Here is a 120,122-nt window from a genome sequence, read left to right on the forward strand (position 1 = left end):
GTCAATCATTCCCTGCTCCAGTCTACAGTCTAGTCATGAAAAAAACAAGATCCTGGAACTGTTCCCTAGAGAGAGGTCCTCCACCCCAACCTGCCACATTTTACCTTTTACTAGAATAGGATTATGTTTGGGGTTGTGAACAACATTATGAAAAGCTTATGAAAGATTTTAATTTCATCAAGAGCATAAATCACTTTGTTCCCCCCACTCAAAAAAAAATCAAAGTGTATGATCCATAAAGTGCACAGGCTTTTCCCAAACTTAAAAACATTGAAGTAGCCCTAAAAAAAAGGGTAACACTTTATTTGAAGGGGGGGTGAATAAGACTGTAATGACACTGTCATAAACATGACATAACACCTGTCATGAACATGAATAAGCATTCATGAATATTTATGACTGTTGTCATAAAGCGTCATTTGGTAAATTATGACACTTTTAATACAAAGTTGACATTATTCAAAATGTCTTTGTTATGACAACTTGACATTAACCAAGAAATCATTACTGTTTAAACTTTACCTTTAATAACATAAAGTTACCTCATTTTTCAAGTGCAATCAGTAATACTTTTATAACAAATTTATATCAGTAATGATTTCTTGGTTAATGTCAAGTTGTCATAACAAAGACATTTTGAATAATGTCAACTTTGTATTAAAAGTGTCATAATTTACCAAATGACACTTTATGACAACAGTCATAAATATTCATGAAGGCTTATTCATGTTCATGACAGGTGTTATGTCATGTTTATGACAGTGTCATGTCAGTCTTATTCACCCCCCTTCAAATAAAGTGTTACCAAAAAAAGAAACATATGTACATGTAAGATATGCACAAATTTCTTGTTATTTTTGTTAAATGACCTCTTTAGTTGATAAAAGTGTTGTTTTTAATATACAATCATTTCTTAAGACTTTGATGCTTAAGGATTTCACCTCTTTAAACAGACTGTGCAGACTGTCATGCTGCTTCCCTCCATATTTAAATCCACCCCTCTCTTCCTCACATCAGTTTTTTTCTCATGTCTTATTTTTTCTCTCATCACCTCTGCTCAGCGGTCAGGCCTTGTCCTTATTGCTCACTCTGTGTTCACACAACTTCTGCCAGTTTAGGCTCTTATGAATTTATTACTGCCGATAGCTTCTAAATGACTTTGCCACAAATTTGTGAAACTATTGGGTTAAATGTTTACTTCACCCTAAATTCAGTTTAGACATACTAATAAGTCTAAACTTATTTGCATAAGTCTTGGCCATTTATGCCAATAAGTGGTCAAGACTTGCCCACTATCAAGTGAAATGCAAAGCATTGATTAGACTAATTAAATGTTGTTTCATAGACAGTGACATACATTTTTTAATTAAGAATCAAATGTGTTTTGTTCATTTGGGGCACAAATCTGATGGTGCATATATCTTTACCTCTCCTGTGTTTGCAGTGTTTCTATCGTCACGCTTCCAGCAGCAAAACTTTTGATCATGGTTTGTAGAATCTGTCCACATTCATTCCCAGGATTTCATCACTTTAAGTGCTGTGCTGCTGTTGACAAATATGATACATGAAGGCTCACATCCTGGCAGATTAAAAGACAAAGACATCTGTGGCCGTGTGGGCATGTTCGCCATGTTTTGCCAGGGGGACAGTGTTGTTGTTGCCGTTGCCAACGCCGCTGCCAGATGTGTCTGTGAGGGTTTCTCTCATGTGGCAACAGACTGCTCCCATTTCAGGAAATGACATTGGCTTCAGATGAAGATTGAACATGTCAGGCTATTTATTTATTTATTTATTAGGTCATGTTTGTTTGTGTTGACGTTTTTAGTTGCTTTCTACCACTTCAACAATTGTCTGCCTACCTCATGTTGACCTTCTACTAAAACATCACATTTGTCTCCATTTGCCTGATCATTCTCACTGGGATTTGAATTTTGCTCCGTGTTAGTTTGGGGAGTTTATATCTTTGTCTTTGACAACAACTATAAAAGTATTGCTTCATATATTTCTTGTACAGGACATCACAACTCTCCTAAAGGCTGAGATGAGCAAAACAACACTTATCTTTAAACCGCGCTGCCTTCTGGGTAATCCTTATGGATTAGTTTAATATCCCAGACAGAAAATCAGACTGGTTCACAGAGCACTGCAAAAAGTAATCAAACCCCTTCAACTTTTTCACATGATGTGCATTCCGTCCACCAACAGGTATTTTGTCAAGATTTTATCCCATTGATTATTATATAAGTGCAGTATTGTGAAATAAAAGAAAACATAGAAAAATCACAATCGGTGATCACCAATAAGAGTTTTATTCTAACCTCGTAGGTTTCACAAAATCAACAGCTCCTTGCCTCTCCTTCAGTTTTTAAGAATGAGTGGCAAAGTTTCCATCCTAATTCTACTTTCAGAATCTCCTTGCATGTTCTTTCTGCTTGAAGCCAATGATTTAACCTTCTGAAACAGACTAACAGCTTATCCACAAACACAGGAAGTGTCTTCACACATAGTTATTCAACAAATAAGAAGCTACTCTTCACATCAATCGGGATTAAATAACCTGCTGCCACCTGAAAGATAATCACACATGCAGTAATTATCCAGTAAGATCTTTCTTAGTTACTTGCTTAATTAAATCCTGGTGGTGATGTTCTTTTTTTTTTTTTGTGCCAAACAGTGTATGTCATATTAAAAGACTTTCTCACCTCAGGATCATCTCTGCTGCTCCTCCAGAGATACCACAGGACTGACACATGTATGACCAAAGTACAGCAAAGAACAGCTTGAATGACTCTGTGCAGAATTAATATATAACATATGCAAACCTACAGCTTTACTTCAAGACGTAGCCTAAAAAATAAAGTGAGAGCATATACTTGTGGCAGCAATGCTTTGCTTAAATCTCTGGAGTTTGTTGGATGGAGTTAATGAGAAATGTTCTGCTGGCATGTCTGCCTGGATAATTTACTTCCACACCTGCTGCTAAACTCATCAAAAACACAACCAATTCTAAACACAACTCATCCACATCCTGATTTGTTTCCATTAGTTAAATTGCAGGCTCAATCTTTGCACCGGTGCTGCTCTGCAACAAAAAACTGTTTTTACTATTAATTTAGACTAACAGAATTGTGACGTGAATTTGATTCAGACTCTGTCTAAACACATTGGGAGTATTTTAAATGAATGGATCTTGGCTCAAAATTGCCCCCAAATCACCCAGTTATTCAGTCATAAAAACTCATAGCAACGAAAAAATATAGAAATATAGACGTGAGGTTTGATGATTTCACAGATAACTGGCCAACACTAAAGTCAAAATTCACCAAATTCAGGTTTTAAAATGAACTCAGACAAAAACTACAAAAACAATGCAGTCTCATTTTTTTATGTTTGTATCATAAAAAAGGAAACTTATCCTTTTTTATGTTAGAAGAACAGCACAAATCTCTTGTGAAGACTAAAAAGGTTCACAGAAAGCCAGTTTCCTAACTTTTTATCAGGCTAAGACTCAATAATGCGTTCACAACTTCCACCAGAGAATGTTTTCAATTCAGTTGTTTCTTAGTCACAGAGACGGTGATGAATGTTGTTGTCATTTCTCTCTGCAAAGCTGTGGAATAATCGATGTGGAATCAGAGGAGACTGCTCTTTGTATCCCTGACCGAGCACGGACGCTCCGGCCAGAGCATGAGATCCACAATGGGCCCCATTCATCAATCAGAGGCTGCAGAAAGAATAAAATCAATTCTGCATCACTATTTCAGAGACTATAATGATTCTATAAATAAATGCTCTGACCTTTGTTAAATCAATGCCAAGAGATAAAACTCACTTTTCTTGTCTCACCTTGGAGCTGAACTGTTCAACAGCAGCAGTGGAAATCAGTAACAACCTTTGGAGATGATTTGATATTCTTGGACTTTAGGATTAGACATTTTTTTCAGTAACTGTTTGGTTAACTTCCCTTTTTTATGTTGGGAATGGTAAAGACTTTAACATTAGTTGTCTATTGTCTTTGCTTGGAGGTAAATTCCTTGTGTACAAATGAGTGTGGCAAAGATTTCTTCAAAATGCATTGAGAATCTCTGAAAAGCTGGGAGTGCAAACTAAATGAGAAACTCATATGAAACAAAGGAGATAATATTATGAACCAACTAATTTTTTTTATTTTAATTGTTTTCAGACATGTAGATCACAAACGGTGAAATTAATCTGCATATCTGAAGTTGAGAAAAATTAAAAAAAAAGCAAAACTTTGAACCCAACTGAAAATATCCAGAGTAACATCACATATAGCCAAAAACAAAAAAGTTAGCTGCACTGACCCTAAAGCACTAATTTGTAACATTTACGCCAACGCTAAAGTACTACAGCAACAAGCAGGAGCCAATGCTAACGCATTAACTTCAACTCAAATTGTCCTCTTGAAAGACTTGAGTCATCAAGCCCCAATTTAACATTATAACTTCCATGTCTTATTTCATTTATATTTATTTCATGTTCTCTACTGTGAGTGTTTTACTTTCTTCCCTCGTATTTCTTCTTTGAAATAAAGTTAGGGACTGTATAAATAGTCTTCTCTCTTCAAAATAAGAGCATGAATATAAAAGTCTAACTACTTGAAGAATTAAGTCAAAAACCAAAATGTCAACACAGATGGTGAACTTTGTTCAATTGAAAGTTTACAAAACAGTCAACTAATTAGCGCTTGAGAATCCAGAAGAATTTATTTAGGGGAAGCTAAGTATGCTAACTGTTTTCAAAGTTAGTAAAGTATAAGGCAAAAAATAAAAAAAATAAATAAATAGTGTGGCTGTTAAAGTACTTTTTGTTTAGTTATTTTCAAGCGTTTTGCATACATTCAAGAGCACATGTCAGTCTGAGTGAAGCTGGATGTGTGACACACACACTGGAACAGCTGCTTTTCTGAACTGGATCCCATTAACCAGCAGACATCAGAATTACATTCAGACCTCAGTTGACCAGACAATAAAAAATATCACAGATGTTTTGTTTGTTGAAGCTCTTTATGATTTTTATCTTGAAATGTGCCATATAAGCAAAGTTCAATTATTTATTTACTACAACTGTTTTAACTTATCGTATTGACATTTATCAGTTCCTGGTTAAACAGAACCAGGTGTGTAGAATAATTCTGACAAGTGGACCAGACTTTACTCCTTTAGTAAAGATTAAAGCAAAAGAAAAAACCTACTGAGACTCCAGGACGATTATTAATATTCACATTTACCTTAGAAGCAGCAACACTTTACAATCTTTAAGTGGACTTGAAATCTTCAGGGTCTTTTTCACTTTAGCTGTTCAGTTAAATGTGGTTCCTCCCTACCTCTTCACCGTCTCATTCCTCACCTTCATCCCATTGGTCCCTCTCAACCCTTCCTCCCATGTCCCTCATCTCAAACACTGACCTCAACCCCTCTCTCTTCATCCCACTCATTTCTCATCCAACTCCTGTCAATCTTCATTTATTTTGTTCTTCTCATCTCTCATTACAAGTTCCTTCATCACTCACTTTGTGCTCATTCATCCTTCACCCCAGCCACTATCATTCATCCTGCCTCTCCATGCCTCCATCACTGACCCTTCCATATTTCATCCTCAACTCCTGACATTCCTCACTGCTCATCTATCCAACTGATCACTTCCCTCTGTCAACTCTTACATCCCTTAACCTTTGTGAAATCACTCAGTCTGAGTCTTCATCTCTTCAGTTGATCCCAACAAAATTCACAGGGGTTTTTCTACCATAACATCTACTGACATTTCTGAATCATGATACCTGCCAGTGAAGTGGAGGTCAGAAGACATTTCAGGGCCTCAAATCTATGTGGAGCACATGAATAGCATGTGAAAATCCTGACTTTTGTAACAAATGCATATAAAATTTTAAACTTTTGGAACATTGGAATATTTTACTTCCCACATTGGAAGTAAAATATAGAAAATTAGGAATTTTGCAAAATTGACTGTACTGATGAGATCAGCTTTGACCTATGACACCCTCATTAGGAATGAATATCCTCCCAACTCATTAGGGGAGCTATTTCAATCAATTTGAAAAAGTGGGAGAGTTCTAATAACTTGTAAGTTAGGTGTCTGACTGGATCTTCTGTCCAAGCAAAGTCTCTTAAAGTTGAAGACTTTCTGAACTTTAGGGAGTGGTGCATTTTGTCACTTTTGTGGTTGACATTCCTAAAAGGTCCTTGTGAGTGAAACATCTCCCTTTAATAGTAAATCAATGTGAAGTTGAGAAGTGCCTGCTTTTAAAATGGCACAAACCCCAGAAATCCCTAGCAACCTTTCCTATGGACAACATAATAAGAACAAAAAATAACATGATATGAATGAGTTTGACTTGCTCTTTTAGAAGCAAAGGTTAACATTTGCCTTTTCACCAATATATTTGAATCCAGGAGAATGAGAATGATGTAGGGTGATGGCAGCAACTGAACACACAAAAGTCTGCAGGAAACAGACTAAGGCTAGAAAATAATCTTTTTCTGCAGATTTTTGTTTTTCCAGACAGAGAAAACATATCTTCTTTGTGCTCATAAACATTGATGTAGTTCTGAGTTTACTGGTTTGGTGCAAAGACACTTGTGAGCAGTGCCATCCCTGGAAGACATTTGTGACAGAACACAGCCTGGTCAAAGCTGCATTAGTCAAACTTTTTTTTGGACATCTTCCACATTTACAATGCCAATAACAAGGTTCAGATCATGGTGGTATTTGAATTGGTTCTTCATAGAAAGCAGAATCCAAAAACTTTGTGCAAGTCCTTGAAGATGCCCTGGCTTTTCAGAAGAAAGCATTCCAGTAACTGGTCCTTCCTGTTGGAACTGCATTCTGTAGTGAGACGAAGTTCCACTTTAGTCACCATGGATGCAAATGTATTGACCCAGGAATCCAATGTGGTCCAGTGACAAAAGGAATGTTATTTTTCAGTAGTGGAGACCACAAGACCACTGGCTTTGTTGTAGCCCAATAGTCAACTTTTAGACGTGTCCCTTGTCTTACACGTTTGAATTAAATTGTGAAACTGCCTTACTTCTATACAGTCAACATCTACAAGTCTCTGCTAATGAGCTTCTATTGGAGCTAAGTGTGCTGAAGCAGAGAGACATCTAAAAGTCACAGGTCAACAGCCCTTGAGGACTGGAGTTTGAGACCACTGAGGGTAACAGGACCACTGCTGTAAGACAATAGAAGACCTCCATCAAAAAATGAGGCAGGCTACAACAGTTCACCAGTTCATCACAGAGCCATACAGACACACACAGGACTGATTGACCATTTAACTCAGCGGTGATGATTTTGGACTTTGGAAATTATCTGGAGTACCTGAAGAGAACCCACATATGAACATAATTTGGCATAATTATATAGGCAATATGTCAGTCACCCAAAGTCCAAGGAAAAACGTTGAAAGACTCTGAAATACCAGATAATTACTGATCAGATTTTTAAAGATTACAATAAATTCTGGCTGCTTTCAAGGGAAATATGGACAAATGAAGAAAGCTAAGTTCATTTTACTGTAGTTGGGTTTGTAAGGAAATGTGTAATTATTTCCTTCACACACCTTCATTTTTTCCTTCTCAAGTCTCTTGTGTGACAACAGAACAGAATCCAAAGTAATACCTCAAAATGGTCACAATCTCAAAATAAAGTCAACCGGCAGCCCAGCGCCTCGGAGCGACATAAACAAACTGTCATTGGAGCATCTTCCCTTTTATGCTGAGCAATCATAGTGATGTGTCGACCCGTAGAGAGCCACAGAGTGAGTGAATTATGGGAGACAATTGGATTGCCTTTTACTCTTTTATAATGGTGCCGAGCCTAATAAAGAAACTTAATGGAGATCTTTAATGGAAGACTGTGCTAATGTAATAGCCTGATCTCTGTCCTAGTTACAGCTCATGAGTCTGAGGGAATGCTGATTATTTGGTAATTAACTGGGAATAAATATGAAAGGGGGAAAAAACCAGTGGTCTATGGAGAAACATAACCTTTGCTGATTAAAGTCTAGGACACTCATATTTGCAATTGCAAAAAAGGAAAAGAAATCCAGACACATTTTAATTAGGACTTTATAGCACCAGCACCATGCTTACTGAGACTGTGTAATCATGTCAAAGCTCCAATAAGACAGAAGCTATAAAATGTTCACCCAAACCCAGAACGCACTCCGTCAGAGTCACCATGACGAGCTGAGCGAGAAACGAATTGCAAAAGCAATAATGGCCGGGCGAAGAATGAATCACAGAAAACTGGGAAACTATCAGAGTTACCAGGCCTGCAGAGGGAAATATGATTATGGGATTAACGTCGGTGGAAAGTGCATTTTTGCACCATCGGTTGCAGAAGCGGTTAAAATGATACAAAGCCAGCAACAAGAAGCGACAAGAGAAGGAAATTAGGAAGCTGTGGGCACCAGACGTCGCCGGCAGAGTTATTTAGGAAACACGATGGCAGCAGGAATGAGCAGCCGCTTCGTCCACCTGCTGCTCTGGTCTCTGCTGTTGAGATGTCACAGACTGACTGACTGAAGGCAAATCAGGTCTGCACAATGAAGGAGAAAATTCACAACAATGTCATCTAAGACATCTAGTGACATTGGGAAACAATGTTTCCATTATTTTCATTTTATTTTTTTTAATGAATTTAAAATGTTGCTTTAATAGTTATGAAATTGATGCTTACTGTTGTGGTGGAAAAGTGACAAAATATATGATTATCATGGTTGTTCACACATTTTCTACATCTGCTAATGAGAAATTACTGTTAAATTACTGACATCTTATTTTATTGCACTTGTGGCAAACGACCCGACAGAAACATTCCTGCTTTTAGTTTTCATCCTGTTTACCATGTAGGCAACGCTGTCGGGTTGGACATAAAAACTTTTCAGTCACTATATGGCAGATTCAAAGGGTGGATCTGGTGTGTCCCTATAAATAGATATACTTTTTTCTAAAGTGTTGTTCATTGACTGGTTTTGTCTTGTCTCTTATTTTCTGTTAACAGGAAATCTAATCTCAGCGAAGATAAGATACTGATGACACCCAGCCCAGCAGAACCCCAGTTTGAAATAATCTAAGATATCCCTTTAAATGAAGTTGTGTTGGATTTCACTTTGTAATTTATTTTATAAAACACACAAGAGAGACTAAATTTCCTCCAAATATATAAACCTTTTTATTTTACAGTTTCAGCAAAATATCCTACATCTCCAGTTGCTCTGCACAGTTTGGTAAATATCTAAATACAGTTTTACAGTTTTAATCTCAGTAGAAAAAATATGGGATTTTTTCTTCCAGTTACAAAATGTACACAACATAATTCCCACATGTAGGTGACCATGCTGTGACAGGATGACACATTAAAAACTCTTAGAAAACAAGCTGATCCACCAATTTCCTCTAGACTCGACATCCTGGGAGAGAAAAATAATAATAATAATACTAATAATAATAATAATAATAATTTGATGTTACAGTACAGATGAATGGCACATTCACAATGAGTTTACCCTCTAATGCTTGGAAATTACTGAGTAAGTGCCAGGAAATATTTTGTGTACTTAAACTGCTTTTATCCTGTCATTCTGAGTCATGGTGAATTTCTGCAGTTGCATTATATTAGTTTGAAGTGCTTCACCTAAATACATGGAAAATAAAAGAAAAGTGGAAGTCAACAGACACGTGAAGGTCCAAAAGAATCCGTTTTATGTTTAAAATGCACATCACAGGTGTAAAGAAAGAGTTCAGGGCTCAAATAAAACCTCCTGTAAACATAAAAGGACACAGCAGTTTGATTTACAGGAACAAATGTTCATGGAAGCTGCAGCTTTGGTCTCAGACTGAACCTCAGGAATTCTCTGAACCAGGTTTCAAAGAACTCAAATCGTCAAACACTCTTAGTAATGAAACACAAACAGTAGCTGTTAGCATGAGGTTTGCATGAGAGTTGGTGGTTAATCAGAGCCCGGCCAACAGAGCATCACTCAGTGAGCCTTTGTTCAAAGCTGCAGGGATAAAGGGGAATCCTTTAGAAGGAGGAAGTCAACAAATTTGTCCAACTTTTATCCTTAAATTAGTTACTGTGGTGTCTGCACCAAAACCTGAGACTAAGCATCCAGCTCCTAAGCTTATAAATCCTTCACTGTCTGGGTTTTCAGTCAAGCTGTGCTGCTCACACTGCACTTATTTAAGTTTGTCGGCCTGCAGCTCAAGACTGGCTGTGAAGTTCTAACAGCAAGAGCAAATCACTTAATTATATGTTTTTAAGATATGAAAGAAAAGGGAATACACCCTCAAGGAATATCACTTGAATGTCAAATGACTCAAAGTTAAATAATCTCTCCAGCTGTGGTTCTTGCATTAATGGTGCCCTGGGTGATTCCTCCTCCTTACAGATACCCATTCTTTTTCTTTTGACAAATAGATTTCAGATTTCCCAAATGAAAACCGAGCTTTTACACAATCTAGGATATGCTTTGCAATTTATCTGTTGTTTTCATGGTTCACTCAATTCCAAGGAAAAGCATGAAAATGCTATTTTCCATGTCACACATAAAATGAGGATTATATAAAGAAACATAACAGATCTAACCGAGGTCTGACAATGCAGATTACATTTTGAACCAAAGATGATTTAATTCACATCATGTTCCTTTTACAAACAGAATAAATAGAAATCTGCAATTTAAATACAAACTTCATGGCCAGGATGGCCAGGCTGATTCAACTGGTTATGCTAGTTGCAATAAAATCCTTATCTGAGACAACTGATCATTTAATTATTTTTAAATACTTGCACTATCCCTTACAAACTGGCACCCTGGGTAATGAGCCCCATTGCTAGAACAAATCAAAGACTTGAGTAAGATGAGAAAAAAAAATCCTTGACTATCTCACGCAATTGGAAAAGCTCACAAACACAAAACAAAAGTTTGTTGATGGACAAAACAGGTTACAACGCTGCATAAACTGCAGTCAAGTCATTGCAAAAAATGAGGAAACTGAACGTGAAAAAAAGGATAAAATATCTTTGAAACAGTTGCAGCTTATTTGAAGGTATGGAAAAGTAAAAAAGGGGACATAAAATAAAACAACGTTAAAAATAATGTCTACAGCTTTGTGCGCAGCTTTGCAAAAGAAGATGTTGCACACAAGATGAAGCTAATATAAGTGAACGTAAGCACGTTTATTGTTGCACTAATTCAAGGACCACAGGGTGAGTCAGGTACTGGAGAAAATTAAATCATAATATGGGACAGAGGGAGTGATGGGCAGGGGGGAAAGATGGGGAGAGATTTACACGTGTGAGTGTTTAAAAGACCAAAAAATAAATAAATAAATACATAAAAATTGACTGATTACTAGTCTGCAGAAATGTGGAACAGGAAAATTTATAGGATGCAAATACAAGCAGAAAACTAATTTATGACATACAGAAAACCTGAACAATGGTGGAAAGTGTGTATTATCAGAAAAGTGTTGAGGTGATTCAAAGGTAAACATTAAGTGTTAAAAAAATTATATATATATATATATATATATATATATATATATATATATATATATATATATATATATATCCAGTATTTTTTTAAGGTAAATAATTGACAATGGAGTGTTATTTCCAGAAGTCGTTCCCATATCAGCTGCAGTGATAAAACTCAAAGCATGCAGCTGTGGAGCAGAAGAGTCTGTCTCTGCTTTTCAACCCGTAAAACTTCACAAAGTTTGACATTTTTATACTAAACTTACTGTTTGATTCTGATCCTCTGAAAGTTTTAACTGAAAAAGTAAAAAAAAAAAACAAAAAGATAAAAATCAAGTCTCCTTTGCTCAGTACGTCAGACAGCTGAACTATTTGCACTGATTTGTCCGATTTCATAGTGTAAGACACCAAACCAACAGCTGCCAGTGATTATCACTATCCAGATTCCTTTTCATTAAATCAATGATAGTCTGGCTCAGTACTTACACTTTTTCCTTTTCAAACTAAAATATTTTGCCTGGAGTATCCACCACTCTACCAATCATTCACCTCTGTCCTGATCTGTCCGAGTGAATACGAGTTAGAGAACAGAACAGAGTCATGTGGCATCAGGCTGTGAAAAGGTCAGACGCCTGCAGGAGTTTGGTCCCACTGGGTTATGAGTCGGTAACCGAGCTTCTGCAGTGACTCAGTGAATCACATGTCGCACCCTAAACATCTGATGATGAACGGATACGTCCAGACATGTCGCTGGAAGGTCAGGGGCAACTTCTGAACAGACTCAGCATTTCCACCAGTCATTTCAACTCTCCAGATAAATAGAGTAAAGCATAACGTTCCTGAAACATTTGAAACCAGAAGTTAATACTCATTTTTTCTCTGTCTCTCTCTGCTGAAGTTAAATATGACCAAACTTTTATTGTGTTAACTTAGTTAGAATTGCCAAAATAATTTATATTTCATAAATGCTAGAAAATAAATGCTTGAAAGAAAAACAAAAAGAACTGATGTTAATTTTAAGACCTTCAACCTTTTTCTAACTTCTCAGGATTCCAACATTAAAGTCAGAATTCAGATTTTTTCCCCTGTAGCATTAAAACTTTTTCATATTCATCAATTCAAGGGATGACAAAAAACAAGTAAAGATTCTCTCTAAAACTTACATTTTAGCAGATTCTTTGAAATATGTTAATACGGTTATAATTAAGACACTAAGTTAGTACCAACATGTCAGACACAACAGGTGAGCGAATGCTACTTTGTATTTTAAGAACTTTTTAACCTCATGAATACTGATGCATCAAGGCGTAAAGTATATGTTTTATTTTGTAGTTCAGATGAATGATATATATGAACGCTGTTTCAGTTGTCATTGTGGTTCTAAAGTTGCTAATTTAACAGAATAAATTTCCATCTATTTTTTTGCTTTGTTTAAAATTCAGTTGTACTAAAGAAGAAGTGCTGAGCATATAGTCGCTTGCAGAAGCTTTAACCCTAATAATTTTTAAAGTGTTGCTATTTTAAACTACAACAGCGAACAAACACTTCCATGCTAGCATGGTTATGTTTGCTAGGTTTCAGTTTTAAGTAGCTAATGTTTATTGTTGTTAAATAATATCAGTGAACTGGATACACAGTCGACGAGCAAAGAAAGGATGACAAATTATAAATAATATGAAAGTGAGCCACTTCCTTCAGCCTGGAAAGCAAAGCCTGACTGCACAGCGTGTGCAAAGGGCCCTGCTATGAAACGGCTTCTTCTGAACGTTTGCTGCGTGAACTGCTGGCGAAGCACAACGAGTCTTTTAGAGGAATTAAAAACCTTTTCTTGAGTGTTTGCTTCACAGCTGATTGAATAAAAGTATGAAATAGTGCAGATGCATTTTCCCTGCATAAAGCACTTTTTTCTTACATAAATCTGTAAAAGTCTTTTTTTCAGATTTGTGCATGCTGTTGGTTGATGTGTTCACACACTAAAAAAATTGTGAGTTTTTATTTTATTTTATTTCACTTTAAAGGAAAATCAGGAATAAAAATGTATATTTCATCCTCACTGATCAGAACAGATCCAGCAAAAAAAAAGGAAAAAAAAGTCTGATTCTTTTCAGCTAATTGAAGCATCTCCAGTTTGTACACACACAGACAATAAAGCACTTGATGTGAAGAAAAAACAAACAAACTGTAATGAAGCAAAATCATGATGTTTGTTTCCATCTGATTTACTGGATCTCTCCAAACTGAGTTAGGAAGTGTGGAGCATCCCAGAAAAACCCAAAAGGAAAACAAACTTTATCGAGAACAAAGAAAAAATCAAGGTGAATCTCAGAAAATAAAGAAAAATAAATTAACAGACAAAAACATCTGAAATTAGAAGGGTTAATAACCACCACCAGGTCTTTCTCTTTACCATTAAAGTACTTTGGATTGAACACAGGTGAGAAAAAAGAACTAGAATCACAGCAACTTGCCAGGATTAAGGTCTAGGAAAGGCTGCAGCCAACCTTTGAAGGCAGGAGAAACTATGGAAGGAAAAACAGTCTCTAGGTTTGTGCTTTCGGAGCGCGCTAACTTCGAAAGCTTCACAGGAGTCAAGAATAAACAGCGCTGCCTTCACTACACCGCAGGTCATTTTAGCTTCATTTTAAAGTCACCGAAGCTCCACTGAGACTGCCTGAAACGCTCTCTGTCACTGTGAACACAAAACCTTCTGGTTTCCAACAAAAGGCACTAAGATTTCCATTCAAGTTTATCTGAATCCCAGCACTAGTTCGGTCAGGCCATCCGGAGTAATTCAGCCAAAGTGATGAATCAGCTTGGCTGGCGGCCAATCGGCCCCGGCCTGCCATGAATCAGCGGGCCCGCCCGTCACACAGCCGGAGATCAAGACCCGCCGCTCGGCCGTCTGTGACGAGGTCGTTCCAGTGACTGAACTGGGAAGCAGCAGAGGACAGCTTAGAAACGTTTACATGTGGGGGAGACGACGGAGCATGGGGAATACATCCCAAGTTTCAAAGTTGGGTTTGAACTCGGCGAGGGGCAGAAAAAAAACAAATGTGCAACGTTTTTCCGTACCAAGCAGGACAGATCCCAACATCAGACGGCAGTCGTGTTTGAAGAAAATAGAAGGCCAACGCGGCACGGAGACAAATCTGAGAGTGACTCATGGGTAAACGTTGGGAGGGCAGAGAATAAAGGGGGAAACGAGCTGAGCGTGTGCAGAAGGTGGCAGTCTCGTCCCCTCGGTCTCTCTGTCAGCTCCGCTCATGGCGTCTCTGCCTGCAGACGTAGCCAGCAACCCATTTGCTGGCTGATTCTTGGAGTGGTTCTGCCTGGCTTCACCGGGTGTCAGGATGACTTTGGCTCAGCGTGAAGCTGCCTCCCTCCCCTCCCACAAGCTCCCCCAGGGAGGTTGTCAGAGCCGGAGAGACATAAGGGGATTTAAAAAGGGAGAGAATGGAAAGGGTGGGCAAAGGTGCAGTCAAGCAGGGAGATTGAGACGACGGAAGGGCAGAGGCACATCGTGAGGGCCAGGAGGGAGGGCGAAACAAGAAATAGGGGATAAAAGGGAGAGGGAATGATGAGGAATTTCGGGTAATAACTCAAAAGCAAAACCAGGAAGTGAGACAGACCCGCTGCCAAAGCACAACACCCTTAAGTCACTTTTACACCATTAATCAGAATAAATTTCAGTCTCTCCTTTAACTTTTCTTTACGATATCTCATCTTGATTTACTTCTGGCACCTTTGCAAGAAAAAATAACAGCCTTCCACCCCCAAGCTCCAGGACAACAGGGAACGCTCCTGTTCACAGCAGTAGCAGCAACGTCGGCGGCCGATTCCACGGCTGCACGAGTCCAGAGTCTCTGAGCTGCACAGACTCAGTTCGTCCCGCGGTTAAAGTTCTCCAAAACTGTGCTGTTGGTTCTCTCAAACAGCCACTGCTGACTGGGGGACGAGGGGTCACACGTGTTCATGAAGACCCGCCGCTCGTTGGCGTTGCTGTCCACGCAGCTGTTGCTGACGGGGTGATAGAGGCTTTTGTCCTGGAGAACAAGAAGACAGACAGATCAGAGAAAGGAAGGATGGAAAACAACTGATGGGTTTAACAGTAGAGTCCAGTTCTCAGATCTGCATTGACTATTTAAAATGTTCTTCAATTCTACAGACTGACATATCAGGACAATGTAAAAAAGACCAGCCTTTAGCATACAAGTGTGTGTTTGTAGATGAGATTTAAGACATCAGCACCGAGATGACAGAAGCAACTGTTGCTAGCAGTAGTCTGCTAGCAACAGTTCTATGACTATAAAAAACATGTACATTAAATATTTTGCACAAAATCATTCTTAGATAATTAAATTTTAGCCTGGTCAGTTCGGAATGAGCCGTTTGAGGACTCTGTCACTTTAAATCCAACTAATCTGCTGCTGGCCACGCCCCCCAACTCTACATCTACACTCACCAGTGAAAATTGCTGCAAATAGATACAACCATACATCTTTGAAAAGCAGAAGTGGCGCCTACTGCACAACCAACAAGAATGCAGCAAGTGGTTTCTGGATTGAAAGTGAACAACAAAACACTTGCTTTTTCCAGCAGCCGTTGTACAACGCATACAGCAGTAAAACCTGCTGACCAAATGAGCTGGAGCTTTGTTTGGGTTTCTAGGTGACTAGAAGGGCACCACTGGCGTTGCTAGGTGATGAGATGGACTCATCTGGGGTTGCTAGGTGAGAGGCAGTGGCTGCTCATTAGTGATGATATATTCTGGGAATTTTAAAAACGGCTCATTTTACAGACACTAGAAAACATCAACTTATTACCAAAAATAAGTTAATGTTACTAACTTATTTCAAAAGCAGAAGAGATCCAAATAGAAATACAAAAATATGTAGAATATGAATTTTGCACAATATGTCCCCTTTAATAAGTAACTACTGGATAGGATGAACTCTGTGGTGTACATGACTTTTGAATCTGTAAAAGCAGCATTTTTATTATACATTGATGCACTAAAGATGGTTGTACTTTCCGTTATACCATAACTATTGATTAATTTAAGACTCAGACCAATATAAATAAAATATGCTGCTTTCTTACAGCATTCACAGAAAATAGTCAGCTTCATTTTTCCAGCTCAAGAAAGACAGTAGAGTACCTTCCTATAGCGCCACAGCTGGTTCCCCCTCATGCCGTGGCAGTCGTACAGCGTGACAGGACTGTGGTGGGAAATGGCATCGAAGCAGACCTTTTTGGTGTGCATCGGGTCACCCACCCGGATGTCTTCCCTCCAGCCAAATGTGAACACCTGCAGGGAAAACAGACTTCATGTTGGATCAAAAGAGACAAATCAGTGGGAATCTGTAAAAGTCGGAAAGTTCAATAACAGAGTCTCAATCAAACCAGAAAGTATTGCTTTGCTGTGTGCTTTTACTAATGGTTCAGCCATTCCGGCTCTCTGACCGTTTCCTCGCTTCTTTTGTAGTGAACCAAAAAAGATGTGACAAGGACATCCACTTAAGGACCTCCTGTGATTTGCAGCAAATCCATTTCTCCTTAGTGCCAAAAACGACTCGTAACCATGTCACAAATTAAACTACAATGCGTCTTTGGACAAAAGCAATTAAACTGTCGAAGCCATGAAGACGTTCAGGAAACAAAAGGGGACGTTCAATCCATTAAGGTTGCATTATGAGCTCAGTTTAAAGATCCTTGTGTGACACGCGAGTACAAACACAAGCCTTCTGAGACATGGGAAGGTAATGAAGTCTTTGTCTGTATGTGGCATTCATGTGTGCTTAGCCAAGAATGATGATTAATAAAGAGATAATAACAGTGACAATCTATGGGGACAAACCTTCAGTCTTCTGTAATGCCACTTTGAAATAAAAACATTTGAGGTGATAGAGACAGTAAGGTTTATTATAAGGATATTAAGGGATCTGGTCAGATTATTAATGCAACTCAATAACACCGTGATATAAATAAAGCTGAAAGAATTATGAATCTATGAGTACAACTTGCAATATGTCCCAACAGATTTGTTCACTATGGAGATATAATATGGTACATTTTTGAACTGACTGGCCACCAGAAAAAAATATGAGACTTTGCAATGCAATCAGGAGTCCTGATTTGTTTAACTCAACAAACCAAGAAGATCTGACTGATAAAAATTACATTATGGGGAGAATAAAAGTCACAATACTCTAACAGCTGCATATATAGAGACACATGACGCAGATGTTCTCTGTCTTTATCCAAATGGATGTTTGGTCAGACACCAATTAACTAATTGAACTACAGTGATAAGAAGTCTTAAGCTGTTGAGGTACAGTCACAGGGAGCCGAACATGGCAGCGATAAGAAAATTAATTACCTGCAGCAAATGGGATGACAGAGCAGAGGCAGCTTCAAGTTCTCTTGAAATAACTTAAATAAACTTAGTCACTGTTAGACAGAAATGATCAAGAATAATATAAATGCTGACCAACAGGAAGTAGACTACTTTTTAGTTATTATATCAAATATATTACGCCATAGAAACTAGAGCTATCACATCAAATCCAATGATAAAGACGCAAAATAAGATATTTAGTAATTATCAGTGATTCACTTTTTCTTACAGAAAATGGTTGACAGGGGTGAAGTTGTGACAGCATATACATGATCAATCAATTAATTAATCAATTTCAGGACTGAAAGCGCATAATGTATTATTATTATTATTTTTTTTAACAACTAAAGACTTTTTTTTATTACAGGTGAAGCTGTGAGAGTCCAGCTTATGTTACCTGGTCTAATCCAAAAAGTGAAAGTTGTACATGAATGTGCAGATATGATTTAAACCAGTGTCTTCTTGTGTCAGCAATGAAAAAAGTTCCGCCACCAAAAGTGCAGGAAACCAGTGAACGCAACATGGTAGGTAAAAGACTTCAGGATGTTTAAAAGGGTCCTTCAGGCTTCAGGACTGAAAGCGCTGCAGGATATTGCTGCCAACTGTGTAGAGCTTGTTCAACATTGGCCTTATGGGTGTGAGAACATCTTCCACATCCACAACAATTTGTTCCAACAATAAAGAAAATATAAATATTTGGCCAGATTTTAGAGTCTGGCCAAAAGAAAAAGTGAAGAAACAAGAGTCAACAAACTGATCAGTCCCACACTCCAACAGGATAGGAATAGCTAGAATTGGGTGCTGGAGGTAAAATCCATCCAGCTTGACACAGATAACGAGGTGAAATGATTGAAAACATTAATTAACCAACTACATTGGATGGATTTACAAATAAAACTGTTTAAAATATATTTTAAATGATTCAGTGAGTCATATAAAAATATAGAAAATATCAACCAGTAAAATATGTCGGCTAATTCTTACCTGTCCGTGACTCCAGCTAACATCAACTCGGCCCTTCACACAGTTCTCCAGTCGTATTGGACTTCCAGACACAAAGTGTTTGCTCTCCAGGCACAGTCCACTGGCCACGTTACGGACCTGCAGTAATAATGAGAAAACAACTGTCACAAACAAGACTTTAACCTGCAACAGTTCAAAATGCCCAATCACGTGTACTCAATATTGGATTATTAGTGGTGTCAGAAGTAGTGAATAGAATGAGAAATACATCACTCCAGTTAGGAAGCATAACATTCTGATAAGTCAGGCAAACCAGCTTATAATTCAGTTGAGAGTTCTCCATCCTTTAACCAACAAATCCATGAGTGGGACAAACTGTACCTCTCCCCACGCGGCAGCAGGGGGCTCCACCGGCGGGTAGTGTTTGGGCAGATCCCAGGCCACCTCATTCATGAACCACTTGAAGTTCTTGCAGTTGAGTTTGTTGCGCAGCTCCTTTTGCGACGTGACGTCTCCGGCCGACAGGTGGCGGTACTCGGGCCGGCGCTGGTAGATGTACTCGGCGTACTCGTCCATCCACACCTCTGCTACACGCTTCAGGTTCTGGAAATAAAAACAGTCTGATATTATTCTGGGAATCTTGGTGTAGGTCAGATTATTGTTCTTGTTGGGTCAAATTCAACAAGGAAATCATTTGTGGCTAATAAAATAAATGTTTATATTTTTATATTTATGTTTTTTTTTTTTGTTTTTTTTTTGCATGAAACAAAACTTTTAAAATCCCCTAAAGGTTAGCATCAATTCTCCATAACATGCCGGGCACCTCTAGGCACAGGTACCAAAATTACTAGCAAAAATACATAAATACAGTGAAAACTTCCATGTATGCTTCTTCCAATGTGGTTTCATTCTGAAACTTTTGTAAAATAAGAACTGCAGGTAAAGGTAATTTCCAATTTTTAATCTATATGTAGCAACTGCTCCATAATATAGATAAATTAGAGATTAAACTAATATGTCATTCAGTGAAATAAGTATTTGAGCCCAAACGAATCATGACCTGGAACCCAGAAGAGTTCCAAGTCAGGAATGACATTTTTTATAGGTCGTTATCAAAGTTTGCAAAAAATCTCAGGAGGGAATTTCTTTCTAGCAATTCTATACTGAAATTACTAAATCCTTTAAAAGTGTATGTGGAGGTAAATGCTGCATGTCACCCTGAACACATCATTTCTATGGTAACCCACAACAGGGGCTGCATCATGTTTTGGCCTTGATTATCTGTAGGGAGGAAAAGAAAGGTGACAAAGACCAGAGAAAGAAGATCACAGCCAGATTTACAACAGTGGATCTTTTGGTTGCTTTGTTTATCATGTACACATTTACACAGGAGAGGGAGAGTTAGATTTATGGTCCAATACCTGGAAAAGTAAGAAAATAAAAATCTGTTAATTATTTTTATTTAATTAACCGATTACTAATTGGATAGCAAACGGTGCTTAATTGGAGATCTTTAATTTTATTTTTTTACTGAATTTGAACAAGGTTAAGCTAAGACTGTCACCTGAGTAGAATTACAGAAAAAGGAGGATTTTTATTTTTCTGAATTGCAAATGTATATTTTTTGCACAGTTTTGGCTTAATTACTGAATATGTTGTTCTACAACTACAGCTATTGCACGTTTGACATATTTTTAAAGTGAGCCGTAAATGCACAGGTGAGAATAAATCACTTGCACAATCAGGAATCCAAGCATTTGAAGCCTTGTGGGTGTAAAGGCTTATTGAGACGAGCAGCTTCTGAAGTGTGTTTGCATGTCTGGGAGAACGCGCTGGAACCTTACAGCTACGAATGATGAAAGGAAGAATAATCTGGGTTCAGCGCGGCTCCCAGGGAGGAAGAATCGCATCTCCTCCAGCCTTCAGAGGTACAGATGTTTTGGGAAAGCGCTTCCAGCCACACACAAAGCCCCGCAGCACGGCTCATTGCCTGCAGCGAAACTAAAGCTCCGAGCTTCTTCAGGTGAATTTGAGTGCAGCGGCTGGTTTTCCCGGCAGGCTGAGTGCATTCAGAGAGTCCTGGGATCCTCTGATCCACTCAGGACCCAGACTGCCAGGGAAGTTGTCTTTTTATTCAAAACAACAGCACCTGCTGAAGGGACTTCCTGCTTCTCCCGGGCAAGCAGGTTATGAGAGAATTACAGGAGAAAGACGGTTCCTCTCCGAGAAATGCTTTATAATGAAATAGGATAAAAAAAAAAGAAAAACTTCCAAACATTTTATTAAGAGATGCTCCAGGAGGGGGAAGACACATGTATTAGCGATGCACTGATTGCAGTTTTCCAGCCGATCTGAAAAGCCTGACCTACCAATTCTGTTTCTGGTCGATGCTGATTTTCTTCTCTGAAATGTAGCAAGAAAGTTGCTGTTTTGGCAACAGAGGGGTGACAACTAAAAACCTGCAGACAATCCCAGGATGTGGATCTGTCAGTCAAACCTCTCTCACAGCAGAGCAAAAGAAGACGGTGATTGATTTTTAGACTTTTGCCCTGAACACATCATTTCTATGGTAACCCACAACAGGGGCTGCTATAGCCCCTGTTGACAAGGAAGACAAGGTCAGCTTCACATGTGAATATCGACTAAGTAAAATCTCCCAAAATTAAGGAAATCTGGGCCTATTAATTGGTACCTCCCTAAAAAACATGCTCTTTCTCCTGTAATGCCATTATTATCTGAATGTGTCTTTAAAATGACCAGAAAATACATCAAGCAAAGCGAAAACTAAACGGAAAGAGTGTGTAAACACACGTTCTACAAGATCTAAGAGGAAAACTTGAAAGACATTGTGAGGTAGTTTATGCATCTCTAATATGGTTCATCTTCGATTCAGTAACAACATTTTAAGTGCGACCGGTAAAGTTCATAACTTTGTTACTTTTTCTCACAATGCTTGTTAGACACCAAGTGTTTCAGATGCTGTTGTGTTCTTGCATATGCTTTTTATTTACCACAAAATCAATAGTTTTTTATTTCATGAGTACTAAATAAATTCTCACACGTTGAGCGACTGGAGGCAGACTGATCCAGCAGTTCTCCACTGTGTTTCTAAAGTATACCGAATGTGGTTTTTCATTGTCTTGATGGGAAACGCATGAGCCAGATGTGTCCTTGATGTGACCTCTAAAGTGTCTCTTCTTTAATGATGCCCTGGCAGAAGTGGAAATCGGCCTGACCCTCACAGAGCCTGGCACCGGGACTGACAACAGGCTGGACGACCTTTTTCCTCCTTGGACTGGAACACATGGCATCACTTTATTTACAGAAATTGTGTTTTTCCATCAACAGTTCCTGTTTCCACTCTGTGAGGATCCATCAAGTCAACATAAAGTTTTTATGAATGACAAAATCTGAAGTGTCTTTAGAATGAAAGTAAATCTATATTGTGGTGCTGGATAATGTAGTAATTCCATGTTGATGTGTTTTCCTTAACTATTAATAATTAATTACACTTGCTGCAGAGTCGTGTCAATGACTGGTTTTAAACGTTGGCCTTTGAAAATACTCAAACTTCAGCATGTTCCTTTATTTAATAAGGAAGTTGTTATCCCATAAATCTGCTTTTAATGCACAGTTTTCTGAATCTTGACTTATTTTTAAAAACACACAAAAAATCTTTCACTGCTTTTGAGCCAAATTTTGAAAATCTCTCTTAAACGTCTCTTGCCAAGAATAATTTTTGACTCCCGTTTATTTTTTTTGTTATTTGCAAACAAAAACTTGAGCTAATAACACAGAGAATTAAATACTTTAAATCAATTCTCTTGTGCCATTATGGACAAGTAAAACTTGCACCGTTTACTCAAATTGCTGCTCGAATGGACTTTATACACCTGGTTGCAGCTCCAGATCTCCAGGTCTCTGTTCTATACAGACACAGCAGCAACACGGGTCAGCAGAGCAAAACACAGAAAGGTGTCTGAATGAGTCATGGATAGTAAAGAATATTCCACTTCAGGCCAGATGAACATTTCTCAACATTCAGTGTTATGTGAGCTAATTATTAGAAAATATTAGGTTTCAGATTACAAATGGAGAAGTTTTGACGCATTTTTGAGCTAAAAGGTGAAACACATTGCTGACACAAAATACCTAATCCCAATAAACATTTCCTGATACGATATGTTTCAAGGTTTAGTATGAATCAGAAATAAACTGCCTGGCCTCTCTCCATAAGTAATAAATCGATTAATCGCATGATAAATTAAAATGGGGTCAATTATTTCCTTTTGCATGATGTCTTTTTTTCTCTTTTCTCTCTATTTCTACCAACAACTGTGACAAGACTACAAATTGCATTTATTTGTTTTAACAATTGCAAAAGTTCTTAAAGTTTTCAATTTGTAAGACTCTGGTCTAAAAACTACAATTAACATAAAAACTATTTTTCTACTTTTTGTAATCAATCCATCAGTGTTGTAGTACTCGAGATCGGTCTTGGTCTCGACCGTATTTGGTCTCGGTCTTGTCTCGGTCTCGGGCGCTGAGAACTCGGCATTTTATTTCAAGACCAGTCGAGACCGCAACTGTGAAAATATCACTAAACGTACAGCATTCTGTCCACTTTATTTGTTAACATCTTTGTTTTCACTGGATGCAAAACGCACCGATTAAAATCCAACCAATAACATGTTTATGTTACTCTCCTCCCCTCCCCAAGTCTTGGTCTTGTCTCGGTCTCGATACACTCTGGTCTTGGTCTTGTCTTGGCCTCGGGTTAGGTGGTCTTGACCACAACACTGCAATCCATTTTAATGTATGTCAAGTTTTATACATTAAAAATCCACAGGTAGCAGAATTTAGGTAAGTACCGTTTTTCTGAGTTAACAACTTTAAACCTTTACTATAAAAATTTGAACAAAGTCTCAAAACTTTTGTTGCCACTGGAAATCTAAAACTAAATCACTCCTACGTCCTCCTACATCTTTTGAACCTCTTCAGAGTTTAACTTTTAATTTTTATCTATTTAAAAAAATATATATATATATTAGTAATATTATTAATGATCTTTAATCGAAGCAGCTTTGGTTGTTGCAAAAATAGAACGCACCAAATAATAAAATTAATTTTCTTTAAATTTTCAAAGGATAACATTTGTAGACAAACATTCCACTGCTGGACTTTATGTCCAACATTGGATTATGATATCGATATAACAAAGCCTACACACACAGCTGGAGATTATAAACACATTGTCTAAACAAAGCTCTCTGTTTATCTGTTGACATCAATATGTCATTAAATGATGTGGATCTTACCCTGGCCAGACTAACACCTCCTGGAACCTTATATGGGACGTATTTCCTGTAGATGTGTCCCACCCGGGAGCAGGGGATGTCCTCCATGCGACCGCCACACATCCACACCTACAGTGACATGACGAGAGGGGGAGTCAGCAGAGATCTGTATCAGAAAATGTTGTTTTGGACTCGGCTTTATTCGTACATCAGATTAGAAAAGGTGAACAGATCAGAGATGAAAGACTAAACAGCACTGCAGAACAAAAAAAAGCTAACTGGGGTCAAATTCAAAAGAATAGATTAGCAGGACAGAAGGTGACTGCATGGTGTGATATGTGCTAGCAGAAAAACATGGAGCAGAATGCTGGCAGCATGAGATTTCTACGAATCTCAATGTGTGATTCTGGTGTTTTTGTAAAGGAATCCTCCAATTACACACACAGCTTATGAAGAAAAGTCACCTGTGCTTAGAAGAATTGGACTCTAGAAGTGGAACACTAATTGAGAGAAAACGAGGCAGCCTTCAAATACACACTGAAGGAAATCTGAACTTCATCAGCAGGGACTGGCTGATGAATTACGTACTTTAAAAAAATCTGTAAACTGTCAAACCATGTAGAAACCATCAGACAGGAAAAAAAACAAAATATGCTACAGTAACTACAAATATCATTTTTCTGCTTATTCTTCAATTCTACCTTTTGGTGGAGTTCAAGATAATACATTTCTCCTAAAGGATGTAATATAACATTTTAATGAAAATGCTTTAATAACTGTGTTTTATAGAAAGTCTTGAGGGCTTCTTTCCTTCATATGAAGATTAAAATACAACCAAAGATTGCTAAAAATGTAATAAATCATAATTCATTACATAGAAAGCCATGAATTTCTTAGTTTTTAATTGCATCCCAGCTTTACTTCTTAAAGTGCTGTTTATGCACTGCAGCAGCAACATGTGTTTCTCAGCTCTCCATTGATGTTTAAACTGAATATAGGATACTTCTCATCCTCTTTTTTTCTAAACTTTTCATTTCAAGCCCTTTGCTAACAACTTCTGGATGATAAATGAAGAAGCTTCACTGGGCCACAGAACTACGGAGGCCCAGTTGGCACAAATCAAAATCAGCTCAGTCTGTGAATCTGTAGGGATTACTTATTAGGTTGCCCTTTACAAATTTTGCCAACAAATTTACAAATATAACACTTTGATTGTCTCAAAGCTACGATGCTACCAGAATTCCAAAACCTCAAAGGAATTGCTGGAGCGTGTTTTATCCATGGCAGCATATCTTTGCACAACACAGGCTCGGTATTCGCGGATTGATCGATTCGTGGATTTCCCGTAGATTGTGACTGTACCCCAAGAATGGAGATAAGGAAACTGTACAATAGATTCGTTGGTAATGCCAAGATAATGTCCACTGTTTATTAATGTATATTAAGGTATGTTTGATGTTTAATCTACCAAAAACAGTCAGCTATAAGAATTTTTAGAAACGGTCTCAAATATTTGTGGCTTTTAACTATCTCAGAATGGTTGTGGTCTCTAACATCCATGAACACCAGGGGTCCACTTCAGTGTGATGGTGCTTTAACATTAAAAGCCAGTGTGTGGATGAAGTGCATTATAAAGACACCTTTGAAGCAGGTCTTTATTAGGACACAGTGCAGCCACTTCAGATCTGAAGCCAAAATGCTGATATGATCATTTCTAATAACTTAAACCTTTAGAGATTCTGTAACAATGTAATATTGTGAACCTCGTCCGAGCCCATCAGTATTGCTTAAATAACCTTATTTTTTTATGTTGCACTTGCAATATAAAAACAAGTGTTGCATCTTCAATCCAATAAAGTAGGGTTAAAATTCTATATAAAATCTTATTACATCTCACAAATGAGGAAGCAGTTTAGGCTGCAGAGCCAAATGTTAATGGAAAAATAACAACAAAACAGCACAAAAATGTCACTCTTTGGCAAATGCAATACTCTCTTGAAGCTTGGATTCTTAATTAGGACAACATATCAAATGTAGAGACTCACAAATTAATCTTTTTTTTTTAAAGAAAAATCTCTATTCAATCCCACTTGCATCTTAAAAGTGGATTGAATGGAAGGAAAAAGCCTAGCTTGGTGATGTTTCTTTGAGATTGTGTTTGAGTGGATCACACACATTTCATTCAAAACTAAATCATTTGCAGTAATGTAAGTTTTGTGCATGTTAAGTCAATTTCATTCAATTCCAATTAGCAGCAAATCATCAAAGAGGCAAACATTAGAATGAAGAAGCAACAGAAATTCAAAGACGTCTGACAGTAAATTAAATTTTTGACAAAAGGTTTCTACTCAATAAATGCACAATACAGTTTAAAGAACAACCACAATAGCATCACACTGCAGCATATGTCCAATCAAATCCACCTTCTCAGCAGTGGCCTTTGTGCTTAATTGAGTGAGACGACAAAAGTCCTTACTCGTTCGAAGTATAATTGAATTATTGTGACGGGCAGTTGTGTCTGTTTGTCCGGAGCTCACTGACAGAGGCAGCCAAGACGAGTCACAAGCAGTTACAGAATAATTCATGCTGAAGCGCCAGACAAAAACATAATCTAATATGGAACCCAGAGCATGATTAATGTGGAAACTCATCCATGCGATGCTTTGTACTCCAGTCGAGAGCAGAAATCATAACAAGGAACGCTGCGTGCTGCTCAACAAGTCTTAAAGGTTTTTTATGAGCTGTGGATGAAATGCTTAGATATTCTACAAAAGAGATTCATTTCGTAGAGCTGTTTAGCAAAACTTGTGTGCACAGATTAAACCAATAACAGCTAAACATAAACGATGCTATAAATGCTTCTCAGATTGGATGGGAAGCCATTCCAAAAATATACTTTCATTAGGAAAAAGAGAGGAAGAAAGAGAGGGGACACTTCCTAATGCCCCTATTTTCCTTAAATTTGTGGTACTGGCACCTTTAACCGCCACCAAGTTGCAAATCAAGCTTAAAGCCTCCTTCGAATTATTGGCTTTCCTTTTCAATTTGGCATGCGACCAAAATAGCTCCAAAGTAATGCTGCGAGCTTTGGCTTCACCGCTAATTTCCTGATGTTTATGTCTGTAGACATTCATTAAAATTCAGTCAGTCCAAGGATATAAGTTAAGTGCCTTGAGATAAACACTTGGTGCCATTTAAGCTAATTCAGGGCCCACAAACGGTGGAACACGACATGAAAACTGATGGATGTTTCACTTTTTTACCATTATCATTGATTCATTTTTAGATGGCTGAAAGGAAACCATTAAACAAAACGGACACTCTCAGCTCAGATAATAGGAAAAAGGTAATTATGTAAATTGTGACAGGCATGAGTACACTGTCACTGCTTCTCAACATAAAATATATCCAGTATTTGTTCACATTGCTGAAGTGGCTCTTTGGAACTATATTTCTTTATTTACCTTGAAGGAAATCTCGTACTGCTCTCCTCCCCAGATCTCCAGCCCGGTGTCGTATCCTCCCAGCTCCCAGAACCACTTCCTGTCCACAGCAAACAGTCCGCCTGCCATCACTGGAGACCTGGAAGATGAAGACAGCTGACAGTCAGATAAAACAACAAAAATACAAAAAGAAAGCAAAAGAAATACTTTAAAAAAATTTAAAAAAAGGATAATAGCTTTTTCCTTTGACTATTTTCATCATTGTTTTGCATTCAAGTATAAATAATTACTCTAAGCTGAGTAGATGATTGAATAATTTTGCTGTTACTATGCCAACAAAGAAATACTAAAATAAATTGTGATAGGAGTAAATGCCATCAGTGGGGAAAGAAAAAAACAAACCTGCTTTAATATTTTCCCAAATGATTTATGTTCCTAGTCCCCTTCCACAGCACAGTAACATCATTTTATCAAATTTCTATCAGTGATTCACCAATCCTGTATTGTCTTCATCCAACACTGGGGAATGTGGTTAAAAGGTCCCAGGCCTCAAGGGACACAAAGGCTACGTTCACACAACTCTAGATGCTCAATTTCTATTTATTAAATTTTTTGCTGAAATCTAATATGTTTTTCTTGCATTCATGCTACTAATTAAACCCAACCGCTGTCAGACTTGTGTATGAATGGTTTATGTCTCCAAAGCGAAGAAGAAGAACGTTGACGTCACACAGCAGCAGACTGATTATGGAAGAAATGATGGATGCCACCGTCTATAGATCGCTTTTAAAGCTTATTCAGTAATGGGAGCCGACTTTATTGTCACAAGATCATAAGTCGAAGGAAGCTAATAAAAGGAAGTACAACTATAGCAAAGACCTATTGTGAAGCGTTGGCTGGAACTTCTGTAGAGAAGTCTGATTCACTTCTTTCATCATTTCATAATTGTGACGCATGTCTAACATCAATGACATGAAAACTGGACTGTGGCAAGACTGTTCAGACTGCAGAGGCTTTTAAAAACAATCAGACATGCATATAAATTAGTACCACAGTGGCAAAGTTCAGCTTTTCTCTGGGTGAAAAGATCAGAATTGGGTCATTCAGACAGCTGTAAAAAAGTCTAAGATAGGTCGCATTTTGGTAAAAAAAAGTGGACTGGGGATGCATTTGAATGGGCAGTAGGGTTGCCCTGGGGTTCCCTACCAGTAAAATGCATCTGAAAATAAAGAAAAATGAATATTCTGGATGTATGAGGCACGTTTCCCATTTGTTGATGAAGCTTTCAAGATTTCCATAGGACACAGTTTAATTTTCATCAAGTCAGACTAATACATCTCTTATTTCTGTGGATGAAGTCATAATCCATCTATCCATTTCCTGCTTCACCTTCTTGAAAAAGACTAAGACATCAGAACGTCTCCACATCAAGCACAAAGTTATCATCAACCTGGCAGGAGCCAGTAAATAGTTTACCAATTAGTGTAAAATAAAAAGCAAATTAAAAGACACATGAAAAGATTTGTAGAGTTTATGTGATGTATAATAAATGGTGTACTCTAAAACATTTCTTTACAACTCAGCTAATCCAATGTAGTGCTTCAGAATGTGTTTTCTTAATAGCACAGCTCCGATCCAAAGTGCAGTCATTGGAAATAAATTGTGGTTTCTTTGATGATAAATTTTAAAAGCTTTCTGCTTGTCTGAGCAGTGTATCTAGTAATCTTTTCTATTACAAAACGGAACAGAGAAAAAAAAAATTCTATAAGGTATTTTCTTATTTTTTACTTTTACACTAAAGTGGATAGATTTTTTTAAGTAATCCCACAGCTTTCATTACTTGACTAATGGTGATAGAGATCATGTCACTGGTTTTGATCAACAGCGATATTCCTCTCCCTGATAGAAAAAGTAGTGGTTAATTTTGCCATGAGTAGAAGTGAAGTAATAGCAGGAATTCTTGATTTTAGGGTCTATCTGGGAGATTTAAAATGTTGCATAAAGTAAGTTTATCAAAAATATTTGAAAGAAAACAGGTTGGGAAGCTAAAATACCTAGACGCTATGCTACTTGATTTGCACCATTCATTTTCCTTGGTGCCAAGTATCACTTCAAGAGCGGAGATGAGGAAAACTGTTAGCTTCTGCGGTAGTGCTCACACAGTTTCCACTGACCATATGAATGCATTTTAAGGTATATTTTGTGCTTGAGCAATCACAGTCGTTTACGGCATCTTCAGAGGGCATCTCGAGTATTGGCAGATTTCAGCTCCCCAATATACCTGAGTATATATGTATATACACCCTATATACATACCAGACAATGTGGCAAATGGAAAGGAAAATGGTCTTAGCATCCCAGGATATTCATAAAAACCTAAAACTATGCATATTTAAATAGAAGGTATTATGTAGCACAACGATTTAAGTAGAAATTAAAGCTCTTTTAATTCATATTAAATGTAATTAAAAACTATTTATTAGGGTTCGCTAACTGCTAGTTAGAACTTTAGTTAGAACTGCTCATGTTAACCGCTCATGTTCAGAAACTAAAACCATTAGGTGTGACTCAGTAACACTCAATTAAAAAGACCAGGAACCAATAAGAATTTAGTCAATGTTCTTCAGATGTATGCGCAGTGGGAACAGTCTCTTTTTTTCAGGCACAGAATGTTCTCAACATCTTCACATTTGACCCATGGTGCCATTCAGGAGAGCTAATTTTCTGCCGAGATGAGTCTGTTCATTGAAAAATGAGACAGAAGCTGACGACTGATGAGATCTGCCTTCACCAAGACCACGATCCGTTACATTGGTCTCGCCTATGTGTCTGAGGTTATTTCCGAAATGCTGTTTATTTTCCAATTTATCCGTCCTTTCCTCCCTCCATGTGTTTTGAACAAAACATCTGTATACATGTTACAGACACCTCACTGTTAGGGCCAAATTGCATATTTTCTCTCATCTTGCTACGAATCCTTAGATATTTTCTCCATTAATTTAAAGGCAGCGTAACAGAGAGTCAGTCAGCTTTTGTTTGTCCAGTGAAAGAAACCTAAATCAAACATGATGGTATCAGAGACACACATCGTCCCTCGAGACTGAAACACAACCAGACAGACTTTCCTCATCATCGGGTGACAAAGGGTAAACAACGCCGGCTGCAAGGGGAAACAAGGAGGAGTGGTGCGTTGTGTGTGAACCGTGTGGTCATGTTCAGCGGAGTGTGTGAGCCAAGCAGAGGCATTGCAGAGACACTGTGTGGGCACTGATTTGCAGGGTGAAGATTGTTAGCTCTTGCTCACCGGAGGGGAAAAAAACCAAAAAAACACACTTCACCTCCCAAGAGTTTTGCAGAAGCAAACACAGTTTCTTTGGGGGAGATTACTTTTCACAAGGCAGTATATTTTAACCATGTGCAACATGATGGCTACCATGAACATGTTTAGCTATACTGTAAATAAATAGAAAATCCCTACAGTATATAAGCTTCAGGAAATTAGCAAGTCTTAATAAAAATGAGAAAATCTCACCCAGCAGAAACTTCAAGTCTGAAAAGCAAGTTTCAACTTTATTATTTATGTTGCATCATTAAAATTCACTCTTGTTTTTCCTTTATGTACACTGAAATAATGTGTTACTTCTATTACTAAAAGAAGTAACACATTACATAATAATGCTTTCATAAGTTTAGGACCCAATATTTGGTACTGTAATGGGGTTTGTTAATCATGCTGAATAATTATGTGAATGCCCAAAAGCCCACGGCCACATTGGAAACCAATGAAACTAAACATGTAATTTCACAATTTGTTTTGTCTCAACCAGAATTCCTACAAGTTTCACTATGTTAAATTTGACACTTCTAGTGCAGATTTAAAAGAAATTATTTGAATTATTCAGTTAATAACCTACATTTATTCTACTTCAAACCTCAGTAAGTTAAACATAATCCTTGTGTTTAAACTAAATCTGCTAAATACTATAAATGAATGTCACCAGTGCATTGTTATTTTCAAACCAAAACAAAAAGAGTGATGGAAATGTTTTTAAGGATCAAACGTACTTACTGAAGAGACAAATACATACAATCTAGGACTAAATAAAGGAAATCTGGGCCCTTTTAAATTCCTAAAACATAAGAATTTTCATTTAAAATATATTTTAATGACACCACAGAAAGAGCATTCAACTGTTTTTGCATTTTTAAAAAGCACCTTTCTATTCAACATAGGAATGTTAGTTTGCTTGAATAAACAGAAAGTGCTCTGTTCTGACAGAAAGGGTGGGGAGGAACCAAGGACACAAAAACAAACGTGGCAAAACAGAAATAATGAGTAAAAACATCCCAACTTCGTACTGATACTAATGACGACGAAACAAAAGCAAACTAGATGTTCCTGCTGCACTCAGACACACCAGCAGCAAATATGTTAAAACGAAAGAAGACTCGTAGTTATGTGACTGCTCCCATTTTAGAACTAAAATAGATATTGCATTTAACAAACTGTAATATTTTATTGAAGACTTATTTTAAAAGCTGACAGGTCAAATAAGGTTAGTTTGAAAGTTTTATTTTATTATTGTAAAAAGAGTGAAATAAAAACAGCATGATATAAAGCTTAAAAGAGTCATTTTTGCTCAACACCTCCCCTTTAAAACGGTGATGGTTTACACACGATGGAGGCCTCTGCCGAACCAGGTCATGTTTTTCCTATCAAACTATGATATTTCACATCTTTCAATGTGCAGAAACAATATCATTGTAGCTAATTTAGACACAACTTTGCATTAAGGTTTATGCAATTAAACTTGACATGTTTGCATGTACATCACCCTTTTATATATAATATAGCTCACACATATAAATGAACATTGCCATAAACATGGTAATGTATCATTAACTTAATTAATGATTTAATTAAGTTTGCGGCGTACTTTACATACACACTAAACAAAGTTGTTACTTCTTTTTGTGCCACTTTTCACAAAAAACAACTTCATCAAGTGCCCTTTGTAAAAAAAAAAGTTTTAGCACATTTATGTAAATATAACAGTTGACTACATAAACACCAGATAACAACATAATTTCCATCTGTTAGAAAATAACAAGCCACTTCTCAAAACCACACAAAATGCCCGTAACTGTATTTCCCTTCATCTAAAATGGTAATGAGTCGACCTCCTGTCACCACTCTCAGCGCTGATCGTGTGTTGCTAAGTGACTACATTGTGTAAAGCTGTATGGAAACTAATGCTCAAAGATTATACGAAAAGAAGACAAGCAATATTTTTTCAAGCTACAATATCCACAAGGACATTGTTTATAAAATATTTTTAGATAAACATTATTTATTTAACAAGGTTCAGCTGACATTTCCAGGGCATCTATACTCTGGTAAAAGACCAACTTAAGGGAAAATAAGGGAATTTAAGTGCAGTTCATGGGGTTCTGGTTAGACACTGTAGTACTTAGGGAAGTCCAAGTACTTCTCCAAGTACAAATGCATATATTTTTTAAACAGTTTTCACTTTATGAAACACTTTATGAAAAAAATGCCTACAGACACGTCTAAGTAAAAAGGAATGTCACCAAGTCATATTATCCCACTACTGTGATCAAGAAGTGAGACAAATATGTAATACAGATTGATTACACACAGTGATATGCTTGAAATATTTATATTTTATTTTAATCATTATGGATTATACCTAACGAAAATCCAAAATCCCCCCCCAAAATTGAACAGAAGCTGGAAAAATATAAGACATATAATTGTTTGTCACTATGTAGGTGGAACATCACAAAATTGCAATGGTGTCCTCTGTGATTAAAAAAGATAAATGAAAAGTTATAAAAATTAAAAAATGTAAACGAATGAAATAAAAAAAGAAAAAAGAAAAGACTTGAATATCTTAACACTGACTGAAACTGCCCTGAAGATGGGAGCAGAAAATGAAAGTGTCACTTGGTTACTGGATACATTTGGACCAATTTTCACTGGTTTAGTTAAAGATCTGCTGGTCTAAAACCCTTCTGGTGTCAGAACTATTGTCTGGGACAGAGTATCAGTTTCTTTAGATGGAGGAAAAATCCAAGTCAATGGGCCATTTATATTGCTGCTCACAATTTAGGATTAATTAGAAATGCTCTAGCTTTTATTCTTTATTTCAGTCTGTTGACCTTGAATAAAAACTAGAAGCTTAAATTCGCTGCTAAGGAACAGATGAGAAAAAGAGAAGGCAGAAAATGGAAACAACAGGTACTTACATTGACTAAATAGTCAATGACAGACAAGAAGATGGATAAAATCATCCTCACTAGCATTTTAACACACACACACACACACACACACAAGCACACGCACACCTTCATGATGGATTTGCCATCCCACTGAGCCTCATTTTCTGCAGCAGCAATGTCAATCAGAAAGAAAATGAAATCTTTGTGACTCAAATTGAATTTGCACTGATGAAGGTCATTTCATTGAGCAAGAAGAGCAGACTAATTCAAGAAATGAGGATTGATTCTGATTGTTCTGCAGCTTATTTCTTCTTTGGTTTCTTATCTTCCTGCACAAACCCCTCTGCCTGATGATACCTACAGTATTTTTAAATAGTCTCTGGCATCTAAACAGACAAATGGTCACTCAAATAGAGTGTCTGGCATCACATGCAGTTAATTGGCCTGGGAAAACTGCAACGTTGAGCTTATTTGCTCTGGTTGCTTTTGCTCTAAGGGCGATGCCAAATAATGACACTACAGCAAAAAGTTTTCACTGAGAAAAACATGATGAAAAAAAAAATACTTTTTTGGAAGTAAGACTTAAAAGGCAGTATATTTTCTGTCAATTCAGTTTTGTAGTGTAAACGTGTTTGTCCCCTTACAGATTTGATTGTTTTTGCTTTTCTGTCACACTCAAATGTTTCAAATAATAAATGATTGCCACTCTTTGAATCATGAATTAATAAATTAAACTAAACATGTACAAGTAAAACCCAACTTGATTCTTATCTGACCTGCAGCTATAAGAAATACTTAGAAAAAAACACTCGAATGGGTGAAAAATATCAAAAGAACAACAAATCAATTGAGAGGAAAGAGTTACAAAGCCATTTCTAAAACTTAAGGATGTAGCAAACCAAAGAGAGAGAGACAATCCACAAGTGGAGACCTGCACTCAGGATGGGTTTCCTTCACAGGATAATCTGGTCAACTACAATAATTCTGACTACATAAAGGTGCCTATAAACTGTGTGTAGGGTAATGAACGTTCACTCCCAGATGGTCAGGTGAACCTTACATATTGATCATATATGAATAAATCCTATAACCTGACAGAGCACAACACTGGAGTCTACAAGATAAGAAATACTATGGCACCAGTTTAAAGCAACGGTAGGCTTTGGAATAACATGAGCTGACTCTCAAGCTCCAGCTATTTGTCCAAGTTTTACTAATTAAGGGGTTATATGAGGGTTAATGCTCTACATGGAGTTGCTGCTCTTCTGAATTTAAAGCAATCATTGGAGGTATCTGATAAAGATGGTGGTTTTTCATCCACTCTTTACTTTAGAGAAGACCTAAAACTCTATATGTATGTATGGATGGATGTATGGATGGATGTATGTATGGATGGATGGATGGATGGATGGATGGATGGATGGATGTCATAAATAGACAGATGACATCACTGCTGTTTTTAGACCTGTGAAGTGTAGCTGTGGTGACCTACAAAAACTTCGGCAGACTCCTTCTAAAACTTCTGCGAAATCCCAAACTGCACTCAATAATGATCAAAACAAATTTACATATTTCTGATTAGTCTGACTCCAAGCTAGAACAGTACCTCATAATATATTAAAATACATGAAATAAGGAGCTTGAAGTTGTTAGTTTGAACAACTTTGAGTGCAAAAACGTAACCTCCCCATACATTCACATTCAGTTTATTGAGCTTTCAGCTGATTTACTGACAAGCTGCAGCAAATTACATTAATAAGCAGCAGGGATTTTTACCTTGCTGTATTTCTTTAAACAAAAAAAGCAGCATTTTGGCATTTATCCTTTTCCAAAAACCTAAAAAAAGCTCAATGCACTTTTGAAAAGGATAAATGTAAAAGGGTTCATCTTCTGATGTGAGCTTCTGGAGCAGTCATGCACTATGCAGGTGTAACTGTGTACTGGAACAGAGAAAAGCTGACAGAAAACCCAGATGAAAGGCCGCCACCCCCACTTGTCCCACAGATGTATGCATTCGTGACATAATCGGATAATTGTGAAGAATATTTCTATGAAAAAGACATTGTGAGATGTGTCTGAAATAACTCCACTCACTCGAACGGCTCACTTTGGTCGTGCTTCTGCAGCTGCGGAGGGATGGGGATCCGTTTGTAGTACATTTCCCAGTCGAAAGCCCCTCGCATGGCGTCACCCGCCTGAGTTTCGTAGCCGAAATTGTCGTGGTCGATGACGTCTATCATCGGGCAAACGATGGTCTTCCTGTTCTGGGCAATTCGGTCTGAAGGGTCAGAGGAGAATGCAGACATGTTGGCAGACAGTTAATAGCAACAGACTGGCTTTTTGCTTTCAGAGCTTTAAGGAACAAAAACAAGCCGACTCTCTGCTCCTTTTCACTGACTGCAGATGTCTGGGAGCTGATAGAGAGCCATCTCTCTGCTGATTCAAACATAATGAATGCAATGAGAATAAAGAAGTAAATCTTAAAAGAATCAATACTTTCAGAAAGAAAAACAGCCTTTGGTTCATTTATTGTAAATGGTAGACCACAGATCAGAGTGCAACTGCTTTTCCTTTCAGCGTTTTTAGATCAAAGAAAAAAAACAAAAAAACAAAAAAAAACAAACAACAAAAAAAAACAAAAAACATCTAGAAACCAGAAAGTAGGTCCACTCACTTTCTAATGAAGCACTTAGGATTACCATGGCCTGGAAAAATCTGAATTCTTGGCAAAATAAAAGATGGATGAAGCCTTGAGGTATGAAATGTGTATTCAATGTGACAGGGCCTAAAACTTTCATTCTTTTCCACCAGAAAACCCAGAATCCTTCAGCGCTTTCTCAGAAAGTTTAGGCTCTCACTCTTTTCACATCTTTTTAACACAACAAAAGATTTTTACAGACCATATAAAAACAATAAGTTCAAAACAAGTGAGAGCTTGGAAAGTGACGATTTAAAGATCAAAGGAAAAAACTGGTTTTGATTAGAGAAGTGAACAAAACGCATTTTAATAAACTCAGATCAAACGGTGCAAATTTCAGCAAACTGTAGTTGTTGACATTAGTGCCTGAAACACGAGTGTGATGGAATAATACAAATATGAGAAGCTCGGAGTATGAACGTGTTATGCTTTGAGCTGTCATAATGTTGCTTTTTATCATTTTAAGTCAACATTTTATAAGCAATAAGTGGATGATCTGACCCACCATGTATTTCGATCAAGTTGAACCATGAGAGTAAAGTTAACTTTCAAATTCACACCATGAAACTTAACCTCCAACATGTTAGCTGAGGTCAGTAGAGTCTGACATGAAGATCTTGTCAAACTCATGAATATTGATCCATTTTGAATTAATGACAAGCTACAATTTCCTTCTCTTAGATGAATGTTGATGTCTTTCCTTTCTGGTCTGATGCTAACACAAACCTGTCTGTTACAAACCATCAAAGTGCCAAAATTCCAACGTTTACAGTATTACAAGTATTTAATTTGAGTCAATAGAAAACACCTGGTAGCTGATTAAATCCTAATAAAACAGCAATTCTTTTACCATAAAATAATTGAAGAAAATGTAAATGTTTTGACTCTTAGTCAACATAAATGCTGCAAAAATGTTAGAAATCCACCAGTTAATCAGCCTGAGATCTGCCGATTGCCAAATGATCAGCTCTGATAGAGAGACAGCAAGTTACTTTGCAAAATACCAATTTCTCATGCCTAATGATTAAAACCATAAAAACAAAGACATTCTACCATATTTAGTCTATAAATAAATCAACAAAGTATAGGAATAGGTGTCATGCACTTTTCTGTGTATAATATTAAGCAGATAAAAGTTATGCTTTGATTAATGAATGGAGGTAGTCTGGCTCCATCGTCAAAGAAAACCAGACATCGATAACCAAAAAACCTGGTCAGTTCATCTGTAAATAATATGAAAGCTAATAAACACACACAGCTTCTGTTCCTGACACACACAGAGCCCTGGAGGAGTGTTTTTATTTGCAAAACTTCACAAAAGACTTGCATTCCCTCCCAATGATGTCACATGAATAAAAAATAAACATTATTGCAAAGGAATGCAATACTTCTGCAATGTAACGCAAAACAAACAAAAAAAAAATAGAGGTAATGTACTAATAAAAAGCTAAATCTTTGTCAAGTCATTCAGGTTAGTTGTCCGGCACCCTTCTGAACAGCTGTCTGTTGGGTCTTGAATACTGTACATTGAATTACAGTTAATGGGATGGTGGTGAAGCTGAGAAGCTTTGCTCACCCATCAGGGGCGGCAGCCAGTTGATGTTGGCCTCGCAGTGAGAGTCCAGGAAGGTGATGACCTCCCCTGTGGCGGCGGCGGCTCCCAGCAGCCGAGTCCTGATCAGACCCTCCCTCTTCTTTGTCCTCAAGATGCGAACCTTCGGCAGGCGTACCATGTACTCCTCTAGCGCCACTTTGAGGTGCTCTGGAAGAGAAAACATGAGGGCAGAATCATCAGATTAATTTAGATGGCTTCCAGTAAATTAATACCTACTGACACAAAACGAGAGACGCTTTTAAAAGCTGTCCTCGAACATGCCCTCACAAAGCAAGATCAAAAGAAAGCCATTAGGCATCGCTGTGAAGCAAGACATCTGCCTGTGCCACATGCTGCAGACTGAACCCTTCCCCTTTAGGCCTCTATATCATAACACACTCAACATAACTGAGAAAAACTTCTTACTCCGTTTACTTTTCAACACTTTTTCTTTCTTTACTGCAGTCATTAGACAGAATGTTAGCCTCAAGAGTCAGAGTCCAACTGTGAGTGATGAAAGAAAGGATTAAATCAACCCCTCCTAACATGTGCGAGCCATAAAGCTCTTGGCAAAAACTACCGCTTCCTTCCTCTAAAAATGATGATGCTCATCATTTTACCAAAATTCATAATGTACCACAAGGGACTTATAGCTGCTATGTCCTCAGATAATCTCCTCACTTTTCTTTGTCAGAGGGAAGATTACTCAAGTCCACAGAATCATAAAGTTTATTTAAGTCCAACCAACAGCTTGGAGAACAAGACCAAGAGCAAAGAAAGAGCTTCTTTTGCTGAAAAAATACATCAATCAGTCAAATGAAAACCATAAATGCATGTTTATTTTCCTCAGTATTCCATCAAAGCTGCCTTTGACAGATCAATTCGGTGGCAAATGGAGCTTGTAAATCTTTCTGTTTGAATGTCGAGCACATTCTGACGAGTCAATAGAAAGATAAAGTGAAATCTGAGAGCGAGCTTTTATTCACAGTCCGACCGCAGTCACGGCCGTTCCAAAGCTGTCCATACTCATCAAACCAATCTTAACTATTTGGAACTCCATCAACCCGTCCATAACATACATTGTCTGAACCCATGAGATTCCATCCATCATCTGCTTCGCAGCCTCCGTTTCAATCCTCAACATCTTGCTGAAATTAATGTGCCTTTAATTCCATCTTTGTTGGCAAAAGTCTTGATGAGACACCATATGGTACAAACCAACCAGCCAAGAATGCTTTCATACACACACAAGTCTGTTTATCATGGGTAAACACAAATCAGATGCATCTGAGGGAAAAAAAAAAAAAAAAGACTTTTCTCCACCTGAAAAATAATTATGTGTCAGCAGAGTCTTATAATCCATCTGTCTCTTGGAAAATAAGCTGTTTAACTGCGTCCAAGGCTGCTCTGGACAGTTATTCAGAGGGAGTAAACATCCATTGCCTTCAAACAGTTAAACTGCCTATAAAAAAAACATATTTGAAAAATACACTGGTAATGCTGCTTTATTTATGAGTTTTGATCATCTAAAGGAAAATTGTGTCGGCAATAATTATTTTTATCTTCTTCCCTACCTACTATAATTTGCAACCAGAGTTTCTAAAGTCAAATCCAATTTCTTTTTTGTTTTAAGTTGTGGCCTGATAAAACTTAATATTATTGAATCAGTTATCTGAACTGACATATTTGAAAACTTTACAAATAATCTTTTAAAACCTTATAATCTTATTGGAGCCTGTTATGCAATGCATGGCAGGAACCTATTGTTCTACACCCAATAGAATGTCTCTTTATTATTATAGTTTATTTATTTTTCTTCCATCACCGCTAATGTGTGCACCCCCACAAAAGTGGTATCAAAACGTTCAGCTTGATCCCGAGAAGGGAGCTATTACTTTTAGTGGGATTCTGAGTTAAAATGACGACATAAATTGAGAAAAACGAGAAAAATTGAGGCTGAGTGTCTCACAGAATCAGTAATCTTTATCTCTGAAACACACACACAGCACAGTGGATTTCTGACTCGAAAACTCTTTTTAACTCCCCCTCACAGGCACAAATATCGCCCTATTGGTCGGTCATGACATAGATACACATGCCTGCTCCCGTAAAATGTTTTCAAAATTTTGCTAGGGCTTATGGTTTTGTGTCAGGGTCCTTGAGACCGACGCTGGGTGTCTCACAAGTATAGAAACTGTCTCCAGCATACTGTCTGACAGAGAGAGCCAGCCCAGGTGCAGATAATTAATTACCATAGCAACGGGGCCCAGAGCGTGGTATTGAGTAGTCTCACAAACAGGCGCAGTGACAGGTCTCACAATGCATTTTGGGAAGAATACATATTTCCTGTGACTATTCATATTTTGCTTACATAAAATGATTACTTTTCTGAATTTTTGAGTGTGAATTAAAATTCTTAGTACGAAGGTTGAAAAACTTCTAGAAATAAACAATTACCCACTCTCTTTATTAATTTTTTTTTATTTCGGACCGTGAGTGAGAACCACATGTGCGAATCTTATAATCGTCAGTCGGATTTCGATGTGTATAATGTTCAACTATTATACGGAAGCAGTCAATGTTAGGGATAAATCCCGCCGGATCCCACAGATCAAAACCCGTGTCGGTGCGCGTATTGGTTTCAGCAAGTCACGTGACCGATACAGGAACTGTGTTTATAAGGAAGCCAATCTGTCAAAAGCCGCATTTTTAACCTTTTGCAGCATCAACTATGGAGCAGCTTCAAATGAAAGGTTCCACAGTGTGGGACCATTTTGATCTTATATTGGAAAATACATTTGTTTCATCCGGTTCTTGTCAGTTTCTACTTGATCTATCTGAATCCAAATTCAGCTGAAATTGACTCTTAGTTTACTTTCATATGTTCTGCAGGTTAAGTGTCGCTTATAGCTTTTTATAGCTTCTGCAGGCCCCATTTAAATTTCTTCAGGAATTTTCTAGTTAAATTATAAACTCTGTTGCCTGAAAGTTAACACATATGACAAATAAAATAAACTTTTCTTGTTTTGTGTCATTGAAGACAGGTTCTTTAAGAGTTTTTTGTGTCCATCTCCAGTGGTCACTGGCGAGACGGTGTAAACCCTGAACAGGTCGCCAGTCTATCACAGGACAACATCAAGAGAGACAGGACAAACATCCATGCACACACACATACACCTAAGGACAATTAAGAGAGACCAATTAACCAAATATTCTTGTTTTCGAACCGTGGCAGAAAGTACCCAGACAGAACCCACACATTTACAGATGAAACATTCAAACGTAATTGTTTGCATCCAGAGTAGGGATGCAAACAATTAACAGACTTATGATTAATTATTGATTCATGGTTTATTAGACTAAAACAAATTCCAATATTAACTAATAACATTGGTTTAGACCTTTTTCAGTGTTGTAGTGTGGCTATCATTCAGAAAAAAGATGCCACTGGCCATCCTTAAGTGGAGCCAGTTGGTAGAGAAATAAATATGGTGGGGCATTCCTTCCTGCTTTGTCATATTTTATCAATACGTCAAAGCTTATTGTAAGAAAACCACAATTTTCAGTTTATTCAGTTAGTATGTAATAAAACTGACAAAACATTTGTTAAAATAGAGCTTTTTTTTTTTTTACATTTATCCTTTCACATATAAAGTGTTAAATGCACTGAGCCCTTTCACAGTTGGAAAAAAAAGTAAAAAAAAATTACCCATAATAGTTCAGGAATCCAAGATCTGCTGAGGTTTGTTGTGGATGGAGATGAATCCAAAACACCCTTAATCAGTAACTCCTTCTTATGTTCCTCACTTCAACACATGTTCCTCCAAAGCAGCACTGTGTGGGTCTTAATGGTGCAATTGTCAACCTTTCCTACTCAAATCATAATAAACACAAGCTTCCATATCCATTAATTTTGTCAATAACTTTGTAACTGTTCACCAAGGTGAAGCATCATGTGTGATTAATTACAGTCTGTTTATTCAAACGTTGATATGAAACCAAGGACAAACAACTCAAATCCAAGTTCATTGATGATGAGATTCATTCATTTAAATATGATGGTACTGTCTTTGCCTTTACAGTAAATTATGATGGAAGACAAAACTATATTTTTTAAAAATAGTTCTGAGAAAAAAAAAAGATTTATCTGTAAAGGTTTTTTTCTTATTTTGGTATTTACTTTCCTCTTTTATACCTTCTGCAGATCCAAGCTTCACATTTTTTAAATCTTTTGAAGAGAACTTATGGGAGGCTCAATGTTTCTTTGCTTAATTGTGTCTCTTTCTGTGGCTGAGTCAATGGCAAGGCTTTTGTTAACATGCATTTGGTTCCTCGATGTTTCTGCTGAAATATAGAAATACTTCTGCACCAATATTTGTGAAATTAGCTGTTTCTTCCCCTGCTAGTAAACTGTTCAACTGTTGGCTCGATGGCATTCAGGAAATGAGCATTAGCATCCATCACATTGTCAATTTCCCATATAAAGTACTTCAGTGTTTTGGTGTGACATCCTTTTCTCCCCCAACAGGAAAAAATAAAAAATAAAAAAAAATAAAAAATCTGATTCTGTGCATCTGGGTTTTGCTGTGTCCTTTTCCTGGGCTGTTACTTTCTTTCCTAACTGTTACTAGCTCTGCTTTTTTTTTTTTTTTTTTGGCATTTCTTTTCAGAAACTACCAATAGCTCAGAACTAAGGTGTTCCTTTAAGTTTAAGGTCTTCTTCCTGACTACCCATACTGAAAAGGCCTGGCTCTTATACGGGTTTAATCTTCTCAAAAATGAACAGGTCCTTACCACGGTCACCATATGCTTGCCAAGAATGAGACTGCTACAAAGTCTATGAGTAAATACAGTGTGCTGGGATTCAATTGGTATGTTACGTTCAACTGATTTGGAGTAATCGTTTTAAAAACAGAGACTGAACTGGACTAATTGGATCTGAATCTGACCATCATTTTGATTGTCTACGAACGACTTGGACCAATTTGAACTGGATCCCCAGGATGACAGACAAAAGCAGGAAGAAGAGCAGCCAAACCCACAAGGATCCACTCTGGCTAACCTCCATTCTTCTTTCTCTTCTGTCTCCTGAAAATTATTTAATGACCCTCAGTAAATGACAGCCCTTCTCCTCGAGTCAAACAAGCCGCAGATCAAAAGCATTCAGACAAGAGTTGGACCAGTCAGATGTTATTAAAGCTTAGCAAAGTGAATTAGAAGAGAACAGTAATCAGGACCTGACTGAGGGATACTGTCCATCAAACTATCACACTGTCACAAATACCTCTACTGGTTACGCTTGATGGTCTCTTATGGGATTTGGCCTGTCCTGAGAGGTCTTTAATTAAAACCAATTACATGAGCAATATAAACAGATTTGCTTGAAAACCGAGAAACATTCATTATCACAGTCATTATAAAACCTGTTTATGACATCAAGGTTCCAGCTGTAGGCTGTTCAACTATCATTAAATGCTTGTTAATGTTGAAAAGAGAGCGTACAGTTCTACAGGATTATATTGTAATGAGAAACAGCAGATAATAGTTTACTTCGAATTTGGACAGCTATATTAAAGAGCACTTTGAGTCACTCTCCTTGGGCCTAAGATGTGCTGTATAGTCATATTCAAGTACTGTTACAAGGTACAAGAGAAGGGTACTGTTTCTAGCAATTTGGCTCAACAACACTGAAAGATGCTGGAAGGATGGTTTGCAATAACATCTCTTTTCATCTTTGATCAGCTGCTGATCTCTTTAATGGAATCAGGTAAGGCTGCACAACATATCACACATTTGTTTTCACTGCAATATCACTTACAGTACAATTAATGTTGGCTATTTCTTTCAGTAAGAAGCATTCAGACTTTGTATGTCTGTACTATATTTGGTGTCATTTGCTCAATGCAGGTTACAGAGATGGTAAGGTGATTCAGTTATCTAAAAATCACAAGAAAGCTGTTTCTATGCCAAAAGACCAGATGAACAACAGAGGTCTTTTCAATAAACCTATGTAACCCGCAGTTAGTCAATTAAGACTTTTATTTTTGCGGGCCCACTTCCTGTTTTCCCCAAACTCCTCAACTTATTTAAGCCCCGCCTCCAGCCAGGTTAAACAACATCACCTGTTCCGCTGTGATTGTGGCTGGCTGTTGGCGTTCTGCTGAACATTTTCACCCTGGAAATTAACCCAATTCTCTGCATCTACTCATTTGATCTCTTGAACTGTTGCCGTTTGTACCTGGGCTGTCACCAAGCTTGCAGTTTGGTACGCCCCACTCTCTGCAAAGGTCGGGTTTTTTTATATATGATGGATCAGATCCTCTTCTGAACCCAAGGATGGCGAGCTAAAAGAAAAGAACTCTATGATCTTTGCATTTATTTTGAATTGTCTCTCACTGTGTATTTGTAATTGTTTTGTTTGTTTTTTTTCCTTCCCTTATGTTTTTCCCTGTTCCCAAAGAAAAATTCAATACATCGGCACGAAACACTAACTAAAACAGTTTCCTTGTGTTTTTCATTCACACATCAGGCTCCTCAAAGAACCGGTTTCTGGTATCGCAGTTAGCTGCCTAGCCCATAACTGTTACATTTTGTGGCGAGCTAGCCAGGAGCCTGATGCTGTGAATGTTTTGGTGAATGTATTTTGTTTTTGGGTTGAAACATGGATTTCTTTGAAGGAATTGGTATCAATGTTGCTCATTCTGTCATCATTAGTGGTGTAACGAACACTGAAGCAGATGATGAGATCATCAATTATTTACGCAGTTATGGTGACGTTAAGGTTTTTACTGTTACTGCACGTGAGAGTCCATTTTATAAAAACCTGGCCGTTGAATTCATTAACCCTGCAGATTTGGAAAAGCTAAAATCGCTTTTACCATATATTTACCAATCTGAGGCTACAGATGATGTTATATTTGTTGTTAAACTACTTTCAAGAGAATGCCTTGCCACAATCACAGTGGACACAACCCAAGCCCCTGATTACCTTCATGAGCTAAAACGCATTTCCCAGCAGAGTGGACAATCATTTGATGATGTTCTGAGAGGAGTTTTTGAACAAATAAGTGCTCATTTAGGAATAGCGGCTACCGGAGGGGAGCCTGATGAGGCTGATGATGAAGAGACCGCAGTTGAAATACTTGCGACTGACAGAGTATCCAGTCAGACTCAGCCATTTACTCTCCCCTCAACCCAATCAGATCAGTCCACAACCAACCAGCAAAGACTCCAAACTCAACCAAATCCAGCTACAAATGTGGGGCCAAGAATTTCTCTCTCAGGGAATGATCTAAACCCTCCTGGGGTCCAAAGGGTTGTAGTTGAACACATTGTGCGCAGAGATGATGTAAATCTTCAGCCTCTGTCTTCCTTTAGACTACGTACCTTCTCAGGGAAACTTCCAAAACCTCAGCATGAGGCAGATTATGAATCCTGGAGGTCTCAAATAGAACTATTAAATGCAGATTCAAGTCTTGCACCTCTACATGTTACAAGGCGCATTTTGGAAGGTTTACTACCTCCAGCTGCTGACCTAGTGAGAGGTTTGGGGCCCAATGCCCTGCCTGCAGAATTTTTGCAAGTACTTGATTCTGCATATGCTACTGTTGAGGACGGAGAAGAGCTGTTTGCAAAATTTTTAAACACGCTTCAGGACCATGGGGAACGACCATCTTCTTATCTGCAGAGACTCCAGTTAGCTCTCAGTACAGTGGTGAAGCGTGGTGGGATTCCAGCAACTGAAATGGACAAATATTTGTTAAAACAATTTTGTAGGGGTTGCTGGGATAACAGCTTGATAAACAAACTTCAGCTAGAAAAGAAAAAAGACCAACCACCTCCCTTTTCAGAGTTTTTATTAACACTTAGAACAGAAGAAGACAGACAGTTGGCAAAAGAGATGTTGATGAAAAAACATATTCCAGCAGTCAAGCACCGTGTTAATGTACAAGCTCATACCACCAGTGCATGCTCATGTGGCCATCTGTCAGACTCTGGTGCTATTGAAGACTTGCGGAAGCAAATGCTAAAGCTGCAGAGTCAAATGTCAGCCCTGTTGTCCAAGGACTCCAATTCTGCTAAACCAGAAAATCAGCTGAAAAAACAGAAACCAAAATCTGGCCAAACCAGTAGTAGGCCAAAGCCCTGGTTCTGCTTTAAGTGTGGACAGGATGGTCACATTGCTCCTAACTGTTCCAGTCAGCTAAATTCCAGCCTGGTTGAAGAAAAACGCCGACAGCTGAAACAAAAACAGCAGTCCTCGGAGAAAAGTAAACTGTTAAACTAGAAGCAGTTCCTACTGAGGGACAAGTGGGAACTGCAACTAGTGAATGTCCCCACAACAAAGACTCATCTCCATATTTCCCATTACCTAAAGGATTAGTGGGCACAAGAAGTACTGGTGAGGTGAAGATTAAAGGGATCAATTTTCATTGCCTCTTTGACACAGGTTCCCAAGTCACCACACTCTCGCATTCCTTCTATAACACCCATCTATCAGATCATAAGATAAAACCATTAAATGATCTTTTGGAGATAGAAGGTGCAAATGGTCAGAGGGTGCCTTATATTGGATATGTGGAACTCTGTCTGACATTTCCCTCTGAGTTTACAGGAGAAGAGATGGACATCAACACCTTGGCCTTGGTTGTTCCAGACCTGCGGTCATCACAACCTCCTGTTCTGATTGGCACCAACACTTTGGATGTTGTTTATGACCAGTGCTGTCAGTCACAGTCTGAGTTCCATCCTGTGCCTTTTGGATATAGAGCAGTGCATAAAATTTTGGAGATGAGGCATAAACTAACAACTGATGACTATCATGGCATTTTAAAAATGCAGTCATCCAGCCCACAGATTGTTCCTGCTCAAAAGACTGCTGTGTTGGATGCTCTCCTGATATGCCCATTACTGCAAGGAGAAAGAGAAGTAATTATTCAGCATCCAACCTCATTCCCTCTACCTGGAGGTTTGATAGTAAAATCTAGCCTTATGGATCTACCTCCTGTACAGCCTGCTTCTCTGCCTGTGGTTATCACTAATGAATCTGACCATGACATTGTGATTCCAGCTAGAGCAGCCATCGCTGAAGTCAGTACCATCCAGACCATTCTTCACAAAGAGCAGAGTGTGCATCAACCTTCCCAGAGTGCAGAGTTAAATCCAACCAAGCTAAATTACAACTTTGGAGACTCTCCGCTCTCAGCTGAATGGAAACAACGCATAACAACCATGCTCAACAGTATGTCAGATGTTTTTTCAAAGCATGATCTTGATTTTGGTTGCACAGATAAGGTTAAGCATGAGATCAAGCTGTCAGATCCCACTGGTTTTAAACAGCGACCAAGACCCATCCACCCCCAAGATGTGGATGCTGTGCGTAAGCACATTCAAGAACTGTTGCAGTCTGGTGTAATACGTGAATCTAACTCACCTTTTGCTTCTCCTATAGTTGTAGTGCGGAAGAAAAATGGTGCAGTACGGCTCTGTATTGATTACAGAAAGTTGAATGCCCAGACCATCAGAGATGCATACGCTTTGCCAAAACTGGAGGATACATTTTCAGCACTGTCTGGCTCGAAATGGTTCTCCACCTTGGATCTAAAATCAGGTTACTACCAGATTGAGATGAATGAATCAGACAAAAATAAAACTGCATTTGTCTGTCCACTTGGATTTTATGAATTTAACCGCATGCCTCAAGGAGTAACTAATGCTCCTAGCACCTTCCAACGTCTCATGGAGCGGTGCATGGGAGACATGAATTTAAAAGAAGTGCTTGTTTTCATTGATGACTTGATAGTGTTTGCACCAACTCTAGAGGAGCATGAACTCCGGCTGAAGAAAGTTCTTCAACGTCTGAAAGAATTTGGGTTGAAGTTGTCAGTTGAAAAGTGTGTTTTCTTTCAGACATCTGTTCGCTACCTTGGACATGTAGTCTCAAGTGATGGAGTGGAGACGGATCCAGACAAGATTTCCACGTTAACATCTTGGCCGGTTCCTCAGAACCTTAAAGAGCTCAGATCATTCCTTGGTTTTGCAGGATATTATCGCCGGTTTGTGGAAGGGTTCTCATCAGTGGTTAAACCTCTCAATGAGTTAACAGCTGGATATCCACCCTGTCAGAAAAAATCAAAACAAATTAAGATGCAACATTATCTTGACCCCAAAGAACCTTTTGCTGCACGCTGGACGACTGCTTGCCAGCAGGCCTTTGAAGAGATTATCCAGAAGCTGAGCACAGCACCAGTTCTTGCATTTGCAGACCCAGGTAAACCTTACATCTTGCACACTGATGCTAGCTCTACTGGTCTTGGTGCAGTTTTGTACCAAGAACATGATGGGCGAAACAAGGTGATTGCATATGCCAGCAGAGGTCTGTCCCGCAGTGAAAGTCGTTATCCTGCCCATAAACTTGAGTTTCTGGCTCTCAAATGGGCAGTTACAGAAAAATTTTATGACTACCTGTATGGGTCTGATTTCACTGTAGTTACAGATAGCAACCCACTGACATATTTGCTAACTTCTGCTAAATTGGATGCTACAAGCTACAGGTGGCTTTCAGCTCTTTCAACTTTTACTTTTAAGATCATTTATCGGGCTGGCAGGTTAAATGCGGATGCTGACGGTCTCTCTCGGCGACCTCATGCTGAACAGGTGGCTGATCCTTTATCTCTGAAGGAGACAGAGAGAATATTGAAGTTTACTGAACAACATCTGGAACATCCATCCTGTATTTCCATTGACCAGCACTCAGTCCAAGCAATATGTGATAGACAACTGGTGTACAGCTCACCCAACCTGGACCAGGTTGCTGCTCTTGTGCAAACTCTCTCCATTAACACTGACAGTTTACCTGACAGTTTTGTTAATGATCTGCAGTTCTCTTCACCTGTTGTGCCATCTTTTTCTGAAGGTGAAATTGCTGACAAGCAAAGAACCGATCCAGTCATTCAGCACATCATTGCTCAGTTGGAACGAGGGGAAAACCCACCGCCATCTCTGAGGGAACAGCTCCCCGATCTGCCATTACTCCTGCGAGAGCTTACACGTCTGGAGCTCCATAATAATGTTCTCGTCAGGAGAAGGAACATTGGAGGTGAGCCTACTTACCAACTTGTACTTCCAGAGGAATGGCGGCCTGAGGTTCTCAACCAGCTTCATGACCAGATGGGCCATTTAGGAACGGAGAGGACTCTGGACCTCGTGAGATCACGGTTCTACTGGCCACGTATGGCAGTTGATGTCTGTAACAAGCTTAAGAACTGTGAGAGATGCATTCGAAGAAAAGCACAACCTGAGAAAGCTGCACCTCTTGTTAACATTAAGACCACAAGACCACTAGAACTTGTCTGCATGGACTTTCTCACAATAGAACCAGACCAAAGCAACACCAAAAATGTTCTAGTGATAACTGATCATTTCACAAAATACGCTGTTGCAGTCCCAACCCCAAACCAAAGAGCTAAAACTGTAGCAAAAGTGCTATGGGAGAACTTCCTTGTTCATTATGGAATGCCAGAGCGTCTCCATAGCGACCAAGGGACTGATTTTGAATCTCACACTATCAAAGAGCTCTGTCAAATCACAGGAATCCAAAAGATTAGGACTACACCTTATCACCCCCGTGGCAATCCTGTAGAACGATTCAATCGAACACTCTTAAACATGTTGGGCACGCTGCAAGAAGAAGATAAAACTCATTGGAAAGATTTTGTGAAGCCTTTGGTACATGCTTACAACTGTACCAGAAATGATGTCACTGGATATTCCCCATATGAACTGATGTTTGGTCGACAACCCCGACTTCCTGTTGACTTAGCTTTTGGACTGCCTGTGTCTGAAAAAACATCTATATCTCATTCACAGTATGTTGAAAAGCTCAAGTCCCACCTCAAAGAAAGTTACAAGATTGCAACTGAAAACTCTGAGAAAGTCATGTGGAAGAACAAACTCAGATTCGACAAGCAAGTCACGGCTGCAGAACTCTCAGTTGGAGATAGAGTTCTGGTTAGGAATGTCAAACTACGAGGCAAGCACAAGCTCGCAGACCGGTGGGAGTCGGATGTGTATATTATTCAGAAGAAAGCCGGCACTCTTCCAGTATACACAGTTAAGCCAGAAGGCAAAGACCGTCCCATCAGAACCCTCCACCGTGACCTGCTGTTGCCGTGTGGCTACCTGTCTCCAGCCTACAAACCAGAACAACTAAAGCCAACAACAGTGATTGCACCCGTGACTTCAGAAAATGTAGATCTTCCAGATCCTGAAAATGAAGAAGTGTTCTTACCTGATTTGTCTGATTACTCCAGCTCTTATCTCACCAGAATTACAACTGAGGTTGACTTACCTGCTCCTCCATCTACTGCCGCTCCTATGCCTGTGGATCCGCCTGGCCAGCGCTCACAGGGCTCCATGGAAGGAATGGTTGCTGAGGAACAGGAAGTGGAGTCTGGACCTGAACCTACTGCTGAACTGGACATGGAGCACATAGCTGAAGATGAAGCAGATTCTGCCGACTCGGAGCTTCTCGAGGAAAACGCTTTCCCTCAATCAGGACCCGTCTCTCCTCACCCAGAAGCTGCATCCTCTCCAGAACAAACCAGCATGTTAAGTGATTCTACTGCGTCAAAACTCTCCAGTCCAGACCCTGAACCACCTGTCCGATGCTCGACTCGAACACGTCAGCCACCATCTCGTCTGCAGTATTCGAAACTTGGGCATCCACTTCTGCAAAGTATCCAGTCCCTGTTTCAAGGAATTAGCACAGCCTTTACATCTGCTCTGGAACTGGATGAGACCGCCATGACCTCGGCATCATGTGACAGTGTGGTGTGTCACCAGCCGCTTGCATGTGCGAGGATGCACATGAGTTTAGGGGGGGAACCTGTAACCCGCAGTTAGTCAATTAAGACTTTTATTTTTGCGGGCCCACTTCCTGTTTTCCCCAAACTCCTCAACTTATTTAAGCCCCGCCTCCAGCCAGGTTAAACAACATCACCTGTTCCGCTGTGATTGTGGCTGGCTGTTGGCGTTCTGCTGAACATTTTCACCCTGGAAATTAACCCAATTCTCTGCATCTACTCATTTGATCTCTTGAACTGTTGCCGTTTGTACCTGGGCCGTCACCAAGCTTGCAGTTTGGTACGCCCCACTCTCTGCAAAGGTCGGGTTTTTTTATATATGATGGATCAGATCCTCTTCTGAACCCAAGGATGGCGAGCTAAAAGAAAAGAACTCTATGATCTTTGCATTTATTTTGAATTGTCTCTCACTGTGTATTTGTAATTGTTTTGTTTGTTTTTTTTCCTTCCCTTATGTTTTTCCCTGTTCCCAAAGAAAAATTCAATACATCGGCACGAAACACTAACTAAAACAGTTTCCTTGTGTTTTTCATTCACACATCAGGCTCCTCAAAGAACCGGTTTCTGGTATCGCAGTTAGCTGCCTAGCCCATAACTGTTACACCTAGTTGAGATGAAATTATTGAATTTTCACCACACACCACCCATTATCTGGAGCATATGTTTACTAAGCAGAAAAACATTACCACTGTTTAATCATCTTATCCCAAGTCATGCAGTTATTGCACCATTCACTGATACTAATGCATAATACAAGTTTGCCTTTTATTGTGCATCCCTAAAAGCAGCTTTGAGCAAATTAGCAAAATTATACTGAATTCTTCAACTTTTACATTTTTTTTATGTCACAAACTATGTATTTTATTTGTATTTTATGTGACTGAACCAGAAAAAATCAGTTATTTTTTGTGAAGTGGAGGAAAACAAAGCATGGGTTAGCTGTGAGTGGTTTTACAGATTATTGATTCAGAGGACAGGCTCTTCACAGACACTCTCCACTTTGTGTAGCGCCATCTCATAAAATCCCAAAGAAACACATTGAGGTCAGTGGTTGTAATATTAAAAAAATGAAAATGTGCAAAAATACTTTTGAACCAGTTAGTTTCTGAAACACCACGGCACACTTTGTCAGCATTTTTAAACAAAATTTTAAGTAATGTTTGAGAATGTTGCTCAAATTAAAACGTTAATTGAAAAAGATCATTTCCCCCCTATTTTCTGCTATTGGAAAGAAGAAACTGACACGTTTTGGCCCATGTTGTTTCTTATGAACAAGATATTTTGGAAGTTGGAGCAGAAGTAATGGTTACTCTGACTCAACCTACAACTACTCTGGTAAAAAAAAAAAAAAAAAAAAAAAAAAAAGATTTAACAGGCAAACTTTTGTGCCTGAACCAAATTATTGCAAAAATAGCAAAACCATTGGTTTTGCTATTTTTGCTATATTGGTTTAAAATACTCTAAGCTTTGCAACAACTTAAATTGTGTTTTCTAAATGATGGGTGAATGATAACTCTATCCATAAAACTCGTATTACTGAGAAGTGACAAAGAATATTTTGCAAAATAACTATAAATTAATTATGCACCAAGTTTTGTAACAAGAGGAAATTGTCCAGTTAGGGAAAAATTTGGTGCACATGCACACAAACAATACTGATACTGACTGATTTAATAGGAGAACACACATGGATGAGGGGCATAAGTGTTGGTAAGAGTCAAATAATGTGTTAGTAGAGCAACATACTCAGTGAAGGTCACCAGACTCCACGATGCTTTATGGCAAAGCATTTTAATGGGAAATTAGCATTGGCATTTTGGGTTGGTATGAGGTTGGGTGATCATATCGTCCATCTATCCAGTATGCAGACATCATGGTTTTTCATCTCAGTTTTTCGAAAATCAGGTGCATTGTGTTGAAAGAAGTATGCTTCATATGCAAGACAACGGCCTGATACAACCATCCAAACTAAGCAAAATCTAAATGAAACTGTTTCTGCTGAGTGGGTAACATCTTGTTGAACCTTTGTTGTCAGCCAGTGATCTTATTTTACATATTTCATGAATAAAACTAAAACTGAGACCCGACTGAACTTAATTTTAAAAGTGTTTGTACCCAACATCTACCCAGATACAGTGAAAGTTCACTAATATCACCTTAAAAAAACCTTCAACTTCACATATCTAACATCCCATCGACTCGTTGCAGGTTTAAAGCGCTGCTATTATGATATTGAAATAATGTCTAAAGGGCTCCACAGGGTTAGTGTCACACCAAGACGGGCTTTCACCTTCATAACATGGCAATAAATCAGCCCATTAGCTATTAACCATTAGGAAATTGATTCAAGCTCAACTTTTACCCTCCATGGGTAGATTCTTACGAAACATTTCCTAATGACAGGCGGGGAGATTAAACAGCGAACATTTGCGTAGCATGTAAAGCCCATTCAGGAAATGATTGGGGAGCACAAAAGGTTGCGGTGTCTAATTATGAACGGTTAATTTGACTGGAATAAATTGGAATAAGGCTTGTCTGGTTTACAAAAAAACTGTCGAGGCAATAAATCACTTTAATGAGAAGCGGCTGATTTTGGCATGCATATCAGTCACTGTTTGAATGCAGAATTGAGGACACAAGGAGGAATCGGACATCAGTGACATCCGGGTCACTGCCACAGGTCCCATTTACCAACACCCAAACATCCACTATTATCCCTCAGTTTCTCCAGCAAGGATCTGAAAAGTGTAGTCACAGTTATCATTTTACCATGCATACATTGACAATTTATTGCACCTGCAACAAGTTCACTTAGACTTTTCATTTAAAGATGCAATCATCATGCCCTGCAGGATAGTTTTTAGCCCTTTTTGGTTGATGCAAGGAGGTGCGAAGGGGGATTTAGATTCAATTAAACTGAAATTACAGTGGAACCAATACTCTATCCAAATCACCTTTCCAAGGTGCCTGGACTGCTTCCCAGAAGCTTTGGCAAGGTATGCAAGAAGCCAAGCTTCCAGTTTATTGCTCCAAAACATTCAGCTGCTCCTGCACACTCCATCACACATCCTCCTGTTCTGCCGAATGCCAGGCTCCAAGCATGTGGAGCTGCTTCTTAACAACTGTCATTAAAAGGAAGAAAAAGGGATGCCAGGCAGTTTGAGGACTTTTTTTCCCTCGATACAGACAAACACTTCCCGCATTACACCAAAAGCACATCCCTTATGCAGCTACCAACCCTGTCTGGAGTGATGTATTACAAACATGTGCCTCACCGTCACATCACAAAATGATTAATCTGATAAGCAAGAAAGGAGGGCAGGAGGTTTCATGTCTCTGTGTGCATTCACAACACCAGCACCTGCAGGAAAGGAGTGCTGTTCTTCAAACCTAATTGTCCGTTTTTAGGTTTTGGACTAAACTGATTTGACTGAACTTCAGAATTGAGATACTTTTGTTTATTTTAACCAGCTACATCAAGCCTTTACAGGCTCCTTTTCTATATGTGTAATTTATATCTGACTAGGAATCCATTGTGCACTTATCAATCTAATGAAGAATGTATTCACTATATGGTCTTAGATCTGTGCATCAAGATATTTAGCTCTGAAGGGGATTCTCAGAAAAGTCTCTCTCTTCTCTGTTTTAAGTGTAAATGCCCTCATGGGGAAAACATGATAAATATGTGCAAATTGATACATTTAGGAAGAAGCTCTTGTTCTGACAGCAGTTTAATGGTTTGGATCCACTAATGGTGCTCTATGTAGACAGTAGGGTTTGACCAAAACTACGAGCAAAACAAAGTTAAATACCAGAACAGAATTGGATAAAGAAAAATGACATCTAGGGAGTCTGACAATAGAACAAAGCAAGGGCTACACGAGGTGGAAACAGTGACATGACAGAGGAAAAAACAACTAAACTGCCTTCATAAAACCAGTAACAAGAGAGACATAGTGACTGTTAGTCACCGCTAACACGACAGCACTGATATTGTGTTCAGTCAAAATCAACAGAAAACATCCAGTCAAGCAGCCGCTGCTGTCGCCAGCTGTAAAAATATCCCTTAGGGTATTGTTAGTCCTTGAGAGTCATTTTCAGTGTGAACAGCCGTCTGCCAAGTTATAACCGAGAGTTCAAGTTTTCTCATTGATACTGCTGGAAACCTCTGCTGAAAGAGGACAAAAATTAAAGGCAACCAGATCTGCAAATCATTTTTCACAGCAGGTTTTATTTTGATCATATTTTGATCAACTACCAGACTTTGCATGATTCCCTTTTTATTATTTAGTGGAATTCTTCGTAGTCTGTCATCTTCAGATTCTGCAGTAGCGAGAATACGGCCACTAAAATCAGACTTTTCTCATTCAGATTCAACGTTTTTCTAAAGTTTTGTAGATAATGAAGAAATTATATAACTTAACAGTTGGAAACAAACTTTATATGATACTGTTTCCAAGATTTTCAGACTTGGAAATCATTTAAATCTTAGACTTTTCCAAACATTGTAGAAAACATGACACTACATATTAATGCTAAGGCAGATTCCTTTGTCTTTACACACAGCATCAGCTGCTCGTCTCCCAGACTTGTCCCCAAGGTGAAACCAGCCGGGTAAGTCGGAAAAGAAACGCATAACACAGACGTCGCTCTTGCTACTTTTGATCCCTCAAACATGTCGCTGTAGTTTCTGATCTTCAAAGGCAAAGGAAGCTTGTGAAAACCGGTGGAAATAAGCAACCAAAACAAAGCCAGGGTTCAGGATAGGTCTCGTCTACAGAAAGATGCTTTTCATTTGTGTTTAAGCGTTTAGTTGTTCTCTGAATCCACCCACATCGTAATGACCGAACATATGTACCGGGTATTGAGGGATTCATGTGGAAAACAAATGCCAACTTTTAATTTGCTTTGGGTAAATTTTTTCTGCTTAGTTGTAATTGCTGCAAGCTATAAAACTTTGATTCTCCTGTCTATTGATTCTCTGTAGGAGGTGTATTTATTTATTTTTTTGTTCGCCCACTCGTTTTCCCACCCTCCCCATCTCTTCTTGGTGTCCTGGAATCAATAGGTAATTGTAGTTTAAGATCCACACAGCATTTTGGAAACTGGGACATTTTTATTGTTGAGCCCAAGATCAGGGAAGCTGTAAATAAAACAAAGCAGGGAAGCTAAAGCAGAGCGCAGAAGGCGAATTAAAGAAAGAAAAAAAGTGGCCGCAGAAACAAGGGACACAGAGGCTCGGTGACCATTAACACCAATTTTCATTCATCAAGGCCGTCCGCTGTCTGCAGATCAGTAGACGGCTCATGCAGCAAGCACAACCCCAACATCCATCCTGAATAATAAAACACCGGTTTCCATCTGACTCAAATCGGTGCATTCAGCTGACATGCAACTATTTTCTAATGATTCTTCCCGGTTCCAATTTACCAAACGGCTAAAGTGGCCCCTGTGTTCTCCAGGGAAAGCTATTTAAAAAGAAGAACAGCCCAGACATTCTCCCCGTCTCTTCAGTCATCCATCTTATATTATAATTCTCCTCTCTTATTTACATCAATGTATATTTACGGTTTTGGTATTAGGATTGCTCCAGTTAAGCATGAAGAAGGTCACTTGTTTCTGTTGTAAAGTGCTGGTGGCACTCCTCGGAGAGCAGCTCCACTTTCAATATAACCAGAAACAATAATACTAATTATTTTTTATGCAACAAAAACAGAACACTGTAACATGTCAGGCATCCTCCATCCCTCTGTTAATCTCTGATTGCATGTTTGGGCACTTACAGTTGCTAAGAAAGTCAGATGTATATTAGATTCTGCCTCAAACATTTGTGAGGCACAACAAGCAAGTTGTGTTGAGTGATCCAAAGATGTGAAACTTAATGGAAACAATGGAGGAAGAAAAGCCAAGCACATCACTGGGAAGTGTTTTTTTTTTTTTCTTTAAACAGTTTTAAGAAATTCAGAGGGGAAGTTTCTGACCACATTATACAAAGCACCACAGCAGATTTAATCTCCCTCAGCTTGTACGTAGCACCACTCACAATCAGCCGACTAAGAGCAATTTACCGAGAACTAAACACATTCAGTTCAAGCCTAATTAGAGTAAATAAACTAATTTAAACACAATTATTTTCTAATGTGATTAAATTCATCTGCTGCAATTAAAACAACAGATTAAGCAGGACTTTGTATGGGAAGGTTAAAGAAGGACAGCACAGATGAAGCAAACCGTTAATAAAAGTGTTTTTAGTCAAAATTCTCAAAGGAATTGAATCAAATTTCAAACCATTTAGTTGGTCTGAATGATATGAAGTCTAAGATACCAACGAATGTCTAAGGATAAAACGCCTTGGAGAAGCAATATGGCCTTTTTTATAGGTTTTTAGTGTTTAATGAAATTACATATCATAATAGTAATGCCATCGGCTTCAGACCCGACTGCTCTACCATGAGTAGGGCTGAAACAATTAATCGGCTTTATCGTGATTATGCAATTATTGAAATAATCGTTGGCTAATTTAATAATCAATTAGCTTCATTCCTCAGAGCAGGAATATATACAAAATATATACATTTTATATTTAAGATACAAGAAAACCTTATTTGTGTGTAAATCTGTTTAACCCAGAACTCCTCAAGTAACACAGTTTTAGCTTCATGAGGTTTAAGATATGTTAAAAACAAACAACAAAAAAGAAAACCAAGAAGAAAGGGATAAGCTTTTCACGTTGTGAGTTAGATGTAGGGGTGAACCAATTTATCAGCCAGACGATTTACCGACACAAATTTCCTTAATTTCAGGAGATCTGTTACTGGCTGATACTTAAAATGTGAAGCAGATCTTATCCACCTCAGCAAAGATCTAAAATCAACCTCTGTCCCTTCTACATGTTTGAATGTTTGAAGTTAACAATAGTCCCACTGTTGCCAAAAAATAAAATTAAAAAACACATTAGGCTTTTTAAAGATCTGTAATCTGTAAGTATTTTTTAACTGTAAATGATTTAACGATTGTTGTATTATTGCATTTTAGGCAATAAAATCTAAAAATGTACAAAAAAAAAATTATTAGTATATTTTCATGTATTTCAAATACTGCACAAAAAAGCTTGAATGATTAGATGAAAAATCTGCAGAACGAGCCAATGAATTGATTAATCATCAGAATAATTACCAACATAACTGGCTAGGCAAAGGCCTAACCATTTTGATAAAAATGTACATTTTTTAACGTTTTTTCCATCTCTTTCTTTTAAAATCAATTCAGGAATGTTAATCTATTTTGCATTTCTTTTCATCGTCCTTCACCACATCCTGGTGTTTGCATCCTTCACTGGGACACAGGAGGTCCCTTGTTGAGTCGCCACCTGAGTGTGTTTCAGCTGCTGCGCGGCCCAGACACGGCCTGCTGCTGTTCTGAAGTGTGTCCGCCCGGCTGTATTCCATTTCGGCGCCGTCACATAATGGAACGTGTACTTGCTCACCTACATGGTCGGACATGCAGATGACAGATGGTGAGCAGAGAAATCCATGGAGAAAGTAGTCCATTAGCCGAGCTAACCTTGAAAGTATCGGGGAGGTTGGGAAGCCAGAGCGAGCCAGCTCTCCCCTGCAGGGAGAGTGAGAGCTGAACATCCTCCCTGCACGGGCTGCGGAAATTCAATTACAGCCTAATGAAGAGTGAGCTGACCTCCCTGCACCATCACCACCACCCTGCAGCCTCCCTCCTCTCATCCCTCTCACCCAGCTGAAGCTCATTATTTACTGTAGCTGGGCAGGTTAGCATGGCAACCTGATTTCACTGGAGCCAGATCTGTCCACAGAGCATCTGTGTCCCGTGACCCATCCCCATTTGTGTTGGACCACATTCATCTTATTCAGTTTTATTTTAGTCCTCTTTATCATGTGTGACCAACTTCGTTCTTTCATTTTAACAGATGGAGGCCAAAATTATTGTCAGATCTGTCACTCATACTGATGGCAGCCGACAGCTTTTTTTTCGGTTTAATTCAACATAGAAAAATATGATCAGATTTAAAATCAATGACACAAAGTCCATTAAGATCCAGTTTAATTCAGGTCAATAACTTCCAATTCATTCCAAATGTAAAGCAATTTAATTACTTTAGAATAAAAAAGCAATAATTTGCCATCACCCCTTTGCTTTAACTTGTTCTACCTCAAAATAGTTCAGAGCAATTCATGTCCAAGTATTACTAATAAATTACTCAAATCATTCCATCCAAGTCAATTTGTCCGACTTTATTCTAATAAATTCCAGTATAGTCAAGCTTTAATCAAACTAAAATGCATTTAAAATATTATACACATACTTCCATCCCATATACCTTTAATGCCCTACTAATTTAGTACATCATAAGTTAGTTACTCTCAGAAAGCTACAAGGGTGCATAAAATGTATTTATTTCAATCCTCCCTATAAACATGCAGCGTCTTTTTAGTTCTGAATGACGACATTTAATTTAAATGACCTGAATTATCCAACAGCAACCCACCAACTCATAACCACTGTGAACGGCTTAGTGGGACCTCTTTGAAATTTAAAAAGCAGCACTATGAATAAAATTTGTACATTTCTTTATCTCATTACGTCCTTCAGGTCCTTCTGGCAGCTGGATCAGACTCCAGTGTCAACCCCTGACCCTGAATAGACAAAGCAAGGCTGCATAATTGAATATGTCACACGGGAAATTTGTCCCAGGTCTTGATGAGTGGCGGTGAAAAGGCCAAGGCGGCAGTGCAGATGCTGACCTGCATCCATGTGAAGGAAACAGGATGATGTTCTGACAGAACCTTGAATAAGTTCACTCTCCCATCTTATGAATCTCACTAGATGTTGCTGAAAAATAGTTGTTTTCTGCCCTCGTTTAGACTGTATATTATTTATTTCCAGGAATACAACATTTCCTAAAAATAAATAACACATATAGACCCGTACCAAAGCAATCCCTCTCCGTCACTCTTTAATTCCCAAAGAGTCTAACTCGATTTCTCTACAGAGACAGGTAATTCCCGTGTTTCAGCTTATTTTGCTGTGCACTGGAGATTTCTGTGCTGCTACATTTGTGTAGAGCATTTCCAGACTTGTCCAGTGACGGCACGCAGCTGCGTCCAGTGATCACACAGAGACACATGCTATATCAACAAAAAGAGCAGTTTCACATCGACCTGGCAAACGCAGCAGTTTCCCTGACTGTGCAGCGGGACGTTGTTCATTCCTGACAAACCATAAAAACATAAATTCAAAGCTCACATGTAGTAAATAAAATAAATAAATAAATAAATAAACTAAATCGTTCAAATATACTTTTTAAATTGGTGATGAATTTTGGTTACTTTCAATATCAGATTCTTTTTATTTAACTTGTTCTGAAGAGCTTAAACTAATACATTTCAAGCTTTCAGCACTCTTAAAAGTCTTTTAGAAACAAAATCTAAACCAGTAACAGAGCTCTGTGAAATGATCTCTCTCACTGTTTTCTTCTCCGTTTTCTTCCTTACAATGCAAAATAAAAAACGAAAAGAAAAAGATACAACCAAGTATTTTTGAAATACGCAAACATCTTACTGCACTTCATATAAGACAAAAATAACTTACAAGTAACTTTGGAGCAAGTTTTAAGTCAATAATTCTTTGATAAAGTATTAGACTGGCACATTATTTCACTTATAACATGGAAAAACATCTAAAAACTGGACCAAAAATACTTGAGACTTTTTATATTATATATACCTTTTTTTTCCTCAGGCAATGTATACTTGTGCATCAAGCCTGAGATTTCCGAAATACTACCAACATTTTCAAACCCAAAATATTTTTAAAACAGAGCATAAAGAAAAAAAAAAAGAAAAAGAAAAGAAAAGAGCAACTTTGCTGCATCTAAATTTTGCCTAAAGTTTTAGCAACTTAATTTTGTTCTCTCTCACAACCTGAATTGACATTTTGATTGTTTAGCAGCCTGGTGCTGAAAAGGGGCATCAAACTTTTTTCTTTAATTTTCCAGGGAAACGTTTACCCTAAAAATGTAAAGTTGTCCACAGAATGAATATAAGAGTATAAATTTCTACTTGCTTTTATATTACCACAGTAATAAATTATTTGCTTGCAGGTTGTTAACCAAAAAGGCTCAGTCAACAAAACAGAAGAGAGTCCTTCAAATGAGTCAAAAAGAAAAACAAATATTTAAACTGAAATAAGTCGTCTTCATACAGTATACCGTCTTTTACACATGACCAAAACATCAACCTGTTTTTCTAATAGCATCTTAATCTTTACTCATCAAGCTTGTGCACAAAAACAAGAACTTTGATGTTGGTTCCACTTTCCTCTCACTGACTACATTAAACTGAACTAATAGGTGGTGAAGCTAATTGTTTCATTTAAATTGTTTTATTCCATTTAAAACCCATCCACTTTGCATGTGTGTCAGAGATCTCCTGCTTCTGATGCTTTTTAAATATTTTATACTTCTAATAAGAGCAAATTAATCATATTTAACCTCCTCACTGCAATACAGCTAAACATGATCACAACTACATTTAATTAACTGTTGAACACTAGTACAATTACACACTAAAACACTGTAATGCTTAATTTCTCATATACTCATTTTATTCCCTCATATTTAATGCTATTGTGTCTCAGACGACCGTCTAATTAATCCCATTGGGATAAAGAAGGAATCCATCAGAAGTCAAAAACAGGTTTCTGTTTCCTGCTGCGGTGTGGCTCAGCCGCCCTGCTGAGCGCCACTGTCACAGTTAACCGTGATGTAGAAATCTGGACCCACATTCTGCTCATTTTAATGAAACCCTACATTAAAGCCTTCTGAGCACAATAATAAGCCAGAGAGAAGATGTGAACGAAATATTTGAAGCTGCTGTTTGGCTGACGATAATCAAAGCCACCTAGCCGTTTCTTTTGTAATCTACTGCATCAAAAGTTGCTTTAATCATCCAAAGCAAAAATTACTGACAGCATGTTCATGATCTGGCCAGGTTTTGTATTTTTTGCTATGAGACAAAAAGACAATAAAAGACTAGTAAAAATCTATAGCGCTAAGAAAAGACAGCATCACCAGAAGAGAAACACATTCAAAGAAAATGTGTGATCTGTGACTTTCCCAAAGGCACCGAACATTTGATGGGATACCCGTAATAAGCTAACCTAATACTCTAGATGCAGATTGAAGTCTTTCAAACACCCAACATGAGACTAGTTTGTGTGAATATGTTTGGTAAATAAAAGCTAAATTGTGATGGATGCGTATTTTAACTGAAGCTCAACAAACGAGGAAGCCTGAAAAATTCATCAATGCTTTTCTCCGAACTTCAGAGCTCTGCTCATAGTTTGCCCCAAAACTGTAACATGTTGTTAAAATAAAAGAAAAAAAGCAAAAAGCGTACAACCAAGAGATATGAGGTACATATTCTGAAATCAAAATCTGGCCACAGGTTAAATGTTCTGTTGCACATTTTCTACAGTTAACAGGCATTTCAATAAAATGCAAGAAACAGTTCGAGTGTATTTGGAAAAGAGTCCCTGCTCTTCCTCACTTGTTTTTGTTCAGTGACATATTGTCTTTAACATTGTTTCTTATAAAAGAAATACCAGAAACTAGCCTGTTTGAAATGTTATTGCTATAGATGTGAAAGTAAGAACATCTGCTTCAGTAAAACTGTAGAAACTGAGATACAATTTTCCAATATATGTTTAACATTTCGCAAAGAAAAGTCTTGAATTTTTTTTTAAACATCTACTTCAGAGTGTACAAGTTAAAAAAATCAAATGAATAAACATAAAAAAAACAAAACAAAGCCTTTTACTGACATTTTTCCCTAAAGGGAAAGTTTTTGAAAAATAAGTTGAAGTGAATGTTCAGAGTCAGTGCATCATAACACCAGCCTCAGATGACCCTCAAAAATATTACGTACACGACTACATACACATTTCTGTGCATCTAAGAAGCAAAAATCTTGAATCGTCTAACTGTCACATTAGTTACTTTATAGTGTTATAATTAGGAGTGCCATCGAGCAAGCAGGTATCATAGAAACGTAATATTTATGCCCTTTTTGGTAATGTCAGCCAATCATTTATTGACTCCCAACTGATATGTTTTTTTTGTTTTGTTTTGTTTTTTTTTTGGCTTAAAATTAAATGAAACGACTGAAAATGACATGAAACTGTTCTCACAGTGTGTAATGTAGAGCTATTATAGACTACAATCACCAAGCAAAACCTAAATCTACTAAGTCTTGAGACCAGACGCAGTCACAGGATGGTAATGGAAGTGTTAGCATACTCATACAAACACCCAGGACTAATTAGAACAATTTCAAGACTTTTTGAAAATGCTAAAATTTAGGTTTTTAAGTTGTTGTTTTTTTTTTTTTTTCAGTGTTTCCCCCAGTGTATTACAAGCCTGGTGGGCCACCAGGTTTTACTTCCCCCCACCAGGCTAAGTATCTTTTTTTTAAAATATAAACTATGTTTGTATTTAACCCATTGAACTGGGTGCAAGGGGATGCACAGTAATTATGCCGTTCCTTCATCTGCCGTTGGTCTCACATGCTATTTCCAAATTATGATGACTGCTTGTGCACCTCTGAATTTTTGTAACTTTTAATATTTTTTAATACAAAAACATGGTGGCTGTTGGTGGACTACCACAGCTCCCCTTACAACCAGGCTTGGTACATTTACTAGAGGAAATTATGTTCCTTCTTTTACAATAGAACACAATCCACAGAAATTCTTTCATTTTAAAATAATTTCATTATTTATAGATTAAGAAATATCAAAAAGATATCACAGAAAAGTCTGAAATGACAAATTGTGTGTTGGACTATTAATTCCATTAAAGTAAAATCAGATCTATACATTCCACTAATAAGGTCATTTATTTTGAAATATTTCATTCACACAAAATAAAATAGCATCGCCTTTTAGCACTTAGCATCCCCAGGAAACAGATTTGTAAAAATCTGGGTCGCTCAAAATCAGCACATATGCCCTGTGGTCCACTGGAAGCAGAAATCATGACTTTCCTTTTAAAATTCAATACATGTGTCTGGGAATCTAGAACACACAGTTGGAGGTTGGTGACAAAAAAAAAGAAAAAGAAAGAAAGAAAAAGAGAAAGTCCAACTAAATGTTGTAGACAACAGTCAACCACAAAGCCACTGTTCCTCACACTGATCTTTATATCTCAAGGAAACTGCAAAGTCTGCAAATAATAAAATGTGGGTTCCTCAATGTAAGCAGCATCTTCTACATCATGCCGGCATGTCATCCATTTTTAATAAAGACACATTGATTAGTGCATTTCTATGCATGTAAAGAGGCTCATTTTTATGTTAATAATTTAGGATACTTACAAGAAAACAAAGCAGTTAAGAGATAATGGTCGTTTTTACTTCCTTTATTTTTTATGTATAAACCACTTATTGCTCTCACTGGTAGATTTTGCCCTCCTAGCAACCTCAACTGAGTGTATGCTGTAATTTCAGCTTAATAAAAAATAAAAATACTCTGTCTGACATTTTAATATGTTTCCAGCTGGGTGTGCATATGACTCTACTTAGTAGTACAGCTGAGACATACTGTGATGGATGATTTGATGATATGTACTTTAAGAAACGGAAGAAAATATATTTGGAAGCAGAAGATTCATTTTTAAGCCACAGACATCATTTTTCCCTGTTCTCACCCTTTAATCAAAACCCAGCTGGTGCTATGGCTACCATCATATCATTTTATTATGGCGGTTGTTGAGAAAAAAATAAAATAAATAAAAGGTCCTGCTACTTTTTCCTGTGATTGATTTCTTGCTCCATGACTGCTGAATGTCAGCAGGGATGAAAAAATAAAACAAAAGATACCTACTTGCTCTTTGATTGAGAGACAAACACTGAAAGCTGACATTTACTCCTGCGCACCGTTTTCCATTGAGTAAAGTTTTCTAAGTGTGCAGCAGCAAAGCTTAGCAGAGAGAAAGGTCAGTAACAAGACAGGCGGAAGTGTCGGAGGCTGAATGGATGAACTAGCTTTGGATTTAGGAGGTTTTGTGATCTGATCCACACAGAAGAACATCACAGTCACAGCAAAAGTCAACCAAAAAAAAAAAAAAAGAAAACCTACGGCACGGACAAAAACTCTTACAACTCGTCAGTGCATAAAACATGAACATTCTGCTAGAATTAAAGTACACAACTTTACCATTCAAGGATTTTATAGATCAGGACGCAAGTACCTACTCTTTGACCAGGTTTCTAAGATTGTTTCAAATACACTAAAAAGGTGCATACTGTAATTATAACAAAAAGTTATAAAACTAAGTAATCACCCTTTTCAACAGAATTCGTAAAAGGAGGTAGACCCACATTTTTCATAAACTAACATTTTAAGCAGTACAAGTGCTGCTTATAATGCACTTTATCAAAAAGCTCCCGTTTTGGAGAAAACCCAGTTACAAAATGGAAAGAGGTCAGGAATGGCTAAAAGGGACAGTGATATGTAAAATTCACTTTTTTGATCAAGTTACAATGTTATTATAACACAAAGCTTGGAACAGACAATGATCAAGGTGCCAGTCAAAGTCTGACATGGAAGACTTTTTAAAGAAATTTGCAAAAAAAATGTTTGAAAAGAAGAGTTGAGCAGAATTCTTTAAAATGATGTGAAAAACTGATGAAATGAGAAAGAAAGGTGGCACTACAAGCTGTTGAATTATGGGCTGTAGCTTTCACCCACAGACTGTCCCTTTTGCCGAGTCTTCATTTAGTTTAGTAATTACAGAGTGGAATATGTTGTGCTGTCTTTGTATACTTGAAGTTGGGTTTTAGTTATTAAGACCAGATAATTTCCTTGTGTCCAGGAATTAAAAGCAGCTGTATTTATACTAAATGACTTAAAATACATTTGCATGTTGTTTTTTTGTTTGTTTGATTTAATCTTCGTTTTGTAAATACCAGCTATTGTCAAGTCCAGCTTTGGGAAGTTGTGTCTTAAAATAATGCAGTTCTCTCAGAGAACAAGCAGATCTAAACTGGGGAACTTTACAGCATCTATTAGCTGACGCATATGCATGTTCAGAGTTCAGGACTGGGCAAGACTCATACACTTCCTAGGAGGCATAAGGAGGAGATCAAAACTACAGGCTCCGGTTCTGGCATTATAACCTGTGACTCAGTGTTCTGCCTGAATGAACGGCAACACGGAGGTGAGCGTGGGCGAGCAGGAGTGAGGAAGGTAGCATGAGGTAAAGAGAGAGCAGGACGACATCACGCTAAGCCTGGAAGGTGTAAAAAAAAAAAAAACATTATAATGTCTGTATTTATAGCTAATTTAACTTGAAAATACTGCTGAAAGAAGAACTGCATATGAATATATAAAAATCTTGAAATGACGGGTATTTTTTTTCATACAATTAGTTCACATAATTTCCATGGGGTGAGCTAATATCTGTCTGCTAAACAGAGGAGGAAAAACACTGATTTTTTTTTTTTTTGTCATTTTCAAGGAAATGATTTAAATCAAGTTCAGTAAAGTGGAGCTTTTTTTTCTCAACTTATTGCTCAAATTCCAAAGGCCAACAATGGTGAATGCATATGGTGTTTTCTCTGCAGGAGCACTGACTGAGTTGCCTGGTGTTTAATTCGTGTGTAGGCTCTGCACACTCAGCGTAATAATGATGTGTATCTGCTCCTGCATATCACTCCCACAGTGATGCTGGAAACTCTTGAGAACTTAGTCCACCCACTCTCACCTTCACTCTACCCATCAACCACTTCATGGTATGCTTTATTCAATCCAGTGTTTCCAAACCAATTCAAGTACATCTTCAACCTAAAAGCACAGATTGATCCGCATTGATTAATCTTTTATGTTACGTGCTCTACCGCAAGGATTGAAATGTCTGCAGCATTTCTGACTAATACTTGTTAATATCTCAGTCCAACATGGATAAATGAGCAACACAAATGAAAAAAAAAAGTTTTTCCTCCAATATGATTTTCTTTATTCACTGTTTTTATACTTATTCTCATCCATTTCATGCTGCTTCAGCTGCAGGGCAACAACTCAGCAGGTGTGATGTAAAAGATGAGGACCATTTCCTCTCAAGTTAAGAAATAAGATGATGAAACAAAAGAGTTTGTGCTTTGTGAAGCTACTTATTTTACAATAAACTAAAGCTAAAACACATAAGCAGTTTTTTCCCCCTCTCTGTCATAGGAAGTCTGTTACAGCAGATATGTACAGATGCTAGTTTGATATGTACAGATGCAAGTTTGAGGCAAGATACCTCAAACTTGCTGTAAATACAGTTTATTGGTTCAATTGGGGACCAAAATTGCAATATTTTCTAACATTTTCAGATGCTGCAGTTCACTTTCTGTCAAACAAACCAAACCCTTTGAAAAACCTGTTGACCCCCTCGCCTATGTTGGCGCTGCACCAAGAGCCACTGAAGGTAAAGACATGAAAACCTTCTTCCAAAATACATACAAAAATAGAACGGCATCAGATTTTAGTGGTTGTAAGATTTCTCTTTTGTCTTTGGCAAAACACCAAGAGCCATTTATCTCACTAGAGCCAGACTTGTGCATTTGTTTTGGTTGTATTTACCCAGAATGCACTGCGCAATAGTTCCGTTCCTGCTTTTGGAGCGGTCTCCGGTCCAGTTGGTGTTCACATATGTATTCGAATGGTACCAGAGTCCACTTCAGCCAAACTGAGATCCACTTTTTAGGCAGAGCAAAGTTTGCTTTCTTTTGGTCTGTATCATAGTCTGGCCTGGAGATGCACTGGAATTCACCACAATAATGTAAAAAAGCAGCCGAAGTTGGACAGAAAACTGATAGAATGTGATAAAGCCAGGAGAACTAACTATTAATCAAAATCACTTTAAAATACTAAACAAAATGTCTGTCTGCTGGAAAAGTGCAAAGAAATAAGAGGTAAAACGCATAGGACCTGATGTGAACTTTGTGTTATGGCAAACATAAAGCTTGGGGTAGTTTGTCTACTTCATTAGGTCATTCTCCAGGCATGAGTCTCTGATGCTGAGTGTTTCCTTCCCCATAAGGAGAGCTACAGCTGAGTTAAGCAAGAACACAAACAAATACCAACCATCAGGTATCCTCAGAGTCGAATCTAAACAGATGCAATAATTATGATATTAATGTTCTGAAACACCGCTCTGCAGCAAGGCTATAATTACACAACATAATGCGGGAAGTGGTTACTAATTAGCCAGTCAGAAAATAAAACTTTAAAAAACATTGCTGTTATCCATGTGTCACTGGTGAGGCGACAAAACAAATGCGTCAATTAAAGACATGGGACAGGGTACGATGAGCTAACAGATTTTCACACCATGATGATGGAAGTGACAGCACTGGAAAAACGAAACGCAGCTAGCTGCTGAACTCATAATAAAAAGCCCTTTCCCACACTCTCCCTGTATAACCCCAGTACATTATTTAATATCTAAGGTAATAGGAAAGAGGACAGGAAATTATGCATCCTGCAGTCTCCATGAAACGGGCCCATGATGAATATCTTGTTCTCACATCTACTCTGATAACGCCACACTTGTCCCTAGATTTATTATGCAAGAGTTCAAAGCTGGAGCTTAACTCCAGAGTTCAAACCGATTAAGCTGCCGTCGTGAGACAAACTGTATTATTATTCTGCAGTAACCTCGCCAACAGCAGCAGGGTCACATCATCACTGTACGCTCCCAGGTTCCACGATGACAGTTTGTTTAAAAAATGAAAGTTAGAAAAGGTTAGCATATTTAAAAAACTGTCAGATCATATCAGTTCAAAGAAAAAATAGATGGTGCATTAGGAGCAGGTTCATAAAAGTTTAGTACTTAAAAAAATGATTTGACTGTTATCAGAAAATAGCTAAGATATTAGCAGGTCAAAGCTCTTCTCAGTGCACTTTGTGCTCATGTTGAGGTTGGGCACCAATGTAATACTTCTCTTAGTGGAGCCGTCTGCAGTAGGTGGTAGGTGTGGTAAAGAACTGGGACTGTGAACTTGTTCTCCTGACTATCCTGTAGAGGGGCCTCCGATTCATTCTAGGAAACATTACTTATTTGTGGATTTGTTTGTCGTTTCTAAAATATTCAAACTAAAAGGCAGCATAGGAAGGCAAAATGCATAGATGCACTGCAGTGGAATCGATATATATAGCGGGAAGTATTTATAAAATTTTAAAACGTATTCAAAATCTTGACATTTCTTTGAGTTTGGAAACAGTCTCACTGAAACCATGCCATATTAATAACCATGAAAATTTTTCAAATATTTTTGTAATCAAGAATGATCTTCTGCACATCACAAATCCTGAAAACAAGTAGCTTTCCAGCAAATGAAACAAGAAAGACTGCCATGGCCATTCAGGACCACTTTCATTTTGAGGGAAGATAAATAAATGTCTCACATCTCTGATGTTGTAAATATTCTGTGTATCCTAAACGAGACCTGCAGGACGAGTCTCAAAAGCTGTGACTCACCGGCATGTCTGTATGCTCCTGTTTAGTTTATGAAGTACACACACAAGTGTCTAGAGGATCCATTTGGTCCCCTGCAGAAACAGGCTGGTGCTTTTATTTCTGGGCAGATCATTATTTGTCTAACAGTCAACAGACTTAGCAAACAAATGACTCAGTGGTTTGTGAGCATGAGCTGTGTGCAAAGTAAGAGATATGAAAAAAGAAGACATGGTCCAGTAAAAGTACAAATGTCAGATCCCAACATCGGTAGCTGTGCTAATGAGAGTCTGTGTGGGCACGTCGGGGTGTTTTGCATTCCATGTGTACCTTTGTCGCTGAAGTCGTCGACGAGGATGATTTCTGCAATCAGCTCTGGAGGAGAGCGGTTGAGCACACTGTGAACGGTCCTCAGTAGGGAGGACCAGCCCTCGTTATGAAACGGGATGATGATGCTGGTGTTGGGCAGCTTCTCTAAGTACAACTTCTTTTTGCAGCTGCAAACACACACAAAACATAGAAAAAGATGTGTTAAAGATGTCGCCCTGTATCAAAATACTTTGTACAAATTCTTGGTTTTTAACGACATGTAGACTGCAGTCGACAAGATTCATGCCAAGGATGCAGAATGTTCTGAACGTTGTGTTGTTGTCATGGTTGACATGCTTTAATGTCAAACAGGCCAGGGAACATATATGTGGAATGACAGACATGGATGGGTGTGATCCAGAATTTTTTGCAAGAAAATCAGAAACTGTTCCAACTACCAAAGATCCCAATTCTCAGTCCTGTCTCTACGTTTCTACTTAAAAGTGTTTAAAATTACATATTTGACTGATTTCAGAATCTCTGATTCAGTTTTGTAACGTGGGTTTAGTCCCGAGTTCTAGAAGAGCAAACCATATTTTCACCCTTGCAGAATTGCTAAAGGAATCATACATTTTTCTGAGTCTTACGGGGATTTATGTCCGTTTCCTTCAAGGGATCTTGTGGGGTGTGGCATGTATGTACCAACTGCCTGGGTTGGTTTAAGGTCTTTCCAGTCCATGTATACTCAAAGCAAAAGCTGTGTCCACATTCTAGGCAGTAGTTTAAGCCTGTTCTGTTCTCAGGACTGGAGAGGTGTGCAGCTAGGTTTGAAGAGCCCAAGGTGAGAGTTAGCAAGTTTGAGGACAAAATTATCCAAAGGCAAAGGTTCCCTCTACGTAGAGGCTTCCAGCAAAAGAGTTCAAATATCTCAATATCTAGTTCATGAGCAGTGATAGGACAGAGTGAGTGGATACACTGACTGGGACACCACTGCAGTCTGTCATAGTGAAGAAAAAGTTGAGGCACAAAGCTAGCTGGTGATTTACCAGGGCATATTCTGACTCCAACCTTTGGATCATGAGAGATGGGTGATTAGCAGAAAAACGAGATGCCAGATACAATCGGCTTCCTCCAAAAGGTGGCTGATCTCAGCTTTACAGAGAGGATGACAGAGCTACTCTTGGATGACAGAACCAAAGCTACTGCTTCTCCACAGGGAAAAGAGTTAACTTTGTATAGAGCTTTAAGCTTGAGATGGTCAATGTCAGAGTTTATTAGCAGTAAGCAAGATTCATGTAGAAATGATTGAAATAAATCATGCTTTGTGTAATAAATATATGAGTTTCATTGTTGAAATAAATAAAAAAAAATATTTGGTGATAATATTTTATCCATTTCTAGTATTACATAGCATCACTTCAGGAGGAGGGTTCATTTGATTGGCCATATTTAAAACTCCAGAGGTAGTTTTTCACTTTTTGACAATTTGATTTGAAACCAAAGCAAAAAACATCCGAGCTTCAAGATTAGCAAAGAAACAACAAGAACTCACATTTGGCCACAACATATCTAATGCTCCTAAGTAGAGCCACAGCATCTTTTCCAGCAATAAAATGACTTACACGCTGCTCTTGCTTTGACTTCCACAGCTAAATGCTATTGAAGTCAAACTATATGACTTCGGTTTTTCCTCCACTGCCATTTCAAAACCTCTGTTTGCTAATTGGTCCGGCTGATACTCAGCCAGAGAAATCCAGCTCAATGGGAGAAATCCCAGACAGAGGACTGAAGAGAGATGACAATAGAGTGGAATTGCATAGGAAGGCAATGGCCAGACTATAATAAACATGTTGGACACAACATTTCCATGTCATTACTATTTTTTATATTATTTTTTTAGGTCATTATTGCCGTATTTGAAATGCTAATTGACAGAGAAAAAGAAGCCTTCTCCTTCCAGTGACACCGGCCTTTACCTAATTGTATAGCTGTGCTCTGCAGCAGTCCAACCTGAACAATGTGTTGCTCTTTTAATAGGATGTAATGAAGCATACCACCTGCTGCTTTGCCCTTCAGTTCCTTTCTCTTTTCTCTTCCCTCTCTGTACGCTCTCTGTGAGATCAGAAGGGGAATCTGCAGAGACTGTAATTACCTCGGAGGCTCTCAGGCTTGTCTGGCTCTCGCTGCGTCTCTCCATCGCATCATTCTTGTAGCGAGCGCGAGCGAGACAAGTGAATGAAAGCTGTAGGAAGGACTCGGGCCCGCGGAGAACCCAGGTGGCACACGGTTGTCAGACACCTGTCACTCTCCTGTCGCTTTGACTGGTCTAACTGATGCCAACATCCAAATTGTCGGTCCAAGAACCTGGCAATAACATGGTTCTGTTGAAAAGATTTCAGCCCCAAACCATTTCTGTTGAGCCCGATTTTCATTTAAATCTTGCCAGGACAGACAAAGCAAAACTGCTCTTTAGAGAGTGATGACATGTCTTGGCACAAGACGGTTTCACAAAGTGAAAACGTTAAAATTCCACCAAAATGAAGGCATACCGTTTGCCAGGATGTTTAAGTATTTACTGGACATGTTTCAGTCACGCTTTTCAGAGTTTTACTGCAGTAAAATAAATAAATAAAAACAGCTTAGTCCGCTTTGAGTTTGCAAAGTTGAACTGCAATTTTTTGACAGCTGCACCGTGGGAGCAATAACAGGATCTGTTTGATAGAGTGCACTTCAGTGACGCCACCCTGGTGGAGACTGTGGCGCGTGGGATGGAAAGCATGTTTGATGTAAAAAAGAATCCACATAAGGTCACAGGATGTGGGAGATTTATAAGTCTGAGGGATAAAAATGAGAGAGAGCATAAAACGTAAAGTGGGGACCTTGAGAGTGAAAGCGTTTAAAACTGCTTTCCACATGAAAGTGACAGAGGAGGTCAGAAAGAAGCACCTGTCAGGTAGAGGAAGGCGCTGAAGACTGATCAGAGACGAAGCGGGTCAGCGGGTCTGAAGGTGTTTAGACGGCTGTATTTATAGTGTTTCTGGTCTATTTTTTTAGTACTTCTCTTCTGATAAGTCACAGATCTGTGGGGACAAACTCACCTGTCTGCACTGCAATCACATGTCCATATGGTCCCTAAGCAGGATCGGTTTTTAAATGCATCACCCTGCTTGGGTTTGGAAGAGCCTACTGTGAATCAGACATGCAGCTAAAATGGGCTGGTGGCAACAATCTGCCACTTTTCATTTGGAACTGCTAATTTATCTGGACTGAATGTATCCTGACAGGCCCTGATCAGTGATTGCCTGTCGGTAAACTAAACTTTTTTTTTTTCTGATTAGTGAACGTACCCCACAGAAATGTCAGCAGGTCACACTGAGAGCAAGCATCCTTCAACAACTCAAAGTTAGCCACATTAAGATTTTTAAAAACAAAGTAAGGGGAAGCACAAAAGTGAAAGCTGGAGAACATTTAGAAAAAATATATGTTAATTCTATGGAGGAATAAACTGCTGTCTAAACATTCAGCCAAACGTATCACAAGGTTATCAGTTATATGCTTTCAGATTAATGTTATCTGTCATGGAAGATGATGGCTAATGCTAGCAGTCATGTGGAAATCTCAAAGTTATGGAACTGGTCTACCAACCACAGTTAATACACACAGACACTGAGTAAGCAGAAATGTTCATATATTAATCCATCCATTGTCTTCCGCCTAATCAGGGAAGATAATTGCCTCGTGTGTGAGCAGCACAATATTTTTTTACTCATTCATTTGGTTTTATTTAACCAGGTGAGTTAATGAGAACATTTTCTTAATAACAGTAACGACAAGGCAATATAAAAAAGTAAATCAATAAGACATGCACTACCTTCAGCCCAGACTGCAATTATAAAACTTCCATATTTCCAATTGATGTATTTTTTTATGATTGCCTGCCCTTGTTGCTCCTTTACAATAAATTTATTTTACACTCAGACACTTGTGTTTAATAGTATACTTTTTATTTTTATTTTTTTTTTAGAAAATCAACAACCTGCACCAACTGAACTAAGAGTGTTTATGTTTTCAATACAACGGATAACTTCAGCAGGTGATTAATTTCTCCCCTCTCTGGTAGATGGAGTGCCAATCTGTGAAATAAACTGCTGTGGTCTTTGGCTGGAATGAAAACCTGCAGACGTTTGGCCCTCCGTGGCCCATTTCAGCCCTGATTCAGATAAAACTGCACACACCGGCCCATGGTGTAATTATTTTTGTTGAGAAATGATTATTTTTTTTGTGCCTGGGGGAAGGTGAGGTGTGCGTCTTAAAAAAAGGTGGGTTCTTTTGTGCTGTCACCATTTTACAGGCTGATATGGCAGACTAAGATAAGGTGGAAATCATTAACAAGACCTCATCTGTTGGAAAGCCGAGTTTTAACATCTTCAGGGAAATTAAACGTGAACAAGAATGTTGGCAAAAAACAAAAACAAAAAAATTAGAAAACTTCTGAAAATTGGTTCTTTTTATCCAGAAAGAGAGGAAGCTTTGTTACTTGGTGCTGCTTGGGACAACATTTAATGGTTTGTGTTTGTTTTTCACTATAAATATTTAATGAAAATTTTTAATTTTAAATTTAAATTTCAGGTTGAATAAAAAAAAATATGTAATAGTTCTTTCAGAACAATTTGATTCAAAGTTTTGCAAAACTTCAAACATCCTAGATTTATTCATATCTGCAAACATCTGATAGCTAGAAGTCACACTGCAGCTCTAAGTCAGGCTCCAGATATTTTTGGACAAATTTCGCAGCTCAAAGACAAAGTGCTATGAAACTGACCCAAAATAACGCTACTTAATCTATTGCCTACAGTAATTTATTATGGTCTGGAACAGAAACACACTGCAGTTCAAACCAAGACAAGTTTCAGCTTTGAAATGACGTGTGCTAAATCGTCTGGCATTTGTAACATAAAATACAATAGAGATACTGGTTAAAGCCTGTACTTATCAAGTTTTAAATATACGATAAAGTCTAACCTGCTGTTAAGATTTTGACCAATTTCAAAATTCATTCTAACTTCTGCCACACATACAAACTCACCTGATTATTTTTTTTTCAAACTAAACTATTAAATGTAATGAACACAGAGAGTGAAATAAAATGCGTTGTAGGTTATTTATTAGTATTAGCAGTTTTGAATATAAAGAAAAGGAAAGAATTTGAGTTGTGATGCATTGATTGTAGGAAAAAAAAAGTTTTTATCTGCTGCGAATCATCAAAAATTGATCAAGGGAAGACGGACCAATTTTCATCACTAATGCAGTGTTTGTCTTTCCAGTCACGTTAGAAAAATCACATAAGCTATTTTAAACAACTGTATACATATATATTTTTAAATGCTGTAAAATTATGTCTGTGTTTCCTTCTGGCCCTTTGCAAAGTTTAGGAGGTAGTTTATATTTCTGGCAAATTGAAAGACATGTGCATCCATCCTTTTTTTATAGGTTCTGCTTTTTGTTGACATTAAAATGACAACAGATGTCTATTTAAAGGCAACACCTAAAGCCCAACAGAGCCAAAGTCAGATAAACCCCAGTGCCTTGCAAACTATGATATTAAATAAGAAAATATGATTGGAAGCAATATTTTTTCACAGCTTTTTGCACAACAAAAGTTTTAAACTTTCTGTTGACTACGCTGGTGCTCAACTCACTTTGGATGCCGGATGTCAGGGACAGAGCGATTCAGGGAGATCCTGTCACTGACGTAGATGTTGAAGCCGTTCTCCCTGTAGGCCTGGTCCACCCTGTCAGCATCCGTCAGCGGGAACGGCTTCCCCTGCTCACCGTTTCCTAAAACATGTGCACACACCGTCACGTCATGAACACAATGGCAGATAAAACCCTCAAACTGCAGTTGTTGCTGTTTTCTTTCCTTTAGGCAGAAAATAAATTGAACTTGAAGACAAAAAATGCTGTTTTATTATTCTCAAAAGTTATTGTAGGTACTTTTTTGTTCCTCAAAGGTTAAACAAAGATAAGGTCAAAACGTATATCTTCTGTGACATTGTGTTGATGAAAAAGAGCTTTATAAGAGGAAGTTCCCCCAAAGACGAAGACAGGTTCCTATTCTGCGGGACCATTTAAAACCTACTGGACAGCAAAGAAATGCAATTTTTTTTTAGATTAAATACTTTTGGAGTCAGAGGTAAGGATCGGCTGATACTAAAAATTGTTTAGCGTCACATTTTTCCCTGTCATTAGAGAGGCTGACAAATACATCTAGCCATAAACAATAATCAGATTCTGGATGCCCAGAGACCTTAATCAAGCTACATCATCTAGCAGTATAATCTATTGAGTAGAAATTACACTATTTTCCCTAAACATAGAAAAAGATAACTTTTAGTCTTTGTGGCTCATTTCAGGTATGAAACTATTTCAGCTCATTCGCAAGCTGATTTCCCTGGAGTGGTAAATTATATCCAGTTGGTGATTGTGGTCAATGGTGTAAACTATATTTTGACATTAGATTTACATCACAGCAAGAACAGAACATGACGTGCATAAGAGAAACATGAGGAGGGACCAAGAGATGCTTTGAACCAACCAGATCGAGCAGCATCTCTTCTGATCGTCTCATAGTCATGCCAGTCTTTCCGTCTTACACCATCACGTCCCACTCTGGCGTCCTTCCCCACCCTGTTCACCCCCTGCAAAGAAAAATACTCACAATTAGGGCTTGTAGAGTATCAAATAACCAAATAACTTGACTGTAAAATGTCTGGAGGGAATCTATTTGATTCAATACTGTGCAATTAATCCATTTAATTTGGTTACAGCTGTAGCAACACGTTTCACAAGGAGGAAATTCTACCACACTGTATGTTACTTGAAAATTAAGTCCAATGAATTATGAACGAAGGTATTAAAGATGAAGTTAAACACAAATATTGAATGTTGGCAGAATGTTTCTACAGCCAGAAAACAAAAGCATTTCTGACTGAAACAGAAGTTCTTGTGGACACAACCAGTCTTCAGAACAAGCCAACCCAGCATCTCAATTAATCACTCATCCTTTGGTTATAAGGTTATAAAAATGTCAACAAACGGAGCAGTAATGTGACTCAGCATGTCTTTACACACTGATTTGCAATGTGTTTGGAAGAATACTGAATCCTGCTTTCATGATATTGAGATCTTGCAAAATAAATCTTGAGCTTTAATTTAACATGACAGGGTTATTAACACAGAAGGTTCTGAAATGAATATGTTTTGATTATTCCCCCAAAAAGTTCAACCAATGCATCAGTCTGTTCCAAATTAATCACAAAAACTTAAAAAAAAAACATAAAAAAAAAAGATAATCAAAATGGAGTTTGATGGACGTGGTTTTAAAATGAACTAAAAGTTCTCTGGTTTTACAACCACGCCACACTCTCAATAAGATTTATCTTCCCTTGATCCTAAGTCACTATCTGTTTCAGCTACATTATTTCTCCAAGGCTTCAGCACTCACTATCTAACAGTGCTCTGCTGAGAGTTCATCCACAGAAAGCACACTCTTCTATTTCATGCTTGACAACCTTGTGAGGGGAATATCAATGCTGCGACAATCAACTCTGTTGAGGCTTTCTACACACAACCACACACATACAGAGATACGTCGCAGCTCGGCATACAAAGACGGAAGCCGTTACTTCTTGCACTCTCTCATTCCACATGCAGAGTGCTGTTCAGTGATTCCGTGTCATGATTACCCGATCACAAGACAATGGAGAAATAATTAGCTCGAAAAAGATGGGGGCAGCAATTAGTCAAACACTTTAAGTACATGTGACATGACGGAGTGCATGACATAGTGAATTAATAATCCAAATGCAGAATTGGTGGAACAGGACTCTGAATAGCAAAGTAATGCATGGTGGAGCTGAGAGCTTCCAAGGTTTTTAAACAGACTTTTTGTATGACCATTGTTTCTTTGCAAAACATGAGGACAAATCTAAGCATAAAAAACCCAGTAAAAATTAGACAGTCATATTTTGTTCCTACTGATTACGTTATGTCATTTGATAAACATTAATTTGGGTTAACAAAACAAATCACTGTGGGGTTCCTCAAGGGTCCATTCTTGGTCTTCTTTCATTTAACATCTCACACAGTATGCATGCTGATGTCAACATATTCATTTAAGTGTGAAATGTTTTTGTGCCAACCTAAACTTTTTCCAGGTCACACTGGTGAAAATTTGTACGTGCTGCAGCTCACGTACTTTAAAATGTTCTTTTCTTAATTTTATGTATGCCCTGTGTGTGACCCGAGTTATATAAATAATCTTTCTTCACCTTGCTGGACAATCTTTAATTTGAAGTTTGGCAAGAGTTCACTGCAGCAAAAATGGAATTAAAATGTATAATGACAATTTTTTTTCTGTTTAGAAGTGCAACGAGTGCATGAAGTCTGATAAAGAATGGCACTCATCTATGGGAATTTATCCATGTCATTGTAGGATTTGTTTAAATCAATTTCTGAAACCTGAGCAGCCACCCAGTGGACCTGATTGATTGCTGATGACTGCAAACCAGAAGAACTGAAAAAACACACTGGATCATGCTGGTACCTCTGCAGGCTTGTACAGTAGACAATGATGGGATTTTCAAGAGTTCTGCCTTCTATCAGTCTTTAAAGAGTTACAGAGCCAGTTTGCGTTACGTACGCTGTGGATACCTATAATGTATTAATCACTGCAGTTTTCTTCCAAAGCAAAGCTTGTGCCGTCTGCTTGGCAAAATGCAGGTGGCGACTTCTTTCCTCTGGCATTGCGATTTATGCTACTGCTGACATTAAAATTAGCTTATTAGCCCACATTATCCTGACTCTTCCAATGAAAGCTTTTACATGCCCTGCTTTATCCTCCCTTTATGCAATAGCCAACTGTCTAAGTCGAAAGGACATATTAAAAAGCTTCAGGCTGCTTGCACAATGAAAAAGGCTTCCTAATATAGAAAGATGGTGTGAAGGAGCTTCATATAAACCCATGCTACTCTACTCCTGATTTCCTTCTTTCCATCCAACCCTCCCTTAATTTGACCTCGCGTTTCCTCACTCCATCGCAAGCAGACATCCTCGGTGTGTCACATAAGGGTCTGACAAGCAGCAGGAGTCCATCTGAGCAAATTTATACTAAAGAGAAGCAGGAGCGTGCCGCCCCATTTCCTCCTGATTAAAATTTCATCGCACGTCGCCATGATATTCCTCCGGGGCGTTTTGCGCTGCTCGACAAGACCTTGAAAAACAAGACAAGGAGAGGGGGGGGAAACTTCTCAGCTAACGCGTGCACATGTTTGGTTTTGTGGAAGTAGAATGTGGGCGGGTACTGAGACCAAAGACAGAAATTGAGATAGACAGTGAAAGGTTGAGCGTAAAAAAGAATTGCACAGAAAAACAGTTGCAAACTCAACAATCCCACCATAAAACAACAGTCAGACAAACAGGAAGACTTCTTAAAATCCATTTAACCATTAGAACACTGGGGTCAGAAGAAGAAACTTCGCATGAATTATGGATGAAACACATAATGTGGAACATCACTAGTTTAGTACAGATTCCAATCCTAGCCCAACTTTATTTAATACTTTGACCATAAATTTCTCTCTTTATCACTGACTGCAAGGTTTCATTTCTGAAAATATAAAAAATAGTGTCTAGTCATATGGTAGTGGGGATTGTCTATGGATTATTGCCCAAATATAATCATAAATTTAAATTTTAACTGAAAATCCTTCTTACTGATAAGGAAAGGTTGGTTTCGATTGTGAGGTGGGATCAAAACAAGCCCAAATCATCAGCCCTCCATCATGGTACTGATTTTGTTTTTTTTAATGGACACAGTGGTGATGTCACAGGGGTAAAGCACATAACTCATTTATGGAGCCCTTAATCCTTGACCAGTCTTGGTCCGTTGACCTTAGTCACATGTTTTCCACCTCTGTCTCTCAACCTGCTTTCCTGTCTGACCACTTTAAAAAAATGCCTTTAAAATATGATGATCAGGAATTAAGTTGATTTTGCTCACATCCCTCATATGAAATAAATAGTTTAGTGTTTTTGTAACAAATAATGGCATATAGAGAAGACAGATACAGCAAATGACAAACTGAAGATGGACCTTTCCCCCACCAAGGCAAACAAGATGCTTATAAAACATGCAGTTGTACTACATATTTTTTGACTCCAGCTTTGACTTGTCATTAATGATGTGAATGTGATAAACTTTTTGGAAGATGGAGTGAAATTCATCTCATCCAGCTCTCAGTAACATAGTCTCACTGCCAACAGACTCACAAAGCCCCACCAGCCCAGATGAGCCTCTGAAACTGAGCTGAAAACAAGGCCAAGCACAGTCATCTGTTTCTCTGCTGCACCACACAACGGAGAATTGCCTTCCCCTACTCTGCAAGTCACTATCATCACAAAGCTAAGGCTCCAGGCTGACACAAACTCATTCCACTGTGGGCACTTTTCCGCTCTGTTAATATTCAAGACGCAGCAGAAAAACACTGATAGGACACTGAAGGAGTGACAACGCGATCCACAGTGGCTGTGTTGTCTCCATTCAACATTCTCAGAGCAACTGATGGGAATGTAAAGTCTTTAAAGTGACACACAAAAAAGAATAAAATAATGCACACCGCAGGTTGGAAGGGAAGCTTAGAGAGCCCAAAAGTACAGGAGCAAAGCTCCTGTCAGCAGGCAGCATGAGGCCTCATTAAATTTAACGTAGCCTTTTAGTGGTCTATTTAACTGATGACAAAAGGCCAGTGTTTGCATATAGTTTCATAAAAAGAGACTTACAGTTTCAGTCCACACATTTCTGAGCATATTTGCATAAGATATGGACACACACATTGTCAATCTGAGAGAACATTAGTTCTGTCCAAACTGCCCCCATCGAAGCACATGAACGTCTCACACTGGATGGCTCAACACAAGCCATGATGATGGTTTCATCATTGACACAATGATGAAAGGTGCATTCAGGTTGACCTGTTCAACAAGTGAAGTCTAATATTTCCCAGGTTTAGTCACCATGAGGCTGCTCAGAAGAAAAGTGGGAAAGTATATGTAATGCTGTTCAGTCTGTCTGGACAAACTGTGCGATGGTGATCATACCAAGAAAATTGTCAGCTTCAGTGTAAGCAGTTTTCTTATATTAACAGTGATCCTCAAAATGTTGAATATTTGTCAGAGAATACCATTTAGCGATTTTAAGATTTAAAACTCCTCTAACTGTGCAATTGTACAAAATAAACGTGTTGGACTATGGGGGCCAAAATTGCAACATTTGTTACATTTTCAACTGGAGCAGTTCACTTTCACACACTGTGTCAAACGAACCAAACTATTGAAAAACCTGTTCCCCCCGTCACCTGTGGTGACACTGAGTCAAAGTCTACTGAACGAAATGACATGAAAACCTTTGAAGAAGACATAAGCACAAAATGTAAACAAAAATGTAGTAGCATCACATTGTAGCAGTTGTAGGAATCTCTCATCTTTGATAAAAAACCCTGAGTCATTTCTCTCTCTAGCCCTTGACTTGAGCGTTTATTTTGGTTGTATTTACCCAGAATGCCCAGTGCTATAGTCTGCATCTCGCTTTTGGAGTGGTCTGTGGTCTGTTTGTATCCACATAAAAATATGAATTGTGCCAGAGTTCAAATTAATCAGAGATCTAGGTTTTTAGGCAGACCGGAGTTCTTACCTTAAATTAACATTTAAAATGTTTTTCTACAGGGCTAATAATGTGGTAGGATAGCTGCAAAAGTACTGATTCATACTATGCTGTAGAATAATAAGTCAAGTTTGTTGACCAAAAAACATTCTATAACGGTATATTTCAAATTTACATTTTTGGGGGGAATTCTTGGAAACTGGATTCAAAATTACGATTTCTGTAAAAGAACTCTGGTTTGACCCTTATTGGTCTCGCCTTGAGGATAGAAGTGGTTCCATATCAATTTGGTATAAAATCAGCAGGTTGAAGCTTTAAAGATTGGAAAATGGTCACAAAATTCTGATTGGTGGATCTTTGATGGTAAACATTAGGGATGTGCCGATCAGGTTTTTTCCTGCCGATACCGATACCGATCACCCATGAGGGCCGATACACCGATACCGATCACCCGTACCGATCACATAATTATTATTTATTTATTTTTTATCATAAACACTACCGGTTACATTATGTGGAAAAAGGAACCATGGATTCACCTTAATTTAGACAAACACTTGTTTTTAATAACTTTTTCCAAGAAGAAAACTAAACAAAACAGGCTTTGTGCAAATTGTACTGCTATTGATAAAACTATCTTTAACAGACTGAAAACATATGAAGGCTCTGAAGAGGCTAAATAATGCAAAGAGCCAAAATAAAACCTCTCAACATTGCCAAGAAGTTCAAGTATAAAACTTAACATTCAAAGGCAAAAACAGGATCCATTACAATAAACAATCCAGAGTTACTGAATGAAAACTTCCTGTTAGCATGGCGGCTAGCTGATTACTGCTAGCTCTGATTGGCTGTTTCTGACTGAGCGGAGTAATTATGCAGAACAGGGAGGAGATCGATTATTTTTTCAGAGATTATCTGTCTCATGTTAGGACAGCGAAAGTTTTAATATGTCAGTAAAATGTATTTTTTTAAGTTAGATGCTGCAGCTTTAAGCAGAGGTTCGGTGTGAGAGTCACTGCCAGGTGGAGCAGAAGCGGCGCTACGTCTGTGAAATATTACTACCTGTAGCGTAGCAGCGGTTCAACAGCGAGAGCAGAACCAGCGTCTTACATCGCAGCTCGAAGACTTAAATAATTTTGCGGGTTATTTGTCTAGCTTTCTGACCGTCATGCTAATCCAGGTGAGTGTTTGTAGCTGTGCGCTGCTTTACCTGCTGTCTGATCCTCCGTATGTCTTTTTTACTGCAGTGAGCCTCGATGTAGCCAAACTCCGTCAAGTATGGCTTTGTTTTTATGTCGTATTAGCTTCGTTGTGTTGATGCATTTTTGACGTGCTTCAATTTTCCCCACAACACGCAAACTTCCCCATTCACTCAGTGCGTTATAGTTCCACATCGCTTAGGATTTGTTGTTGCGCGTTTGCGCAGAGTGAAGGAAAGAGGAGACCAGCTGCACAAGCAGGTTGGAAATGAGATGATCGGTATCGGTAAAAGAGACAATGATCGCCGATCACCGATCATGCACTTTTTCACGAAAATCGGCCCGATTATGATCGGTGACCGATCGATCGGCACACCTCTAGTAAACATAATATGGAGTGATTCCATAGGATAAGCTGAATGGATTTTATAAAGGCCTGCCTTCAAAAGCTTCCATCCTGTCAAAATGATAAGCTGTAAAAATATTGAGTAAAGTGTATACAGGTGTAACTCTACCGGCATCATTTTAACATCAACACTTTTTCCTTCTTACAAACAATAAAAGCTCTGAGTCAGCAAACTCTTTGAACAAGAAACAGAGAAAAGACAGGAGAAAAACAACTGCAGCAAAGGTTTCAGAGAGGCAGTTTCAGAAAAATAATAATAAATCAGTGAATTTTCAGTCTGAGCCAGATACACTTAGTAATCACCCAACTGAACGCACAACTGATAGATATTTAACAATAAGCTGCTTTAATTGTTCTGTTTTTACAGACTTGGATCAATTCAGCTTCAACTTTTAAGGAGCTACCATGAGAAAAGGATCAGATGTTTTTCTTAGCAATCTCCCCTCAATTTCTCAAGAAACCCAAGAGTTCAAATCTATTTTACTATTTATTTCACAGAGAGCAGAGCAGTTACAACAGCCAAATCTCAAACTCCAGAGCAGTTAGAAATCCTCCCTTAATTAATGGCGCATCTTCCCCAATAATCTTCAACGTTGGAAAACAGCTGCGTTTCACCAAATCTCTTAATTCTGCAGCTTTATATTAAGGTCACAACATCTTTCTTGTGTCTCTCGCAGCATACTCTTTCATTTGTGTACACCAGATGGCTCTAAATGTACTCTGTGCCTGGGAGACTCATCTGCCATTTCGCTGTAGAAGAAGCGCCGCTGCAGCCACCAGCAGCCAGCTGGAACCACACAAACATGGTGTTAAATGGATGCAACGTCTGATAATAAATCCCATTCGCTTTCACACTGTTCACAACTTTGGAAAATATATTTGAACACAATTCAAATTTCGGGGAGTGATTTTTAATTTTATTTTATGTTTTTTAATCAGATGAAGATGTTCCAGAAGTTCAATGTGAAAATGATCCCAATTAATTTTTAAATACAGGTTATAGATTTTGGATATGGCTGCATGAACTATTTGTACAGTTGTTTTAATCCCTGTCTCACAAACTAAAACAAGCTCTCTTTCCCTATCAGATTTTAAATATGGAGCACCAATGAACCGGCCCCCATTTTGGAAGACCAGTCAAAATGCTCTTTTGGCTGCTCTTCCAACCAGCCAAAATCTATACATATGCAGTACAGATACAGTATATGCATCTGTACATATACTGTATCTGTACATATACTGTATCTGTATATGTACAGTACAGATGAATACTATCGGATCCGATATTGAAAACTATTCTAGATTGGGTATTTATTCTACATTATAGTTAGCATTCCTAATAGCACTTTCTGAACCGTTTGAAAAAAAATGCTTATTGCAGTTTATTTTTTGTATGTTTGACCAAGGTAGTCAACCTGTTTCTGTCAGTTTGTTTCTTTGTGATTTATCTTACATTGGCAGTTATACTCCTAATTTCACTGACTAAACAAATTTAAATTATGTTGGGTTTACAAGCTTGACCAAGCTTGTGAAGGTATTGGTGTGTTTAAGTGTTCTGTACTTTTTAGACAAAAATAAATACATAAAGTTTTTACACATTTTAAAACAATGATTTCAGAAATAAGTAAAAAGGAAAATCTTCCATCAAAAGCGAACATAAGTGGTCCAACCAGTCGAGTTAGGACATTATGGTGAGCACTAGGATCAAAGTGACTGGTTTTCCTCCCAATGACCTCGATTGAGGGATTTCCAGATTATGTTGAGTTTTTCTGAAATGCTGGCTGCCTAACCTCGTTTCCATGCTGCAGTGGTCTTCTGTTAATCTGGCCAACAGCAGATTATGTCTGCTTTATGGTCAGATAGAGAGTCTGATGCTGTGGCAGCCTTTAAACCCTCAGCAGCTGCAGGAGGATGCTGCACAGTAACAGCGCTGACATGGCCCAGAGTTCTTCATGAAGTCCCTACTTAATCTAATCTTTCTGGGTTAAATATTACAAACTTTAAGCATCTTTAGTGAAGCAGCATCCACTAGATCAGTGTTTTTCAACCACTGTTCCGCGGCACACTAGTGTACCGTGAGTGATCGTCAGGTGTGCCGTGGAAATTATTCAATTTCACCTATGGTACCGTATTTTCCGGACTATAAACTGCTACTTTTTTCCTAAATTTTGAACCATGCGGATTGTAGCCCGGTGCGGCTTTTCTGTGTATTTTCCTTCAACCACCAGGGGGCTCTCTATCAGGAAGTGAATCATTAGAAGTCAAAATTGTAAATCAAAGAAGAACGCGTTGATTTTCATTTAGAACAACCACGTGCTAGCAGCAGGCACGACGGAGAAATGTTTTCAAACTCATATGATGCAGCTTTTAAGTTGAGGACTGTCAATCTGCCACTACAGGAGGGAAATAAAGCCGCTGCACTTAAGCTTGGTGTGAACGAAACCATGGTTAGTAGTGGCTAGCAGCGTAATCATGTAATTTTGTTACCACTAGATGGCAGTAGGTACAGAGCATTTTACATTAAAACAAGAGAATTAGTGATGCATGAATGTTTCAGGTAGCGGTGAGAGCATCGTACCTAGTAAGACTGGCGACGGGGATGGAAAAGACAGTGAAGCTCAGCAGTAGTTGGAAAGAACATGGGTCCATTTCCCACAACTTATCTGTGTGAAGTGAGCTTCTCAAGCCTGGTTACTATAAAAACTGAAACCAGAAAGAGACTGAGAGCTGTTGAGGAAGAGCTTTGTCTTTCTTCAATTTCTGCCAGGAAATCAGCTGTTTTCATCCAATTATGCACAAGTTTCACACTAGATGGGTAAAATATACAGATATTGACATTTTGTACATGCAAATCTTCATATTGTAACAGTGAAATCTTTCCCAAATATTATTGCTTCTTTCAGAATAAGAATTATTTTCTGTATTCTGGCTATAACAATGCTTGTGGATTAGTTTGTAAAACACTTTGAAATTTTCTACAACTTCTTTAAATTTAAGACCACATTGTCGTGGCCCTGTTCAGGTGTTCACGTGTATTTTTGACATGTTACGTGTTCAGGTGTATTTTTTAAGTGGACATGTTACGTGGAATTTGAAATAAGAAATGTAAAATGTGATAAAAATACATTTTTGTGTTTATTTGATTCACATTCAAGACACGTTGATAAGAATGACTATATGTGTAATATAGGCGACTACAGAGTATCTTTGTTTACATTTTTGGTTGGTGGTGTGCCTCGAGATTTTTTCAATTAAAACAGTGAACCTTGACTCAAAAAAGTTTGAAAAACACTGATCTAGAGTCCCAGCTTTCCTTCAACGTGCACAGAGCAAGTTTTAAGTTATCTGTTTTTATTCTTTGTGGAAAGTTGGTTATTTTTCTGTCTTTTTCTTTTTTTATAAATATTTTATGAATAAAGAAAATTCTTGGCTTTATTCTAACTCCATTCAGATTCACCTAACTAAAGTCAGGGATTAAATGTTTCATCTCTTGAAGAATTCAATTGAAAGTAAAGCAAACAATTTAAAACACTACAGGAGAGAAACAGCATGAAAGAAAATAAAACATTCAACTTTGGAACAATGAATAACAATATATGCTGTTGGGAAGTTTTCACTAACATCATATTTTATTGTTAACAGATGATTTTCCTTCAGTAGTTATGTCAGTTACCATTGTATGAAATGTAAAACTTTTCCTATATTAACAAAATAAAACTTTTCAAGTACAAAATGTGGTTTCAATAGTTATTTTTTTAAAATATCTCATCATTTAATCCATTTGTACAAAGAACTTGACTTGTGAAGCTATTAGTGTATTTGAGTGTGCTGTACTGGTTCAGAGTTGTCAAATAAATTCATTACATTTTTGTCTGTGTTTAAAAAAAGAAACACCTCAAGTCAATTCAGAAGCATTTTTCTGAATCAGATCGATCCTGAACCTCAGATATGTACATCGGTATCAGAAGTGAAAAAAAGTAGATTGGTGCATCTCTTGTGTTTTAACTGTGAATATTTTTGAAAATAGTGGAACATTTAATTGCACCCATTTCATTAAGTCTAAAGCATTCTACAAGAAAAACGACTTAAATTCTAAATACCGACAGATGACGTTTCTTCAGCTAAAAGGCTGAGAGATATTCTGAGTTAAAGCAGTACAAAAAACTTCAATTAGATAAACATATCCTGCTTAAATAAAAGAAAATCCATCTCACTGTAGCTCCATCTGCTTTAGGGCACTTCGTGTCCCAGGCAAATCATGAATAAATAAAGTCATATTCTTCTTTTCTTTTTAATTCAGGGCTGCCTTTGTTTGAAGAAAAAGAAAGGCTGGTACTCCTAGCAGTTCAGCCTGTCTGATAGAAACAGGAGGGCAAATCAGACCACCTTGGGTCAATACCTCCCTTTTTCAGTTTCCTGTGTTCCTGCTGAGAGCAAACAGGAGCCTGGAGTGAAAGGAAGAGGCAACTTTTGTACTCCTCTTTTCTTTCCCTTCCTGTTCTGTCAGATCACAAGCAGATCCACCTCAACCCCGCGAGACACAATTATTGTACCTGACTTCTGTGTTTCGCCTCACCATCTGCTGCTTTTTCTCCATCTCATTCTCTCTTCGGCAGCATCACAGGCAAGACAATTAGCTCCAGCTTTCCTGCTTCGCCGCAGACAAACACGCATGTAAACTGCCCACACTTTCCTAAAATAGTACACCGTACCGCTGCAACCAACCAGCAACCTACACGTCCTCCAGGAAACAACTCCAAAAAGCTGTTTATGACACAGGGAGACATGTGAATCATACCTGACAAAAGGTCTCCAGTAATGATATAGAGATTATGACATATTAAAATGTGAGAACTACAGTATCTCCTATAGGAGCCAGTCAGATTATTAGCACCAGTTCACAGCAATATAATAATGTATTACTAAGCATTTTAACCGTACAAACAATGTGGTAACACGTTATCTGGAAAAATTAAATAGTGCATTATTTGATTAGACAGGTAAAAACGAATTACTACTTCAACCTTAAACAAAAACATCTTTAGTATTAAATTAGCTGAACACAGAAAATATAGAATCTATGTCAGGACCAATTTGTTTTTTTCAGAAATATTCTAAATCACTGCTGCCAAAAAATAACCATCTTAATGCCAAAAGACTTTTATATGTCAGATCTCACATGTATGAACTTGAATAGCATCTCATTTCTAATATATAGGGTTTGATTGATGTCAGCCCAGCATTTGTAGCAACAATAACTAGGCCTGTCGTGGTGACAAATTTTGCTGTACAAGTAATTATTGTGATAAACAATAACATTGTTTTGAGTCAATTTTCAAGTAAGATATAGACAATGGCATGATAATGCAAGTTTGTAAACAACACTTAACACTGGAATCGGAAAATATTTTAAGTATCCAAAATGAATAGACAACCAAAATCAATCCATAAAAAACACAAGTAAAAACAACACAACCAAAGCCATAAATAAAATGGATTATGATGTTTCTAAAAAGAATTGCACTTTAAAAAATATCAATCTGAATGAAAATGATCAAGTTAATTTTGCGTTATTATGTGAGTAACTAATTTAATAGCTTATTACAACAGTCTTAACCAGTATTCTATAAAGGATGTCTACAAAGTTTATGAAAGTGTTAATGAGACTTTCTGACCAGTTCCCCAGATGCACATTTGTGAGATCAGAGATTGATGTTGACAAAAAGGTTTGATTTTTAAGTCTATGCTCTATTGTGTCACAAAGTTGTTCGGGTTGAAGTTAGGACTATGTGGCAGCCAGTCAGGTTCTTCCACACAACAAAGTCTGGTCAAGTCTCATTTTTTCGGAGCAGTCACAGTGTTCTTTACATCACTGCGTCCGACACGTTGTACTGCACTATGTGATGTACATTTTGGATCCAGCTGCCATGGAAACCCACTCCATGAATCTGTCGCGCACTCTTCTTGTCCAAACCTGAAGGTCACTTGAAGCTTGTGTTCTGTTGCTGCTGATCTTGGAGAAAGCTGAAAACCTGTTTGCCTCATCAATCAGTTGAGTCCCATTTGTGATGTTGCGCAGCCTACCACTTTCTGAACAAGCACAAGTTGGTTTTATCATTCGACGGGGAGGCCCAATAAAATCCCCAACATAGTGTAGCTATATAGAGTATATTAATTAAATTTTGATACAAAGACATCTTTTATAAAGAGTAGGAACGCTGTGACTAATCAGTGATGTTGGTCATAGTATGCTATCCACACCAATACTTAGTCTACCCATCATTTGTATGAAATTATCTTTTCATGTCTTGAACTTTTTAAGTCCTGTGTCCTGTGTGTGTGCATGGGCTGCTGGGTGGGTGTATTCGCTGAGAGTGTGAAGCAATCATACTGAATAAAGAATCTGCTTCAATAACAGATTTGCTAGGTTATTATTTCACTTATTTATCCTAGTTTGGTTTTTGAACACCAAGGGAATCTCCAGTATAGATATATTTCAACCCAGGAGGCGATAAATAGGGTTTGGATGCTTTTTCAAGGTTTATTGATTTGAAGAACAAGTGAACTGTGATGCAGTTCACTTGCATCACAGTTTTTTGCAGTCAGACAATACTGCAAAAATAAGAGAAAATTATTTTATTTTTATTCTGCATTATTTTAGTTTCAAAATGCACTCTATTAAGATAGAGTCAGTTACTCTTGCCATTGAATGTGTGTTTGAGGAAATGTTAAAAGAATTTGGTCTCTTGGTTGACTGATTAACTCTGTCTCAAGTGTGTATTTTTGAAGATGTAACCAAGCAAACCACATCTGTTCTGCTTCTGCCTTTTTTAAGTTCAATAAACTGTATATATAGTGCAGTGATCTGGATGAACATTTAAACTACACAACCTCATAGATAACGGTGTTAATGCAACCAATATATGTATTACACAGAATATTACAGTCCTTAAGCAAAATAAAAGAAAATGTTTTTACTTTGTTTGCAGTCATGATTGAAATCACTGTTAGGTTTTTATTGTTTGTTTAAATATGTAAATAAAGTATTGATTTTGCTCATTTCTGCCATGCTAAGGTTGGCTATTTGCTTTTTTTTTTTTTTTTTTCCAAAGACCACCTCTGCACAGGAAGATTACATAATTTTATCTTCTCTCCTTGTTCAGACATTTCCTCAATACTACAACCGGAAAAGGTCAATAGGAATTGCTCGTCTTCAGGCATGATGGAAATGTTGGTGTACTTTTTAAAGTTGAATTAATTAAGGAACAAGAAATAAACATACACATTAAAAATGTAAGATAAAGATTCCTTGTACTTCCAGTAATTCCACTGCCATTGTTACTTGAAATTTCTCATCATAAAAAGAAAGGACACTGAAAAGTTGGTTGGGAGTTTTCAGTCTTGCTCTCTTCTAAAACTCTCTACTCTCATTCAAGCTCCATTGCTTTTTGCTGCTTTTCCAAAGAGCAAAGATGCTCTCTGGGCAGAGATCAAGTCACTGAGACCTCCCTGGAAGAGAGACCCCTGCAACTTTTGCCACAAAGTCTCTCTCATCTCCCAACAGGAGTCATTATCCACAGCTCTGCTATACCCAGAAATGCCAAGCATAGGATTGGACAAAGGCCAGGAACAGTAGATGCTTTTCTGCCTTTTGCAAAATGTTGAATTCTTAGATTAAAGATGAAGATATACAAAAAATTACTTGAATCTTTTAGTTGCAGAAGGTGTGCAGGAAAACTGAGTGCGTGTAAACAACAACAAAAAAAATCTTGGGGATCTCATGGGAAGAGCAGCACCATCAGATCCAGAACTCAGAAAAATGTGACCAACAGAGCATATGTTCCAGTGCTGGTGGCAACACAGCCAGCATTACGCAAGAGAGATTACCTCATGCCACTCAGGATGAAGCTGAATATTAAGAGATGCAGCAGTGTGATGGATGTTTAAGAGCCTTCAGCGTGGTCATGATGGCATGTTTCCAATCCCTTCTGAGAAAAAGTTTCATCCACATTGGGGCAGGAAGAAGGGAAATACTGCTTATCAAACTGTACGACAACTAGATGGTCTGTGCAGTGTTGATGTACTTTAGTTGCTGAGTCAGATACCAATGGAGCTGGCTTTCCTTCAGGCCACTGAACATCAAATTATACTGTTGCACTGATGTAGTATCTATCATGAAGGGATTCATTTATCTGACACAGTTTGGTTTACCATAGATCTCAAACTGTGATGAAAGTGTCTCTGGCGGTACTTGGGCTGCCTTTAAGGTCTATGCATGCTTCGCAGGAACAGGAAATTAGTTCTCTCTCCCATCAAAACATTATCATTCTGATCTTGCACCCTGTTGTTCACACATCGTCTGGGCAGAACTTTTTTGTAGTTGGTCAGAAATTTGAAGTGGACATACTTATTACACTAAGACTTGCTGAAAGTGAGTGTGTTTGGTACTTAAGGCCCCAACATACTCAGGTCCATGCATGCTCAAAACTGACCCAATGCAGACAACCACCGGAAGGTACATTTTTACGATACGTGTCTCTGTGTCATACAATAAGCAGCATTCACATGGAAATGTTTAGTATGCGACACTGAAGAGAGAGTCACCATAAACAGTTGTAAGGATGCGCAGGAGGCAGACTGACACTTTGTGCTGTGCTGACAGTTCTGCGATGGCTACTCTGGTGTAGCTAGGACATAAAACTAGGTAGCATCCATTCAGATAGAGGGAAATGAAGTAAAATCATTATGAAAAATCTATGCATTTGGTATGTTTGACTCATTCCAACCATCCAGTTGGAGTGTGTGGAGTCCGCTCAGTATCCTCGAATATGTGGGAGCTCCCACATATTCGCTACCACATATCATTCATTTGAAATGTGGAATGTTATTTTCCTTACCGCCTCAATTGAAAAATGACATTTCCACATGCAGAGTGGCATGCAGAGATATTTAGAATTTTATTTGGCAAGGTTAATATGAACAAACTCATCGAAAGTGTAAAAAAAGACCTCTTGCTGTGGCAGTAACTGTGTTTTAATTCAAATATACAAGATATTGAGGCCACGACATTTAGGAAGAAATTCCAGTTTCTTCCAGTAAAGGTTCAAAGGACTGCAACCTTCAACAAATCAGTCAGAGTGAACAGTAAAAAATTATATTTTTAATCACAAGACACAGCTAACTCCAGAAGTCCATGCCCTGTTTTAGAATACTTCTAAACGGTGTCTGAAGATTGAACTTTGAAAACTTGGTATTCATAGATGGTACTGAACCACTGACCTTGATGAATTTAGTGTTCCGGAAGGGCAAAAAGATAAGTCTCCAGTAAAATATATTTAACTTCATGTCAGAACAAATTCTACAAAGGGCAGATTTTATGATCAAAGGGAAGGCTTTCTTTATGTTATCAACCTTTCAAACTAATGAGGAAAGAAAAATAAAGTGAAAAAGTACATTTACTATGTTCTCCATAGCATAGAACATACTGATATGACTGTTATGTCAGGGTGTGTTGCCAAATATGCCAATCATACTTAGTTTCAAAGTCTAGCCTTGGATTCTGAGAAAACTCTGACACACATGTGTGACTAATTCATGACAATTCTAGACTAATCCCTGCAGGAAACAATTGTCTTGAAGCTGTGGGGCCAAAACAAATGAGATTAACTGTATTTTTCTGTAGTCTTTTGTGTTGGATTTAAAAGCATTTGGCTTGTCAGTCTCTCAGCCATGTTTTTTTGTTCTTTTATTTTATTTTTTTGTTTACTAGCATCACCATATTCATGTTTCTGGTACCAGCAGCCAAGAATATGTTCTACTCCCACCACCCTCACGCCATCCCGATTTTCCCTTTTGTAAGCAGAACTCAGAACTGCATCCCGCTCAGCGTGGGAGGCCGGGTGCCACTGAGGGGACAGAGGACAGATGTGGCTTACATAATGATCAGCAAATCACTTATCTCAGTGGCCCTAATCCTGCAAGCATTGCTCCACACATCTCCCCACGGCGGCCTCGTCTCACTGCGCCAAGTTTTGCCACATTGTGCTGAACCAAACGGCCCGAGGCTTGATGCTTCTTCCCAACACTGGCTATAATAACTGAACCGATGGACTTGATGGGAACAACTTTACAGCTGCCCTTGAAGGCAATTACCATCATTTTTCAATATGAGGACAACCAGATCATAGCTGAACAGACAACAGCCCAATATGGGAGCAGAATGTGAAACAGATCAGTTCATAAACTGTTGGAGAGGTCTCTGTTCATTGGCTGCCTCATAACAGAAAAATACAGGTTGCACATCTACCATTTTGTTCAGGCTATGTGCACACATCAGCGAGGGGTATGGAGATTAATGACAAACAGGAAACTCCTAAACGAAACAAGAAGTTGGAAACAGTTGGAAATGATGTTGATCAGCTTTTTCATAACTTCTCTTGAAAGAAATTCAAAGTTTCCAATGGATACAACAGCCAAACTCAAAATCAATTTCTTGCAATGGATCAAAATCAAAGGTTTTTTGTATTTATTTATTTTTTATATTGTAGTTTTTATCTTAAGTAAAAATTTAAATCAAGAAATTCACATACATGTGCTGATGGTTAGTTACAAATATCCATATGCATGTTAAAGCATAAAAAAGGCAAAGGTCTACTAACTAATCTGTTAACTAAATCATACAAGCTTCAGCTCTTTCCACAAAACTGTATTACAGCAGAATTGATGTAGAACCTAAAACAGCAGGCCACAGAGTGCAGAAGTAGTCAACAACTCCAACAATGATTGGTTAAAATTCCCTGGACTAATATCCTAATCTTGTGATTGAGACAGGATCAGGATATTCCCACTAGATGTGAAAACAAATTTTAATTTGAGCTACACAAAAAGTTGTTACCATCAGGAATGATCTTTATCAACCATTTATTTTGTGGCTATGTCCAGTACAGTTGGCAAGTTGCTCCTTGTTGAAATTTTGTTTAGTTTTTTTAAGAACAAGAGTCTCAATATTTTGACAGCAGAAAGCAAAAAAAATGTTTCAATATACTTCTGAATACTTTTAAAACACTTCCACAATAAATACAGCAAAATAGAGATGCATTTTTAATTCCATATCTTCCGTCCCTAATTTGGTTTTCAGGTATTTCTTCTCCAGCTCCTCACAGCTTGTGTTGTCATGAATCATTTTGTATCTCTCATCAATGTCAATGAAAATATTTAACAAGAGCAGAAAAACAAATCCAAGCCTCATAAATTCTGACATTAACACCACCTGCTGTTTATGGAAGTCCCTCAAGAAGCAAAGACACGGCCTAGCAGAGCAAAAAATCCAGCGATTTCTTCAAGAGACAGCGCGTCCGTCTTCAAACAGCTGCTCAGCATCACCTATGGGTCTGTGGCCTTTCTCCACAAAATCCCTTTAAAGACTAAAAAGCAGAATTAAATGACTCTGCTCACACCTTTCCTGTGAAGACATCTAAACCTAAAAACACAAACAGCATGCCAATCTGCAGGAAATTAAAACAAAGTCATTGTTCCCTACAGGAAATGGAATAGGAGTGGTACAATGGTGAAAAATAGAAACTAATTCTACAAAGGACTGTGAACATTTGGACTGAAACAGAACTTGCATGAAATACCCACTAGCATTAGTTGAAAAAAAGATTTAAACTCAAGTTTTAAACACCTACAAATGAAAGACTTATTTTTGTGACTGTACCAATCGTTTTCAGATTATTGAGCTCAATTTAGATCTGTGTAATAATGTTGGGGGATGAAATTATTTTACTATTCATCAAAACTGATAGATTTCCAGATTAGAATTTGTTTAATAATTTGAAACATGAAAAAGGTGAAAGTCAGTAGCGCAGCAAGTTTATGGTAAACACATCAGGTTGCATGGACCCAACACTCTGCAGCAAGCAGAAATCAGCTGGACATTAGCAACATTGTAAAACTAAGCTAAAAATTATGCTACGTCAATAGAATTTTTTAAGAATGATGGAGGACCATAATATGAGACAGAAACGATAAAATGTTGCTAAATGTAAAATTGTGGTGGTGAGAAAGTCCCCAGAAATTTGAACTGAATTGAGAACCTGTGCCAAGTTATCAACAAGTATACTTGCTGAGAACGTTGTCAACCTTGGAACTAACCTAGAACTATTAGTTAATATAGTCTATAGAACTAACTATAACTATGCAGCTAACTATAGTCTAAACTATATAGTTATAAATGTATCCATAACTACATGGCTATAATTATATAGTCTTAACTACTACATACCCTTCACAGGATGTTTATATAACTATAGTTACTATTAGAGCTAACAGTTGTAACTAATAGGATGCCACTGAGTGCAAGAGTTCATAAAAATAATACAAAGAACTTGCATTGACAATGTTGCCTCTCTCCATAAACCGCAGGGTATTTTTTTTTTTTTTTTCAGATCTTTGGATTTTATCTGGCATTTAGATGGGTAAACGCAGATGGGTAAAATGTTTATGATCCAGTTAATTGTAAACTTTAAATTCAGCATTAAATTAAATGAAGAACAGCCTCACCATTTAGTAAACGAATGTACAAACTCCCTGCACTGCTCATGTTGCTGCTCAGTTGTTAATGACACAGCAGAGTAAGGGGAGCATACTGCAGTATCAACCTGCCTCGGGTAAAATGGTTCATCTGCGATGGACACTTATTCTCCTTTCCCATGATGCTCGGCTGATTTAACTGCCAACCCTGTCGTTTGGCTTATCAACTGATCTTTACTGCTGTGCAGCCAGGCGGTTGATGTGGAAAAGCTACAGTGTTGTCCCTCATACACACAGAAAGAGCTTTTATCTCACATGTGCCAAGCCCACAGCAGACTGTATTCAAAAGCCACACACTCGGAGACAAAAATGCCAAAGAAAGACTTGAGTTTCTCATTTCAAGAGCAGATCGTTGGAGGAGAAGGGAACAAAAATGTCCAGAATAACAGTGCTGGTGCATTTCCCTTGTGGAAGGTAAACTCATCACAGGTCAGGTGGTCAAGTGCCTGAGGTAAAACTACCCTCCCGCCTGTATACGTATACGACAACCTGCTGTGACGAAGAGAAGTCGAAAGCTGGGGTCAATTCACCATCCAGCAGCTAATAAGAGTCTGGATGCAGAGAGTTCATCAGTAGCATACTGCAACCCGGGAAGTCGGCAGAGGAGTTACCATAATGGGTACAGCAGCCAACGTTACAGCTCCTCAAACCTGAAAACGAGGACAGTTAATGGTGGAGTTCAAATCACAACACTGAAAAAAGAGGACTATTACAGCTTAATATCTGGACCAATTATGGATGATGAAATTACAAAGAGAGACAAATTTAAGAACAAAACAAAGCACCAAGCACAGAAACATCACTTGAAGGTAAGCATGAGAGTGCAGCTATGATTAGTTCTTGACATACGTCCTATAATCTGAAAATCAATAACACATTGTCTGCCTTGTTAGTTTCCACATCCTTCCCTTCTCGGTTTAGACTATATATATATATATATATATATATATATATATATATATATATATATATATATATATATATATATATATATATATATATTTGATTTGCGGCTCTGAGCTGATACTTTTCTTCTTAAATTCAGTGAAAGCACCAAATAATTAGAGATGCATCGACCCAATTGGTCCCGATATTTAAAAAAAAATCTAGACTGGGTATCGTCGACAATGTGCCTGATCCATAAGGGTAGATCTATTTAGTCCAATTCTATGCTTTGTACTCTGAGTGATATCACGCTTTATTTTACATTACATTTGGAATTCCCAATTTTACTTTCTGAACCATTTGAAAGAAGATTCACAGTTTATATTTACATGTTTGACCAAGATAGTCAACCTATTGTTTTTGTCAGTTTCAGTGTAGTTATTTTTCATTGGCCGTTACACTCCTTATTGAACTGACTGAACAAACTGTGTTATTTTAATATGTTTGACCAAGCTTGTGAAACTATTGGTATCGCATAAATTTCTAATTCAGTATATTTATGTCTGTGTTTCTGAAAAGAAACACTTTAAGTCAATTCAGCACTGTTTTTCTGCATCAGATCATACTGACCAATACTAAGCCTCAGATATCCATATTGGTATTGGAAGTGAGAAAAGTGGATCAGTGCATTCCAAAAAAATGTGTTTTTGTTCAACAAACGCCAACAGTGTGGAATCTGTTGAGTAATGTACAGGTGAGGTCAGATGAGAAGAATTTGAGAAACTAGTAAAGATTATTTGTATTACGCGGCACAGCACAGAAGATTTGAAAGATTGTGGAGAGCTGTTTAAAAAGAGTGTTCAAACCACTTTATTCAAACAGAAAAGCAATTTTTAAAATAAAATGATGAAGTCTGCCTTGTTTTTTCTGGGAGCCTTAGCACAGAGAAAAACAGAGTTGGCCTTAAATTAAGATCCTGGGATAAGCTTAATCATAAAAAATAATAAAAAAAAAGGATCCTCATAACCCATGTGGCTGTAATTAAAAGCCTGACTTCTCGATTGTATCCTCAGGCTGTCTGCTGCACCTGTCCCTCATTTGGCTCCTTGCGCTGATCTGGGGCAGCAGATCCCTGACAGGCATACAGAACAGCTTCTACACACGCTCAGCCTGAGCCGCAGCCAGCAGCGAGTCAACGTGCGCCTTGTACGGGGAACCTGGGGAGGAAACACTCTCTAACAAAGTCAACCCACGAACAAACACCTCTTTTACCCTCTCTAGCTGCCTGCTCCTCCAGAGGTGCTCCCTTCCTCCTTTTATTCAGTCGCTCTGAGTGATAAAACTCAACGACTCAAGTCTGCGGCGAGTAACTCCACTTGTCTTTGCAAATGACTTTCACCCCTCAGTCTCCCTCGTTTCCAGAGGCTTAACACATTAAAGATAAAATCTCATTTCCTAGTCTAGCAGCATCGCTGGCTCTTCGCTTAGTGAGGCTGCATCAGGTGCTGACATTAACAGCTTTTCTCCTGCTCACAAATTCCTGAAGCTACGCCGATTATTGCCTCTTTGACAAATCTAACAAAATCTCACACTAAACTCTGTAAATTTATGTCTCCTTTATGCACTTATGATTTCAGACTGCAAGGTATATTCTTATCACTTGTTTCTCAACCCAAAAACAACCTGATGCCCTGATTTAAGAACCAAGAACACAAACATCGGATCATCAACTAATAATGACAATTCCGTCATTCACATGAGCCTAATGTAAGAAAACAGGCAGACAAGGCTATGCAGCAATCTGAGGAGGCCTTCGGCGAGAGCCGCAAGATAATTGAATGGGAGTTTTTTCACAATGATAACAGGAAGGGAATTGAGCTTCTGAAGCTTCTGGCCAGGTATGTGAAAGAGCAAATCAAGCTTTGTGAGAAGTATTGAGAAAGGCAGAGGCTTTATTAGCAAGCAGACAATAATGCAATGACTCAAACTACTATGACTGGGAGTTACAGGGTTTAGGTGTAAGCTGTTCTGTTGCCTGAGAAATTCTTTTTCACACTTAAAAGACATCCTGAAATGCCTCAGTGCTCAAAGAAAACCATATAGGAGCATGTTAACTTGATGTCTTTGGCATCTATCTCTCAAAATTTTCATGTTTCACCATCTCTGGCCAACACAATAAAGGTAAGGCACGTGCTTAGGGTGTACTGAAGAAATAATTATGTTCGGATTGAAGAAAAATTAATAGATATCTGAGGATGCCTACGCTGATGTGAAGATTACACAAAACTGAAAACACAATGGGGCAATGGACAGATGGATCCCAAAAAAAAAACAAAAAACCTTGCAGAACACAATGACATAATGCCATATTGCAACGGTCATCTAGATCAGTGTTTTTCAACCTTTTTTGAGTCAAGGTTCACTGTTTTAATTGAAAAAATCTCGAGGCACACCACCAACCAAAAATGTAAACAAAGATACTCTGTAGTCACCTATATTACACATATAGTCATTCTTATCAAAGTGTCTTGAGTAGGAATCGAATAAACACAAAAATGTATTTTTATCACATTTTACATTTCTTATTTCAAATTGCACGTAACATGTCCTGTCAAAAATACACCTGAACACGTAACATGTCAAAAATACACCTGAACACCTGAACAGGGCCACGACAATGTGGTCTTAAATTTAAAGAAGTTGTAGAAAATTTCAAAGTGTTTTACAAACTAATCCACAAGCATTGTTATAGCCAGAATACAGAAAATAATTCTTATTCTGAAAGAAGCAATAATATTTGGGAAAGATTTCACTGTTACAATATGAAGATTTGCATGTACAAAATGTCAATATCTGTATATTTTACCCATCTAGTATGAAACTTGTGCATAATTGGATGAAAACAGCTGATTTCCTGGCAGAAATTGAAGAAAGACAAAGCTCTTCCTCAACAGCTCTCAGTCTCTTTCTGGTTTCAGTCTTTATAGTAACCAGGCTTGAGAAGCTCACTTCACACAGATAAGTTGTGGGAAATGGACCCATGTTCTTTCCAACTACTGCTGAGCTTCACTGTCTTTTCCATCCCCGTCGCCAGTCTTACCAGGTACGATGCTCTCACCGCTACCTGAAACATTCATGCATCACTAATTCTCTTGTTTTAATGTAAAATGCTCTGTACCTACTGCCATCTAGTAGTAAGAAAATTACATGATTACGCTGCTAGCCACTACTAACCATGGTTTCGTTCACACCAAGCTTAAGTGCAGCGGCTTTATTTCCCTCCTGTAGTAGCAGATCGACAGTTTGAAAACATTTCTCCGTCGTGCCTGCTGCTAGCACATGGTTGTTCTAAATGAAAATCAACGCGTTCTTCTTTGATTTACAATTTTGACTTCTAATGATTCACTTCCTACTAGAGAGCTCCCTGGTGGTTGAAGGAAAATACACAGAAAAGCCGCACCGGGCTACAATCCGCATGGTTCAAAATTTAGGAAAAAAGTAGCAGCTTATAGTCCGGAAAATACGGTACCATAGGTGAAATTGAATAATTTCCACGGCACACCTGATGATCACTCACGGCACACTAGTGTGCCGCGGAACAGTGGTTGAAAAACACTGATCTAGATACAACGTATGTACTGGTGCCTTCATGTACACATTGTTTTCTATAAAAAGTCCAATACCTTATGTAAATGTCGTATTATGTACAGCTTCAGACAGTAATATTATGTGCTGGTAATAATGTCTGAATCATCTGCAAGGCTTCCTCTATCTGGTGATAGATCTGGTGTAGCTAAATATCCAGCACATTAAAATGAGAAAATACACATAATTAGGTGTTAGAGAATGACACAAAGTAATATAGTAATTTTTTTCTTTTTGTTGTTTTCACAAATGGAACAAAGTTTTTAGGAATTCTAAACTTTTTAGTTTTAAAGAATCTGTAATGAGTAATAAATCAAGGTTTGACCAGTTCATGTTGTGACCCAGGTCGTTCTAATTGCAAAAAATGTTTTCTGTTTTTTATAAAAATAAAGATGAACCTGTTTTCAGTGTAGAAATTGCCAACATCTAAATAGTCAATCAGAAGCTGTCTAAAAGATGCCAGCTTGTATCAGGCGGACGTCTCCTCACATTGTTGAAGAATCATTGCTGTTGCTCCATCAATGTTTCCTTTTCCTGTTGAAATGATGACCCATGAATTATTCAAAAGTGCTGGAGGTTTCTCAAAGTGTAAAATATTCACCTTCATATTCCAGGCTTATCATAATAGCATCACCAGATGAACTTCAATTTGATGAGAAATATGGTGGCATTTTAAGATAGCAAGATCTCAAGTCGTAAAATTTCCCAATATTCCCAACGGGTGACCTTTACTGGCTTAAATTATAGTTCATAAATCACCTTGGCAGTTTGGACAAACTGTCAGATGGTCTAGGAACTGCCTGAACAAAAGTCTATGTGACAATAATTTTCTTGAGTCTCTATTTTATAGTCCATTGTTGTAAATAGTCCCATTCTGGGGCAAGAGCAAATGTTAAGTTTCAGCTTTTAAGATGGCACATACCCAACATTTACTCATTTGGACAGAATGTGAAACTCTGCATGATGTGCTCAATAAAAAGGTCTACAGGCTAGCATTAGGAATGCATACCATAAATCAATAAATTATTGAATCATTGACTTTCTTGTGAAGGAATTATCCTTACTTAAAAATGTAAATTATACTTGCTTTTTGATGTGTTTTTTTTCTTTAATTCTCATGTGAGAATTAAAAAAAAAAAAAAGACTTGTGACATTCAAGATCACAATTGGCTTGTGCACACTGCTAAAGCACCAATAAATGATCATTTTACTAAGAAATCATATGCAGTTATGTGTTGCGTAATGAACTCCTGCAACAGTTCTCGTAAACCACGGTTAAACTGTCTTAATCCTCCTGTCTCGGCAGCTCTAATTGCTCTTAAACCCTCAGGATATAAAGTGCTGATGTGCTTTCCTTAATTGCAGACATCCTCCCTTTCCCCACACTTGTTTGCTGCCATATGAAGAAATTCATAGCAGGTTGAAACGGCAACCAATTCCACAATGTGCCTTAGGGACACCAATTTTGCAGAGCATATGTGTGGTGCAATCCGCGAGAAGCATTTTGTTAGGGCAGCCTGAATCCATTCAATTTCAATTTGGATTCATATTTCCTGTAGGCGCAGCCTCAAGGTCCCTCGGTGTTCTGAAATCACTGCTCGCTATTGGCTTGAAATATCACTCACTTTCTGCTATATGATGTCAATAGAGCAGAAAGGAGAGATTTTTCGGAGGACTCCAGGCTAAAATCTTATTCAACTTTAATGTTTATCAGAATAGCAACAGACAGGAAACAGTTAGCTGCAGGTCAAACGCTCTGACACTGCCGAGGAAAAGCAGAGAGCGATTTTTAAGGCAGTTGTACCAAGTCGTCAGAATCTAGGACATTCAGATGACTATGTTGAGTTGGCCCAGTTCCTGGAGTTTAGCTGTAGAGATGTGAAAAATATCACCTCCTGTTTCACACATTTCTTATTGATTCAACTTCTACTCTACAAACCCACTCACTCAAACAACAAGTTCTGGCCCGATGGTTGATTAATTACAAGAGAAAACGCATAAAATCAACCCGGTGCTGAGCCACAAGTCACAATACTCAGAATCCTGATTTGGTTTTAATGAAATGTTGGTGACCAACTTCATGAAGAGATGCATGAGGAAAGATTTCCGTAATATATGAAATTCTCCTAACCATTCTAATAGCCTGTTTGTAAAGTAACCACTTTCAAGTGTTCAGTGAAAAAAAGGTTTATAGCTTATATAATTCTGCTGTGTTAGACAAATAACTGTATCAGGCCTTTATCAGCTCAATGATTAGTATGCTGGCATTCCACAGCAGGCCTTGAAATTGTAAATCATAATGTCAGAGATAGCAAGTTAGTCAGAAGACAACAGCCAGTAGAGGATGTTTTAGCTCATCGGCTTACTGTACCTTTCTCATTTATAACTTTTAGATTGAAGTTGAACTGATAGGATAAGATTTTTTTAAGATTTTTTTTTTCATGTCCTTATAATCCACCTGAGATATTTAACTCCAGTGCTACATTTACCAATGACCTCCTGAACCTCTGCCTTGGTGTGTTGTCTTTGCTTGTTTGCTATAGAGTAATGAATATCATTTACAGCAAACAAATGAAATGAATATTGAGTAGCAGACAAAATAGAGAAAACAACTTTCTAAAAGTAAAATTTTGTAGCATTTTCTGATAGTTCCAACCCCAGAACTAATGCTGTTTGCGCTGCCCCTGCACTACAAGCCACCTGACCTCATGCAAATCTGACGTCATCTGTGTCCAATGTGAGCATCTGCTGCCACAAGCCTCTGTCCACCTGGTTAAATATTATATTAGTATGAAAAAGGCAAGTTCATAACACTTGGAATACTTTAGCCAACAATTATTGCACTTCAAACAGTCCTGGACACACTGATGAAGATTTGCGATTTATTGTGCAGTCATAATGTCGCCTCAGTCAAACTGTCCTGTAGTTAGCGAGATTTAGCTATAACAGCAACAATAGTCCATAAAGACCATTCTGTCAAATCAAAGTCTGGGACTCACTGAAAGGTATATTTAAAACTCAACACACTGGAAGCTTTACCTACTAAGTTGGAGGACATGTGCAAGTAGACAGGCAAGACTCAACTCCTCTACCAACAGCATGCCTACTGTCGTCATGAAAAAGCTTCAGCCACTTTAGCAAATGAAAATGCTCACTTCATCAAAGCAGAGAAATATTCCTCAATAAAATAAAATAACTGATGCAAACAAACATTATTTGCCATCTCCAACTAAGGCTGGTGGATACCACTAGGGCTAAAAAAAATACTGAATAAAATTAAGTGGCTGAAAAATCTTACATTTTATACAGCGGGATTCTATTATGGTTAGTATTACAAATCCACTGCATTAGGAGTTTCCCTTTCATAATGTTTGCTGCACATAAACCTCCCGAGGGTCTGCTCATTAATAAGACCAAAGTTGCCACTGGCTGACCTTCCACAACATGCAGACATGCATCTCAGTGCATGAATCAAGGATTTTAATGTGTGTGTCCTGCAGTGATAAATGAACAGTAATCTTAGTGTTTGTGTGTTGCTCATAACTGCAGCCTCCCATGAACAGAAGCTGGTAGGATTCCTACGTCTCCACGACTGGCCTCTGAATCTCAGCCAATTTGTTTCTCAAGACTACGCTTTATCTTGTGGACTTTTGTCAGGGCTGATCAAATCCTCTCAGGAAGAAAATCCTCCAGCAAGATGGACCAACATGTTACGAGCTCCCCAAGAGCTCAGAAAATGCATGCACTTGAATTTAATCATTTTTGGTTAGTTTTTTTTTGTTGTTTTTAATCGGTTTCCTGTAATTTTATTCCCTTTAAACAGCATCAGCTAAAATTGGTTCAAAAACTCAAGCTATGAGACTTTATTTTTATCAATAAAAATGTTTTAGACAATCCATAGCTTTTTTCTAACATGAAAACATTTTGCACTTTTGGACTTCATCTGAAGCTTATCTGTCTGAGCAGCATCTCTTCTTCTGTCTAAGATGCACAAAAACAATAACTAATTAATGGTTTCCATAATTCATGATAGTTTCATCTACAACTGCTTCATTCCAAGAGAATCAGTTTTCTTTCATTTAATGGAAGAAGAGGGTCCTAAACAGGGCCGCCATTGATGTTTATTCTGGGATCTGTTATTTCATAATAAACCCCAAAAACCTACTCATAACAAACTGTTCTGTCTTCAAGAAAAATAGTCATTACAACCAACCAGTGTTTTTATAGAAAGTGTGATAATGATAAAATGAAAGAGGTTGATTCACATTATTCATATCTCTTTTTCACTTTTTATTACATTACAACCAAAAATCTGAAGTTTATTTTACTATAGAATTTTATGTGAAAGAACATAAAGTAGCAAAAAAAAAAAAAAACACAAAGCTTTACATTTTTTACAAATTCAAATCTGAAAACTGCTTTGTATGTTTTCACCTCCACTGAGTCAATTTTTTTATCCATTTCAGGCATGCCTGCACATCTAAAAACTGAAATGTTTTACAAACTCTTAAAACACATTACACAGAGCATTTTAGCAAGTAGATTCAAACTTTAGCCAGTACAACTTCATGTTTCCACACTAATCTGACACATAAAATCTCTACAAAATGCTTAAACTGGAGATCAACAGAAATAAGGATCAAATGTAAAAAGATGATCCAATCCAATGGGAAATGAGGACAAATTGGAAGTGATCGACTCCGTCTTGCCAGCTTGACAGAGCCAAGGGCCAAAGCCAGAGCTTTCCAGGTGGAATCAGGGATGAGCTCCCTCTCTGGAAACCAGTTTAATGTTCTTCCAAACCGCTTTTGTAACCGATTGTATTGAGTGTTTCTTGTGAGAACTGTAAATATAGATTAACTCACACTGCCACAGAAGACACTGTGGTGCTTCACGACCCTGTTCAAACCAATAAAAATGGGTACTGACTTTAAAGAAAGTCAGAGTCGACAAACTCACTGCTATTCTCTCACTCCCTGCACAAATGACCCAAAACTAATTACCACTGACTACTGTAATAAATGCAAATGATTTCTAGTAATATTTCAACAGCAGCAGAGACTACACACTCATTTTTTAAATAAATGCAGTTTAATGTTTAACAATTTGACATTTGTATTTTAGTACTGAGGTATTTTTCTTAAGCAAGTCATACAGCGAAGGATTTACTAAAGACTTAGACTACCTGAAATTTTCAGACTCTCTCCCCCTGTAGGATGGGAAAAGCTTGTTGAGTCAATCAGGCAGCTAGCTGAGCAGCACAGCAGGTAGTAGGTCAAAACAGGCAGCCTCCTTTCACTTCTACTCTCTGCTCTCATCTTTTCAAACCTGCACTTAACCTGAGCGTCTGGAGCAGGCGGGACGAGGCTGAAGCCAAACCACCTCCGCTTCCACGGCCTCCCTCATAATGAGGGAGACGACGAAATGTGCAAATGACCTTTCCGTCACTGTCACAGCGGGGATGCTTTGAGACAGGTCTTGTTTCCCAGTGCACCATGGAGCGCTCACTCAACAACCATATGCATGAGAGAATTTCAATCAGTTTACACTGGCTTTGGGTTTGAGATAAAACATTTAAGTTTTTACATCCTACAGAACAGGACATTTAATTTCACTCCAAAATCCATTTAAAAATAGCTGCATGCATCGTCCATGTTCATCTTTAAAACAATCTCTGATGAATAATCTGGCATCCAGTATTCCTGATTCTGGACTGTTTAATTATCCTCAATCCTATGGATCTGAGTCTGGCTGTTGATGACTAAACATCCTCCTGAGCACTCTAGCAACAGTTCACTTCATTTCAACTGAGATCCATCAAACCCTGTTTATGCTCATTACTTAAGGTGCTCCCAAAGGTTCTGTCCTGGGGCCTCTGAAGTATTTATCATCCACCTCCTGCCATTTTTTATCCATAGATCCTTATTCCTAGTGGGGTCAGGAGGGGAGCTGGTGCCTATCCCCAGCGGTCAACAGGCGAGAGGCGGACTACAGCCTGGACAGGTCGCCAGTCCATCACAAGGCATGGCCATTTTTCATAACTTCAAAATTGTTTTCCATGATAAAGATGACGCATCATATCTTGACAATTTTCACATTGGACTTTAAATAGTCAGTTAGTATAATTGCATTATTTTGGCTGGTTCAAATCAAGTTAAACACAGTGAGGTCTTTTAAAGTAAGTCTTCCGTCATCAACAGTCTCCTGTCTGCAGAATGAGTATGTGGCTCCTTGGCATCAACTGTGTTTTGTGTTGCAAAGGAGAACACAGGTATAGTACGCAAACATTTAGAGAAGCGAAACTTCACCTGAAGTGGTTACAGTAAGGAAAAAACACTTAGCATCTATATACTGATGCAGCACAAAGAATTTGGAAATGAAAAAGCACTAGAAGACCTTAATACAAGGTAGGAATATTTACAATTTAGGAGAGGTCATGTAAACACCACGCAGAAAGACTGCAGGCCAGAAATTAAAGATCTTCTTGCTGCCAGGTAACAATGCTACCAACAGCTCCACTGTGCAGCTAGATTATCATTCTCATAATACAACTGAAGGTATAGCCACAAATTACAGCACACAACAATCAAGGATTGGAGCAATTCCAAGTAAAGTGATGTTTTTGAAGACAATTTCTTAAAATTTTACAGTGACCAAAAAAAAACAAAAAATCTCAACAATTAGAGGAACTCCTTTTCTTCTTATTGTCCTTTCAAACCGCTATATCTTTCTCTAACACTGACTTGCTGTGTTAGACCATGAGGTTTAGAGCCATATGTTACTCTGTCCCCAACTTTTGGAACTCTACTTTTGTCACTGGATCACTTTTCAAATCCTATCTAAAAATCCATCTAGTCATCCACTGCGTGTTTCGTTAACTTCTTCCATCATCGACCTTCCTTCAATGTTTGTGCCTATTTTTTATTCCACATCATACAGTTGTGTTCAAAATAATAGCGCTTCAACACCATTTTTAATGGAAGTTATATTTCTACATGACAAATAATCGAACAGATGAAGCAGAGTAGTAAAAAACCATCAGCCCCAGCAGTCATAACATCCAGGCTGATGATTCTGAGTAAATTAATTATCAATAGAAAAGAGCCTTTTCAAAAATAATAGCTGTGTGGAGTTCAATCAGTGAAGCCATTTATTTTGTGAAAATGCATCAAGCAAGGGGCCCTTATTTAAGGATGAAAGCAGCAAATATTGCACATGCTGTTATAGTGCATTCCTGCAAAAATCTGAATAAAGTCAGCTGTTCTGAACGTTGCTCAGGAGAACAGCGTTCTTTGATTAAAAAGTTTAGAGGAAAGTGTACAAAGTGGAGAAAGTGTTCACCTGAAATTATCTTAAATGCTTTAAAATGAAAACCAAAACCAGACAGACACAGAAGAAAATAAATATTCCATTTTGAATGGACGTAAGGAATAATCAATTTTTTTTTAAAGTAAAAAAGCACCCAATGACCATCTTCAAGGTAGTCAAAAAAAGTCTACAGTCTCTGTAGCATTGTAATAATTACTGTAATAGGCATACTTTCTGAGTATGAAATGAAATATATATATTTCACAATACTTGCTGCTGAAGAGAAAGCTGTTGAAATGAGTGTCTAAACAATGACCTCAAACACACCAAAAAGTGAGCAGCATTCTTGGTTCCAGACCAACAAGATTATTGCTGCCAGTCAAGTCCTCTGACGCTAAAGCCATAGAAAACCTATGGGGTGAATCCATGCATGCCGTTTCTGAAACAAAACAAAGAAGGGGAATTGAGAAATGTAGTCCAGTCACGTCCTTGACTGGACTACCTGAATCCCTTGTCCAAGCAGACGTGAAAGCAACTGTGGAGGAGATCATGCAAGTGGGAATGAGGCAACAGGAGGACAAGATGGGAAAACATGGTTGAATTGATAGACCAAAACTAGGATTTAGAAAACCGAGCCACACCACATTAAATTCCTCATCCAGGTGATTATGATGTGCATCCAAGTTCAGATATCTTGCACAAAGGGAATCACTGAATTACTTGCACTTGGAGAAGGACGATGTCAGTAGAGGCATGACCAACGCCTTAAGACCATCACTGAACCAAGGGACTTTAGTGGGGAAACCAATTCCATCCCTCTGAGAACACCACCAATTTAGTTGTGTATCACAGCCCATTTCTTGACCAAGGCCTTAAAAACTTTAGGCATAAGAGTTAAATCACCCACAGAATCACAAAAGCAGCAGAGAGGGCCTCAACCCTTGGCTGTGGCTCAAGAGATGACAGTTGTTGAGTCATGGTAGCAAGCTGGCCATCTGGGCACTGCTCATTAACCCTTTCCTCGTCACCTGGACGAGAATGATGATGATCTGAAACATCCAGTGATTCCAAGAACATTGTTGTGTCAAAATGCATCAAAAAATGTATTGCCAAAAGTTGGTGAACTTCATGCAGAAGCAGCAACACCTGACTCAAAGGGAACTTAAACTTTGTGTCTGTGTGGGTTGGTAGAAAAAAAAATAGATTCTTTAAAAAGCGCCACTGTTAATAATAAATAGCAAAAATGCTTGAATTAAAAAAAAAAAATGCTTCGACTAGTAATGGGAATGCATAGTGAGAAAATAAAAGATATCCACTTTTAAAATACGCTGCCAGCTGTTTGGACATAACTTTAATAAACAGTGACCTTCAGTGTTTTATAAGCTGACAATAAATGAAATGCATAAATTATTATTTCTACAGATGATTTGATGTGACACATTGTCTGCATCTAGGCTTTAGCATCAGGAGACTTTGTCCAAATAGCTGCACAATCATTTCTGATGTGTGAAACAAGCTTTGTTGAATTCATTAAATCTTTAAATTCTTCTGCGCTGCTGGCAACAATTGGCCTCATTCTATTTTATTTTTCACGTATCAGCCCATCGCTCCCTTATCAAACGGTTCTGGAGGCTGACAGCAGTTATCTCGCCGTTTGCTAATATGTACTAGGCTTTTCCTACTGCAGCAAAATTCTTTTAATCTCCATTTATGACATCCTGCTGTCATTTAAGATGTCAAATATGAGGCGAGAAAAACGTAACCAGGGAGAATAGTTTTGCTGGGTCAGCTGGCTTTCTTGTCCCCACAATTCCTTTTTATCTGCTGATAAAACATCAAAGAAACCATTTTGGAATTTCAGTAGATAATAATAAATGATAATAAATGTTAATATTTACAGAAGGTCAGTTTCACAGTTACTGTACCTAAACAGGTTTCCACACAAAAACTGAACTCTAATCCGAATTGGGTCATTTGTACTCCAGTTCTCAGGTCACTGAAGTTGTTGAATTTGTTGCAGAACTAAATTAGACACACATACCATTCATGAAAGCCTCCATTCAGCACATTTAGCCTCATTTGAATTGGAGAAGCTGTTCTTCTCTGCCAAAAGGGCTTCTGTTTATTTGGGAGCTCTAACTCCCAAATAACCCTCCCCCTCACCAAAAAAAAGGAAAGGGAAAAACAAGATTTTTATAGTGTAGAGTAACAACCAACCAACATTGTCTCGTTTTTTTTTTTTTTCCGCTGTTGAAAACTTTTAATAAATTATGTTCAAGTCAAGAACAAAAAACAAGATCAAAAATGTAAAAGAGAAAATATGAGGAGACTTTTTTTCTTTGCAAAGACAGGGAAAGTAGATGGAGCTAAGGTAGGGCTGCACAATATCACATACGTCATTATCAGACCATCAATATTAATCAAGCAAAAGTACTGCTTAGAGTGCAATGTTTGTTGCTCATAATATAGCAAGTAGAGCTGCTCAAGATATTGATTTGGAATTTTCCTCACAATATCATTGAGTGCAATATTGTAATCGCAAAGGATAGGTTTGGATGGAATATTTGGTAGGTATTATATTTCAAGTACTAGGCATTTAAACTGCACATTGATAATATATTTGGCCATTTGGATCAGTGCCCACAAAGAATATCTTCAGTAGCAGAGATGTTGAAGCTTATGAAGAGTCATGGGGGCCAGTGAATAATGGCACAGAAAGAAAGGTGTCCAGAAAATAATACCGTATTCACAGGAATTAGAGACCACGGCTACCTGCAAATAGCTAAAATGTACAAATACTTGAGAGAGCAGAGAGAGGAAAATGTTATACATTTAATAATTATATTGGCATTACATGATCAGTCAGCATTGTACAGCCCTAGAAATGGAAAAGCCTCTGAAAAAAAAAATGTAGATACTATGAAAGACTTGAGACAAGGCAAGAGGTCAACTGTTGAAAAGGAGTACAGCTCAGCCATGCAGCCAGAGCTACAAGAAAATGCCCACGTGAAACTGGCCCAGTCAAAGTCCAGACCTGAATCTAATTCAGAATCTGCCCTAAGGCTTGAAAATGTATGCTCACAGATGCTTTCGATCCAGTCTAACTGAGCTTCAACTATTTTCACAAAAAATAAATGGCAAAAAAAAATAGTTTCCAACTGTTCAAAGTTGGTAAAGACTTATTTCAAAAGATTTGCAGCAAAAGATTATTCTACAACGTTTTGATTTAGGGGGGCTAAATGCAAACAAGTGCCATACATCAGGTTTTTGTGAAGAATTTGGAAACATTTAATTTTATCTTAAGTCTGATAAGGTTGTAAACATCTGACTACTGGATTGTTGGGCAGCAACGGTCACCCTGAAGGACATTAATGCAATCACACCATGCACCATAACATTTATGGTATGAAATATGAAAAAAACTGAGCCAATAAACAGTCAGTGCCCATTATAACATGATGAATGACCTGCAGCTTTATACATCTGAGCTTCATATCACAGTAATAATCTATGGTGTGTGTTTGCATGTGAAGCATACAGTATAGAGTGACATAAAAAATCTCAGAATTTTACTTCTGTGTAATTCCAGCAAACAACAATTTGGAAACAAGAGCTTCAGAAACCAGTCAACGGTTCAGTCACATTCATAACACTAAAGCAGAACATTCAGGTTTGGTTGAGGCTTGTAGAGGGCAGAAATTTAGGATTTCTTTCTGAAGTACTGCAGTTCAAATGTTCAAGTGTCCTTAGGGACCTATCAGAGTAGCGTGTGGCTAGATATAATAATGTGAATGTCAACTCCCCCTTTTGTAAAGCAGAAGGGGGAGAACAGACCTTACAATGACTCTGTACTCCTTGTCCATCACAGGCCAGAATAGAGAGACACAGGACCGACAACCATGAACACACACACACCTAATGGCAATTTAGAGACAAATTCATTACAATATCACTATGTGCAATATTAATATCCTAAAGGACTTCTAAGAATGCAACAATTATTGGCTATCATTTTCTAAGTGCCATGAATTCACACCTTGGAGGCCAGTAAGCCTTCCAGCCTACATGTCCTTCTCAAAAAAATTAGCATATTGTGATAAAGTTCATTATTTTCCATAATGTAATGATAAAAATTAAACTGTCATATTTTAGATTCATTGCACACCAACTGAAATATTTCAGGTCTTTTATTGTTTTAATACTGATGATTTTGGCATCCAGCTCATGAAAAGCCAAAATTCCCATCTCAAAAAATTAGCATATTTCATTCAACCAATAAAAGAAAAGTGTTTTAATACCAAAAATGTCAACTTTCAAATAATTATGTTTAAGTTATGCACTCAATACTTGGTTGGGAATCCTTTTGTAGAAATGACTGCTTCAATGCAGCATGGAGGCAATCAGCCTGTGGCACTGCTGAGGTGTTATGGAAGCCCAGGATGCTTAGGTAGCGACCTTAAGCTCATCCAGAGTGTTGGGTCTTGTGTCTCTCAACTTTCTCTTCACAATATCCCACAGATTCTATGTGGTTCAGGTCAGGAGAGTTGGCAGGCCAATTGAGCACAGTAATACCATGGTCAGTGGTTTTGGCACTGTGAGCAGGTGCCAGGTCGTGCTGAAAAATGAAATCTTCATGTCCATAAAGCTTTTCAGCAGAAGGAAGCATGAATGCTCCAAAATCTCCTGATAGCTGCTGCATTGACCTGCCCTTGATAAAACACAGTGGACCAACACCAGCAGCTGACATGGCTCCCCAGACCATCACTGACTGTGGGTACTTGACACTGGACTTATGGCATTTTGGCATTTCCTTCTCCCCAGTCTTCCTCCAAACTCTGGTACCTTGATTTCCGAGTGACATGCAAAATTTGCTTTCATCCAAAAAAAGTACTTTGGACCAGTGAGCAACAGTCCAGTGCTGCTTCTCTGTAGCCCAGGTCAGGCGCTTCTGCAGCTGTTTCTGGTTCAAAAGTGGCTTGACCTTTGACCTGGGGAAAGTGGCACCTGTAGCCCATTTCCTGCACACGCCTGTGCACAGTGGCTCTGGATGTTTCTACTCCAGACTCAGTCCACTGCTTCTGCATGTCCCCCAAGGTCTGGAATCGGCCCTTCTCCACAATCTTCCTCAGGGTCCGGTCACCTCTTCTCGTTGTGCAGCGTTTTCTGCCACACTTTTTCCTTCCCACTGACTTCCCACTGAGGTGCCTTGATACAGCACTCTGGGAACAGCCTATTCGTTCAGAAATTTCTTTCTGTGTCTTACCCTCTTGCTTGTCTGGACAGCAGTCAGGTCGGCAGTCTTACCCATGATTGCGGTTTTGAGTAATGAAACAGGCTGTGTGTTTTTAAAAGCCTCAGGAATCTTTTGCAGGTGTTTAGGGTTACTTTGTTGATTCAGATGATGAGGTTAATTGCTCATTCAGAGAACCTTTTCATGATATGCTAATTTTTTGAGATAGGAATTTTGGGTTTTCATGAGCTGTATGCCAAAATCATCAGTGTTAAAACAATAAAATACCTGAAATATTTCAGTTGGTGTGAAATGAATCAAAAATATATGACAGTTTAATTTTTATCATTGCATTATGGAAAATAATGAACTTTATTACAATATGCTAATTTTTTTAGAAGGACCTGTACTCCCACTGCACATGAGAGAGGATAATGCCAAAGGGCTCAAAGAGTCAGGAAACACATGATAGAAACTATTTTTGCTATGCAGTGATGGCTTGTTTTTGAAAACTGGAGAAAAATATGAGGACGTTATGAGCCACAAGTTCCTGAGTTATTGCAATACTTTTAATCCCGTGGCTACGTTAAGCATGTTTCTTAATTTTAATATTCAGTGAGTATGCTTTTAAATCTTTCTTACAGTTCTTCAGTGAATGAAAGTTTGCCATTTCCTGTAACCTCTAAACGCACCATACTGTTTTACGTTTTTGACAACTTCCTGAAGTCACTGTTATTGTAACTTCTCTGACGTCTAGCTCCGGGTGAACTACGTGGCTCCGCTGCTTAACCTGGACGTACAACTGACGTTTAAACACGGATAAAAACATGCTTCGTGTTTTTTTGTATAACAAAACAATAGTCACAATGGAGGAATGAAGCAAAAGTTCCAGCAGTTCAGACCGCTCAGAGCAGCAGGGGAAGGAGTACTGGGGGGTTTGGGGGGAGGATTGTGTTGCGCTGAATCTCTGCCTCCACACTGAAGGAGTGCAGCAAAACTCGCACATTTGAAGTGTTTATAATGGTCAACCGTTCACGCCATTACACAAACGGGCGAGAGAAGAGTAGGCAGCCGAAGCCGAGCGGTGCCGTACCTGAATCGCAGGGATGCCACCCGGACCGTCCACCGTGTCGGGCGAGTTGTCGAACACTCGGTCCCTGTACAGCGACCATAGACCGACGTTAGGGAGGAATAAGAGAGCCGCTATGAGCAGCCCGGCGAACTGCAGCAGTCTCTTTTCCTTTCGCCTCATGTCTCTTCTGGGAGAAGGAAAAAACAACAAGCGTCTGGAGCGACGAGCCCCCAAACCTCGCTTCTTTTCCCGAAGCGCAGACAAGTTTCACTCCGAGTGTTGGAACGGACACCGGCTTGTGTGACGCTGTTGAATCTCAGAGCTCCGTCGCCAGGGGGCGCTCAGCTTTTTGAAGCTAAACTGGGAGGAGGAAGCAAAACCGGACACGATTAATGTTTACTTAAGGCTGTTTTGAACTTGGTTGGGAAAACTTTATGTTATGCAATTATAATCACAACATCAAACCAATTTACATCAAGAATTTTTAATTTATATATCTGTCTTCACAGCAACTGCAAACATGACCGTAATAAAATTTATCATTTACCAGGTTTAATTATTTCAAATCCAACTTTTTTAGTACAAGAAGTCTTTGTCTATTAAACTAAAATGAAGCCAGTGTGATGCTGTTAAGTCCAATGGTTTGGATTAACTGATCACCAGCAAGTGACCACCATTGTAAAGTCAAGAGATTGTGATTTACTGCTCTGGAGTATTGTGTTAGCCCAGTGCCAAGATGGAAATACAACAGCAGTCACCTCCATCCAGTTTTATAGTCACAATTAATTATCCTGTTTGAATTACATCTGGATTTTACCATACAGTTATTTGATTCCATTTGTTTTATTTGTAAATTTGTTTAAGACTTATTAAAATTTGTATTTCTGAGAATTTTGTTATCTACAGACCCATTCAATAAGGTAGAATATTCTTGAACAATCCTATATTTTGTGAACTTTGAGTGAAACACATTATACACATTACACACAAGTGGATGTTTGAAAGTATTTATTTCTGTTAGCTATGATGATTTTCACCTTACTGCTAATGAGGGTAAAACATTTAAGATTACAAAAATAATTAATAAAACAAACATTTTAAATACAGAAATGTGACCTCAATGAAAAGTGTCGGTAACACTTTATTTGAAGGGGGTTGAATAAGACTGATATGACACTATCATAAACATGACATAACACCTGTCATGAACATCAATAAGCCTTCATGAATATTTATGACTGTTGTCATAAAGTGTCATTCGGTAAATTATGACACTTTTAATACAAAGTTGACATTATTCAAAATGTCTTTGTTATGACAACTTGACATTAACCAATAAATCATTACTGTTTAAACTTTACCTTTAATAACATAAAGTTACCTCATTTTTAAAGTGCAATCAGTAATACTTTTATAACAAATTTATATCAGTAATGATTTCTTGGTTAATGTCAAGTTGTCATAACAAAGACATTTTGAATAATGTCAACTTTGTATTAAAAGTGTCATAATTTACCGAATGACGCTTTATGACAACAGTCATAAATATTCATGAATGCTTATTCATGTTCATGACAGGTGTTATGTCATGTTTATGACAGTGTCATGTCAGTCTTATTCACCCCCCTTCAATAAAGTGTTACCAAAGTGTCTTTAATACCTGCTTAAAGGTTTCTAGTTTTCCAAGGATACTTTTAAGCTGACAAATGTGCCTAATTGGAACATACATTTTAATTTATTGAATATGACTATTGATGTGTGTTAACACAATGCCAGAGTCTAAAGAAATAGCCAAGGACCTTTGAAGGGTAGCAATTTTTACCATTCAATCAGAAAAAGACAGAAAGGCCATTTCCAAACTATGTGAAGTCCTTCATTTTTCTAAGAGCATGATTATTTCCAAGTGGGAAACATTTAAGGTAGTTGCCAATCTTCCCAAATATGACATATCAACCCAGACCTTTCAAAGAAACCTTCAACATGGAGGAGGAGTGTTGGTGACTTTAGCTTGTTTAGAAAAACTGCAGCCACTCAGCAACCTCTGTATATTAATTAAAATATTTTAGAAAAAAACGTGAGGTCATCATATAACAGCTGAACCTTTGCCAAACACTGGCCATCAACACGAATAATGATCCCATAAACAACAGCAAAACTACCACACAAGGGGTGAAAAACAAACAAAAAGAATTAAGGTTTTGAAGTAGATCTGCAACATTTACAATTCAGAGCCCTGTTCCCCTCAATCTGCCTAATTAGAACTCTAGAGTACCTCTGTACAAAATTGCTGACCATTTCTATTTTCAGTTTTTCCCCTTCCTTTGCATGTTAGTGTGTTAAAAAAGTCAATTGTTTCTAATCTCATGGCAAGGAAAAAGCTCTACAGAAATATTAGTGTTTAATTTCAGTTTTGGTGTTTAGCTCAAAGCAATTATTCAATGAAAAAAACAAAAAAACAAAATGATAACTCATGCATTTATTACATCTACATTTAAAACCATTTGTTGATTCTTTATAATTTTTAGCCAACGTTATTAAAAGACTTTGTGCCACTCACAGCTCCAGAGCCACAGGTTTTACATTCCAGCAACATTTTTCTCTTGTATGTTCCACGTGTTCGAACAGGAAAAGGGAAGCAAGCATGCAGTGTGATGCTCCTATAGCATGGAATCAGCTCCAGTCTGAACTAAAGATGTCGGATCTTATTTCACTGGACTTTCTTTCGAGAGGTTCTTAAAACATGCTTAATGCAATTTAATCCATCAATGCATTAAGCAGTTTTTTTTTTTTTTTTGTAATTTGTATTAAATTTTGCATATGCTTTAATTTATTTTAGTTTTGTGTGTTTCAGATCTCTGCCTAGAGTCCTCTTGAAAATAAGATCTGGATCTCAATGGGGTTTTACCTGGTTAAGTAAAGAAAATAATAAAAAAAAAGATCATGGATGCCTGTACTAAACTCTTAAAAATCCAGTTTGCGGTTCTGGAAATCACCACAAAATGATTTAACAAGAGTGGGCCAACATTTCTCCATGGATTTGTGAGACATAAAGTCAGACATTAAATGGCTATTGAGAGTTATTTCTGAAAAATCTTGAATAATAGAGTGCCGCATCCTGTATTACTAAGGTTATTATTGTGGCTTTATCTGTGTTTATCTGTGTTTATTAAATAGCCTAAAAGTCTCCAAAGGCTTTTAGGCTATTTAAAGGAAAAGATTTTCCTTGAAAGAAAGACAAGGGTGAGGCAAGGCTGGATGTCCATACACACAAATCCCCCAAAATCTGCATTGCAAAAATAAAGTACAGCTGAGGTAACCAAAAACCAAACTCAAACAATGATCTGGCTATTGCCATCTTGTAATCTAAGATATTATGATGAGTTCTTAATGACTTCAAACACTGAGACATTGTGAAATATGAGCAACAAACTAAGGTGAGTTGAAGAAACTGAAGAAGAGACTTTGTTAAAAACAGCCAGTCATCAACCAACAGAATGTGGAGACAAGTTATCATGTAACCAGACAGCCTTGTTCATCCAAAGAACAACCTTCCATCAAATAAATATAGGGAATCATAAATGGGGAAAATTAACATTTCTTGCAGAAGTTTCATGCCTGAAAAACCACTAAACACTTCTACAGGTGAACATTATCTCAAAGGTTCAATTTTCACTTCATTTACTCAATCATTTGTGTACTCAGCTGCATATCAATTCTGATTTTAGCCATGCCTCAACTGTAAAACATACTTACTGCTTTTTTTTTCTCACATTTTATTTATGTATAATAAATAAAAGCTTAAAGTTGAAAGCTTAAACACCCAAAACTAGTTTGTCATCTGTTACACTACACAATAAATGCAACTTGAGTGAAGCATGACTTGTGTAATCCCTTTGAAAAAGCATGAAATTCTGATGACACACATCAAAATCCACAATGACTATCCCTAGAATGTTTCAGCTGCTTAAATTAAAATCTCACATCAAAAGAAAGCCATTGGACACCAAAATGGAAAGATAATTTACTGAAGCGGCGTTGTTTAAAACATCACCATCTGTTCATCAAGACCCTGCAGCTTCATATACTCGGACAGCTGAGACTGTAGAAGAAGGAGCGAAGACAATTGTGTGAGAGAGAGAAATCCCAGAACCCGTCAACAAAACTTTGCCTTGAGCTTGTGTCAGTGTCCCTACACAGTTTGGAAAAGTCTGGAGAAATGTGGAATTTTATTTCCATATTTTATGAATCAGGATTGGTATGAAAAAAGAAGATGAATAAGGGAGACGTCAGTCCTGCACAACTATCGAAACATTCTCGTTAGTTTGGTTTTCATTCTTTGTTATAAACTTTCAGTATTTCCATCATCCCTCCTCTCTTTCCTGCATTTCTCACTGTCCTTCTTTCCAGTTGTCCAGTCCTTCCTAACACCCTAAATTCAGAAAATCTGCATCTTTTTTTAATGTAATATTTAAATTTAAGACTGTGAACTCTGGAAAACTAAGTCTGGAAAATAATGGTATTTTTATCTGAAAAATGTCTTGAAACTCTTTTACGTGAGTGAAGGATGAAAATCAAATCAAATCCATCATCTTCTCATCAGTGAGAGCTCTTGGGCTTCATCTGACCTATTCAATGAAACAAATGATGTGCTGCCATCATAGGTGTGTTTACTACATCTCTTTCCTAATGGTGATTTAAATAACTGTCTATTACGCACACAGCTGCTGTTTCAGTGGACATAAAAAAGACTAAATGTTGCTGCTTCTGCAGGCGTTTAAACATTCAATCTTTTAGTTGCGGCTGCTGTTGTTAGCAGAGCTATTGATTCATTTTACTGCCTTTGTCTGTCTTCTGAGAATCGTGGTTGCGTCAGCCTGTGTTGGTGTGTGCTAGACTGTGAGGCCGTCCATCCATCCTGGAGATTTAGATTTTTTTCCCCGTTTAGTTTTCTTTTAGTGTTTGTGGTCGCGTTAAATAAAGGTCACAACTAGAGTAAAAAATAAATTAGAGAGTGAGCATCTCTTTGAACACTGGAGAACACAAGGTTGTTGGGACAATGACGGGGTGTAAGGTCATCTTTCTATAATTGCGCAACAAAAAAAAAAATCTACCAATAGGCAAACTTTCCAGGAATAATTTGGATTTATGTTCCATAGAATAATCCATACATGCTGAACTGAAACAAAGCCACTGCAGGTAATAAACAAAAGGCTCATTTTGTAACCAAGATACAATCACAGTTTGGATCATTTTAACCTCACTTCCTACAATTTTATAAATGTTGGAAGAGAAAAGGTTCATTCTTACACTCATTACTGCAGTGAGCTCTACTTTGCTCTGTCAGAAACCAATAGAAGCTGCATTTCCATCCACTATAAAATTGCACAAATTAGAAATGACAAAAATCAAATTGCTTAATGGAAAGACAGCAATTTTGAAAAAAAAACCTCATGTTTTTTTTTATTAAAAATGTATGTGCTGGGATGAGGCGGTTTTTCCAGCAGTATCGAAATAGATGTATTTCTCAAAATACATCTATTTTGCATTAAACGAGTCACATGAGCTGCAACCGGATGTTACTACTGGCAAAAATGAAGAAGCTGACAACAGCAAGTAGTAGGAGGATGACTTTATTTTGTGACAATGTGCAGCTGATTCCAGCACAGCTCTCACAACATCACCAACTACTATTTCCCCAAAATGATACACACACCTAACTGCTCCCAATTACAAGGGGCTTGTCGCGCCAATGCCAAGATCTCCACCGGTGACTGATGCTGAGCTCTACCATGGCTGAAATATGAATATATCTGATGTAACTGTTTACATCCATAGCTGCCATAATTTTTAATGACTTATCTGTGAACAGCCTTATTCTGGTGTAATTTAATTTAATTTCTTATTTAATGGAAACACCATAATTGCAAAATTGTGTTTTTTCAACATCAGTAGTATATCGGCAACAATTGGAAACACAGCTAACGATTTTACAACTGATGGGAGTCGACCTTGTTCTTTATAACAATTCTCCCTAACTGATAAAATCACATGCTGTTCTTGCCAGAAATATAAGGACCACCAAATTAAGTGGTTACACGATTTTTCTGTACAAATATTTTCTGTTGTAGAGCAGCACAGCTGTTTGTAAAAATGGAAGATAAACTTGCTTTTCATGCCATTTGTGGCTTTATAAACAACATAA

General features: G+C 38.0%; 1 protein-coding gene across 1 annotated transcript; it reads right to left on the bottom strand.

Moving 5' to 3' along the window:
• Positions 1–9,195: 9,195 nt before the first annotated feature.
• galnt10 (UDP-N-acetyl-alpha-D-galactosamine:polypeptide N-acetylgalactosaminyltransferase 10 (GalNAc-T10)) lies at positions 9,196–114,234 on the bottom strand. The gene is made up of 12 exons (XM_014984842.2): positions 113,942–114,234; positions 76,461–76,563; positions 75,565–75,703; positions 69,887–70,053; positions 38,147–38,332; positions 35,967–36,150; positions 27,651–27,768; positions 24,208–24,315; positions 19,271–19,492; positions 18,911–19,027; positions 16,688–16,837; positions 9,196–15,572 (listed from the first exon to the last, which is right to left on the bottom strand). The coding sequence occupies exons 1-12, from the start codon at positions 114,098–114,100 to the stop codon at positions 15,408–15,410; spliced, it is 1,818 nt and encodes a 605-aa protein (XP_014840328.1). The 5' UTR covers positions 114,101–114,234; the 3' UTR covers positions 9,196–15,407.
• Between the last annotated feature and the right edge of the window lie 5,888 nt (positions 114,235–120,122).

Source organism: Poecilia mexicana, unplaced genomic scaffold (genome assembly GCF_051168715.1).
Source record: "Poecilia mexicana isolate PSO_F unplaced genomic scaffold, ASM5116871v1 scaffold_14, whole genome shotgun sequence".
Taxonomy (NCBI): Eukaryota; Metazoa; Chordata; class Actinopteri; order Cyprinodontiformes; family Poeciliidae; genus Poecilia; species Poecilia mexicana.

Excerpts from the sequence above, each read along its gene's own strand:
- galnt10 (XM_014984842.2), bottom strand. The coding sequence starts at position 114,100 with ATGAGGCGAAAGGAAAAGAGACTGCTGCAGTTCGCCGGGCTGCTCATA. Across the intron at positions 70,054-75,564 it reads CCTGACATCCGGCATCCAAA|CTGCAAAAAGAAGTTGTACT; the intron begins GTGAGTTGAGCA and ends GTGTGTTTGCAG. Across the intron at positions 36,151-38,146 it reads CTGGCTGCCGCCCCTGATGG|ACCGAATTGCCCAGAACAGG; the intron begins GTGAGCAAAGCT and ends CTGACCCTTCAG.